This window comes from Ranitomeya variabilis, chromosome 4 (genome assembly GCF_051348905.1).
Source record: "Ranitomeya variabilis isolate aRanVar5 chromosome 4, aRanVar5.hap1, whole genome shotgun sequence".
NCBI classification, from domain to species: Eukaryota; Metazoa; Chordata; class Amphibia; order Anura; family Dendrobatidae; genus Ranitomeya; species Ranitomeya variabilis.
The window spans coordinates 718,262,255-718,375,082 of record NC_135235.1 but is presented as its reverse complement, the minus strand read 5'-3'; the positions used below and the strand labels follow the sequence as shown (position 1 = coordinate 718,375,082).

The window sequence follows — 112,828 nt, the reverse complement described above, 5'->3', positions numbered from 1 at the left end:
AAGCCACAGGAAACTAACGGTCCAGAGTTAGATCTCTGTAAAAGCACAGCTCCGTCTCCAATAGATGACGCATCCACTTCGAGAATAAAAGGCCTATTGGTATCAGGACGATGAAGCACCGAGGCTGAAGCAAATTCTTGTTTCATAGTTTGGAAAGCTGTTTCTGCTTCTGGAGGCCAAAGATTAGGATCAACCCCCTTGCGGACCAGAGCAGAGATTGGTTTAGACAAAGAGGAGAAGTGAGGGATAAATTGTCTGTAGTAATTGGCAAAGCCAAGGAATCGCTGGATAGCTTTTACTCCCGAAGGACGGGGCCAATTCAAAATGGCAGACAACTTCTCAGGATCCATTCTTAGACTATCCTCAGAAACAATATATCCCAGGAAAGGCACAGAAGACTGCTCAAAGACACATTTTTCAAACTTTGCGAAGAGATGATTCTCCCTTAGGCGAAGTAAGACTCGGCGAACATCTCGTCGATGGGTGGAAAGATCAGGAGAGAAGACGAGGATGTCATCCAAGTAGACTACAACACTGGTATAGAGACAGTCACGAAAGATGTCATTGACGAACTCTTGGAACACCGCTGGAGCATTACAAAGCCCAAACGGCATTACCAGATACTCGTAGTGACCGTCCCGGGTATTGAATGTGGTCTTCCTCTCGTCTCCCACATGGATACGAACCAAGTTGTAAGCTCCCCGAAGATCAAGCTTGGTGAAAATTCGTGCACCTCTCAGTCAGTCGAAGAGTTCACAGATAAGCGGTAAAGGGTATTTGTTCTTCACGGTGATGTTGTTTAACCCTCTGTAATCAATACATGGGCAAAGGGAACCATCCCTCTTCTTCACAAAAAAGAAACCTGCTCCGGTTGGAGAAGAAGATTTCCGAATAAAGCCTCTAGCAAGATTCTCTTGAACATAGTCTGACATAGCTTGTGTTTCTGCAGGCGAGAGCGGATAGATTCTACCCTTAGGAGGCGTGGTACCAGGAACAAGATCTATGGGACAGTCGTAAGGTCGGTGCGGCGGGAGAGACTCCGCCTCCTTTTTGTCAAAAACATCAGAAAAAGAAGAATAAGCAGAGGGCAACCCGGAGGGGATGGGAAAAGGACAAGGAACACCAACAGGACGCACCGGCAGCAGACAACGAGACCGACAGGATTCTCCCCAATGAAGAATATTGCCCCCACGCCAGTCCAAGCAAGGTTCGTGGAGACGCAACCACGGGAGACCGAGAAGAATAGGGTGAGAGATGTTGGCCAGAACTAAAAACGAAATTCTCTCTCTATGAAGAGCCCCAACCTGAAGCTCCACCAAGTGCGTGACTTGAGTAATAGTCTCCTGCAGGGGTCTCCCATCTACAGAAGCGAGAAGAAGAGAATTCTCTAATGGTCTAACGGGAACTGAGAATTTAATTACCTCCTCTAACCTAATAAAATTTCCTGCTGCACCCGAGTCTAAATAAGCCTCAAGAGAGAAACGTTTGTCGTGAATGTGCAATAAAACGGGCAATGTGAGGGGTTGAGAGGTTTCACATGTACCTAGGGAGGCCTCTCTTACCTGACCTAGGCGGAGGAGTTTTCCGGAGGGTCAGGGCAGGCACGAAGAAGATGTGAGGGACTTCCACAGTAAAAACAGAGACCCTGGGTACGCCTCTCCTTGCGACGTTGTTCGGAGAGATTAACACGATCCACCTGCATCGGTTCAGGAGCAGAAACTGAAGCAGCGACCCTGGGACGAGGACTGGCAGGTCTGCGGGAAGTCATGGAAGAACGTGGAAATTTTCTCTCCCGAGCTCGCTCCTGAAAGCGAAGATCTATTCGCGTAGCTAAAGAAATTAAATCCTCCAAAATAGTAGGAGTATCCCGGCCAGCTAATTCATCCTTGATACGACTGGAAAGCCCCCGCCAGAAAGCCCCGACCAACGCCTCATTATTCCAACCTAAATCGGTAGATAAAGTTCGGAACTGAATTGCATATTGCCCAACAGTTAGAGGCCCCTGCTGTAAATTAAACAGGGCTTCTGTGGTAGAAGCCAAACGACCTGGTTCATCGAACACTCGACGAAACGTCTCCAAAAAATATGTCAATTAGTTAACCACTGGATCATCGCGCTCCCAGAGAGGGTTAACCCAGGCTAGCGCATCTCCCTCCAAAAGAGAAATAATAAAGGCTATCTTAGCCCAGTCAGAAGGGTATTGCTGGGGAAGGAGCTCGAAGTGAAGACGGCACTGATTTAGAAATCCCCGGCAAAATTTGGGATCACCTTTAAAACGAGGAGGTTTAGCCAATCGGGGAGGGGGATGAGGAGCAGGAGTAGGCGCAGGAACAGACACCGCGGTCTGTAAGGAAAGAAGTCGAGAATTGACAGATGCCATATAATTCAAAATATGGGACTGTGTGTCCCGCTGCTGTACCAGCTCTTGTTGTAGACTGGCTATCTGGGAGGCATTCCCTGGGTCAGAGGTCTGAAGAGCAGAAAGTCGGGAGTCCATGGATTTCATGAAGTACATCATCCAACTTTGATTCTCCCGAAGGAAAACTAGTTCCTTCTGAGCGGCCGCAGCTCCAGTGGGATCCATGGCCTTTGTGTACTATTTCGACCCGAGAAGTGGACCCTCTGGGTCACGGCTACAGAGCCCCCGAAGGCGAGCGGACCAGATGGAACCACCCCCTATACAGGGAGTGTTTGGGACAAGCCCAAGGAGGGTGAAACCACCACTGCTGGAGCCAAAGGGACGACTGATATAAGAACCAGAGATGGATCAGAGGATAAGGGAGATGTGATGTCACTGAGGCAAACAGATCAGAAGAGTCACGAGCAGAGTATGTAAGGAAAAAGTACTGACCGGTATGAAGGAGACACACGATAGATGGGGAACGTCAGAAACACAGGACCGGCTAGGAAGGCTGGAACACAGGGCTGGCAAGACGGCAGGAACACGGGACTGGCACGGAGGCAGTAACACAGGACTGGCACGGAGGCAGGAACACAGGACTGGCACAGAGGCAGGAACACAGGACTGGCACGGAGGCAGGAACACAGGACTGGCACGGAGGCAGGAACACAGGACTGGCACAGAGGCAGGAACACAGGACTGGCACGGAGGCAGGAAGACAGGACTGGCACGGAGGCTGGAACACAGGACTGGCAAGGAGGCAGGAACACAGGACTGACAAGGAAGGCAACAAAGAGACAGGGACCAAAACAGAGTAAATGCTGGTGGAGCCAAGGAAACTAAAGGGATGCCGGCAAGGAGCCGACAAACACGATAGACGCAAAGGCGTCTAACCAGGGCAAGTGCAGGAGTGAAATACCCGATGGGCGGCGCCATATTGGGGGCGGAGCCAACGGGTCACGAACTCCCAGAAGCCCCAGCGGTACGAGAAGCCCGTCTGCGCATGCGCGGACCGGCAAAGGGACGAGCACCCCGGAAAGCAGAGACAGAGGAGCGAGGAGGAGCGTCGGGAGCGCGCCGGCCGAAAAGGTAAGTATAGGATGGCGTAACACAAGGTAGCTGCTTAGTCACGCCCCTTCCAGGGTAGTCTGGTTTGTGGCACAGTGGGGCCACACACCCCAAGCTCACGCCAACCAGTCAGGCGCGAACGTTACAGTTTGCTCAGGCCATGGTCCCCACTGAGTCCCAAGGTCCTTCGCTCTTGGAGCAAGATAATTTTTTTTTGCCAGTATGAGCAACTGAATTAATTTGTTTCCCCAATGGCGGTTCAGACTACTCCTGCACCTACCCGAATTGTAGTTTCTGATGTGAACTTCAATCAACTTCTGGCTTATGAAATCAACAAGCACACCGCTTTGGATCTGCCAAAGTACTATGGAGATCCTAAGGAGTGCCAAGGGTTCCTGGAGCGGTGCTGCTGTACATCGAATTAAATGCTTCCAGTTTCTCCTCTGATCAGGTCAAGGTGGGATTCCTTATTAGGGATGAGCGAACATATTCGCTAGGATTCGGTTCTCGGCGAGTAATGGTACTCGAATCCTAGCGAGTATTTCACTACTCACCTTGCAATATTCGTATCTCCCGCCCAGCATTAGCCAATCACAGTAATGCCGCAGCCTTCTTGGTTGTGGGCGGCATTACTGTGATTGGCTGGCTGCACAGCACCATAGATGAGTCATCATAGTAGGCTATGACTCACAAGCTCTATACATGCCCTGCCGGCGCTATTTTCTGCACGTTGCATCTGGAACACAGCTAGTGCTAGCATAGGGAGAGTGTGAGAAGCTGCTAGGGAGAGTTGTGCTTTTGGAAATCGTAGAGAAATCATCGAAAAAAAAAAGCACTAAAGCTCTTGTGAGAGCTATTCTAGTAGTAGGTGACTGTAGTAGTACAGGGAGACAGGCAGGAGAGTTGCAGTGCATACATAGAACCTCAATATCCCTGCTCTTGCTGAAAGTACTGTATAAGGTCAAGGAGTAGTGACTAGGGTTGAGCGACTTTTATTTTTATAGGATCGGGTCGGGTTTCACGAAACCCGACTTTCTCAAAAGTCGGGTCGAGTGAAATCGGCCGATCCTATAAAAAAGTCGGGGTCGGGGTCGGCCGAAACGCGAAACCCAATGCAGTGCAATGGGATACTATGGTTCCCAGGGTCTGAAGGAGAGGAAACTCTCCTTCAGGCCCTGGGATCCATATTTACGTGTAAAATAAAGAATTAAAATAAAAAAAATTGATATACTCACACTCTGACGCGCCCTGGTAGTAACCGGCATCTTCCGTTCCTAAAAATGGCGCTTGAAAGACCTTTCGAATGCTTCACGGCTTGTGATTGGTCGCGGCGGCCCACGTGACCGCTGAGCGACCAATCACAAGCCGGTGACGTTATTCTCAGGTCCTGTTCTGGTTCTCAGGTACATGAGAATTACGGCACGGCTTGTGATTGGTCGCTGAGCGGTCACGTGGGCCGCCGCGACCAATCACAAAGCCGTGACGTCATCGGAAGGTCCTTCACGCGTTCATTCTTAAGAAGGAAGGCTGCCGGAAAGAAGCAGGGCACGTACGAGGGTGAGTATATACCTAATAGGAATATACTCACCCTCGGCTTCTTTCCGGCAGCCTTCCTTCTTAAGAATGAACGCGTGAAGGACCTTCCGATGATGTCACGGCTTTGTGATTGGTCGCGGCGGCCCACGTGACCGCTCAGCGACCAATCACAAGCCGTGACGTAATTCTCATGTACCTGAGAACCAGAACAGGACCTGAGAATAACGTCACCGGCTTGTGATTGGTCACTCAGCGGTCACGTGGGCCGCCGTGACCAATCACAAGCCGTGAAGCATTCGAAAGGTCTTTCAAGCGCCATTTTTAGGAACGGAAGATGCCGGTTACCAGCGGCGATGTCCAGGCTGCGTCGGAGAGGTGAGCATATCAATATTTTGTATTTTAATTCTTTATTTTACACTTAAATGTGGATTCTGATACCGATTTCCGATATCGCAAACATATCGGAACTCGGTATCGTAATCCCGATACCAGATTCAGAAGATCGCCGACCTCATGGCCGACCCCACACAGGGGTCGGGTCGGGTTTCATGAAACCCGACTTTGCCAAAAGTCGGTGACTTCTGAAAATGGCCGACCCGTTTCGCTCAACCCTAGTAGTGACAGTTTTCCCAGCTATTTTTGGGGTCACATTTACCCCTGCAGGCCAATTTATTTGCTCTTGTGGTGCTGTTTGCACACTGATTAGCACGCACGTTACTGCACAACTGACACGCAGCCAGCTCCATTGTCTTCTGTGGTGACTGTCGAGCAAAATATTCGGCGTTAAACTCAAATCGATTTGTTTGCCTTTACGGTGCTGTTTGCACACCGAATAGCACGCATGTTACTGCACAATTGACACGCAGCCAGGTGCATTGTCTTCTGTGGTGACTGGCGAGCAAAATATTCGGCGCTAAAATCATTTCAATTTGTTTGCATTTACATTGCTGTTTGCACACCGAATAGCAGGCATGTTACTGCACAACTGACACGCAGCTAGCTGTGTTGTCTTCTGTAGCGACTGTCGAGCAAAATATTCGGTGTTCAACTCAGTTAAATTTTTTTGCCCTTGCGGTGCTGTCTGTAAAACACAAAGCAGTACTAGGCTGTAGGGCTACCTTCCGCAAAGCACAAACTGTTCCTTGTTCCCCAATATCTGCATCTGAACTTCTATAACTATGTCTCAAAAACCCCAAATTCCCAAAAAGCCTGTTGTGAAGGGACAGGGACGTGGACGTGGGGTTGTCAGTGGTGCCTGACAAGGCGCTGAGTCAGGGAGACAGAAGAAGGTTGATGCATCTATGTTCCTGTTGAAAATTCCCGGTCTGGAACGTAAACGTGTCTGGAAGCCAGAAGAGCAAGAGCAGATACCGTCTTGGATGGCAGATAAGGCCTCAATGAAATTTTCAAGTAGCACCCAATCCTCCACGACCACACAGTCTACTTACGATACACAGAATGCTGGGTCATCCAATCCTCAACCTGTTCCTACTTCTCCCCACCCTCAGCAATCACAGGAAACATTTGACCCCATGCTTGGCCACTCCAATGATGTTTGGTGCATATGATCCTCTGGTTGCGTCTGGCCTCTCAATGCGCAACATTGAAGAGGAACATGAGGAGGTATCGTCTGTTCATGGCCAAATATTTGAAAACCCATGGACAGAAGAAAGCCACTTTCGCCACGTGATATACCGGCTCAAGAGGTGGAGGCAGATGATGAGACACAGTTGCCATCTGGCTAGCCGACAATGTCAACACAGAAGGATGATGACTTGTACGACCAGGTGGTCGATAATGAGTCCACTGATCCTACCTGGACCGTTGGTACGCATAGCCAACACAGCAGCACAGTGGAAGAATGTGGATATGTAGCACCAACAAAGGAACCAAGGGTTACTGGTTTGAGCAGAGTACGAAGTGTGTCAATGTTTGCCAAGAGCAATACCTCTGTGCCCCAAGTCAAGGCAAGGTGGCGTTCATCCTCTGTTTAGATTTTTTTTTCGGATAGTCCTTCTGAACCAAACCTTGCCATCTGTAGCATCCTCCATACGAAGCTGAGCAGAAGCCAGCAAAAAGGCAACCGGAGCACCACCAGTATGCGTAAAAACACATGGCAGCCAAGCACCCTAATCGGCGGAACAACAGAGTACCAAATCAGTGTCTGCTGGTCAAACCACTGCCATGTTGCTTGTGATCCATCCTTCCCAATCTGCTGTCCAGGAAGCAGATGCTCATACCTCCTGCTCACAAGCTGTGGTTGCAGAGACAGAGGACACAACCATCCCATCCACTTGTTTGTCCCAGCCAAGAGTCCAGTTGTCCGTGCCCCAGATCTATGAAAGGAAGCGTAAATACCAACCCACGCACCCACAAGCACAAATACTAAACACGTACATTGCCAAGTTGCTAGCCGTGGAGATGTTGCCGTTTAGGCTTGTGGGGACAGTCTTTCCATGATCTCTTGGCTGTGGCTGCCCCATGGTACTCTGTTCCCAGCCGACACTATTTTTCCTGGTGTGCTGTCCCTGCATTACACCAGCAGGTGTTAAACAATCTAAAGCGTGCTCTCACCAATGCCATAACCAGGAAGGTCCACCTAACAACAGACACGTGGACAAGTAGTTGTGGACAGGGATGATACATTTCTGTTACGGCACACTGGCTGAACCTGGTGAAGGGTGGGACAAAGTCGCAAACTGGAACATCAGTTATCCTACCCAAGCCACGTATAGCGGGCACAAACTCGGTCAAGGTTTCTGCATCATTATATATGTAAAGTCTCCCCTCTTCCTCCTACTCCTCATCCTATGCTGAATTACCCTCCACATCACTCCCAAGTTGGGAACTGTGCAGCAGCGCATCGGCAAAGCGGCAATACGATCTGCTGAAGCTGATCTGTTTAGGTCAAACATCACACACTGCAGCAGAGCTATGGAAAGGAATAAAACAACAGACCGATCAGTGTCTCTCCCCACTGCAACTCGAACCCGGTCTGGTTGTCTGCGATAATGGGCGTAACCTTGTGGCGGCATTAAAGCTCGGGAAGCTGGTACACGTGCCATGAATGGCTCACGTGCTGAACCAAGTGGTTAAGAAATTTATCAAAACATACCCTGACTTGCCATACCTACTTGAGAAGGTGCGCCGTATTTGTGCCCATTTCCGCCATTCCTCTACCGCTGTTGCCGATCTTGCAGCGCTTCAAAAGCAATTTAATTTGCCAAATCACCAACTCATTTGTGACCTGTCCACACGGTGGAACTGAACATATATGTTGGCAAGGATTAGTGAGCAGCAGAGGGCACATAACTGTCGAGTGGGTGTGGATCGCTGACATTTGTGAGGTGCTTGATAACTTTCAGTACTGCACCAACCTTGTGATGATCAGGCTATTATCAGCGTTATCATCCCGATACTATGTACGTTGAAAGAATCGCTGCATAATCTAAACATGGAATCTTTGAGTGCCCATCAGCAGTGTATGGAGCAAGATTTCACACTGGGTGATCCTACCCAGCCCAGCCAATATCATGATGAGGCAAGATTGGGTGATGAAGATGAGGAGGGAGAGGACTTATTTTTATGTGGTACAGAGGGGACTCCCAACCCCAGCTTCAGGTCTGTCCAGAATTGGTGGGTTGGAGAGGAGGAGGAGGAGAGTCAGTGTGAGGAGAGGATGGGTATTGTTCCTCCTTCTGGGGCCACAGAACATTTGCCTCAGTGCAGTTTGGCACACATGGCACAGTTCATGTCTAATTGTCTGTCCCAAGACCCTCGCGTGATCCACATTTTCAACAGCAACCTATACTGGTTGGCCACCTTTGTCGATCCAATGTACAAGGACAAATTTCCTTAGCTACTGTTGCAGTCACCAAGGGGCTTCATAATTGAATCCATCAAGAGGGCTGTTGTCGATCATTTGATGACAACATCAGACTCAGACACCGCTGGTAGCAGAGGTACCAGCTCTTTGCAACAGCATGCATCAATGCGGAGAGACATGCCCAGCAGGTACAAAAGAGGTGGGGGGAAAATGTCCACAAACTGGGCCATCTTCAATAAACCGGCTTATCAGCAAGGGCTATGTGGACCGGTAACAATGTAAAGCAGGCAGAAGTTGAACAACATGATCAATGAGTATCTAAGTGGCAATACCTGTGTCCTTCCTGATGCTTTGGTTCCATTTAATTACTGGGTATCCAAGCTGCACAGTTGGCCAGACTGCTCCTTATATGCCTTGGAGGTGCTGGCCTGCCCTGCTGCTAGTGTGATGTCAGAGCGTGTTTTCAGTACCGCTGGGGTGATCATCACAGATACACGCACACGGCTGACTACAGAGAATACAGACAGGATGACTCCCAGAAATTGGCTGGAAGCCATTTTACAGGTGTAGTAATTATACTAAATAGCTCTGAACAACAAGCTGAGGGTATTTAGTATATGCTTGCTCTGCCCCTTTAAGAATGGGGGAGTGTTTGCACATGCGTACTAGGTGTGCCGCTGGGTGTTGCAGCACTCACAGAACCGGGAAGCAGGAGAAAGCAGATGATTGCTACAAGGATCTGGGGCAGTGAGTATGCCGGTGTCCCAGCATGGAGGGAGAAGGGGACACCATGCAGCGGTTCTGGTAGTAGTACTAAAAACACATTATGCCATCATGGATTCATATCTTTCAGTGCACGCAAGGTCCTGCTGCTTACGCCAGCACATGTCAAGACCTGTTAGAAGTTCACCAATGGCCATCTGGATGATCCAGAGGAGGCAATGGAGAAGGTCATATGGTAAGATGAGACAAAAATAGAACTTTTTGCTATCAACTCCTCTTGCCATATTTGGAGGAAGAAGAACACTGTTCCAACCATGAAGCATGATGGGGGAAACATCGTACTTTTGGGGATGCTTTTCTGCAAAGCAGACAGGACAACTTCACTGTATTGAAGGGAGGATGGATGGGTCATGGATTGCGAGATTTTGGCCAACAACCTCCTTCTTTCAGTAGTAGCATTGAAGATGGGTCGTGGCTGGGTCTTCCAGCATGGCGATGACCCAAAACACACAGCAAGAGCAACTAAGGAGTGGCTTCATAAAAGAAGCATTTCAAGGTCCTGGAGTGGCCTAGCCAGTCTCCAGACCTGAAACCAATAGAAAATCTTTGGAGAGAGCTGAATATCAATGTTACACAGCGACAGCCCCGAAACCTGAAAGATTTGGAGCAGATCTGTATGGAGGAATGGGTCAAAATCCCTGCTGCAGTGTGTGCAAACTTGGTTAAGGACTACAGGAAATGTCTGACCTCTGTAATTTCAAACAAAGGTTTCTGTAACAAATATTAAAGTTATTCACTACCCTAATTTGTTTTATTTTTTATTCATTAATCTATTATGTGCCAGTAAATGCATCCATACTCTTATTATAGTAATATATACCTTTATCATGCAGATAGCATCACTTGTGTCTGCCACTTGTGGGTATTTCTTTGCATCCCGAACAATTTTCCTAACATTGGTCATAGGTGAGGATGTTACCTTTAGTAGCCATTCAAACCCATTTATGTCAACTTCTGTGCATGTTATCAGGCCAAAATCACCAGGGTATGTGAATTTTTGATCAGGGTCATTTAGATGTTTTGGGTTGTCATTATGATTTAAAAATAGATAACACAGTAGTTTGGCAATAAATGGCTTCACCCAACCACTAACCATGAGTGGAGAAAAAGTTTTGGTGTTATCATTCATATTCTCTGAAAAAAGGCCAAGAAAGCAAAAATTTTGCCAGGGTGTGTAAACTTTTGAGCACAACTGTATAACAATGTATTTTTATGGTGTCTGTATACTGAGGTGAAGAAAAATATATTTTTTGTTCCTATAAAAGTATTAAAAATAATAAGCAATTACAAAAACTGTTTTTTTTCCTTTAGGGTCTCAGATCTTGAACCCGCGGCCTCAACATTACTGACAGGTACTTTCAGCTGCTGAGCCACAAGCTCTGGTGAAGGCTCTGGCAGAATTCTGTGTACTTGATCCATGTTCCAGGCTCTGACTACAGGCAGATTATACTGATAGAAATGCACTGCTGTGTACAATGGATGTTTCTGTGTCCTAGAGGAGAACAAGAGATTTTTTCATCCTATAAAATTACTAAAAAATAATAATGAAAAACACTTGATAATGAAAAAACAATTTCATTTATAATGCTTTTCTTTTTTTTTTTAATAATAAGCATCACAAACCAGTAAATAACCCGGACATATTTGTGTCAATATAACCGTAACGACCCGCACAACACAGCGATTAGATTATTTACAGGAATCTGTAAATTATGGGGGAAAAAAGGCATAATTGATATTTTTCTCTATTAAACCCATAAAATACTGTAATAAAACTGTAATGCTGAGGCCGTGTTCACACATAGAGTTCTTTCTTCTGATTTTTTTCTGAATGTGTCCGCACCAGAATTTTTTCCCCCCAATATTTGATGCGTTTTTGGGGCAGATATTTAGTCGCATTTAACACTTTTTTAACAGTACAGAAAAGCTTTGATTCTGCCCTTAAAAATCTATCGGCGTTTTTTTCTCTTCATACATTTTTTTTTCTTCTTACGTTTTTTTCAGAAGAAGCTTATAGAGAAAAAAATGCATCAAACCCCAGAGTTCAGCAGCATCTTCAGGCCACAGAGAGCGGAGATTTCATGGAATCAAGACCACTCTGCTGTGAAATTTAGATCATGTTCACATGTAGAGTAAATGCTGCAGATTTTCTGCTGACTTTTTTTTCATAAAAATTCTGCTGTTTAAGGGTATGTGCACATGATGCGGATTTTCTGCGGATTCGCAGTGGATTTTACCGCGCAGAAACGCTGCAGATCCGCACTGTGATGTACAGTACAATGTTAGTTAATGGGAAAAAAAAAAAGATGTGCAGACGGTTTGGAAAAATCAGTGTGGAATTGCTGCGGATTTCAAAGAAGTGCATGTCACTTCTATTGTGCGGATCTGCAGCGTTTCTGCACCCCTCCATGTTAAAAATCCGCAGTGGCAAAATCCGCACAAAATCTGCTGCAATTCCGCATAAAAACCGCACAAAATCCGCATAAAAACCGCTGCAAATCCGCGGCTGCGGATTCTGCCAGGAGCTGCGGATTTTGTGCAGAAAATTCTGCACCTCTTTTCTTACGTGTGCACATAGCCTAACTGTCCAAGCAAAGTGGATGAGATTCCATGAGAACTGCGCCGCTATTAGGATCCAGCACTCAGTATCTCACATTATGGAACAGTCAGTATTTCTCTATATGTCGTCCCTCCGCCTGTTACAGATGTTCTTCCTTCCCCTTTTCTCTCCTTGCCTTTCCCATTCTTCTTCTTCCCCTCCGGCCTCTTAAATGAGATATATATATATATATATATATATATATATATATATATATATATATATATATATATATATATATATATATATATATATATATATATATATATATATATATATATATATATACACACACATACATATATATATATACATACATATATATATACACATACATATATATACACATATACATATACATACACATATATATATATATATATATATATATACATATATACACACACATACACGTACATACATACACACACACACACAGAGAAGCAAGAGCATTTAGGTATAATAGGTAAGACATTTTATTGAAAGTTCACATAAACCAATACATACACAAATTGCCATCAAAAACCATATAAGGTGAAACTCAAGAAGAAAACAGAAAGACCAGGGAACCGCTAATTGCCACTGCCCGATTGTGCATAGAGATCAATCTTTATCTAAAGTGCTTGTGCCCTGAAAGTCTATCAAAGGCAGGCTTGCCCCTCTCAAAAAAGATGTTGAGTAAGGCCGGGGTCACACATGCGTGTTTTACGTACGTAAGAGCGCAAAAACTACGTACGTAAAACTCGCATTACATACGGCACAATGCTTCTCAATGGGGCTGCTCCTATTAGCCGTATATTACGGTTCAGTATTATACGGCGTTCTACGGCCGTACAAAATCGCAGCATGCTGCGTTTGTCAGCGTATTGCGCAAATAATACGCCAATGAAAGTCTATGGGGGCGAGAAAAATACGGATTCCACACGGACCAGCAGTGTGACTTGCGAGAAATACGCAGCGGTGTTAGTGAAAAGTCGGTAATTCAATTGCCGGCTTTTCATTTCTCCTGCACAAACCCGACAGGATATGAGACATGGTTTACATACAGTAAACCATGTCATATCCCCATTTTTTTTGCATATTCCACACTACTAATGTTAGTAGTGTGTATGTGCAAAATTTCAGCTCTGTAGCTGCTGAAATAAAGGGTTAAATGGCGGAAAAAATTGGCGTGGGCTCCCGCACAATTTTCTCCGCCAGAATGGTAAAGCCAGTGACTGAGGGCAGATATTAATAGCCAGGAGAGGGTCCATGGTTATTGGCCCCCCCGTGGCTAAAAACATCTGCCCCCAGCCACCCCAGAAAAGGCACATCTGGAAGATGCGCCTATTCTGGCACTTGGCCACTCTCTTCCCACTCCCTGTAGCGGTGGGATATGGGGTAATGAAGGGTTAATGCCACCTTGCTTTTGGAAGGTGACATTAAGCCAGATTAATAATGGAGAGGCGTCAATTATGACACCTATCCATTATTAATCCAATTGTTGGAAAGGGTTAAAAAACACACACACACGATTTAAAAGTATTTTAATGAAATAAACACAGCGGTTGTTGTAATAATTTATTGCTCTCTCATTCCATTTTCAGACCCTCGCTTGGCAAAATAATAAACACACAATATACATACCTTCTGATGTCCGATCACGTCCCACGAAGTAATCCATCTGAAGGGGTTAACTAATATTACAGGCACGAGCTGCGATAAACCACTCGCTGGTGCCTGTAATCCCCGGGTGCTGAAAGGAAAGCAGTGATCTATACTTACATTCAGTCGCGGTGATGCGCCCCTGCTGGATGTTCTCATGAACTGCAGCCTGGGAACTTTTTCCCACGCTCCAGGTCATATGAGGACATCCACCAGGGGGCGCATCACCGCGACTGAAGGAAATGTAGGTCAATGACATATATATATATATATACTGTATATATGTTTTCCCTAACATTTGAGCACATAAATCCATTAGATGTCGGTTTTGCAAGCCTGCGCGAAAATCTCGCAGTACGGATGCCATACGGATTACATACGGAGGATGCCATGCGCAAAATACGCTGCCACACCCTGACTACGGATCACTATTTTGGGAACATTTCTCCGTATTACGGCCGTAGTACGGACGTATAATACGTGGCGTATTGTCTTATGCCATGTGTGACTCCAGCCTAACTTAGGCCAAATAGAACCTCAAAGAGGAACAAGCACTTACCACGGGCAGAAGCTCTCGTCTATGTGGAGCCTAATAAAAACGCAGCTAAAAAACAGCAGAAACGTTATTAAGTGCAGAATCAAAGATTTTCTGTACTATAAAAAGCATTAAAACCGCGGCTTCACATCTGCACCAAAGACGCATCAAATAAGGGGAGAAGATTGTTATTGTGGAGTTTGGTGCGGATCCTGCAGAAAACAAAAAAAACACAGTATTTCTGCAACATGTGAACACGGCCGTACAGACACAACAAAGCCGGATGTCGTATAGTGACGCTACATAAAGATGAGAAAGTTCTGGAGGCTCCGACTGTGAATGGAGGAACAAACAATAATCCCCAGGTCCCACGTGCGGGACCAGAGACCCCTGAATCCACCTCCTGCTCCTCTCTAGTACCAACTGTCCCGGATACAGCGGACAGTCCTGGATTTGGGTCTACACCCTGCAGCCTCAGGTGTCTGCTGAATTTCACTCTCTACCAGTGCCCCTCTGACAACTCCTCCTGTCAGGGCAGAAGGAAGTGATAAATGTGCGCCTGAGGCCCCTGATCATGTGACCCCTGACTCCTCCCCTCCTGTGACCTCATCACAGGTCCTGTGCGCACAGAAAATCAATATGTATGTGGAGTGCGGCTCTGCTGGTTCAGGTAAGCTCTGGAGATTCCCCATTACTGAGGGGGGACATTAACCCCTTCAGCACTGAGACTCTTTTGGGGTCTCTGTGTGGTGTGAGCAGTGATGTGGAGCTTACTCTTTGCCACATGGGGTTTTTTTTGCCTTCCTCTGGATCAGCATGTTAGGGCAGGTTAGGTTAGGCTATGGGTTGAACTAGATGGACTTAAAGTCTTCCTTCAACCTTAATAACCATGTGACTATGTTACAGAGGTGTATCTTGGGTTTTGGTTCAGGGGGGTGAAGCTTCTGAGTGGCCCCTAAAGAGGTAACCTGGATTACAACTCAGTGACGCACCCTAAGGCCGGGATCACACACACACGAGATACAGCCGAGTCTCGCATAGTAATCCCCGGCCCTGCCGCCTGCACTCCGGAGCGGCTCCATGTATTACTATGCGGCCGCACGCTCCGCTCCGGAGTACAGGCTGCAGGGCCGGGGATTACTATGCGAGACTCGGCTGTATCTCGCATGTGTGTGATCCCGGCCTAATAGTGGAGCAGAACCTCAGCAGATGACCGCGCTGTTACTGAAGATAATCTCTATATAAAGACCAACATGGATATTACCGCCATATGGTCAGTGGTAGATACCAGCCCTACAGAACATATAAGAGATCACAGCACAGTTATAGATGGTGACTTACCGCTGACGTTCTTTCTGATGGAATCGTTCACTTTTCCCATCTTTTCCATCTGGCCCAGACCGACATGACTTCTTCCAGCCAGGACTCGGCTGCAGAGAATACAACAAAGACACATTTCACTTCTCATATTCCAGCCCCATCACCATCTATTCCCAACCTGCACAAACTCCTCATCCTGCTGATACCCCAATACTGAGCCGCTGCTGCCGTTTGTGTCCCTATTACTGCACCTGATACCCCAATACTGAGCCGCTGCTGCCGTATGTGTCCCTATTACTGCACCTGATACCCCAGTACTGAGCCACTGCTGCCGTATGTGTCCCTATTACTGCCCCTGATACCCCAATACTGAGCCGATGCTGCCGTTTGTGTCCCTATTACTGCACCTGATACCCCAATACTGAGCCACTGCTGCCGTATGTGTCCCTATTACTGCACCTGATACCCCAATACTGAGCCGCTGCTGCCGTATGTGTCCCTATTACTGCACCTGATACCCCAGTACTGAGCCACTGCTGCCGTATGTGTCCCTATTACTGCCCCTGATACCCCAATACTGAGCCGCTGCTGCCGTATGTGTCCCTATTACTGCCCCTGATACCCCAATACTGAGCCACTGCTGCCGTATGTGTCCCTATTACTGCCCCTGATACCCCAATACTGAGCCGCTGCTGCCGTATGTGTCCCTATTACTGCCCCTGATACCCCAATACTGAGCCGCTGCTGCCGTATGTGTCCCTATTACTGCACCTGATACCCCAATACTGAGCCGCTGCTGCCGTATGTGTCCCTATTACTGCACCTGATACCCCAATACTGAGCCACTGCTGCCGTATGTGTCCCTATTACTGCCCCTGATACCCCAATACTGAGCCGCTGCTGCCGTATGTGTCCCTATTACTGCCCCTGATACCCCAATACTGAGCCGCTGCTGCCGTATGTGTCCCTATTACTGCCCCTGATACCCCAATACTGAGCCGCTGCTGCCGTATGTGTCCCTATTACTGCACCTGATACCCCAATACTGAGCCGCTGCTGCCGTTTGTGTCCCTATTACTGCCCCTGATACCCCAATACTGAGCCACTGCTGCCGTATGTGTCCCTATTACTGCCCCTTATACCCCAATACTGAGCCGCTGCTGCCGTATGTGTCCCTATTACTGCACCTGATACCCCAATACTGAGCCGCTGCTGCCGTATGTGTCCCTATTACTGCACCTGATACCCCAATACTGAGCCACTGCTGCCGTATGTGTCCCTATTACTGCCCCTGATACCCCAATACTGAGCCGCTGCTGCCGTATGTGTCCCTATTACTGCACCTGATACCCCAATACTGAGCCGCTGCTGCCGTATGTGTCCCTATTACTGCACCTGATACCCCAATACTGAGCCGCTGCTGCCGTTTGTGTCCCTATTACTGCCCCTGATACCCCAATACTGAGCCGCTGCTGCCGTATGTGTCCCTATTACTGCACCTGATACCTCAATACTGAGCCGCTGCTGCCTTATGTGTCCCTATTACTGCACCTGATACCCCAATACTGAGCCGCTGCTGCCATATGTGACCCTATTACTGCACCTGGTGTGTGGTTCTCTGTGCCTTCTAAATTCTAAAGCACCCTCTAGAATATAGTAATGCCAGTTGCAAGTGCCCTAGAAAACAGCACCCACATTTTTCCCACTAGAAAGTAATAATTCCCCCTGTGTGCCCCTTTGACAATCACAGTAACCTGAGTTCCCCTATAAAAATAAGTGCCCACTTTACATTTAATAATGTCCCAAGACTCCCCCCTGCACAGCTCCCCTATGCACAGTATGATGCTCTCTTATACACAGTATAATTCCCCCTCACTGTATATATGCTGACCCCTTAGTATCCCCCAAACGGTTTGATAGCTCCAACTCCAACCGTGTATCTCCACACTGTATGATGGCCCCCCAGATAGCCTCCATATAGTAAAATGCACCAGACAATCCTCAATATAGTCCTCAATATAGTATAATGCACTCCCCATAGGCAGACTCTATATAGTATAACACAATCTCCATAGGCAGATTTTATATAGTATAATACACTTCCCATAAGCAGACTCTATAGTATAATGCAGTCCTTAAAGGGTCACCAGTTTTGGCCTATATAAGTTATGGCCATCACCTTTCAGGGCTGATATACAGTGCTACGCTGTCTAATGCTTACCTTTCCGGCTGGCGCGCTCCCGACGCTCCTCTCCGTCTGGATTCCCTGGTGCTCGTCCCTTCGGCAGTCTGCGCATGCTCAGACGTGCTCCTCTCACCGCTGAGGCTTCTGGGAGGTCATGACCCACTGGCTCCGCCCCCAATATGGCGGCACCCGTCGGGTATTTCTCTCCTGCATCTGTCCAGGTAAGACGCCTTTGCGTCTACTGTGTTTGCCAGCTTCTAGCCGGCGACCCTTTAGCTTCTTTGGCTCCACTAGCGTTTACCCTGTCTAGGCTCGTGTCTCATTCTCGTCTTCTGCCAGTCCTCTGGTCCTGCCGTCTCCGCCAGTCCTGTGTTCCTGCCGTCTCAGCCAGTCATCCCTGCCAGTCCAGTGTGCCAGTCTTCCCTGCCTGTCCAGTGTTCCTGCCGTCCCTGCCCGTCCTGAGTTCCTGTCGTTCCCCACTTATCGTGTGTCTCCTCCATACCGGTCAGTACATAGTTTCAGCAGTCTCTGCCCATCCGGTGTCTCTTCCGTTCTGTTTGCCTCAGTGACTCCATCTCTTTCCTGTCCTCTGACCCATTTTTCGTCCTATCTTCAGTCGTCCCTTTGGCTCCGGCAGTTGCGGCTTCACCCTCCTTGGGCCTGTCCCAAACACTCCCTGTACAGGGGGTGGCCCCATCTGGTCCGCTCGCCTTCGGGGGCTCTGAAGCCGCGACCCAGAGGGTCCACTTCTCGGGTTCTAATATACAGCATTCTATAATGCTGTATATCTGCCCACAACCTGACAGAGAAGAAAAAGACCTTTTATTATAATCACCTGCAGGGCAGCCCAGTCTGAGGGATGTCGCTGGTCAAAGAGCCCTGGCATCTGCGCACTGCAGTATTTTGCTCTGCCCTCAACAGGGCAGATAAGTACGCCTGCGCAGGAGCGCGATGTCGGGGAGCCTGTGTGGATGAAGCAGTGATGCATCATCCACATGAAGCAAGGAGGACGGTGATCATAAGAAGATGGGAGGCACTGGGCCAACAAAAGCGACACCCCTCGGACCAGACTGCCCCACAAGTGAGTATAATAAGTTATTTTTCTTCTCTTACAGGTCGGGTTGGGTGCTACACAGCATTATAGAATGCTATAGATAAGCCCTGAAAGGTGATGGCCGTATCTCTGTGTGTCCATTCTTCCCCCTGTGTCTCTCGTCCTGCCCCGTGTCGCTTTCAATAAAAAAAACAAAAAACCTTTCTCCTCACCTGGCCGTGCTCCTGCGGCGATTCTCCCTCCATGCAGTTCAAGCGTGCACTCGCTGGCGAAAGACAATGATGTCATATGCCGGTGACGTGTGCGCTGACGTCAGCTGCCAGCCTCCGATTGGCTAGCGGCTTTTAACTATTGCCGTGCGGGCCCGGACGCAGGTTCAGTTATTGCACCGGCAGAAGCCTGCCACTGGGACCCGATGAGCAGAAGAGACAGGGCCTGAAGTGGGCCCCCTCTGCTCACCGGGCCCCATACGCTAGTCAGGGCAGTGATGCCCTATGGCGGCCCTGTTCACAAGATTTGGCCCCCAGAATTAAGACTCTATAGAAATAAAGGAGGAAATGGGCGTCTGTGTGTTGAATGCAAAACGACAGTTACTACCCAAAAGGTCTTAAAGATTTAGAGGGAGAGCGCTTAAAGAGTCGCTCTTAAAGGGGACGGCAACCATAGAGTCGCTAAGGTGGGGCAACCAGAAAAGTTACTCTAATGTCTGTAATTATAGCAGCGGCTGTTGCAGAAGTAATTGGGGCCTCATTTATGAGAATTTCCTCACAGTAAGATCGTTCTAGTTACCTATAGCAACCAGAGTGCAGCTTTCAGCACTGAAGCTGCTGAGGTAAAGTGAAAGCTGAGAGCTGATTGGTTGCTATGCACAACTAGAACAGTCTGACTGGGAGGCAGTCACACATTTTCTGCTATATATATATATATATATATATATATATATATATATATATATATATATATATATATATATATATATATATATATATATATATATATATATATATATATATATATATATTCACCTATTAGATCTCTAATCAGTGTGGCCTGATTACTAAGGGTCATAACACTAAGAACTGGTTCTTAAAATGCTGCCCCAAAAACGACCTTCTATTGGCCAAGTTAATCCAAAAGCTCAGAAAGTAAACCTTCTCAAACAGCTGAGACAAGTGAACAATGTGAGCCCGTGAAAAGAAATGGATGAGACAGGCTGAATCAAAGGGACCTGAAACATCTGAGCAATGGGAATGTCAGGCAGGCTGACTTGAGTTTGGAAGTTAGGTCACATCTGAAAGTTATAATATTGCTGGTCTGTGTGTAACCCGTATTTTTCTCGCCCCCATAGACTTTCATTGGCGATTTTTTATTTATTTTTTTTTGCGCAATACGGTGACAAAAGCAGCATGCTGCGATTTTCTACGGCCGTACAAGACCGTATAATACGGATCAGTAAAATACAGCTGATAGGAGCTGGGCCATAGAGAATCACTGTAACGTATGCAATCCGTATTTTCTGCACCTCTCATACGTCCGTAAAACTCGCTAGTGTGACGCCAGCCTTACAGGGAGGCCATGCCAAAAGCGTGGTCTGATGGAGGATGGTCCACACTGGGACCTGACATTGCAGGAGGCGTCCCTCACTCACTTTCCTCCTCATCTTCTAACCTGCTCCCTATAATAACTACAACCTGTGCACCTTCCACTCCCCGGGCTCTGTGGGACAAATACACAGAATATCCTAGAGGAGATATCCATAGAGAGCACAGGAGAGGTCATCCGGACTTAGACATAAATGTCACTGCCGACAGATTCACCACAGTCCTCCTGACTCTAGAAGAAAGGAGCCAATGTGTCAGTAGTGACCCTCTAATAGCATCAGGTCACCGGCACCAGCTCCACCAACCTTTGTGTTATGGGAGAGATATTCTGGGAGAGAAAAGCCAGGATTTGGGAAAGATTAGAGGATTTGTCCCAGTAAATAAGCCTCTTCTGGTTGATGACCACAGATCAGCGTATTTGGCAATTATGGCTCAGATTCCAGGTGGAAATAGGAGACGGTTTTCCTTGATTCCCCAGGAGGTTCCGGTAAAACCTTCTTATTTAATTTGCTGCTCTCAGAAATTCCCTCAATCAATAACATTGCTCCGGCCGCTGCATCGTCTGGGGTTGTGGCTGCTCTCTTAGGCCTCTTTCACACGTCCTGATATTTCCGGTACCGGAAAAACCGGTACCGGAGATATCCGTGTCCGTATGTCCGTGTGCTCAAGTGGCACATCAGTGTGGCACACGTGCGGCATCCGTGTGCCGCCTGAGGACCACACGGACCGTGCAGGAGAGACAGCGCTACACTAAGCGCTGTCCCCCCCGCATGTGGTGCTGAAGGCAGACTTCATCTCTTCTCCCCCAGCGTTCGTTGGAGAGAAGAGATGAAAGATCAAGTTTTGGTTTTTTTATGTGAAAAATAAATTTTGCATGTGCCCCCCGCCTCCCCCCTCAGTGCGCCGCCTGGCCCCTTGCCGAAGAAATACTCACCTAGCTCCCGCGATGTCTCCTCTGTCCTCTCCGCACTGGCAGCGTCTCCTGTGTGAGCGGTCACGTGGGACCGCTCATTACAGTCAGGGAATATTCTGAGGGGGGAGGCGGGGGGCACATGCAAAATTTATTTTTCACATAAAAAAACAAAACTTGATCTTTCATCTCTTCTCTCCAACGAACGCTGGGGGAGAAGAGATGAATTCTGCCTTCAGCACCACATGCGGGGGGACAGCGCTTAGTGTAGCGCTGTATCTCCTGCGGGCGGTACGTGCACACGGAGGAGAGTGCACACTGTTCTCCGTGTGCACGTGTGCTGTCCGTATTGTGGTCCGTGCTGCCGGTAAAAAACGGACATGTCTACGTGTTTTCAGCACGGACATACGGTCCGTGTGAAAACACACACATGTGCATAGATCCATTCATTTAAATGGGTCTACGTGTGTCAGTGTCTCCGGTACGTGAGAAAACTGTCACTACACGTACCGGAGACACTGACGTGTGAAAGAGGCCTTAGATGGAGGCGCACGGCTCAGTCAGCACTAGGATTACCCCTGAATCTAGCGCTCTTGGAATCTCCCGTCTGTAATATCACTAAGATCTATCAAAGATCTGGGGGGATCCAATCACGTCATGGGGGGAATTGTTCTATTTTTTCAACGTTACCTGTTCTTAAAGGAGCAACACCAGCAGACGAGCTGAATACTTGTCAGCACAGCAGAGTTCTGCATACACTGAGGGACCTGATCATGTGACCCCTGACTCCTCCCCTCCTGTGACCTCATCACAGGTCCTGTGAGACTGCGCACAGAAAATCAATATATATGTGGAGTGAGGCTCTGCAGGCTGGAGATTCCCCATTACTGAGGGGGGACATTAACCCCTTCAGCACTGAGACTCTTTGGGGGTCTCTGTGTGGTGTGAGCAGTGATGTGGAGCTTACTCTTTGCCACATAGGTTTTTTTGCCTTCCTCTGGATCAACATGTTGGGGCATGTTAGGTTAGGCTATGGGTTGAACTAGATGGACTTAAAGTCTTCCTTCAACCTTAATAACCATGTTACTATGTTACAGAGGCGCAGCTAGGGTTTTGGTTCAGGAAGGGCGAAGCTTCTGAGTGGGCCCCTAACCAGGTAACCTTGCAACTCGGTGACGCGCCCTAAGGCCGGGATCACACACACGAGATACGGCCGAGTCTCGCATAGTAATCCTCGGCCCTGCCGCCTGCACTCCGGAGCGGAGCGTGCGGCTCCATGTATTGCTATGCGGCCGTATCTCGCATGTGTGTGATCCCGGCCTAATACTGGAGGGGAACCTCAGCAGATGACCGCGCTGTTACTGAAGATAATCTCTATATAAAGACCAACATGGATATTACCGCCATATGGTCAGTGGTAGATACCGATCCTACAGAACATATATGAGATCACAGCACATCATGCTACACAGCATTATAGAATGTTGTAGATAAGCCCTGAAAGGTGATGGCCATATCTCTTATCGGCCAAACCTGGTGACAGGTTCCCTTTAGTATGCACCCCCATAGGCCGCCTCTATAATATATTGCAGCCCCAAATATAATGCACCCCCATAGGCATCCTCTATAGCATTTTGCAGCCCCTAATATAATTCACCTCCATAGGCAACCTCTAGCATAATGCACCCCTAATATAATGCACCCCCATTGGCAGCCTCTATGCCATAATGCAGCACCTAATGCACCCCCATAGGCAGCCTCTGTAGCATAATTCAGCCCCTAATATACAGCACCCCATAGGCAAACCTCTATAGCATAATTCAGCCCCTAATATAACGCACCCCATAGGCAGGCTCTATAGCATAACGCAGCCTTTAATATAAAGCACCTCCCATAGACAGCCTCTATAGCATAATTCAGACCCTAATATAATGCACCCCCATAGATAGACGCTATAGCATAATGAAGCCTTAATATAATACACCCGCATAGGCAGCCTCTATAGTATAATGCAGCCCTTAATATACTGCACCCTTATAAGCAGCCTCTATAGCATTATACAGCCCCTAATATAATGCACCCCATAGAAAGCCTCTATAGCATAATTCAGCCCCTAATATAATGCACTCCCATAAGCAGCCTCTATAACATAATGCAGCCTTTAATATAATGCACCCCCATAGGCAGCCTCTATAACATAATGCAACCTTTAATATAATGCACCCCCATAGGCAGCCTCTATAGCATAATGTAGCCCTTACTATAATGCACCTCCGTAGGCAGCCTCTATAGTATAATGCAGCCCCTAATATAATGCACCCCCATAGGCAGCCTCTATAGCATAATGCAGACCCTAATATAATGCACCCCCAGAGGCAGCCTCTATAGCATAATGCAGCCCCTAATATAATGCACCACTATAGGCAGCCTCTATAGTATAATTCAGCCCCTAATATAATGCACCACCATAGGCAGCCTCTATAACATAATTCTGCCCCTAATATAATGCAGCCCCCATAGGCAGCCTCTATAGCATAATTCAACCCCTAATATAATGCACCCCATATGCAGCCTCTATAGTATAATTCAGCCTCTAATATAATGCACCCCCATAGGCAGCCTCTATAGCATAATTCAGCCTCTAATATAATGCACCCCCATAGGCAGCCTCTATAGCATAATTCAGCCCCTAATATAATGCACCCCCATAGGCAGCCTCTATATCATAATTCAGCCCCTAATATAATGCAGCCCCCATAGGCAGCCTCTATAGCATAATTCAGCCCCTAGTATAGTGCACCCCCATATGCAGCCTCTAGTATAATTCAGCCCCTAATATAATGCACCCCCATAGGCAGCCTCTATAGCATAATTCAGCCTCTAATATAATGCACTCCTATAGGCAGCCTTTATAGCATAATTCAGCCCCCAATATAATGCACCCCCATAGGCAGCCTCTATAGTATAATGCAGCCCTTAATATAATGCACCCCCATAGGCAGCCTCTATAGTATAATGCAGCCCTTAATATAATACACCTGCATAGGAAGCCTCTATAGTATAATGCAGCCTTTAATAAAATGCACCCCCATAGGTAGCCTCTATAGTATAATGCAACCTTTAATATAATGCACCCCTATAGGCAGCCTCCATAGCATAATGCAGCCCCTAATATAAAGCACCCCCATAGGCAGCCTCTGTAGAACAATGGAACTTTTAATATAATGCACCCCCATAGGCAGCCTCTATAGCATAATGCAGCCCCTAATATAAAGAACCCCCATAAGCAGCCTCTATAGCAGTGTTCCCCAACTCCGGTCCTCAAGAGCCACCAACAGGTCATGTATTCAGGATTTCCTTAGTATTGCCCAGGTGATGGAATTCTTGCCTTTCCAGGAAATGAAATTATCACCTGTGCAATACTAAGGAAATCCTGAAAACATGACCTGTTGATGGCTCTTGAGGACCGGAGTTGGGAAACATTGCTCTATAGCATAATTCATCCCCCAATATAATGCACCCCCATAGGCAGCCTCTATGGCATAATGCAGCCTTTAATATAAAGCAGCCGCTATAGTATAATGCAGCCCCCCATAGGCAGCCTCGATTGCATAATTCAGCCCCTAATATAATGCACCCCCATAGGCAGCCTCTATAACATAATTTAACCTTTAATATAATGCACCCCCATAGGCAGCCTCGAGCATAATGCAGCCCTTAATATAATGCACCCCCATAGGCAGCCTCTATAACATAATGCAACCTTTAATATAATGCACCCCCATAGGCAGCCTCTATAACATAATTTAACCTTTAATATAATGCACCCCCATAGGCAGCCTCGAGCATAATGCAGCCCTTAATATAATGCACCCTCATAGGCAGCCTCTATAGCATAATGCAGCCATTAATATAATGCACCCCCATAGTCAGCCTCTATAGCATAAAGCAGCCCCTAATATAATGCACCCCATAGGCAGCCTCTATAGTATAATTCAGCCCCTAATATAATGCACCCCCATAAGCAGCCTTTAGCATAATTCAGCCCCTAATATAGTGCACCCCCATAGGTAGACTCTATAGCATAATGCAGCCCCTAATATAATGCACCCCCATAGGCAGCCTCTATAGTATAATGCAGCCCTTAATATAATACACCTGCATAGGCAGCCTCTATAGTATAATGCAGCCCTTAATATAATGCACCCCCATAGGCAGCCTCTATAGTATAATGCAACCTTTAATATAATGCACCCCTATAGGCAGCCTCCATAGCATAATGCAGCCCCTAATATAAAGCCCCCCATAGGCAGCCTCTGTAGAACAATGGAACTTTTAATATAATGCACCCCCATAGGTAGACTCTATAGCATAATGCAGCCCCTAATATAATGCACCCCCATAGACAGCCTCTATAGTATAATGCAGCCCTTAATATAATACACCTGCATAGGCAGCCTCTATAGTATAATGCAGCCCTTAATATAATACACCTGCATAGGCAGCCTCTATAGTATAATGCAGCCCTTAATATAATGCACCCCATAGGCAGCCTGTATAGTATAATACAACCTTTAATATAATTCACCCTGTGACTCAGTGACCCCTCTTACATCTAATGGGGGCTGTGTGTGCGCTTCAGGATGCGCTTGGAGGCACAATTCTGATGGTCAATTAGGGACTGGCATTATTGTAAATGGCCGGTATGTTTCTCTGCGCTGTAAGCCCAAAATGATATGGTTATGCTGGGACTTATAGTTTCACAAGTGTTTGTTGTGTTTACTTATAAGGGGGGCTTATAGGGTTAGTCAAAGAGCTGGGTGGGAATTGACTAACCACACATGCACCGCCTATCCATGGGGGGTGGTTACAACCATATAATGTGACTGAGGTCTGGTCACATTGTCAGAGTGTATAGACCTGAGTGGTCTGTGTTGTAGGTCCTGAAAAAGGTCAGGTCTATGTTGGAAGTGGAGACTTCCTGAAGAGCACGTGGAGAGACCGTGGACCTGGATGGTCGGTGTTTGAAGCTCCTGTGAGTGGAGACTTCCTGGAAGCACCTGGTGAGACCATGTACCTGCAGAGTCTGGGACGGCTTCTGTGTTGGCGAAGCCAGGACTGACAAGGAGTCAGCTTGTGGAGCGGAGCTCCTGAGAGGTAACCCCGGGTATGGGGAAAGAACTATGTGCACTGACAAAGGACAGTTACTGAACTGTGTGGTCACCCGGTGACTGGAGAGAGACAGGCTTGACTAGTGAATGCTTTGTAAAGCCATGTGTGATGAAGTAATGGACTATGTGTAAGCCGGTGATATGCAACCTGGCTTACGGAGCAGTTTATGACATTTCAATAAACCATATGGACTGTTTTGTGTGAAAAAACTGTGCCTGACTACGTTAATCCGCTGAAAAGCGAGTGTTCCCCAACACAAACAGTAGGTGCAATGCCACAACCACCATAGGCAGCCTCTATAGTATAATGCAGCCCTTAGTATGATGCACCCAAATAGGCAGCCTCTATAGCAGTGATCCCCAACCTTTTTGACCTAGAGAGCCACATTCGTACTGAGAGAGGGTCGCGAGCTTCATTCAGCACTGACAGCGGGTCGCGAGCAACATCCTGCTCCTGTCCCCCTCAATGTAGTGTCAAGCAAAGCCCCCATTACGGGTTCAATGATAACCCAAGCTTTTTGACAGAAATAATTCCAAAGCAGTACGCTGAGATCCAGGGGATACCAAAATGCCCCAATTCAGTATTCTCCCATTAAGGACTGAAAACACACTGTCGCATCCAGCTTCAAGAACCTCCTCTAACAGGTAATATCATCCTCCGTACCTAAAAACACCTCTAAAACCCTAAGACCAGTATATGTGAATCCACATCTGCTCTTCTGTGCAGGGCTACTCAAAAATTCACCATTTTTAGATGTCCTCTTCACACCTGTTTGCTAGACCTGGAGCTAATGCATCAAGCTGGCAGACAGTTGCGAGCCACAATTCATGGGACCGCGAGCCACATGTGGCTCCCGAGCTACAGGTTGGGGACCCCTGCTCTATAGTATAATGCAGCCCTCAATATAATGAACCCCCATAGGCAGCCTTTATAGCATAATTCAGCCCCATTAAAAAATGAAACCAATACTCCCCTTTCTTCCTGGTTCCTCCGCTGCTCTGAGCGCCCGCACATCTCCGGACAGCGGGCGCCAGGTAGTGATGTCATCGTGATCCCCTGTCAGTGTCTGCGTTAGTGATATCAGACGCTGAGTGGGGGATAATGGGAGAGGGAGCATAACGCTCCTTCTCTCATCAATGCGAGGTGCAGTTGAACTTGCGATGACGGGCATGGGGGGCCCACTGCTGGCTCCGGGCCCCCTACCTGCTCAAGGGCCCCATAGCGGCCGGGCGGCAGAGCTGGGAGATCAATTGTCCCTGCACTGCTGCAGAATGTAACTATGGGCACGCTGTGCATGCCGATACAGTTACAGTAGCGTAGCTCCGCGTGGGCCCCCACAGGGCCCAGGGTGACCACCCCCCCCTGCACACCCCCCCCCCCCCCCCCCCGGTAGCTACACTACTGCATAACAGCTGTGGACAGAATGCGGCTTAGCTGGTTCTTAAGCCCACATTAGATACATTCAGACAACTGCAGGATGAGAGGACAGAAGCCCAGAGAAGTTCTCACAAAATGCAATTATTTCTCTCCTAGTTCTGTTCCAGCACAATAATGTAAATACTAGTGATGAGTGAGCCGCTCTCCACTACTCGATCAGGCATCGGGAGCTCGGGCAAGCTTGTTACTGGAGTGAGTATCGCATGTGATGCAGCGCCATGCTCCAGTTCCCAGCAAATAAACATGCGGGGATTGCCCGCCATACACGGTAATACCGTAGCCATGTTGGCTACTGGCGTTACTGTGACTGTCCGGCTGCATCACGTCATCTATACAATGTGCACAGCAAATTTTTTGTACAATACTTTGGCTTTTCTCATGGCACTGTAGAGTTTGAGGACCTGATCTGAGAGTTCTGCACCACCCATGTACCGATTGTAATCCAAGTTACAATCTGGCTTTGGGACTTGTGTTGTGGTACCACGAACAGTGACAAGGGAGCTGTTGTCACGGTGCATGGTGGTGAAGATAAGGACAACCCTTTTGTCCTTATAATTGACCACCAGCATGTTGTCGCTGCATTGGGCTTGGCTTTCGCCTTTTCTCTGCGTTTGCCCATTTAGTGGCTTAGGCAGGCCTCTCTGATTTTTTTGCATGGCGCCGCAGGCAACTTTACCTCTCGCAGAGAGGTCTTGAAGAGGGGGATGCTGTGAAAGTTATCAATGTAGAGGTCATAACCCTTATCCAGCAGTGGGTGCATCAATTCCCACACAATTTTCCCACTCACCCCCAGGTCAGGGTGGCATTCAGGGGGGTAAGCTGGGTGTCTTTTCCCTTGTAGACCCTAAATCTGTGTGTTTACCCTAGTGTACTCTCGTACCGTTTGTACAGTTTAATTCCATACCTGGCCCTCTTACTGGGCAGGTATTGTTGAAATTTTAGCCTCCCTTTGAAATGAACCAGAGATTCATTTATAGTGATGTCCCTTTGGAGGTTGTGCGCCTCAGCAAAACTGAGAAGTGTTCAACCACTGGCCTAATTTTATATAGATTATCAAAGTTCGGATCATCTCGAGGAGGAAACTGCGCATTATCACTATAATGCAATCATTTTTGTATCTCTCTAGGGCGCAGGGGAACCGCATCTGCACCTTTACCATCAGCGCTAGGTACCATCGCACTTGCTCTGCACCACAGGTGATCTACTCCCCCACATCAAATCCTTACAGCTTTTGGCATGTTATTGTGGGTATACTCTCCAGGTTCATCGAGCAGTTTATTCCCTGTCTTGCATACCTGGATAGACATGTATTTACCCTACATTTACATATTAACCCATTAATAGGATATTTCGTGTGTTGTTTGGGGACTTTTTTGCTTTTTGTGGACACTAATATATTGTTTTGGTGTACCTATATCGCTCCTCTTTTTCTTTTTTGTACCATAACTACCATCATACTAATATTGGGTTCACTTTTTTAACCCTGTACGGTACAGTGCAGATCCGTTCTCTCCAGTCTGGTGGTTCAAACCCCCTTCCCCATCCCTTGTCTTTCCCCATGTTAACGTTCTCTGTAAAAAATTTTAACACTTTGTTTCAATAAACTTATTACTTTTTAAAATATTTTTCCTCCTTCTTCACTTCGTTTTCTTTTGTGCTATTCCACAATTGAATATGTAATTTATTGATTTTTGAAGTGACCTGCAGCCTTATGAAATAAGGATTATGGGAATAAGAATATTGGTACTGTAGAGAATTTTAGTACTCCAGTATTGACGAAGCTCTGGTTTTCGGATTATGCCCATATGCAGCACAATTCCCCCAAATGTCATCATCTCTGCTGCTTCTACAGGGGTCCATCTGATGTACGATGACGTGGGATTTTGGGTGAAAAATAGATGGGCATACAAGTTTGTCTGGGCCACCATAAGATTTATTATTTCCTCACTGGAAAATAATTCAAAGAATTCAATTTCAGTGAGGCCAGTGGTGTCAAACTGGATTCCTTAGCTGCTGATCAAATCCGGAATGACAGGCTGATAATTTTCGGGAGATGCAATCTATATAGGATCGATTGTTGGAGGGGTTGCCTGGGTCCTAGGGTGCCTTATTAGGGTTCATTCCCAACTAGATCATACCTCCCAACTTTTGAAGATGGGAAAGAGGGACAAAGTTTGCGGCGCGCGAAGCGCGCCGCGGTAAATTTTAGGCCACGCCTCTGACCACACCCATTCATAATTAGTCACACCCATATCCACGTCCCAAGCACACCCATTTAGCACTGCTGATCACACTGTTTCATATACAATAGTTATAAACAAAAAAATATGGCCACACAGTGCTCCATACTGCATAATGACCCCACATGATGCTCCATACTGTATAATGACCACAGATGATGCTCCATACTGTATAATGGCCGCACATGATGCTCCATACTGCATAATGACCCCACATGATGCTCCATACTGTATAATGACCACACATGATGCTCCATACTGTATAATGGCCGCACATGATGCTCCATACTGTATAATGACCGCATGCATACTGTATAATGGCCGCACATGATGCTCCATACTGTATAATGACCGCACATGATGCTCCATACTGTATAATGACCGCACATGATGCTCCATACTGTATAATGGCCGCACATGATGCTCCATACTGTATAATGAACACACATGACGCTCCATACTGCATAATGACCCCACATGATGCTCCATACTGTATAATGACCACACATGATGCCCCATACTGTATAATGAACACACATGACGCTCCATACTGTATAATGACCGCATGCATACTGTATAATGGCCGCACATGATGCTCCATACTGTATAATGACCGCACATGATGCTCCATACTGTATAATGACCGCACATGATGCTCCATACTGTATAATGGCCGCACATGATGCTCCATACTGTATAATGACCGCACATGATGCTCCATACTGTATAATGACCGCACATGATGCTCCATACTGTATAATGACCGCACATGATGCTCCATACTGTATAATGACCGCACATGATGCTCCATACTGTATAATGGCCGCACATGATGCTCCATATTGTATAATGACCACACATGATGCTCCATACTGTATACTGGCTGCACATGATGCTCCATATTGTATAATGACCGCACATGATGCTCCATACTGTATAATGACCGCACATGATGCTCCATACTGTATACTGGCCGCACATGATGCTCCATACTGTATAATGACCGCACATGATGCTCCATACTGTATAATGGCCGCACATGATGCTCCATACTGTATAATGGCCGCACATGATGCTCCATACTGTATAATGACCGCACATGATGCTCCATACTGTATAATGACCGCACATGATGCTCCATATTGTATAATGACCACACATGATGCTCCATACTGTATACTGGCTGCACATGATGCTCCACACCGTATAATGACTGCACATGATGCTCCATATTGTATAATGACCACACATGATGCTCCATACTGTATACTGGCTGCATATGATGCTCCATATTGTATAATGACCGCACATGATGCTCCATACTGTATAATGACCACACATGATGCTCCATACTGTATACTGGCTGCACATGATGCTCCATACTGTATAATGACTGCACATGATGCTCCATACTGTATAATGACCCCACATGATGCTCCATACTGTATTATGGCCACAGTTCTCCATACTGTATAATGACATACAGGCACGCAGCTCACACAAATGCAGCATCACACACACAGTATCACACATACACACGCAGCATCACAAACGCAGCTCACAAACACATGCAGCTTTGACACAAATGCATCACACATGCAGCCATCACACACACACACAGCCATCACACACACACATGCAGTCATCACACACACACACGCAGCCATCACACACACACGCAGTCATCACACACACACACGCAGCCATCACACACACAGCCATCACACACACAGCCATCACACACACACGCAGTCATCACACACACACGCAGTCATCACACACACACGCAGCCATCACACACACACACACGCAGCCATCACACACACACACGCAGCCATCACACACACACGCAGCCATCACACACACACACACGCAGCCATCACACACATGCAGCCATCACACACACACACGCAGCCATCACACACACACACACGCAGCCATCACACACACACACACAGCCATCACACACACACACACACGCAGCCATCACACACACGCAGCCATCACACACACCCAGCCATCACACACACACCCAGCCATCACACACACACACACACCCCCAGCCATCACACACACACACCCAGCCATCACACACACACACCCAGCCATCACACACACACACCCAGCCATCACACACACACACCCAGCCATCACACACACACACCCAGCCATCACACACACCCAGCCATCACACACACACACCCAGCCATCACACACACACACCCAGCCATCACACACACACACACCCAGCCATCACACACACACACACCCAGCCATCACACACACCAGATACCTCATACACACATGACACACACACAAATGCAGCATCACACATCTCACACACACACACACACATCACACACACACAATCTCCTCTGTGGTGCAGGGGCGGCTGATCTGGCCATGTGCACTGCAGCTCTTCAGTTTCTCCGGCTGCTCACAGCTCTGCACTGTCCCGGCACCTCCCCCTTCTCTCCTTCTCTGCCGGGATAGCAGCTAAGAGCAGGAGACGCCGGAGCTCCGTGCACACACAGGAGGAAGTGAGTGGCTGACCTCTCATCTTGATCGCTGCTGGCTCTCTTCCTCAGCGTGGCAGCGCCGCACACACAGGGGGCGGGGGCGGGGGCGGGATCGGTCGGGAGGAGACCCAGCATGTATAAGAAAAAAAAAACGGCTCTCTCTACGTCCCGGAAGTGGGCGGGGCTTCACCGGCGGCCGCAAATTCGGGATTTTAAATGCCCGAAGCGGGACAGCGGGACCCCGGTGCCAAAGCGGGACTGTCACGCTGAAATCGGGACGGTTGGGAGGTATGAACTAGATGAGGAGGACTAAAGGAATGTGGGATCTTCCTCACTGGCTGAATCCGTCTTGGAGGCAAGGAAAGCGTATGCCTCCTCTGGTGAAAGCCGTCTTGACGAATGGGGCATTTTTATTTTATCGTTCAAAACCCTGGATATGTTTGTGTGAGTGGTGCTTTACACGTGTAATGTGTGGAGCTTGTGTATAGGATACTATTTATTTAAAAAAAGCAGGTAAAGACCCCAATATCCACAGGTGTCCCTTCTAATTGGGGGGAAACTATCACCTCTAATAATCCTCGGACAGTTCTGACAAACACAGAAAAGTGCCCCTTTATGGAGGAGACAGAAAGTCTGTTTAGTCCCTTTAGCTCCATAGTATCAGCTCTAATCCAATGGTGAGAGAGCGATTTACCCTGAAGAGTCACAGATTGTGGGGTTGGTATATAATGTTATATTTAGGGGGTTTGTGTTGTCTCCTTATAAGAATCACAATGGTTTTGTTCCTTTTCAACTGATGGATACAAACGACCCAACTATGAAAGACGGGAACCAAGGAAACAAGTATCACTCTCATTGTATGGTGCCCCTTTTTTGGCCCCCACACACCCTATAATGTTCTCACAGTACCACCATTCTCAATATTATTTTTGTATTCAAGATAACGGAATGGAGAAAGTCAGCACTCACACCTTTTTGAAGATGCTTCAGTTCTTCTACTGGTCCATGTTCATAGTCCAGTGGAGCATGGACCAGTAGAAGCACAAATTAAGCCTGAAACATTCATTGTCTGTCAGGTCTTTTTTTTGGAAATCACTGAACCTGCCGCCACGCTGCTAGCACTGTTGCACTTTTTGTCATTGTCCTGAATCAAATGAAAATTAAAAAGGACTGAAGTATCTTCTAAAATGGGTGAGTGCTGATTTTCTTCATTCCGTTGTCTTGATTATAAATAGTCTCACGTATGCAGCATCCTGAAGATTTAGTATACTGGAGTTTGTAACATTGGTTCAATGTGTCCATATACTGGGTAAAAACTTACTATTTGGTGCCTCAACACTTCAATATAATTATTTTTGGAATATTTTCACACCTTTTTTTTTGGTGTTGTTCATGTAATATATGGAAGCCTACATGAAGACTTTGGCATCAAATAACTCCTGTCTTGATGTTCTTATAAAAAAGCTTTTTTAAAAGCCTCAAACTTCTGTGTGTGAGTCAGACCTGAGATCTAACGTGATAGAAGATTACAGTGCGGGGAAGACGGGAAACCTCCATATAGAGGCCGGTGGGGATGGAGTCAGTGCCGGACTCTGGCCAAATATGTTTCTCGATATGTTATTTCTCCTGTCTTGTGTAATGAATATCTCCTGCAGTATTGCTAATGCCGATTCCAGGGCCGGTAAATGAGACGAGAATTAGCGTTATGGAAGATGAGTCTATGAGGAACGTATTCAGCTGCCGACTCCGAGGAAGAAACTGCTTGTTGTCTGTGGCCTAAATATATAGGATTTATTAGTAGATGTAAAGAAGGAAACTAAATACTGTAAAATAATAAATCTCCTCATATGTTTCCCTTATTATCTCCAGTAATTGTATTATTACACAGGAGTTTTATGATGTTACATCGGTTCATCTTCTTCTCATTCAGGTCTCTACAATATCAGATCCTCTCAGTGAAGATCTTCTACATAAGAGAATTTTCCTGATTTACCCATCACAGATGAATATAGACAGAGACAAGATGGCGGAGAGGATATTACACCTCACCCTAGAGATCCTCTACCGGCTTACTGGAGAGGTGAGAGATTCTGATGACGTCACATTACATCATTCTTATCTATGGGAATAACAGATGGACAGAACTGGAGAGGTGAGGACTCTGGGAATGTCTGTAGTGAGATTTATTAATGTGTCTCTCCATAACCAGGATTACACAGTAGTGAAGAAGACCTCTAGTGAGCGCTGTCAGGACCCTGTGTCTGAGGGATGGGGAAGACCCCTGAGCCCAATCACGAGGCCTCCACCTCACCCCCTGATACATGAGGACATCAATGACCAGAAGATCCTAGAACTCACCTACAAGATGATTGAGCTGCTGACTGGAGAGGTGACACTGCTGGGAATGCTGGGACATTATACAGTAACACTATGAAGAGTTCGGGGGGATGACGGTATCATTGTATGTATCAGGTTCCTATAAGGTGTCAGGATATCACCGTCTATTTCTCCATGGAGGAGTGGGAGTATTTAGAAGGACACAAAGATCTGTACAAGAACGTCATAATGGAGATTCCCCAGCCCCTCACATCACCAGGTAATCGACAGGACTAAATACATACAACATATAATTATCTGTATGTAAAGAATGAATTCAGTCCCTGTATGTGTTTCCTCCAGATCTATCCAGTAAGAGGACAACACCAGAGAGATGTCCCCGTCCTCTTCTTCCACAGGACTGTAAACAAGAAGATCCTAATGTTCCTCAGGATCATCAGGTAGATGGAGAGAAGGTGTCATGAGATCTCCCCTATGATGTGTAGACGGCTGTGAAGGTCTTGTGCTCAGTCTTGTTTTATCCCCCAGTATTATGTGTTTTATACTTGTGTAATGAGAACGGTGGAGATGGCAGGATTAGAGCTGATCATAGATGTGACTTTTCCATCTGTCTGTGACTTTTACATTATTTGTTTCAGGGTGAAGATCTGACCCATATTAATACTACAGCGACATATGTGAGGGGGGATGAGTGGTGTAAAGAGGAGACTCCTACATATGACTACCCAGGTGAGTAGTAACCACTAAATGTACAAAACTTTATTAAATTCCATTAAACTACAGAAACAAACATAACAAAAGGGTAATCACAGGAAAATGACAGTGGTCAACCAAGAGCAAGGAAGGCACCACAGTAAAAACAGGCAATAAAACCCAAGGCAAAAACATAATGATAGTTATGTAGGTATGCTCAAAAAGTGCATTGTGCTGACAACATGTGCCACTTGAAGATCTAATAGGTATGGAGTATGTATAAGAATACAAATGAATAACAGCACAGGACAGGTGCAAAAAGTCAATAACCACAGTGGTAAAAAAAAAAAGCAAGAACCATCAAGCCAAATATAAAAAGGTTATGCCTAGGGGTTTACCTGAAGAGCCGTGGTGCCTACCACCCCAATGCGTGTTTCGGCGCAGTGCCTTCTTCCGGGGGTCTGGTGTCATGAAGAAATGGTGCCCTTATATATGTCAGAAGCATTAATCATGATTGGTATGGAAAGAGGATGTGACGCTTGCTCAAAAGGCGGCGCATGCGCAGTCGACCGCTCAGAGGTAAGAATCACTGAGGGCGTCATCGGATGAGAGAGTACACGTCACCAGACCACACCCACGGGTGAACACGTGAGTGGGGCCGTGGACGCAACCCGCCCAGAGCCGAAATGAAGACCTCGTCGGCAATGCCAAAGGAGCGTCGGCGCGCACAGAGCGATTTAACATGAAGAAAGGTGTCAGGATACCACAGGAGGTAAAATAAGTGGGGAAAGAAGGGGTGATAATAATTGTGAGTAAAATCACATCCTATGTTTTTGCCTTGGGTTTCTTTGCCTGTTTTTACTGTGGTGCCTTCCTTGCTCTTGGTTGACCACTGTCATTTTCCTGTGATTACCCTTTTGTTATGTTTGTTTCTGTATTTTAATGGTATTTAATAAAGTTTTGTACATTTGTCTATTGGTTCGGTTTGGTGCTTTTTTCCTTTATATGATTTTAATTAATTGAGCAGTGAGGGCCAAGTGTGACTTTCTGTACAGTAACAGGATGAACAATAACAAATTGTATTGTGGTACCGTGTTAGCCAGAAAAATCGATGTGAATACTTTTCTGCCCAATGATGACAAAAGTATTCTAGGAATGATACCTTAATTGGCTAACCAGAAAATAATATGTTTGCAGCTTTCAGAGCACAGGTGTGAATTGTATCCATGTAGTGACTCATAAATCCAGGTGGTAAATTGAGTCCTAGTGTCAAAGAATTGAACATCTTCATTAGTTTGAATTCTCATATTTTTCTTTCTCCGTCATCCTTAAAATGACCTTTTAGTATTAAGACTTTTATGTCTGTCATACAATGTCCAGGTCCAGAGAAATGTTTTCCCGCAGGCGTGTCCCCAATATGAGCCAAGCACAGGAGAAATGCATGTTCTATCAAAAGGACTAACATTCTGTCCTAGAAAACAGCTTGATAGGGCTCAGTTCTGTAGCGATATCAAGGAATTCTTCCACAGATTTCTACTCAAAGAATTCTTTCATAACAGATATCACATCACAAGACAATGTGAATGACACAGCAAAAAAGAAAGAGGACAAGCTGGACCCCGCAACCTGGCCACAACCAAACTCTGGATCACTACATTGACTGTTTCCGTGAAAAAGTGAAATCTGACATTTTGGACAGACACCATAAAGTGCCGCAAAATATCACTATGGAGGAAAGAAAAGCCATACAATCCTTAAAAGCCAATAACAATATCATCATCAAACCAGCAGACAAAGGAGGAGCTGTAGTCATAATGAACACGACAGATTACATCCAGGAAGCAAACAGACGACAACTCTTGGATATTAAATTCTACACTCCACTTCAGGTAGATCCAACCAAAAAATACACAGAGGAACTAACCCATATCATCAATGGATTTGATTCTACTTCATCCTCAATACTGGAACTAACACCAGACAATCCCCAAACAAGTACCGTCTACATGTTGCCTAAAATACATAAAGAAGGTAATCCTGGGAGGCCTATCACCTCTGGTATTGGGACTTTAACTGAGAATATCTCAGGCTGAGTGGAGAACATTCTGAAACGCTTGGTGAGGCGCACATCCAGCTATATCCAGGACATCACGGATACTCTTTGCAAATTGTCAGCGCTGGACCCACTTCTGGAGGACACGATATTAGCCACCATGGCTGTAGAGTCTCTCTATTCCAACATTCCTCATGAGGATGGAATTGCAGCATGGAAATATTTCCTTCAAAAGAACAATCTAGCCACAGAACCAGCTCTGCAATTTATCAAGTTTGTGCTCCATCACAACTATTTTTCTTTTGGGAACAATTTATACCAACAGTGTATGGGCAGCGTCATGGGAAGCAAAATGTCCCCACAATATGCTAACTTAGTTATGGCGAAACTGGAGGAAGAATTTTTGTCATCTTGTTCTGTTAAACCTCTTGCATACTTCCTCTACATTGATGATCTTCTAATAATCTGGACAGGCTCAAAAGATAATCTACTCACCTTCCACAATAACTTCAACAAGTACCACCCAACCTTCAACTTTTGAAAGACCCATATTCATTTTCTGGACATGACCATATACATCAAGGACAATGCCATACAAACATCAATTTACCATAAGCCCACAGGACGTCCAGCATATCTTAGATGGACCATCTTTCATCCAGGACACACAAAAAAATCCATCATCTACAGTCAAGCTCTGAGGTATATTCGGATCTGTTCAGACAGTAAAGAAAGGGAACTACAGCTGCTATCACTGAGGAATACATTCCTACAACAAGGATACCATCCACTGGTAATAGATGAACAGATCCACAGGGCTACAAGGATCCCAGGAAACGGCCTCCTGGATTACACACTGAGAGAGGACAACAACAGAGTGCCTCTTATGGTCACATACAACCCCCACATGAACATCCTAAGGAAAATTGGTCTGATCTCCAACCCATATTCCACAGAGACCACAAATTGAAAGACATATTCTTTTTAAATGTGTAATATTTCTTCTTGATACTAATCTGACAGAAAATATTGTCCCTTAGGATAGTTTAGATTGTGAAGTCACTGAGACCCATACTTTTATTACCCCAGAAAGGTTTCACTGCTAGCTATTACAGATGAAGACTATTGAGTTTGATCATTTCAGTAGTTGTGTTATTGTTTATAGTCACAGTTTTTGATTACAGTAGTCAGTGTCAAAAATACTCTGATTTAACCTCTTCCTGCAGCCAGTTTTGTGTTCCTAATCAGGCCCCATTTTTCATATGAGATGTGTCACGTTATGTAGTAATAACTTTGGAATTATTCACAAAGGATAATAGAAAACCAATGGATCTTACAAATTATTTCCCAACTTTGCACAATACCGTACATACGATTGTACTGTCTGGGCACATAGCAGTGTTCAGAATGGAAGGAGCGCCATGTAACTATTTGAATGTAGAGCTAGCTAGAATAGATTGCAGACACAATGTATTGGGTCACTTGGCAGCTCAAAAGATATCCACCATGGACATGCTTGGCACTATCTTCTATGCTTTCCATATCCCAAGGATTGCCTTGCTCATCGCCCTTTAACACCCTTACATGTATTTGGACTTACACTGGGACCCCTAGGCATGGTCCATGGTGTTACCTGCTATTCTGTGGTATTAGATGGCAAGAAGAATAGTCAGGTAGCTGGGTCACAATCAGAAGGATAGAATCAGAAGACCCAAGAGTAGTCAGTAATCAGGCCACGTTCACAACAGGAAGCAAATACACAAGCCACAAGGTGAGCACAGTGGACTGAACCAGAGGAGAACAATGCTGTTTCTGGCAGATTCCTGTCATATGCTTTGAGCTTTAGTAGGGTGTGGTACTTTCCAAATGGCTGAAGTAGGGAGCAGATTACTCCAGCTGGACTGCAGGAACAGATCCCAGAGGAGATTCGACACACCATATGCAGAAGTCCTAATTAGGGTTGATCGAATAGCTTCGGATAAGTGCTTATTCAAATAGCTATAGCGCTTCCCGAATAGCTGCCTCGGTAACCTGGATGCCTGTAGCGCTCCTGATAATGAGCTGTTCATCGTCGCTGCTGCATGTGTTGTGGCTGTGCGACAGTCACAACACATACATGCATAGCCCAAAAACAGGCACAGGCTCTGCATGTATGTGTTCTGACTGTCACACAGCCACAACAAAGGCCGCTGCAGCGCTAAACAGATGATTATCGGGTGCGCTCCTCTATATAGCTATAGCTATTAAGATAAGGAGTTATTCGATCAACCCTAGCCCTTATATAAGTAAATGACAGAAAACCAGAATAGTCGAAATCCCCATAAAGTGATTCCATTTTATAAATTAATTCACTGAGGGTTATCATCTACGCACACGTGGTCAAAATTGTTGGTACCCCTCGTTTAATGACAGAAAAACACACAATGGTCACAAAAATAACTTGATTCTAACAAAAGTAATAATAAATAAAAAAGATTGCAGATGCCTGTGATGCTAATTAGTGGACACACTTTGATTTAACATGTCCCTTTTGTCACATTTTCAGGGGTACAATCATTTCTGTCCAGGCCTATTTCATGAGTTTTATTTTTTTTTTATTCTGTGGACGCATGGTTGAAAAGCAATGTCTGACATTCATTTTCATAGATTATTTATTATTACTTTTGTCAGATTCAAGTTACTTTTGTGACTGTTGTGGCATTTTCTGTCATTAAACGAGGGGTAACAACAATTTTGACCACGTGTGTAGGACGACTGAATATTTTGATTCCACAGCCACTTTCCAGAAATTAACATGCAGTGGAATTTGGAGAGTGAAAATTACACATTTGCCATTTTATTACCCAACACTTAGTGCCCAGATTGTGCTCACTATAATATTGCTAAATACAAGGATCCTAAATTTTGTTTTTGCACACTGCAAGATTCAGAAGTGAGAGCGGATTTTGCTGGATTGGTTTATAGAAACCCTGTTGCTTTTCAACAGCCTTTGAGCCACTAATAGTGTGGGAACCTCTGTTTTTCCATTGACAGATGATGGACCTGAGTGGGGACTTGTTTTTTGTGAGATGAGAATTGATATTATTTTCACCTACATAACATTGATTGTTCATTCTGCCTCCCAAATATTGAATAAAAAGAAACCAAACAGTTGAACACCATGCACTACTGATTCATCTAATAAGGTTTTCTATTAGACTGTAAACTGTCATTGTCTTGGTAAATAATTACAGTTTTATACATAGCTTGCCATTTTTATGGACAGTTTAAGTAGAAATGTTCAAAAATATAAAATTCCAGGATATTTTTTTCAAAAATAATTGTTTTTTTTCTTAGCAGATGACTGTACCCAGAGATCAGAGGGACAGCTGACATCTTTAATTTTTAAATCAGATGATCTCGAAATCCCACAGGATGCAACTGAATTGAATGCCATTACTTCAGATATACCATCATCCCTTCATAGCAAAGATCTGTCATCTGATCCTTTGAAACAGGTCCTGTCTTCTGATTTATTACTGACTACAAAGGAAAATGAAAGTCACAAAATAAGCATTAAAACACAATCTGCTCCTAAAGAAAAGTCATTTTCACATTCAGAATATGGAAATACCATAAACCAAAGAACCCACACAGGGGAGAAGTCTTTTTCCTGTTCAGAATGTGGGAAATGTTTTAACCAGGAATCAGATTTGCTTAACCCCTTTACCCCAAGGGTGGTTTGCACGTGAATGACTGGGCCAATTTTTACTATTCTGACCACTGTCCCTTTATGAGGTTATATCTCAGGAACGCTTAAACGGATCCTGATGATTCTGACATTGGTTTCTGACGATATATAGTACTTCATGATAGTGGTAAAATTTCTTTGATATTACCTGCGTTTATTTGTGAAGAAAACGAAAATTTGGCGAAAATGTTGCAAATTTTTTCAATTTTCCAACTTTTAATTTTTATGCCCTTAAATCACAGAGATATGTCATGTAAAATACTTAATAAGTAACATTTCCCACATGTCTACTTTACATCAGCACAATTTTGGAACCAAAATTTGTTTTATTAGGGAGTTATAAGGGTTAAAAGTTGACCAGCGATTTCTCATTTTTACAACACCATTTTTATTTTTAGGGACCACATCACATTTGAAGTCACTTTGAGGGGTCTATATGATAGAAAATGCCCAAGTGTGACTCCATGCTAAAAACTGCACCCCTCAAGGTGCTCAAAACCACATTCAAGAAGTTTATTAACCCTTCAGGTGTTTCACAGGACTTTTTGTAATGTTTAAAATAAATGAACATTTAACTTTTTTTCCCAAAAAATTTACTTCAGATCCAATTTGTTTTATTTTACCAAGGGTAACAGGAGAAATTGGATCCCAAAAGTTGTTTTACAATTTGTCCTGAGTACACCGATACCCAATATGTGGGAGTAAACCACTATTTGGGTTCATGGCAGAGCTTGGAAGGGAAGGAGCGCTGTTTGATTTTTCAATGCAAAATTGTCTGGAATTGAGAGAGGACGCCATGTGTCGTTTGGAGAGCCCCTGATGTGCCTAAACAGTGGAAACCCCCCAAAAGTGACACCATTTTGGAAAGTAGACCCCGTAAGGAACTTATCTAGATGTGTGGTGAGCACTTTGAACCCCCACATGCTTCACAGAAGTTTATAATGTAGAGCCGCAAAAATAAAAAATCTAATTTTTTTCACAAAAATGATTTTTCGCCCCCAATTTTTTATTTTACCAAGGGTAACAGGAGAAATTGGACCCCAAACGTTGTTGTGCAATTTGTCCTGAGTACGCTGATACCCCATATGTGGGGGTAAACCACTATTTGGGCGCATGGCAGAGCTCAGAAGGGAAGGAGCGCCTTTTGACTTTTCAATGCAAAATTGTCTGGAATTGAGAGAGGATGCCATGTCTCGTTTGGAGAGCCCCTGATGTGCCTAAACAGTGGAAACCCCCCAAAAGCAACACCATTTTGGAAAGTAGACCCCCTAAGGAACTTATCTAGATGTGTGGTGAGCACTTTGAACCCCCAAGTGCTTCACAGAAGTTTATAATGTAGAGCCGTAAAAATAAAAAATCTTTTTCTCAGTCCCCCATGACAGCACCACAGAGAGAGAGGGGATACGCCCTTCAGGGACAGGAAACCTACAGGATAAAAGGGCAGTACCTCTCCCCTGCAGCAGTTCGGTTTCCTGTCCCTGATGGGGAACCTACTAGGTGTCGGTACCTGAAGATTCTGAAGATGCCTGATGCAAGTCCAGAGCCGGCCAGTCCGGGGCATGGCAGCGGGAAGGCCCCTGCCACGGATGGTGCAGTGTCCGAAGCCACCACCGCTGGGACTGACAGGTCTGCAGCGTGGTGGGGGAGAAACGCAGCCGCCACTCCGGATAGGAGGTAGGGGCTCCGGTACCCAGCGTGCATGAGGAGCGTCCATCCAAGATGGACGTAGCGCCGGGAATGAGGACAACTTCTGGGTCGAGGCTGGCACGTGCGCAAAGTGCACCAAGATGGCCGCCGCCCCAGATCCACAAGCATTTCCGGGTTCCCGGGAGAGCGCGCAAGCACAGGAAGAAAAAAAAAACCCCAGCACTTCTGCGATGCAGCCACAGGGGAGGGGGCTGGTATTAGGCGCCAGATTTAAAAAGGTTCAGACTGGGGAGTTCCTGGCTGCACGTTATTCCAAGGAAGAAACCCATGGAAGACAGCGACCAGCAGCTCCAACCACCACAGCAGCAGCGGCGACACCACCAGAGGACGAAACCGGATGTGCAGAGAAAAAGATCTTCTGCGGACACCTAGAATAGTCGGTCCAGCAGCCATTCCAGGCAACGTAGCAAGAGCTCCAGCGTGACAAACCAGCCTACGCCACCACCTATGGATCTTACATTACAGGATCCTACTCCTCCTCCAGAACCAGTACCTGCGGCTGCGTCAGATGGGTGAGTGATCTTCGTGTCAGTTCACGATTATAATTGGGGTCCCCTCTTCTCCGTTTATCTTAGGCAAGGAAAAGAACGGGGAAAACAAAACATAGAACCTGCCCCTTGTGTGAGAACGCCCTACCACAATCCTGGGTTAAGAAGCTCTGTGACTCCTGTATAGGACAAGTCCTCTGTGTGGAAACCCCAAGTTTTGCCTCTGAATTACGATAAGTAATTAAATCAGAGGTAGAATCAGTATTTAAATCCCTTAAAGGGGGGGAAAGTTGGGAAAAAATACCTATACCCTATTCCCACTCTGATTCCTCTAGCTCCGAAAGTGGAGACTCAGATACACGGGACTCCTCCTGCTCTTCTTCTGACAGCGGAAGCGGAGGTCGCCATTGCTTTCCCCCAGACGAAGTCGACACACTAGTGAAGGCAGTAAGATCGACTATGGGGATGCTGGATCTTTAAAAGAAAATATCCCTTTGAGAAAGAGGCATCTACTTCATGGGATAAAGCCCCCAAACTTGATGTTGTGGTGGCAAAGGCCTCAAAGAAGTTTGCACTACCTTTTGAGGATATGGGTACCCTAAAGGATCCCCTTGATAAAACAGCTGATACCTTTCTTAAAGGGGCCTGAGAATCGGCAGGAGGATGTTTGACCAGCAATAGCAGCTGCATGCACCTCTAGGTCCCAATGATTTGGGTTGATAATTTAGAGAAACAACTGAGGGATGGGGTGTCCAGAAATACGGTGCTAGACTCTATCCCTATGATAAGAGGGGTGGCGGCCTTTCTAGCAGACTCTTCGGCCGACTCGGTTAAACTCGCATCTAAATCAGCAGCCCTTTCAAACGCAGCCGGTAGAACATTATGGCTAAAGAGTTGGCCGGGTGATTTGCAAACCAAGCAGAAACTTTGCTCGATCCCATGTGAAGGCAAATTTTTATTCGGGGAAACTTTGGATGATATTTTACAAAAAGCAGGGGACAAGAAGAAAGGGTTCCCTAATTTGGCCCCACCATTTGCTAAACGGCCTTTCGGAATAGGACATTTTTCCCGAAGAAGACCCCCGAGGGAGCAGAACCGATGGGATGAAGGGAAAAGAAGAGATAGGGGGTTCCTTTTTTTCGGCAATTCCACTCTAGACAAAAAACTCCCAAGTGACAGCTCCCCCAGGGTGGGAGGGAGATTGTCTCAGTTCCTCCCGGCCTGGGAAAAAATCACAACCAGCCCCTGAATACTGAGCTTAATAGAATTGGGGCTTCTGATAGACTTTATTTCCCTCCCCCCCCCCCCCCCCAAATTTTGTACTAACTCCGCTGAGGTCCTCACCCCAACAACAAGAGGCCCTAGAACAAGAAATTATAAAACTCATGGACAAAGTTGTTATACAGGAAGTTCCCCTACTAGAGAAAGGGAAGGGATTCTATTCCCCACTATTCCTAGTTCCAAAGCCGGATGGATCCTTCTGGACAATAATAAACTTACGGAAGCTAAACAGTTATGTGAGGAACCAAAAATTCAAAATGGAATCGATAAAATCAACAATCAAAAATGTTTCCAAACTGTTTCATGATAGTGTTGGATCTCAGCGACGTGTATTATCACATCCCTATCCACAAAAACTCTAAAAAATTCATCAGACTAGCAGTGGCCATGAAAGGGAAAATAAGGGAATACCAATACAGAGCCCTTCCCTTTGGCATATCAGTCGCACCCTGCATATTTACCAAACTGATAGCGGAAATGATGGCCCATCTGAGAGAAAAAGACATATTGATAGTCCCATACTTGTACGACTTTTTGATGGTGAGCAATTGGGCCCAACGTTGCCAACAACACTGCGACATAGTGATAAACGCTCTAACAAAATTAGGCTGGCTCCTAAACTTACAAAAATCAAAATTAAACCCAACCAGAGTTCAGGAATTTTGGGGTCTAACATTGGACTCCACAACACAAGAATGCCACCTCCCAGTTCAGAAAAAAACAAGATAGTAAATTTGGCATCGAAAGCCTGCTCAAACCCTTCTATGACCCTAAGAAGGGTGATGTCGTTATTAAGGTCCCTTTCTGCCTGCCTCCCAGCGGCCCAATGGGCACAACTTCACACGAGAGACCTCCTATGGGATGTTTTGAAAAACCAGGCTTCTCTAAGAGGTCACCTAGAAAACCACATGACTCCTAAGTTCAGCCACTATTCATTCCCTAGTCTGGTGGATGGATCCCAACAACCTAGCGAAAGGGATCCCTTGTGTAATAGAAGTATCTCAAATAGTTACCACAGACGCAAACCGCACGGGGTGGGGAGCTCCCCTGAACAACAGGGTCACTCAGGGAGTTTGGACAGGTCAGGAACTCGAGGCTTCCTCAAAGCAAAAAGAACTCTGAGCAGTGGGCCGTGCCCTATTATCTTTCCTCCACAGCCTACGGGGGCATCATGTCCGAGTATTTTCGGACAATCAGACTGTAGTAGCCTACCTGAACTACCAAGGGGGGACCAGGTCTCGAGCCCTAATGACGGCCACCTCCGAAATCTTCAGCTTAGTAGAAAACAACCTACTATCCCTCTCTGCTCTGCATGTAAAAGGAGTAGAGAATCGGAAAGCAGACTTCCTGAGCCGTACCGAATTAAAACAGGGAGAATAGGCATTAAATCAATGCATTTTCGACCAGATCACAGCACTTTGGGGAATTCCTGTAATAGACCTTTTCACCAATATAGACAACAGAAAAGTGAAAGCTTTTTGTTCTCTAGACTCAAGGGGGGCCCTCGGGCGCTAGTTGCATTCATGATTCCCTGGACACAAGGCCTTGCATATGCGTTCCCCCCACTAATCCTCATCCCAGCAGTTCTACGAAAAATCAGGCAGGACGGGGCAAGACTATTCTTTTGGCCCAAAAGAGCCTTGTTCTCCTGGCTGAGAATGCTATTGATCACCGATCCCTGGGTTCTTCCGGATCTGCCGGACCTCCTATCACAGGGACCGGTGTTCCACCCTCAGTCGGAGAAACTCCACTTAATAGCGTGGAATTTGAAAGGTCACTACTGAAGGAAAGAGGGTTTTCGGATAAACTAGTCTCCACATTAAGGAAAAGTAGGAAAACTGTAACCACTAAAATCTATGGCAAGACCTGGAGAAAAATTGTATCCACATCCGGGGTAAAATTATAGGATGGGGTTCCAATTGCTGAGATATTAGAATTCCTACAGAAGGGTCTATATCTGGGCCTCTTAGTGAGTACTCTAAAAGTACAGATAGCGGCTCTAGGAGCATTGTACACTGAAAATATAGCTGCCAACCCTTGGATAACAAGATTTGTTAGAACGGCGTCAAGATCAAGACCGATAACTATAAAAAGACTTCCTCCTTGGGACTTAAATCTAGTCTTGTCAGCTTTAACAGACTCTCTCCATTTGAGCCTATAGTCAATACCCCTTAAAACCTTATCACTTAAAACGGCCCTTCTGATAGCTGTAACGTCAGCCCGTAGAATAAGTGATCTCCAAGCCCTGTCTGCGAGTCCTCCCTTCACAAAAATCTTGTATGATAGAGTTATCCTTAAAAGTGACCCTGCCTACCTACCCAAAGTAGCGTCCAGATTCCATAGATCTCAGGAGGTAATCCTTCCTTCTGCTTAGACCCAAATAATAAAAAGGAAGAAAATTCCACAAATTAGATGTAAAGCGGTGTCTAGTTCAATACCTACAATCCTCCCAGCAGCATAGGAAGGAAGGGTTTCTCTTTATCTGCTTCCAGGGACCCAGGAAAGGACTCAAAGCTTCCAAGGGCACTATAGCACGCTGGATAACAGATGCGATAGCCCTGGCATACTCATCTACCAGGAATACAATTCCAGAGGGACTGAAAGCCCACTCCACAAGGGCTGTGGCGACCTCCTGGGCCGAAAGGTCGGAGGTACCAACAGAGGAAATATGTAAGGCGGCCACCTGGTCATAACCTTCAACCTTCTTTAGGCACTACCGTCTAGACCTAGCCTCTTCATCTGACTTAACCTTCGGAAGAAGGGTTCTGCAGGCTGTGGAAACTCTCTAAGCGGCAATCTCTGCAATTCTCTCTGTGGTGCTGTCATGGGGGACTGAGAAATGGCATAGTTACTCACCGATAACGGTGTTTCTCAGAGTCCATGACAGCACCCGCTTATTTCCCCCCTCATCACGTGTGCGGTGAGCACATTATATTATACGAAGTGTGTGTTTCATATAGACACGGTGTACACCTGTTAAGCATTATGTTAAAAGTGTATATTTTTTCTTGCCACTAACCTGGAGGACCTCCGATGCTCTGTAAACCAAACTGATGCAGGGGAGAGGTACCGCCCTTTTAGCCTGTAGGTTTCCTGTCCCTGAAGGGCGGATCCCCTCTCTCTGTGGTGCTGTCATGGGCTCTGAGAAACACCGTTATCGGTGAGTAACTATGCCTTTTTTTCACAAAAATGATTTTTTGCCCCCAATATTTTATTTTCCCAATGGTAGCAGGAGAAATTGGACACCAAACGTTGTTTTGCAATTTGTCCTGAGTACGCTGATACCCCATATGTGGGGGTAAACCACTGTTTGGGCGCATGGCAGAGCTCAGAAGGGAAGGAGCGCCACTTGATTTTTCAATGCAAAATTGTCTGGAATTGAGAGAGGACGCCATGTCTCATTTGGAGAGCCCCTGATGTGCCTAAACAGTGGAAACCCCCCAAAAGTTACACCAATTTGGAAAGTAGACCCTCTAAGGAACTTATCTAGACGTGTGGTGAGCACTTTGAACCCCCAAGTGCTTCACAGAAGTTTATAATTTATAACAAAGACCGACCTTGCTTATATGTTCATAAATGTACCACTCCCTTCAACAAAGAGTTCCCATAGCACTTTGAAGGGGAAGAGGTGGGGCAAACTCCCACATAAATATTATCCTATAAACTCAACAAGAACATGATGCCCCTTAAATAAACATGACGTCATCAATTATAAAGAATATAAACTTTATTAGTATAGTACAGCAATTTTTTTAAAATACCAGTAGTCAAACAATAGAAGTGTTGAGGATCGGTGAATGAACAATGGATAACTCCAGCAAAACCCCCATTCAGCAAATGTAAAGGTGCAACCCAAAACAGCACATAATGTAATGCTCGGCTGTATAGGGCATAAGGGGCTTCTGAGATGTGGGGATAGGTACGGATAATACTATCCTGGACTAATACATAGTTACCAATAAGAAGTAAAGGCCAGTAATCCTCTCCTGTCTTAACCCACCCATATTGCACTTAGCCCATTCAGTAAAAGATCTATCTATATAAAGTGCTTTCCCTGTGGTTCCTGTAAGGCGTGCAGGAATATTGTGCGGGCCACTGTGTTCTCGGCAGCGGGTGGAGGTAGGGAGAACCGGATTACGAGCTACATTTCATGTAGTACCACCCATGTAGTTTATTATGCGGTATGTACTTGTAACCTAATTTATGTAGGTCTCACCTCTCATGAGCTCTGTGTTAGGGCCCGGGAACATGTCAGAGGCATTATGGCTGTCAGGGATGCCAACAATGTCTCAGAGTTGAAAACCATTCCGAGACACTTTAGGTTACATCATGATTGTAACCCAGATGCTCTTAAAATACGGGGGATTGACCGGGTCCACTCGGGCATTAGGGGTGGGGATCTGAAGCGTACGCTAGCACAACTGGAATGCCGGTGGATAGTGACATTGGGGACCATGACCCCGAATGGCCTCAATGAAAAATTGTCCTTTGTTCCCTTTTTATAGGTGTGTTTTAAAATAAATCACTTTTCCTTTGCCCTATTTTCCCCTTTTTTAATTTTTATCTGTTATTTGTGGTTTTATTGATTAATTTATGTTTTTTTTCTTTAGTTACAGTTTTCCAATATTGCCCAGTCTTATTCTGTGTCAATATATTCGTCTAATGGACATTTGGCTGACTGAATCGTTAGTAAAGAGGATGACTAATGGAACCTTTCACCATTGGCACTGCAGGGTCTTTGAATTCCATGTTATCTGATCCAGTATAATTATGTGGACATGGACTTCGTGGAGACAATGTTTCTTTTGTAATTCCAAAATTACTGTTCTACATATAAATATTTGATGCCTTGCATGTTTTCTCTGGAATTGTTTATAATTGTACCTGCATTAGTGTGCTCCCGATGTGTCTCATCCTTCGTTGCTGCTTGCCAGCAGCTCAGCTTTCCCTGTTCCAAAATGGCTGCGACGGTGGTGCGCATGCGCGGTGGACTCCCTGTCTGGCTACGCTCCAAAAGGCATCTCTAACAGCGGCGCACAGACTATTGACGTCACGGGAACTTTATTCCCCATCTGTGCGCTGCTGAGATGGCCGTAAGGAGCGTGGCACCGACGGGAAGACGCGCCCCCATGCACCGCACAAATCTGTGCGGCAATTAGACACAGATGCAGCAGGGACATATAAGACCCAATTTTTACCATAATCCACACAGCCCCTCGAGGAAGCTCAGCACGCGAAACGCGCGTCGGGGCTAATTGATGGATGTACCCAGCAGTAAACCACATATGGGTAAGCAAAACGTACAGCACTTTATATAGATAGATCTTTTTACTGAATGGTCTAAGTGCAATATGGGTGGGTTAAGACAGGAGAGGATTACTGGCCTTTACTTCTTATTGGTAACTATGTATTAGTCCAGGATAGTATTATCCATACCTATCCCCACATCTCAGAAGCCCTTTATGCCCTATACAGCCGAGCATTACATTATGTGCTGTTTTGGGTTGCACCTTTACATTTGCTGAATGGGGGTTTTGCTGGAGTTATCCTTTGTTCATTCACCGATCCTCAACACTTTTATTGTTTGACTACTGGTATTTTAAAAAAAATTGCTGTACTATACTAATAAAGTTTATATTCTTTATAATTGATAACGTCATGTTTATTTATGGGGCATCATGCTCTTGTTAAGTTTATAGGATAATACAGAAGTTTATAATGTAGGGCCGTAAAAATAAAAAATCAAATGTTTTTCACAAAAATGATTTTTCGCCCCCAATTTTTTATTTTTCCAAGGGTAACAGGAGAAATTGGACCCCAAACGTTGTTGTGCAATTTGTCCTGAGTACGCTGATACCCCATATGTGGGGGTAAACCACTGTTTGGGCGTATGGCAGAGCTTGGAAGGGAAGAAGTGGCGTTTTGGAATGCAGACTTTGATGGAATGGTCTGCGGGCGTCACGTTGCGTTTGCAGAGCCCCAGATGTACCTTAACAATAGAAACCCCCCACAAATGACCCCATATTGGAAACTAGACCCCCAAGGAACTTATCTAGATCTGTGGTGAGCACTTTGAACCACCAAGTGTTTCACTAAAGTTTATAACGCAGAGCCGTGAAAATAAAAAATCTTTTTCCCACAAAAATGATTTTTTAGCCCCCAGTTATGTATTTTCTCAAGAGTAACAGGAGAAATTGGACCACAAAAGTTGTTGTCCAATTTGTCCTGAGTACGCTGATGCCACATATGTGGGGGTAAACCACTGTTTGGGCGCACGGCAGAGCTCAGAAGGGAAAGAGCACCGTTTTACTTTTTCAACGCAGAATTGTGTGGATTGAGAACGGACATCATGTTGCGTTTGCAGAGCCCCTGGTGTGCCTAAACAGTGGAAACCTCCCAATTCTAACTCCAACCCTAACCCCAACACACCACTAACCTTAATCCCAACCCTTACCACACCCCTAACCGCAAGACATCCCTAATCCCAACCCTAACCACACCCCTAACCCAAACACACTCCTAACCCTTATCCCAACCCTAACCATACCCCTAACCCTGACACACCCCTAACCCAGCCATAAACGTAATCCAAGCCCTAACCTCAACTCTGGCCCCAACCCTAACTTTAGCCCCAACCCTAACCCTAAGGCCAGGTTCATATTGCGTTGGTGTAGTTCAATCAACGCGTGCGTTAAACAGACTGCACAATGCTAGTGCCTTTTCCAAGATCGCGTTATGCGATCGCGATAGCACAGAAGCTTCACCTGTGCTAGCGGTGACGGACCCGGAAACGCTGCAGCCCGCATCCGAGAGTCCGTCACAGAATGACGGCACATTGCTAGCGCATGCCGATTATGGCATGCGTCGGCGATGCGCCCGATAATAGGGGTTAATGGCAGCGTTAACTGACTGCGTTATGCCACGGTGTAACACAGTCCGTCTAACGGTAACGCAGTGTGACCCTAGCCTAACCCTAATGGGAAAATGGAAATAAATTATTTTTTTTATTTTATTATTTTTCCCTAACTAAGGCAGTGATAAAGGGGGATTTGATTTACTATTTATAGCTCGGGTTTTTATGTTTGGCAGCTGTCACACACTAAAAGACGCTTTTTATTTCAAAAAATATTTTTTGCATTACCACATTCTGAGAGCTATAATTTTTCCATATTGTGGTCCACAGAGTCATGTGAGGTCTTGTTTTTTGCGGGACGAGTTGACGTTTTTATCAGTAACATTTTTGGGCACATTACATTTTTTATCGCTTTTTATTCCGATTTTTGTTAGGCGGAATGAACAAAAAACAGTAATTTGTGAATTTCTTTTGTGGGGGGGGCGTTTATACTGTTCAGCGTTTGGTAAAATTGATAAAGTAGTTTTATTCTTCGGATTAGTATGATTACATCGATACCTCATTTTTATAATTTTTTAATGTTTTGGCGCTTTTATATAATAAAAGAAAAAATATAATAATAGATCAAATATAATATAATAGAAAAAATATTTTTTTTTTGCATCACTCTATTCTGAGGGCTATAACTTTTTTTTCATTTTTTTGCTAATGACACTGGTGGCTAGTTTTTTGCGGGACAAGATGACATTTTCAGCGGTCTTTTTGATTGTGTGTTATTCCACTTTTTGTTTGGCGGTATTATGATAAAGCATTGTTTTTTGCCTCATTTTTATTATTTCATGGTGTTCACTGAAGGGGTTAACTAGTGGGGCACTTTTATAGGTCGGGCCGTTATGGACGTGGCGATACTAAATATGTGTACTTTTATTGTTTTTTTTTAATTTACATAAAGAAATGTATTTATTGGAACAATATATTTTTTTTTTCAATTTATGTAGGTTTTTTTTTTTTTTTACACATGTAATTATTATTTTTTTTACTTTTTTTTCTTTGTCCCAGGGTGGGACATCACTATGTAGTGACAGATCAGTGATCTGACACTTTGCATTGCACTGTGTCAGATCCGCGATCTGACAGGCAGTGCTGCAGGCTTGCCGGCGCCTGCTTTGAGCAGGCGCTTGCAAGCCACATCCCTGCAGGACCCGGAAGGAGCCCCACGGCCATTTTGGATCCAGGGCCTGCAGGGAGGAGGACGGAGGAGAGGCTCGGAGCAATGCGATCACATCGCGTTGTTCTGAGGGTCTCAGGGAAGCACGCAGGGAGCCTTCTCCCTGCGTGATGCATCCCTATGCTGCCAAATCATGTTTGATCGCAGTGTTACGGGGGTTAATGTGCCGGATGTCAGCTGTGGTTATCAGCCGACACCCAGCCGCAATCGGCCGCACTCCCCCCGTGAGCGCGGCTGGACGTACTATCCCGTCAAGGGTCAGATACAGTTTTTATCTTAGTGCACGGGTGCACCACACGGCCAAACCCTTATTGAAGGCTGGCTGTCTCATCAGGTATTGCACCTGTGCATTTGCTATTTCATTTGGGTCCGCTGCATCCTACTTGTGCATTAGTATTGAGGCCTATTCAGACAGGTGAGCATCTCTGCCTGTTTTTGGTGTTTTTTCTCAGATAGGCCCAGGTCACCTCGACGGGATGGTATGTCTAAGGTCAGAGAGGGGTTAAGCACCAGAGAATTCACACAGGGGAGAAGCCTTTTTCCTGTTCAGAATGTGGGAAATGTTTTAACCACAAATGTAATCTTGTTACACACCAGAGAACTCACAGAGGGGAGAAGGGTATAGGCCTCCCAGCCTCAAAACAGCAGCCCGCAGCTGCCCAGAAAAGCTGCATCTATTAGATGCACCTTTTCTAGTGCTTTTCCTAGCTCTTCCCACTTGCCCTGTAGTGATGACAAGTGGGGTTAATATTTGTGGGGTTGATGTCACCTTTGTATTGTTAGGTGACATCAAGCCCATGGCTTAGTAATGGAGAGGTGTCTATAAGACACCCACCCATTACTAATCCTATAATTGTATAATTGTATGGTAAATAAAGACACAGCCAGACTAAAGTCCTTTATTTGAAAAAATTACACAGACTCCTTTATTAATTTCAATTAAACCATACTTACTGCATCCCCTAATCCCAGCGAAGCCCTCGTTCTCTTGTAATAAAAATAAAATAAAAAAACAACAATATACCATACCTGTCCATCGTTCTGTTCCACACCGTAATCCATGTCTGGGGGCTAAATAGTTTTCTACCTTCATGGTGCCAAGATGCAACCTTCCTGGCTGATAGCGCAGCATCATTCACCAGCAGTGACATCATCGAGGCCGGGCTGAACTTCGGTGACCTCAGGACCGTGGGAAAATGCCAGTGATGATGTCACTCCGGTCAATGATGCTGCGCTCTCAGCATCTCATTCACCAGTGGTATTCACCTGGGGCAGTCATATCTTGGCACCGTCCAGCTTGAAAACTAGCCCCCAGACATGGATTACGGCGTGGGAGAGACCAACGGACAAGTATGGTATATTGTTTTTTATATATTTTATTTGTATTACAGGAGATCGAGGGCTTCGCTGGGATTAGGCGTAATAATAAAAATGGAAAACTGTTTAGTTTTATTTCAAATAAAAGACTTTATTCTGGCTGTGCCTTTATTTAACATGTAACAATAGGATCAAACATGATCGCATCGTTCCGGCGTCATAGGGAAGCATAGCGCAGGGAGAAGGCTCCCTGCGTGCTTCCCTAAGACCCTCAGAACAAAGCGATGTGATCGCGTTGCTCCGAGCCTCTCCTCCGTCCTCCTCCCGGCAGGCCCTGGATCCAAAATGGCCGCGGGGCTCCTTCCGGGTCCTGCAGGGAGGTGGCTTGCAAGCGCCGGCAAGCCTGCAGCACAGCCTGTCAGATTGCTGATCTGACACAGTGCAACGCAAAGTGTCAGATCAGTGATCTGTCACTAGACTAGATAGTGATGTCCCACCCTGGGACAAAGTAAAAAAGTAAAAAAAATAATAATTACATGTGTAAAAAAAAAAAAAAAAAAAAAAACCCAAATAAATTGTAAAAAAATATATATTGTTCCAATAATAATACATTTCTTTATGTGAATTTTTAAAAAAAAAACAATAAAAGTACTCAAATATTAACCCCACTTGCCAACGCTGCAAGGCAAGTGTGAAGAGTCGGGTAAAGCGCCAGAAAAGGTGCATCTAATAGGGCAGCTGCAGGCTGCTATTTTATGGCTGGGGGGCCTATATCAATGACCTCTTACCAGCCTGAGAATACCGGCCCCCAGCTGTGAGCTTTAGCAAGGCTGGTTGTCAAAAATGCCGTTGATTTTAAATAATCTCCTCATATGTTTCCCTTATTATCTCCAGTAATTGTATTATTACACAGGATTCTTATGATGTTACATCGGCTCATCTCCTTCTCATTCAGGTCTCTACAATATCGGATCCTCTCAGTGAAGATCTTCTATATAAGAGAATTTTTCTGATTTACCCATCAAGGATGGATATGGAAAAAGACAAGATGGCGGAGAGGATATTACACCTCACCCTAGAGATCCTCTTCCGGCTTACTGGAGAGGTGAGAGATTCTGATGACGTCACATTACATCATTCTTATCTATGGGAATAACAGATGGACAGAACTGGAGAGGTGAGGACTCTGGAAATGTCTGTAGTGAGATTTATTAATGTGTCTCTCCATAACCAGGATTACACAGTAGTGAAGAAGACCTCTAGTGAGCGCTGTCAGGACCCTGTGTCTGAGGGATGGGGAAGACCCCTGAGCCCAATCACGGGGCCTCAACCTCACCCTCTGATACATGAGGACATCAATGACCAGAAGATCCTAGAACTCATCTACAAGATGATTGAGCTGCTGACTGGAGAGGTGACTGCTGGGAATGTGGGACATTGTACAGTACTGCTATGAAGGGATCGAGGGGATGACGGTATCATTGTATGTGTCAGGTTCCTATAAGGTGTCAGGATGTCGCTGTCTATTTCTCCATGGAGGAGTGGGAGTATTTAGAAGGACACAGAGATCTGTATAAGGATGTAATGATGGAGGTTCCCCAGCCCCTCACATCTCCAGGTAATAGACAGGACTAAATACACACGGCCTATAATTATCTGTCTTTAAAGGGAACCTGTCACCCTGGTTTTTCATTCGGAGATAAAAATACCGCTACATAGGGCATGAGCTGTGCTTTACAAAAGTGTTTTTTTTCTACCCTGATTCCCCACCTAAGCTGCCGAAATTACTTCCTGTGGCCGCGCGTGCGCAGTTGGAGCGCTCTGCTGCCCGAGGCTTCAGGAAAATGGCCGCGGGCTGCCGCGCGTGCGCAGATGGAGATCGCGGCGGCCATTTTCCTGAAGCAGAGTTCGCATCGCGGCCACAGGAAGATGGCCGCCCCCACCGATCACCAGGGATATAGCGCAGAACGCGCTATTTTTCGTCACCTGCGCAGTCGCAAACCACTACGCCACCAACGGAAACCTAAGCAAGATCTGGGGGAAGAAACAGCTTCGTCACCACGCCCATATGACCAGACCAGCATGATTGACAAGCGAAAACGGCGACTTTGGTAAGTAATTTCGGCAGCTTAGGTGGGGAATCAAGGTAGAAAAAAAACACTTTTGTAAAGCACAGCTCATGCCCTATGTAGCGGTATTTTTATCTCCGAGTGAAAAACCGGGGTGACAGGTTCCCTTTAAAGAATGAATTCAGTCTTTGTATGTTTTTCCTCCAGATCTATCCAGTAAGAGGACAACACCAGAGAGATGTCCCCGTCCTCTTCTTCCACAGGACTGTAAACAAGAAAATCCCAATATTCCTCAGGATCATCAGGTAGATGGAGAGAAGATGTCATGAGATCTCACCTATGATGTGTAGACAATTAAGACTGCTGTGAAGATCTTGTGTTCAGTCTTGATTTATCCCCAAGTATTGTATGTGTTATACTTGTGTAATGAGAATGGTGGAGATGGCAGGATTAGAGCTGATCATAGATATGACTTTTCCATCTGTCTGTGACTTTTACAATATTTGTTTCAGGTTGAAGAAGATCTGACCCATATTAATACTACAGAGACATATGGGAGGGGTGATGACTGGTATAAAGAGGAGATTCCTACATATGACTACCCAGGTGAGTAGTAACCACTAAATGCAGAGAAGTGACAGATTCTTCTCAGTCACCGGCTGTGGCTGTTTTATCGGTGGTGTAGTCCGGCTGTATTACCATGATCGCCATTTTGCCTCTAGACCACAACATTCTCCTCCATTCAAAACTGTTCAAGTGACTTTGGGCATTGAAAGCCCTTTCATATAGAACTTACAACCTGGAGGATCCACCTACCCTCTGGGGATGGAAGATGGTGATCGTTACCTGCCCAGATCTGTAAACTACAAAGCCAAATGACAGCATAGGTAGAATGTGCTGACAAGTTAGAAAATCACTTGAGGAAAAGTATTATGATGGGTCTGTAAGAGAAAGCGGAGGGTAATGATGCTGTTGGCTTCCTAGATCCCTGATATCTTATTGGATGAATCTCCCTTCTCTCCCTTCTGTGCTGTTGAATTTGCTCATATGGTCCCTACAAGACCAGGTCCAGTCTTTCTGGCCAAACTTTGCTTTTATGATCGACAACATTAAGCATTGAGCAGTGAGGGCCAAGTGTGAATTTCTGTACAATAACAGGATATTTTTCTTCCCGATGTGACAAAAGTATTCTAGGAGTGATACCTTAATTGGCTAACCAGAAAATAATATGTTTGCAGCTTTCAGAGCACAGGTGTGAATTGTATCCATGTAGTGACTCATAAATCCAGGTGTTAAATGGAGTCCTAGTGTCAAACCTTTTAGTATTAAGACTTTTATGTCTGTCATACAATGTCCAGTTCCAGAGAAATGTTTTCCCACAGGCGTGTCCCCAATATGAGCCAAGCACAGGAGAAATGCATGTTCTATGAAAGGGACTAACATTCTGTCCTACAAAACAGCTTGGTAGGGCTCAGTTCTGTAGCGATATCGAGGAATTCTTCCACAGATAGCTACTCAAAGAATTCTTTCATAACAGATATCGCATCACAAGACAATGTGAACGACACAGCAAATAAGTAAAAGAGGACAAACTGGACCCCGCAACCTGGCGACAACCAAACAATGACTGTTTTCGTAAAAAAGTTAAATCTGACATTTTGGACAGACACCATAAAGTGCCGCAAAATATCACTATGGAGGAAAGAAAAGCCATACAATCCTTAAAAGCCAATAACAATATCATCATCAAACCGGCAGACAAAGGAGAAGCTGTGGTCATCATGAACATGACAGATTGCATCCAGGAAGCAAACAGACAACTCTTGGATATAAAATGCTACACTCCGGGGGGGGGGGGGGGCTATGTAGCTGTGGAGGAGAGACGTGCCTCGTGAGCGCTCCGGCCATTCTGATTTTATCCTGCCATTAAGACCCCTTATCTACCAGCGGTACCGGCTGGTATTGGCGCCTTGGGACCCCAGGAGTCGGGTAACCTTCCCGAACGGCTGCCGTGAGGACCCGGGACGCAGGAATTTGTGTGTGGTCTGGACAGGCGGAGGGTATCTGTGCAGCGGCGGCCATCTTGGTGCGTGCGCTCCAGCGAGACAGGACGCAGCGCCACCATCTTTTGATATCGGGCTTTTCCTCTGCTGGACCTGGTGGAGCTGCGGACTTCAGCGGTGAGCGCTGTGAGGCATTGACGTGAGGGAGCTGAGAGTTCCGGGACGGGCGGCGGTGCCTGCAGGGGGCAGCGGCCATTACTACTGCGCACGCCCTAACAGTAGGGGAAGAGGCGCTCCTCATTACTCTGGCGGTGCTGCCCAGGAGGTGAGCGGATAGCCTGGGATAATACAGGGGTGGTGTGGTGTGTGCCCTGAAAGATTGGGCCCTGCGCCCCCCCCCCTGCCAGACACACTTCTCCTGCCAGTGCCATAACTTTGGAGGGATTAACACACTCCCTGCTGTTCCTCCTGTGGAGACTGTGGGCCTGCTCCGAAATATAGCACCTCAGTGAATGTTACAACTGATACCCTTTATAACCCTCTATACGCCAGCTGCCTGTCCAGTGGACTTTTTTCTCTGGGATACAGCCCTATATCCTGTTGTGCCTGCTGACTTGTATAGCTCCTTCTGATGTCCACCATGCATCACTCCAAAGGAGCAGGGGCTGTTGACAAATTAAGGAAATACGCCAGGGAAGATCCCCCTGATAATGTACGCACTCTCAGGAATAATTCTACGCCGGCCCAGCGTAAAAATCGCCTCTCTGATAGTAATGAGGAGGGAGAGCAAGAAGAACTGACCCTTAAACAAGCATCTGAGCGATTAATGCAGGCTATATCCCTCACTAGATCATCCCTTACTGAAAAGATAGAGGACATGCACACTGAGGTGGGTCGTCTGCGGCATGATATGCAGGCCATGAGAGGGCGTATTTCAGAGGTTGAAACATGAGTGTCCCATATAGAGGATACCGTCACCCCTATGGAGACTACCCTGGCAAAAGCCGCTGGCTCTATAAACACCTGGAAACAAAAGGCAGATGATCTGGAGAATAGATTACGCCGCAATAACATTCAAATTATTGGCCTGCCAGAACGCTCAGAGGGTCAGCAGCCTGAACAATTCCTGGAAGACTGGCTTAAAACCTCTCTGGGGAACGGATTCTCCTCAACATTCTCGGTGGAAAGGGCCCATAGGGTCCCAACGAGACCTCTCCCCCCTGGAGCTCCGCCTAGACCTCTTTTGGCATGCCTCCTCAACTGCAGGGATAGGGATGCTATTCTTCGCTTGGCGCGGCAGAAGGGCCCTATCAAATTCAATAATGCTACCATATCGATTTTCCCGGACTTCTCCATGGAGCTCCAGAAACAGCGGGCACGGTTTATGGAAATCAAGAAACAACTTGGGGATAAAAATATTATTTATTCCATGCTTTATCCAGCTCGACTGCGTATAGTCCACGACGGTTCCTCCTTATTCTTTACGGACCCGGCGGAGGTGGCCGAATGGTTACGGTCCTACAAGGTGCCTACTATGAAAGATTCCTAATTTGTTCTTTCTGTTTAATGGTAACATAAATGCAGCTCTTCATATGGGTGCTGAGCTTATCTATAATATCGGACGCTGGAGTCAGTGGGGGTATCCCCTTTTCTATTTGATCGCAGTAGTACAGGATTGTACTCCTCTACTGTTCAAGTTCTGTTTTGTTTGTTTTTTTGTATTAGTTTTGACTGTTTGATGTGTATGGTCGCCGCCAATACTATTCTTGTGCCTTGTGTGGTGTCTCTGAACCTGACCCGAGTAACAATTCACATCTTCCTTTCTTTTAAGTATAAACATGGGGTCTGAGATTATATTTATGACCTGAAATATACGGGGTATTAAAACCCCCCGGAAGAAAATCAAAGTATTTTCGCAGATTAAACGGTATCGCCCGCATGTTGTAGCACTGGTGGAGATGCATCTAACTAGAGATACAGCCCGACATACACAAAAACCGTGGGTGCAGTGGTTTCTCCACGCATTCCACACCAGCTACTCGAGAAGGGTCTCTTTGTTAATGCACAGGGATGTTAGATGGGAGGCCAGGGAAGCACGACGGGATCCTGAGGGTCGCTTTGTCTTTGTGCATGCATTTGTTAACTCGCGTAAATATGTGATATTATGTATCTATAACCCCCCCGGCTAACACTTCGGTCCTTTGCATGGCATTGGGTTTCTCCTTAAATTATCCTGACGCCAGTGTTATTTGTATGGGAGATTTTAACCTAGTCATGGATGGTTTTCTGGACAGATTGAGACTGGATGACACGACAGCTGGGGAGCTCCTATCCCAGCCCCCCTCCCAGTTGGCGCTGTTTATGGGTGGTAGCAGATAGCTGGACTTATGGAGAGTACGTCACTCTGAGACTAAAGGGTATACCTGCCACTCATCCACCAAGCGATCTTTGTCTCGCATAGACTACATATTCGGTTCTAGTAATTTGGCACTAGTGTTGAACATGGCAATAGAGGGATTTCGGACCACAATCCAGTTATCCTTAAACTTAAATATGGACAATCATATAATATGTCCTGGAAGTTGAATCCTTTCAGGTTAAAATTAATAGACTCTAGTGATAGAACGGTTGACCAGCTGAATTGTTTTATCTCAACTCATCCGGAACCCCCAAATCTTGGTCTGTTTTAGGATACCCTAAAAGCCTATTTAAGGGGGTGCTTGTCCTCCACAATTTCTTATATCAAAAGGATAACGGCGAGGGAGGATGAGGAGATAGAGCAGGAGCTGAAAGACTCGGAGGCTGCCTATATAACTAGTCAAACTAGTGGTAACAGGGCCGAGTGGCTTGCTTCCCAGAGGCTATATGCTCAACATACAGACGCTAAGTCAAAACGCAAATTATTCTTTACCCGTCAATCCTACTTTGAACTAGGGAACCAGGCCAGTACACTCCTGGCTTTCTTAGTGCGCCAACATAACACCTCTAACACTATACTACAAATCTGTACACTTGATGGCTCGCTGGTATCTTCTACAGATGAGATACTTCAATGTTCTCATGATTACTATGAAGCGTTATATAGATCTGGTAGTGGTCTTGATGTTTTTGAATGTTTGGCTTATTTATCAGATATAGTGTTTCCTTTATTGAGTCCAACCCAGCGGGCCTTTATGGACGCTGAGTTCGCCCTGGAGGAAGTGGAACAAGCTATGGCGGATATGGCCACTGGGAAAGCCCCTGGGCCTGATGGGTTTCCCATTGAGCTCTACAAGAAATATCGAGATCAACTGGCACCACTCTTACTGAAGGTATTTCGGGAAATATGGGAGGGAGGATCTATTCCCGAAACATTTTATGATGCAAATATTGTTATGGTCGGGAAAGAGGGGAAGGATCCTTTGGAATGTGGATCGTATCGTCCTATATCGTTGGTAAATGTAGATTATAAAATTTTTACTAAAATCTTGGCTACTAGACTGAACACAATTATATTAGACCTTATACACCCAGACCAGATTGGCTTTATGCCTGGGAAAAGCACCTCCATTAATATTAGATGGGTTCAGTCAGTGATTCAGTATAGCTCTCTAGAAACAGATAACTGGGCACTGGCATCGTTAGATACAGCCAAGTCTTTTGACTCTCTCGAGTGGCCCTTCCTCTCTGCATGTTTAAGGAAATACGGTTTAAATTTTTGAGAGGGATAGGTATACTATATATGAAGCCCAGGGCACGTATAGTTGTGAATAATGCCATTTCTGAGCCTTTTTCCCTGTATAGGGGAACTCGTCAGGGATGTCCTCTATCCCCGGCTCTCTTCGCCTTGGCAATAGAGGCTTTGGCAATACGCATAAGGACCTCCAATTGCATTAAGGGAATAAATATTGCAGGTTGAGTGGATACCATTGGTCTCTATGCTGACTATTTGGTGATATTTATGGACAAAGTAGAGGAAACGTTACCACTAGTGATAACGACTATAGATAAATTTAGCAAATTCTCAGGTCTCTATATAAACTGGGATAAATCTGCTGTGTTCCCTCTCTCACATACCTCAGCACTCTGCCTTGAAACTCTCTCGTCGCTACCCATTGTTTCCAGTTTCAAATATTTAGGTATCCACATGTCTCAACATAGTCAATTAGATCTACAACTTAATGTCTATCCACAATTAGATTTGGTCAAAACTAAATTTGCAACCTGGAACAAACTCCCGCTCTCTGTCGCCGGCCGTATTAACCTAATAAAAATGATATTGCTCCCCAAACTTAGCTACTGCCTTCAACATAGTGCCGTGCCCATACCCAAACACTTCTTTGCGAGTTTAAATTCCCTGGTTACATCCTTTATATGGGGGAAGACTAGACCCAAACTTAAATTATCTGCATTACAGAGGCTGAAGCAGGGGGGTGGCGTGGCTTTGCCGGACTTCTACCTATATTATCTCGACGGTCAGGCTAAGGCGATAAATAAATGGATGCCCAATAATTCCCTGTCTAACTCGGAGAGCCATTTGTTCCATTCTGCCCGGGTTGATTGTCCACTGGGGTTTCTAGAACTAGAGAAAGTTAATGCTCCCCGTTTGCTGCCTTTACTCCGGTTGGCACGACTAATATGGAGGCAAATTAAAAAAGTCATTGGATTTGTAGATGTAGTAGTTGAAATGCCCCTGTGGAATAATAGTTACTTTCCGGGACTATTGAGCCATCCATCCACTGATTTTTGGATTTCATATGGTGTTCTCTCGGTGGGAGATGTATATAACCAAGGGATTTTTGTATCCTTCGAACAACTACAGAATACTCACAGTATTCCGAGATCTCAGTTCTTCCGTTATCTGCAGCTAAGATCAGCCTTTCAATCACACATGCGGAATATGGGTACAGATCGAGCTATTTCATCTTTACCTTTGATCGGTATTCTCAACTCACAGGGTCCTCAAGGACTTATTTCCTCCTTATATACCTATTTGTTGTCCATGGGAGTTGGGTCTACTATAAAATCAAAGGGAAGTGGGAGGGACTTCTTCCTGATGTATCGGGAGAAGAGTGGGAGGATATTCCGGAGTCCCCAACTAAAGTCTCTCCCTCAATTAATAATAAAATAACCCAGTTGTATATCATATATCAGTCTTATTTGACCCCGGTGCGACTTTTTAAAATGGGCCGCCTCCGTTCGTCAGATTGCTTGAGGTGCCACTCAAGTGATGCAGATTTCGTTCATATGATTTGGAAGTGCCCTGTTACTCTTCATTATTGGAAGGAGGTGACGACATTATTAACATCCTTATTACTGATTCTTGTCCCACTTGAACCACTGATCTGCTTGTTTGGGGTGTGGGATGCGGAAGCTTGGGATCACTATACCGGAATATTTCTACGAGAGGCACTTTTTATGGCACGGAAGGTGTTAGCATTACGATGGATGGGTGATTCCTGCCCATCTCTCAGAGCCTGGGTCAATCTGGTGAATTCGATCATCCCGTATGAACGTACACTATATCAAAATAGAGGATGTCCAGGTAAATTCTAGAAGATCTGGGGTAGATGGAACTCCTGTTATAATACTTTATAATCCCCATTAACTTGAGAACTATCCGAGAGTTGGGCTCGTGGTTTAGGGGGCATCACTTAAAAGGTGAAATCTATATGGAACCTCCTTTTTTGGCAGCGTACTATTGAAAGTTAATGTAGTTAATGTTATATAATAGGTAATTTATAAGACATCAGTGATTCAACATGCACAGTTTGTTACTTTTGCAATATTTTTAGATATGATGATGCATTGCAACCATCTGTATTCCATACTGTAATTGATAATAACGAATGCAAACGTGTGTATTGTATAGTTTATTCTGGAATTAATAAACTAATTAAAAAAAAAAAATGCTACACTCCACTTCAGGGAGATCCGACCAAAAAATACACAGAGGAACTAGCACATCTCATCAATGGATTTGATTCTACTTCATCCTCAATGCTGGAACTAAAGGTACCTTCACACTGAGCAACTTTACAACAAGAACGACAAAGATCCGTGACGTTGCAGCGTCCTGGATAGCGATCTCGTTGTGTTTGACACGCAGCAGCGATCTGGATCCCGCTGTGATGTCGCTGGTCAGAGCTGGAAGTCCAGACCTTTATTTCGTCGCTGATCGGCGTATGTGACACCGATCCAGCGATGTGTTCACTTGTAAACAGGGTAAATATCGGGTTACTAAGTGCAGGGCTGCGCTTAGTAACCCGATATTTACCCTGGTTACCATTGTAAAAGTTAAAAAATAAATAAATAAACACACTACATACTCACCTTCTGATGTCTGTCACGTCCCCCGGCATCCACGCGCTGCTGCCGAGACCTTTCCCTGCACTGACTGTCAGCGCTAGCCGTAAAGCAGAGCACAGCGGTGACGTCACCGCTGTTACTGCCGGCGCCGCTGACACATTCAGTGCAGGGAAAGCTCTCTGTAGCAGCGCGTGGACGCCGGGGGACGTGACAGACATCAGAAGGTGAGAATGTAGTGTGTTTTTTTTTTTTACTTTTACAATGGTAACCAGGGTAAATATCGGGTTACTAAGCGCGGCCCTGCACTTAGTAACCCGATGTTTACCCTGGTTACCCGGGTGCTGCAGGGGACTTCGGCATCGTTGAAGACAGTTTTAACGATGCCAAAGTCTTTCCCCTGATCGTTGGTCGCTGGAGAGAGCTGTCTGTGTGACAGCTCCCCAGCGACCACACAATGACTTACCAACGATCACGATCGCTGGTCGTGATCGTTGGTAAGTCGCTAAGTGTAACGGTACCTTAACACCAGACGATCCCCAAACAGGTACCTTCTACATGTTGCCTAAAATACATAAAGAAGGTAATCCTGGGAGGCCTATCTTCTCTGGTATTGGGACTTTAACTGAGAATATCTCAGGCTGGGTTGAGAACATTCTGAAACCCTTAGTGAGGCGCACACCCAGCTATATCCAGGACATCACGGATACTCTTTGCAAATTGTCAGCGCTGGGCCCACATCCAGAGGACATGATACTAGCCACCATGGATGTAGAGTCTCTCTATTCCATCATTCTTCATGAGGATGGAATTGCAGCATGCAAATATTTCCTTCAAAAGAGCAATCTAGCCATAGAACCGGCACTGCAATTTATCAGGTTTGTGCTCCATCACAACTATTTTTCTTTTGGGAACAATTTATACCAACAGTGTATGGGCAGCGCCATGGGAAGCAAAATGTCCCCACAATATGCTAACTTATTTATGGCGAAACTGGAGGAAGAATTTGTCATCTTGCTCTGCTAAACCTCTTGCATACTTTCGCTACATTGATGATCTGCTAATAATCTGGACAGGCTCAAAAGATAATCTACTCACCTTCCACAATAACTTCAACAAGTACCACCCAACCATCAAGCTCGCCCTCAACTTTTGAACGATCCAAATACATTATCTGGACATGACCATATACATCAAGGACGAGGCCATACAAACATCAATTTACCATAAGCCCACAGGACGTCCGGCATATCTTAGATGGACCATCTTTCATCCAAGACACACAAAAAAATCCATCATCTACAGTCAAGCTCTGAGGTATATTCGGATCTGTTCAGACAGTAAAGAAAGGGAACTACAGCTGCTATCACTGAGGAACACATTCCTACAACAAGGATACCATCCACTGGTAATAGATGATCAGATCCACAGGGCTACAAGGATCCCAAGAAACGCAAGAAACGGCCTCCTGGATTACACACTGAGGGAGGACAACAACAGGGTGCCTCTTGTGGTCACATACAACCCCCACATGAGCATCCTAAGGAAAATTTGGTGCTGATCTCCAACCCATATTCCACAGAGACCACAAATTGAAAGACATATTCCCAGAACTACCACTTCTCTCCTATAAATGGCCCCCTAACTTAAGGAATCTCCTTGTCAGAAGTGTCCTGTCATCACCATCAGTGACTGGCACATTCCCACGTAACAATAAAAAATGCAAAACTTGTACTCACATATTACCAACAAATATAGTCCGTGTACCAAACACAAATCAGGACTATAAGGTCATGGGTTCCTTCTCATGTACATCCTCCAACGTGGTGTACATGATACAATGTATGAGATGCCCTGGAAGTTCTATATTGGGGAAACCATGCAAAAACTACTACAAAAAAACTAGAATGAATCTACACAGACACACAATCAGGAATGAAATGGACACGACTGTTGGAAAACATTTCTCTGGACCTGGACACAGTATGACAGATTTAAAAGTCTTAATACTAAATGGTCATTTTAAGGATGACAGAGAAAGAAAAATGTGAGAATTCAAACTAATGAAGATGTTCAATTCTTTAACACTAAGACTCAATTTAACACCTGGATTTATAAGTCACTACATGGATACAATTCACACCTCCACCAGACAGACTCCATATAACTAAGAACTTCATTCCCACTGCCTCTCCATTTGTAAGAAAATACCTAATCATATTTCCTTGCTTTATCTTTAGGAGGCATCATCCTTCCCACCCCTGAACAAATGTCCTACTGTAGTATTCTTTAAAGGGCCACTGTCACCCCCTCCAGCCGTTATAAACTAAAAGAGCCACCTTGTGCAGCAGTAATGCTGCATTCTAACAATGTGGCTCTTTTAGTTTTTGTTGCTGTTATTCTCAAAATAAAGCGTTTTATAATTTTGCCCAAATACCTGTCTTTCGCCATGGAGGCAGGTCTGAACCCCCCTCTTTGAAGCGCCCAACTGCCGTCAGTCATCTCTTCTTGGGCGCTGGTCGCCGCCCCCTCAGCGATGTTTTCCTCTGAAATCCGGCGCCTGCTGTTGTGAATTCTATTTTTGGGCTCCCTCTAGTGGTCACAAGCGGTACTGTGTAGTGTTGTCTTTCTGCAGGTTGGCTGCATCAGCTGGTTCGTTATCCTTGGTCGGTTTCCTATTTAGCTCACCTGGAGACTCAGTTCCTTGCCTGCTATCAATGTATTCAGTGCTCTTCAGATTCCTTGTGTCTACCTTGCTCCCAGTCTCTCCAAGACAAGCTAAGTTTTTGTTTGATCATTTTTTGATTATCAGTGTTCATTATGTTTTTTAGTCCAGCTCACTAAAATGTGATTTCCTCGCTTGCTGGTTGCTCTAGGGGACTGAGTTTCTCCCCCCACACCGTTAGTTGGTGTGGGGGTTCTTGAAATCTCAGAGTGGATATTTTGTAAGGGTTTTTTACTGACCGCATAGATTCCCTTTTCTATTCTCTGCTATCTAGTATTAGTGGGCCTCATTTGCTGAATCTGCTTTCACCCCTGTGTATGTGCCTTCCTCTTACCTCACCGTTATTATCTGTTGGGGGCTTCTATATCTTTGGGGATTATTTCTCTGGAGGCAAGAGAGGTCTTTTCTTTCTCTCTAGGGGTAGTTAGTTCCTCAGGCTGGCTCGAGACGTCTAGGATTTTTAGGCACGTTCACCGGCTACTTCTAGTGTGTTTGGATAGGTTCAGATTTGTGGTCAGTCCAGTTTGCCACCTCCCTAGAGCTTGTCCTATGTTTGTTACTTAGCTGGAGTAATTTGTGATCCTCAACCACTAAGGATCATAACAGCCTGCACTGTGCTCTTCTGCCTGGGGCAGGCGCATTGAGCATTGGCAGTCATAGCTCAGATGCCGGGTTCCGGACTGCGCCTGTGCGGGCAGTGCGGCCACCCTGCTACTGAATCCCCGCCCCGCAGTGTGTTATGCATTATGCACAGTGCGGGGCTGGGATTCCTAGGCACGGCACAGGCGCAGTCCGGAACCCGGCATCTGAGCTATGACTGCCAATGCTCAATGCGCCTGCCCCAGGCAGAAGAGCACAGTGCAGGCGCCGGATTTCAGAGGAAAACATCGCTGAGGGGGTGGCGACCAGTGCCCCAGAAGAGATGACTGACGGCAGTTGGGCGCTTCAAAGAGGGGGGGGTTCAGACCTGCCTCCATGGCGAAAGACAGGTATTTGGGCAAAATTATAAAATGCTTTATTTTGAGAAGAACAGCAACAAAAACTAAAAGAGCCACCTTGTTAGAATGCAGCATTGCTGCTGCACAAGGTGGCTCTTTTTAGTTTATAACGGCTGGAGGGGTTGACAGTGGCCCTTTAAATGTTGTGCTTTTTTCTTATTAATCTATTTGTAATCTTGCCTGAAGAAGGAGCCACTGTGCTCTGAAAGCTGCAAACATATTATTTTCTAGTTAGCCAATAAAGGTATCGCTCCTAGAATACTTTTGTCATCATTGGGCAGAAAGTATTCACATCGATTGTACAATAACAGCAGAGTTTTCCTTTATCCTGAAATTTCAATTTCTTTTAGAGCCAACTAACTTCAAGGAAGATTGTGATAAACTACATAAAAACATTACACCTGTGCCATGATATATCTCTGAGCTGTGTGTGGCTGATGGCTGTAATGTACATGTATTCACACCTGCAGGAGATGTGTTGGCTCCAGTCCTGGCTTCATGGCTTCACTCCATGTTATAAATGACATTATGTTTTCAATCATAAGGAATTCAGATTACTGCACAATCTCTCCTGAAATCGGGAGCAATATTATTTTCTCTAATCTTCTGGTCAGGACTCATAGTAGCTTCAATGGTCCACCATAAATGAGTGCAACTCCGGTTTAATGTTGAAGTTCTTCCCTCGTTCATACGTTGTTGTTGGGAATGTAATATATATTAAAAAAATTTATTTATTTTTACCTGTTCATTCTGTATGATAGTTTAATTGAGGTGGGATTGAGCTGCCTCACTTATGTGAGTCTGTAACTCCCTGATAGTCTTAAAAAAAAAAAAAAAAGCTCTCCATTGATACCTGGTGATGAAATCCGTCTTGTGGTTTTTCTCATTAATGAGATTCTCTGTTATGACCCCAATGGCGAGGGTCTCAGAGGAACGTGGAAGTCTGCAGAATACAAAAATCCAGCTCATAGGGCAGTGGTAACTGGGTTGACCATATATCTACTCCTAACGCCAACACTAGAAGTAGCCGGGGATCATTCCTACGTTGATTCTAGATGACACGCGCCAGCCGGAGAATCTAGCTACCCCTAGTAGAGGAAAACAAAAGACCTTTCTTGCCTCCAGAGAAGGGGACCCCAAAGCTGGATAGAAGCCCCCCACAAATAATAACGGTGAGGTAAGAGGAAATGACAAACACAGAAATGAACCAGATTTAGCACAGAGAGGCCCGCTTACTGATAGCAGAATAAAGAAAGGTAACTTATATGGTCAACAAAAACCCTATCAAAATCCACACTGGAAATTCAAGAACCCCCGAACCGTCTAACGGTCCGGGGGGAGAACACCAGCCCCCTAGAGCTTCCAGCAAAGGTCAGGATATAGATTTGGAACAAGCTGGACAAAAATACAAAACCCAAAACAAATAGCAAAAAGCAAAATGCAGACTTAGCTGAAATAACTGGAACCAGGATCAGTAGACAAGAGCACAGCAGACTAGCTCTGATAACTACGTTGCCAGGCATAGAACTGAAGGTCCAGGGAGCTTATATAGCGACACCCCTAACTAACGACCCAGGTGCGAATAAAAGGAATGACAGAAAAACCAGAGTCAAAAAACTAGTAACCACTAGAGGGAGCAAAAAGCAATTCACAACAATTCTCGTGCTCTAGGGCGGGGCTGTGGGCGGGGCTTTATGTGGTGCTCTGCTTTCATATTCATCTGTATTGGCTTATGGCAGGTCACTGATCCTTCAGTGACCTGCCCCCCATTTTTGCATAATGCATGTACAGTTGTGGCCAAAAGTATTGACACCCCTGCAATTCTGTCAGATAATACTCAGTTTCTTCCTGAAAATGATTGCAAACACAAATTCTTTGTTATTATTATCTTCATTTAATTTGTCTTAAATGAAAAAAGCACAAAAAGAATTGTCCTAAAACCAAATTGGATATAATTCCACACCAAACATAAAAAAGGGGATGGACAAAAGTATTGGCACTGTTCGAAAAATCATGTGATGCTTCTCTAATTAGTGTAATTAACAGCACCTGTAACTTACCTGTGGCACCTAACAGGTGTTGGCAATAACTAAATCACACTTGCAGCCAGTTGACATGGATTAAAGTTAACTCAACCTCTGTCCTGTGTTCTTGTGTGTACCACATTGAGCATGGAGAAAAGAAAGAAGACCAAAGAACTGTCTGAGGACTTGAGAAACCAAATTGGAGATGGACTTGTAGCCTTGAGATTGCTCATGCTTCCTCACAAAGACCTGAATGTTCCTGTGTCTACCGTGCGCGGTGTCATCAAGAAGTTTAAAGCCCATGGCACTGTGGCTAACCTCCCTAGATGTGGACGGAAAAGAAAAATTTACAAGAGATTTCAACGCAAGATTGTGCGGATGTTGGATAAAGAACCTCGACTAACCTCGACTAACATCCAAACAAGTTCAAGCTGCCGTGCAGTCCGAGGGTACAACAGTGTCAACCCGTACTATCCGTCGGCTTCTGAATGAAAAGTGACTGTATGGTAGGAGACCCAGGAAGACCCCACTTCTTACCCCAAGACATAAAAAAGCCAGGCTGGAGTTTGCCAAAACTTACCTGAAAAAGCCTAAAACGTTTTGGAAGAATGTTCTCTGGTCAGATGAGACAAAAGTAGAGCTTTTTGGGCAAAGGCGTCAACATAGATTTTACAGGAGAAAAAAAGATGCATTCAAAGAAAAGAACACTGTCCCTACAGTCAAACAAGGTGGAGGTTCCCTGATGTTTTGGGGTTGCTTTGCTGCCTCTGGCACTGGACTGCTTGACCGTGTGCATGGCATTATGAAGTCTGAAGACTACCAACAAGTTTTGCAGCATAATGTAGGGCCCAGTGTGAGAAAGCTGGTTCTCCCTCAGAGGTCATGGGTCTTCCAGCAGGACAATGACCCAAAACACACTTCAAAAAGCACTAGAAAATGGTTTGAGAGACAGCACTGGAGACTTCTAAGGTGGCCAGCAATGAGTCCAGACCTGAATCCCATAGAACACCTGTGGAGAGATCTAAAAATGGCAGTTTGGAGAAGGCGCCCTTCAGGGACCTGGAGCAGTTTGCCAAAGAAGAATGGTCTAAAATTCCAGCAGAGCATTGTAAGAAAGAACACCTGTGGAGAGATCTAAAAATGGCAGTTTGGAGAAGGCGCCCTTCAGGGACCTGGAGCAGTTTGCCAAAGAAGAATGGTCTAAAATTCCAGCAGAGCATTGTAAGAATTTCATTGATGGTTATCGGAAGCGGTTGGTCGCAGTTATTTTGGCTAAAGGTTGTCCAACCAAGTATTATGCTGAGGGTGCCAATACTTTTGTCTGGCCCATTATTGGAGTTTTGTGTGAAATGATCAATGTTTTGCATTTTGCTTCATTCTCTTTTGTGTTTTTTCATTTAAGACAAATTAAATGAAGATAATAATACCAAAGAATTTGTGATTGCAATCATTTTCAGGAAGAAACTGAGTATGATCTGACAGAATTGCAGGGGTGTCAATACTTTTGGTCACAATTGTAATAGTGTTGATATTATTGTTGATCATGCCTATAATATTGTGGCTATTGTGAGGCTTAGAAATTTTTTTTACATCCAGCAAAATGACACCGACGGCGCCTGCCAGTTGCATCTATCTCTTACTTATAGATGGTACTGCACAGGTGCGGCCATCGCCATTAGCATTTTGCTGGATGTTATTTATTTTCTAAGCCTAACAATAGCCACAATATTATAGGCATGATCAACAATAATATCAACACTATTATATGCATTATGCAAAAATGGGGGGCAGGTCACTGAGGGATCAATGACCTGCCATAAGCCAATACAGATGCATATGTAATCCGAGTATCACATAAAGCCCCGCCCACAGCCCCGCCCTGGAGCATGAGAATCTCATTAACTGAAAACTACAAATACAGATTAAAGGGACTCTCACCTGAATTTGGAGGGAACAATTTTCAGTCATATGGGCGGGGTTTTCGGGTGTTTGATTCACCCTTTCCTTACCCGCTGGCTGCATGCTGGCTGCAATATTGGATTGCAGTTCATTCTCTGTCCTCCATAGTACACGCCTGCGTAAGGCAAGATTGCCTTGTGTAGGCATGTACTACGGAGGACAGAGAATGAACTTCGATCCAATATTGCAGCCAGCGGGTAAGGAAAGGGTGAATCAAACACCCGAAAACCCCGCCCATATGACTGAAAATTGTTCCCTCCAAATTCTGGTGACAGAGTCCCTTTAAACAACAACCACAAGAAGGATTTCATCACCAGGTAACAATGTTTTCAGTATAACGGCACCGACCTGACAGTGTCTGTAGTTACTGTGCACAATCCTACTGACAGGTTCACTTTAAGACATCTCCGCTCTGCACTATTATATAAAGCTCTTTTTAAATGTTTAATATTTCTTCTTGAAACTCATCTGACAGAAAATATTGGCCCTTAGGATAGTTTAGATTGTGAAGTCACCGAGCCCCAAGCTCTAATTACCCCAGAGAGGTTTCACCACTAGCTACTCATTTATTACTGATGAAGACTGTTGATGTTGATCATTTCAGTAAATGTGTTATTGTTTATAGTCACAGTTTTTTATTACAGTAGTCAGTGTCAAAAATACTCTGATTTAACCTCTTCCTGCAACCAGTCTTGTGTTCCTAATCAGGCCCCATTTTTCATATCTGACTTGTCACGTTATGTAGTGATAACTTTGGAATTATTCACAAAGGATAATAGAAAATAAATGGATCTTACAAATTATTTTCCAACTTTGCACAATACGCTACATACGATTGTACTGTCTGGGCACATGGCAGTGTCCAGAATGGAAGGAGCGCCATGTAACTATTTGAATGTAGATCTAGCTAGAATAGATTGCAGACACAATGTATTGGGTCACCTGGCAGCTCAAAAGATATCCACCATGAACATGCTTGGCACGATCTTCTCTGCTTTCCATATCCCAAGGATTGCCTTGCTCATCGACCTGTAACACCCTTACATGTATCTTGACTTACACTAGGATCCCTAGGCTTGGACTACGGTGTTACCTGCTATTCTGTGGTATTAGATGGCAAGAAGAATAGTCAGGTAGCTGGGTCAGAACCAGAAGGATAGAATCAGAAGGCAGGAGTAGTCAGTAAACGGGCCATGTTCACAACAGGAAGCAAATACACAAGCCACAAGGTGAGCACAGAGGACTGAACCAGAGGAGAACAACGCTGTTTCTGGCAGATTCCTGTCATATGCTTTGGGCTTTAGTAGGGTGTGGTACTTTCCAAATGGCTGAAGTAGGGAGCAGATTACTCCAGCTGGACAGCAGGAACAGATCCCAGAGGAGATTCGACTCACCATATGCAGAAGCCCTAATTAGGGTTGATCAAATAACTTCGGATAAGGGCTTATCCGAATAGCTATAACGCTTCCCGACTAGCTGCTTCGGTAACCTGGATACCTGTAGTGCTCATGATAATGAGCTGTTCGGCGTCACTGCTGCATGTGTCGTGGCTGTGTGACGGCGTCACTGCTGCATGTTTCGTGGCTGTGTGACAGTCACAACACATGCATGGATAGCCCAAAAACAGGCACAGGCTCTGCATGTATGTGTTGTCACTGTCACACAGCCACAACACAGGCAGCTGCAGCGCTGAACAGATGATTATCGGGAGCGCTCCATGTAACATGGTTCCCGAGGCAACTATCTGGTAAGTTCTATAGCTATTAAGATAAGGAGTTTTGCAAAGCTATGCGATCAACCCTAGCCCTAATATAACTAAACGACAGAAAACCAGAATAGTCGAAATCCCCATAAAGTGATTCCATTTTATAAATTAATTCACTGAGGGTTATAATCTATATGTTATGATCCGTTCCAGGGTTTATTAGTGTCTGCCCTTTTTTCTGGACGGATCATGTCAAGGGTTAACTGTGCTCTGCCTCGTTCTGGGTTCAGGTTTGCTATTTAGCTCCCATGAATATTGCTGGCAGTATCAGCTATAGTTCTGCCTTCGGCGTGTTAACCTGACCCTGCTGGTAGCTCTTGATTTGCCCTGCTGTGAACCCTGACTTGTCCTGTGTCTGTTAACTCCCTCTATCTGCCCTTTTCCCAGTGTTTCTCTGTCTGTTTGTCTGCTTGATTCTCCGGTTCTGATCCCCTGGCTTGGTTTTTTACGTTGTTGCTGTTTGTCCCTTTTGTACCGTATATTGCCCGTTCTGGTTTACTGATCTCTGGCTACGTTCTGACTATCCATCTGTTTTATCCTATAATACTGTCGTGCTATCTCGTGCTTTTGACTCGGCTTGCCTGACCACTCTCTCGCCACTTGGTGGTGTCCGTTCTGCTGTCCTGTGTGTGCAGTCTTACTTTCCTCCAGGGTGGATTTGATTTAAATCTAACTGATTTCAATCACGATTTAAATCACGATTTAAATCACTAGTCAGTAAGGCTTGATATAAATCAGTGATTTAAATCAAAGTTTCTACCTAAACTAGTTCTTGCTACTTTAACATGCAAGTAGATGAAGATTTTTAGAATCACTTTTTATATTACTTTTTTCTCCCCAGTTTAATGGGTTAATCATTCATATTTGGACACCACTGTTCTGTTGTACTTAGGAAGGAGACCTTAATAACAATTTAAATAGATTTATTCAACTGAAACAATCATTACAGCATGTTATTTGCTTAAACAAACATCCATGTTTGTTAACTAATTTGGCTAAACAAAATATATATATATTTTAAGAAACTTAGACTGTCAGCCCAGCCGACACATGAAAAACTTAAATACTACTGTCCCTGCTGTCCTCTGTAGCTCACTTGTCGTCATCTTCATCATCATCTTCTTCTTTGTTCCTATTCATAATCTGGAAAAGAAAAACAAGCTTTCCTGCTTTATTGGGTCCCAACCGATTTCTCAATTTAGAATTAATGAGTCCAAAGGAAGAGAATATTCTTTCAACACCTGCAGAAGAAGCTACTGCTGTTAAAAGTGAAATCATTACTTGAACAGTCTGTAAATAAAAGAGCTTAAGTGACTTCCACCAGTTTACTGGTGTGACCTTCCTTAAAATATCTTCAGCAAACATATATTTCTTGAATGGTTCCCCCTTAGCTCTGAAGTTTATTATAGTTGGCATTAAAGATGGATGATTGCTGGATACCCATGTCATAGCTAACTCCTCTTCCTCAGCACTTAGGTTTTGACCCTGATATTGGATATTGACAATATTTGCCAAAAAATGAGCTGGAGTCAGTGCTTGTCCCATACGTTTGTTTACTGCTTGTAATTTAATTCTGTCCATGTGTAGTTCTGTTTTTAAGTGTTCACTCAGTTCCTTCAAAATTTCAACAGCATCCGCAATAAAACAGCTATTTTTCTGTATTTTGTTTAAAGCTTGAGAGATGGGTTTCAGGAAGCTCAGCATAAGTTCAACATTTCTCTTAAGCCCAATGTTGAGGATTTTGGCCGTGACAGTGCCATCTATTTTATCTCGATTTTCATCACAAAGTGTCATCAGAATAGGCCAGTTTTTGATATACTGCTCAAAACAGTCCACCACAGAGTTCCATCTAACATCTTGTGGGAGCGTTAGCTTGGTTCCACCCATCCTTTTCAGAGCTGCTGCAGCAAAATGATTATTACGGAAGTATTTAGCAATTTCAACAACATTAGCCTTTATTTCTGGAACACTTAAGTCTTTGGCTAAGAGGTGCAGCAAATGAGCACTGCAACCATATGTTATTAGCAGCTTTGTATTCCCTCCCTGCTCTTCTAAATCTCTTCTCATCTTGGATACGTTTGCAGCATTGTCAGTGACCAAACTGCGTACTAGACAGTTGAATTTTTGTTCACATGTCGTTATAGCTTTTACTGCCACTTCTTGTAAGTATTCTGCTGTGTGTGCATTTCCTGACGTATCAGTTGTTTGTGCAAGGAAGACTTTACCTTCTTCTGTTGTTATACAAGCACATACAATAGGATCATTGTGGACATTACTCCACCCATCAATACTTAGGTTAACAATTTTACCCTCCAGAGCTGTTGCACATTGCTCCATTTCTCTGTCATACACTTGATCCAGCAGTTTCCCTGCAACATCAGCTCTGCTGGGTGGACTGTATCCTGGTCTCAGTGACTGAACCATATTAATGAATTGTGGGTTCTCAGGCAGACGGAAAGAAGAGTTCGTTGCATAAATGAACTGGGCAATTTTTTCATCAATCAACTCTTTTTCTAATCTGCTAGTTCTTATCACAAACCTATCTATGGTGGTTCCAGGAGGTAAAGGGTTTTTTCTTCCTTTTGGGTGATGGTGATATGTGGCTGTGGGTGTCTGATGATGATGCTGCTGCTAATGAAGCACTATCCTGGATGGATAACTCTGAAACTGTAGAACAGGATGATGGTGATCTTGGAGGTGGATAGTTTCCAGAATCCATGAATTCCCCTAAACAAAAAAAGTCAATGCTGTTATTTTATTGTTTATACAATTTCTGCTTATTGTACACAACACATCACTGCCCCTGCCCCAAAAGGAATATTTGTTTTTCTTCATAACTGTACCAAATGACAGTAACATGCAGTAATAATAAGAAATATAATTTTTCTCACACATGACAGTTCAGTCTTTAGAAATAGGATTCAATAAAAATGTTTACCAACCTGAAGATCCTGCCTGTTCAGAAGTGTTTCTTTGGTCATCTTCATCACCGCACTTCTCATGATGTTGCCTCATTCGCGCCACCAGGCCTTGCATCTCTTTGTTGCATCGTTTGCATTTTGCACGCATGCCTGCCTTACCGATAGGCGAAGGAGCTTCATTAAAATATTCCCAAACTGGGTCTCTTTTACGGCCTGCTGCCATTATAAGGAAAGAATGTAATAAACCTCAGATCGTACACACAAACAGATCCAGACTTGTCTGTCTGTGGCTATGCTGCAGTATTGTGCTCAAAGTTTCACTTTCATTTTCTTGTCTGCTTGCCCTTCCTCCTCCTCACACTTAGATTCACATTCTTCTTGTGTTGTGCAGATCTATTCCACTCCAAACAATCAGAAACATATTGTCTAACTTCTTGGACTTGGCACTGAAGGGGTTGATTCTGTATTCATAGGTTTGTAGAACAATAGGATTAAGGTCTTTTTCTCAACTCTGTTCATGTTGTAACATTTTTGCCGTGAAGAAGAGGCTGGGACCTCTGCGGAGTCAAATTCAGTTTTGAGAACTGCGTAAGTAAAGCGAGCGTCTGTGATAATATAGGAGAGAAACTGCCCACTAATCCTACAGAAACCTCTGGTAGAGCATGGCATTGTGAATGTTACACATATACAGCCTTTATTCTACTGAGTTAAACAACTCAGCTTTATCTCCTCATGGAAGAACCTTTGGATGGTAAAATATTTTCCTCAAAAAGCAGTTTATTGAAAAAAATCCGATTTAAATAAAAAAAATCCGATTTAAATAAAAAAAATCCGATTTTTTTTTTTATTATTTAAAAAAAAAAAAAAACATTGATTTTTATCCACCCTGCTTTCCTCTCAAGCTCCCCCCGGTGGAGGTTGCGCTGTACTGCACTGCAGCAGCCTGACATTATAGCTCAGAGGTGTCAAACTGCATTCAGGTCATGTTTTCAGGATTTCCTTGTATTGCACAGGTGATAATTTAATCACCTGCACAGAATGATTCCAGCACCTTGTGGAACGCTAAGGAAATCCTAAAAACATGACCTGTTTGCGGCCCTCGAGGAATGCAGTTTGACACCTGTTATAGCTGACAAATACATTTAAAGGGATTTTTGCATTTTTTTCCCTCTGCTCTGTTTGCTATGGATCCGCTCCATAGCTTGGCGGATCAAATGGACAGTTTGACAATTATGATACAAGACCTGTTTGTGGAACAGAGGGCCTTGTCCACGTCTCATAACCACCTGCAAAGGGAGCTTTCTGACACAGTTAAATTGTTGCAGACTGACTGTAAGCACTCTGACACTGTTGATGTCTCTTTGCACTCTCCTGAACCTACTGTCAAGCTCCCAGATACCTTTTCTGGGGAGAGGGAGAGATTTCATACTTTTAAGGAGAGTTGCAAGCTTTTTTTTTTTCTCTTAGACCTCGATCTTCTGGAAATGAGAGTCAGCGGGTGGGGATAATTATTTCCTTACCTGCTTCTGCCCCTGAACGTGTGTCTGTGGATAGATTCTTTGAGGCTCTGGGACTTATTTATGACGAACTGGACCGGGTCAGGGTTGCAGAGGACATGATCATGAGTCTCTCCCAGAATGAACTCACTGCTGAACAGTATTGTTCTGAGTTTAGGCGGTGGTCCATTGAGGTGTCTTGGGGTGACTTTGCTCTGAGGCGCCTGTTTGAGATGATCAGAAAGTCCTCTCTCAAAGACGCGCTGGCCCTTCACACGCCTCCCAGTTCCCTGATGGAGGCCATGACTCAGGCCATTCATATGGACCGGAGATTACGGGAGAGAATTATCCAGCGTGAGATTCCTGTTTTGCCTGCCAAGTCTGAGGTGATGTCATTCAAGGAGACTATGGAAGTTGGTGCCATCAATTTCAAGGAGAAGGAGAGGAAACGGTTACGTGATGGGAAATTGTTTTTACTGTGGAGATCCAGGACATTGGAAGAATGACTGCCCCTCTTGTCCATCGAGTAACAAGCTGCCGAGTCTGGGTGATGGTCTAGGAGGTCATCCAGACTCACAGGTACCATTTTCGTCATTTCAAAAAGTTTTGTTAGAGGTGGAACTGTGTTATGGAGGTGTTTTTGCATCCACTTCAGCGTTTGTGGACTGTGGATCTTCCATGGACTTCATTGACTATAGTCTGGTGTCCAAGTTAAAGTTAGGGACAGTTAAGCTAGAGACTCCTATCCATATCGTTGCCATTGACAAGACACCGTTGGCTCAAAATGTCCTTAAATTTGTCTCTGAGGAGTTCCTCCTCAAGGTGGGTTCTTTGCACCAGGAACAAATTTCATGTTATGTTATGAATAATCTTCCTGCGAGACTGGTGTTTGGGTTCCCCTGGTTGCAGAGGCATAATCCTGTTATAGACTGGGGATCTCGTGATATTGTTAAATGGGGTCCTAATTGTTCCAATGGTTGTCTTTCTGCTGTGTTTGTGTCCACCATTAGTCCGGAGGGTATTCCGGAGTACCTAAAGGACTTTGGTGATGTGTTCTCCGAAAAAGAGGCTGAGGTCTTACCACCCCATCGTCCTTATGATTGTACCATCAACCTTATTCCGGGTTCTAAATTGCCCAAAGCCCGTTTGTACAATCTTTCTGGCCCTCTCTGACTATCTCTGATAGTCTACGCAAAGGACACATCCGTCCCTCTGTCTCACCTGTGGCCACGGGTTTTTTTTTTGGTCAAGAAAAAAGGTGGTGGTTTACGCCCATGCCTTGATTTCCGGGAACTAAATAAAATTACGGTGAGAAATACCTACCCTCTTCCACTCATTCCTGATCTCTATAACCAATTGTCTGGGGCTAAGTGGTTTTCCAAACTCGATCTTAGGGGAGCATATAACCTTATCCGCATTCAGAAAGGGGATGAGTGGAAAATGGCATTTCTCACCTCCGAGGGCCTGTCTGAAAATTTGGTCATGCCCTTTGGTCTCACAAATGCGCCCGCGGTGTTTCAGAACTTCATGAGTGATGTTTTTTCTGATTTTATCAGGCGCTTTATGGTTGTATACCTGGATGATATCCTTGTTTTCTTGCCTGAAAAGGAATCTCACATTTGTCATTTACGTGCTGTTCTTCACCGGTTACGGGGAAATTCTTTGTTTGCTAAACCAAAGAAATGTTTGTTTTGTGTCCAGGAGCTTTCTTTTCTGGGGATCATCCTTTCTGCGAATGGGTTTCGGATGGATCCCGGAAAGGTACAGGCCATTGTTGATTGTGTGCAACCCAGAGACCTCAAGGGGTTGCAGCATTTTCTGGGTTTTGCCAATTATTACCGGAAATTCATCAAAGGGTTTTCTCAGGTAGTCAAGCCACTCACTGATCTCACTTCCAAGGGGGCTGATCTCAAAGTTTGGTCATCCTTGGCCGTTGAAGCATTTATTACATTAAAAAAATGTTTTATGTCTGCTCCTGTATTAGTTCAGCCCGATCCATCTAAACCATTCATTCTAGAGGTGGACGCATCAGAGGTGGGAGTAGGGGCGGTGTTGTCCCAGGGACCCGTTACTTTGACCAACTTGAGACCATGTGCTCTTTTCTCCCATAAGTTTTCTTCTGCTGAGAGGAACTATGATGTTGGGAACCGGGAGTTATTGGCCATAAAATTGGCTTTTGAAGAATGGAGGCATTTTTTTGAGGGGCGGTTCAGCGGATCACGGTGATTACTGACCACAAGAATTTGTCTTATATTGAGACCACCAAACGGTTAACTCCTAGACAGGCTAGGTGGTAGCTTTTTTTTCTCTCGTTTTCATTTTTCAATCACTTTTTGGCCTGGTTCCAAGAATGTCAAGGCTGATGCCTTATCTCGCAGTTTTGATCCGATATCACCACCCGAACCTCCTTCCTCCATTCTTCATCACGGGGTGGTTTTTGCAGGGGTATCCTCTGAATTGTAGCAGGAGATTTAAAATGCTCAGTCTCTTGTTCATCCCTCTTTGCCTGACAATAAGCTTTTTGTCCCAGTTCAGTACCGATTGAGGATTCTCCGGGAGTTCCACGATTCTGCTCTTAGTGGTCACCTGGGGATCTCTACCACCCGGAAAGCTATTGCTAGGCTGTTTTGGTGGCCCTCTGTGAACTCTGATATAATTGAGTTTGTGTCTGCTTGTGATACCTGTGCCCGTGCTAAGAGCTCCCATAACCGGCCAGCTGGGGAATTGATGCCATTGCCAATTCCAGATAGACCTTGGACTCATTTGTCCATGAATTTTATCACTGATCTCCCTCCTTCCAATGGCAAAACTGTAATCTGGGTAGTGGTTGACAGATTCAGTAAGCAAGTGCATTTTGTACCTCTGGCAGGATTGCCTAATGCTGAGACACTATCTAGATTGTTTAGCACGTTGTACGGCTGCATGGTGTGCCTTTGAGTGTGGTTTCTGATAGAGGAGTACAATTTGTGTCCAGATTTTGGAGGGCATTTTGTAAAAGATTGGGTATTTGTTTGATCTTCTCCTCTGCTTACCATCCTGAGACCTACGGGCAGACAGGGAGGACCAATCAGTGTTTCTCTGTCTGTTTGCTTGATTCTCTGGTTCTGATCCCCTGGCTTAGTTTTTTACGTTGTTGCTGTTTGTCCCTTTTGTACCGTATATTGCCTGTTCTGGTTTACTGATCTCTGGCTACGTTCTGACTATCCATCTGTCTTAGGGCTCATTTCCACATGCGAGTCACACGTCCGTATCTCGCATGTGGAAACCAAGCTGTGGAGCCGGCACTCCAGAGCGGAGCGTGCGGCCGCATAGGAACACAGAGCTGCACAGCTCTGCTCCTGAGTGCCGGCGCCAGAGCTTGGCTTCCACATGCGAGATACGGACGTGTGACTCACATGTGGAAATGAGCCCTTATCCTATAATACTGTCGTGCTATCTCGTGCTTTTGACTCGGCTTGCCTGACCACTCTCGCCACTTGGTGGCGTCCGTTCTGCTGTCCTGTGTGTGCGCAGTCTTACTTTCCTCTCAAGCTCCCCCCGGTGGAGGTTGCGATGTACTGCACTGCAGCAGCCTGACACTGTACACGCGTGGTCAAAATTGTTGGTTGTCCTCATTTAATGACAGAAAAACACACAATGGTCACAGAAATAACTTGACTCTAACAAAAGTAATAATAAATAAAAAAGATTGTAGACGCCTGTGATGCTAATTAGTGGACACAACTTTATTTAACATGTCCCTTTTATCACATTTTCAGGGGTACCATCATTTCTGTCCAGGCCTATTTCATGAGTTTTATTTTTTTTATTCTGTGGAAGCATGGTTGAAAAGCAATGTCTGACGTTCATTTGTTCATTTTCATAGATTATTTATTATTACTTTAGTCAGATTCAAGTTACTTTTGTGACTGTTGTGGCATTTTCTGTCATTAAACGAGGGGTAGTAACAATTTTGACCACATGTGTAGGACGACTGAATATTTTGATTCCACAGCCACTTTCCAGAAATTAACATGCAGTGGAATTTGGAGAGTGAAAATTACACATTTGCCATTTTACCACCCAACACTTAGTGCCCAGATTGTGCTCACTATAATATTGCTAAACACAGGTATCCTAAATGTTTTTTTTGCACACTGCAAGACTCAGGAATGAGAGAGGATTTTGCTGAATTGGTTTATAGAAACCCTGTTGCTTTTCTTACAGCCTCTGAGCCACTAATAGTGTGGGAACCTCTGTTTTTCCATTGACAGATGATGGACCTGAGTGGGGACTTGTTTTTTGTGAGATGAGAATTGATATTATTTTCGCCTACATAACATTGATTTGTTTCTTTTGATTCAATATTTGGGAGGCAGAATGAACAAACAGTTGAACACCACACACTACTGATTCATCTTATAAGGTTTTCTATTAGACTGTGAACTGTCATTGACTTGGTAAATAATTACAGTTTTTTACATAGCTTTCGATTTTTATGGACAGTTTAAGTAGATATGTTCAAAAATATAAAATTCAAGGATATTTTATTCAAAAATAATAGTTTTTTTCTTAACAGATGACTGTACCCGGAGATCAGTTGGACAGCTCACATCTTCAATTTTTAAATCAGATGATCTCGAAATTCCACAGGATGCAACTGAATTGAATGCCATTACTTCAGATAAACCATCATCCCTTCATAGCAAAGATCTGTCATCTGATCCTTTGAAACAGGTCCTGTCTTCTGATTTATTACTGACTACAAAGGAAAATGAAAGTCACAAAATAAGCATTAAAACACAATCTGCTCCTAAAGAAAATAAGTCATTTTCACATTCAGAATATGGAAATACCATAAACCAAAGAACCCACACAGGGGAGAAGCCTTTTTCCTGTTCAGAATGTGGGAAATGTTTTAACGAGAAATCCGATTTGGTTGTGCACCATAGAACTCACACTGGGGAGAAGCCTTTTTTCTGTTCAGAATGTGGGAAATGTTTTAACCGAAAAGCAGATTTGGTTGTGCACCATAGAACTCACACAGGGGAGAAGCCTTTTTTCTGTTCAGAATGTGGGAAATGTTTTAACCGAAAATCAGAATTGGTTTTGCACCATAGAACTCACACAGGGGAGAAGCCTTTTTGCTGTTCAGAATGTGGGAAATGTTTTTACCGAAAGCCAGATTTGGTTGTGCACCATAGAACTCACACAGGGGAGAAGCGTTTTTGCTGTTCAGAATGTGGAAAATGTTTTAACCGAAAATCAGATTTGGTTAGGCACCAGAGAATCCACACAGGGAAGAAGCCTTATTCATGTTCAGAATGTGGGAAATGTTTTAACGAGAAATCAGATTTGGTTCAGCACCATAGAACTCACACAGGGGAGAAGCCTTTTTCTTGTTCAGACTGTGGGAAATGTTTTAAGCATAAATCCTATTTTGTTACGCACCAGAGAACCCACACAGGGGAGAAGCCCTTCTCCTGTTCAGAATGTGGTAAGTGTTTTAACCAGAAAACAAATTTGATTAAACACCAGAGAAGTCACACAGGGGTGAAGTATTTTTCCTGTTCAGAATGTGGGAAATATTTTAACCAAAAATTTATTCTTGTTGCACACCAGAGAACTCACACAGGTGAGAAGCCTTTTTCCTGTTCAGCATGTGGGAAATGTTTTACAAGGAAATCAAACTTGGTTATGCACCAGAGAACCCACACAGGGGAGAAGGCTTTTTCATGTTCAGAATGTGGGAAATTTTTTGTAAATAAATCAAATCTTCTTAGTCACCAGAGAACTCACACAGGGGAGAAGCCTTTTTCATGTTCAGAATGTGGGAAATGTTTTAACGACAAATCCGATTTGGTTGTGCACCATAGAACTCACACTGGGGAGAAGCCTTTTTTCTGTTCAGAATGTGGGAAATGTTTTAACCGAAAATCAGAATTGGTTTTGCACCATAGAACTCACACAGGGGAGAAGCCTTTTTCATGTTCAGAATGTGGGAAATGTTTTAACCGAAAAGCAGATTTGGTTGTGCACCATAGAACTCACACAGGGGAGAAGCCTTTTTTCTGTTCAGAATGTGGGAAATGTTTTAACCGAAAATCAGAATTGGTTTTGCACCATAGAACTCACACAGGGGAGAAGCCTTTTTCATGTTCAGACTGTGGGAAATGTTTTAAGCATAAATCATATTTTGTTACGCACCAGAGAACCCACACAGGGGAGAAGCCCTTCTCCTGTTCAGAATGTGGGAAGTGTTTTAACCAGAAAACAAATTTGATTAAACACCAGAGAAGTCACACAGGGGTGAAGTATTTTTCCTGTTCAGAATGTGGGAAATATTTTAACCAAAAATTTATTCTTGTTGCGCACCAGAGAACTCACACAGGGGAGAAGCCTTTTTCCTGTTCAACATGTGGGAAATGTTTTAAAAGGAAATCAAACTTGGTTATGCACCAGAGAACCCACACAGGGGAGAAACCTTTTTCATGTTCAGAATGTGGGAAATGTTTTGCGAATAAATCAAATCTTCTTAGTCACCAGAGAATTCACACAGGGGAGAAACCTTTTTCATGTTCAGAATGTGGGAAATGTTTTAACGAGAAATCCGATTTGGTTGTGCACCATAGAACTCACACTGGGGAGAAGCCTTTTTTCTGTTCAGAATGTGGGAAATGTTTTAACCGAAAAGCAGATTTGGTTGTGCACCATAGAACTCACACTGGGGAGAAGCCTTTTTCATGTTCAGAATGTGGGAAATGTTTTAAGCGAAAAGCAGATTTGGTTGTGCACCATAGAACTCACACAGGGGAGAAGCCTTTTTTCTGTTCAGAATGTGGGAAATGTTTTAACCGAAAATCAGAATTGGTTTTGCACCATAGAACTCACACAGGGGAGAAGCCTTTTTGCTGTTCAGAATGTGGGAAATGTTTTAAACAGAAATCAGATTTTGTTAGTCACAAAAGAATTCACAGAGGGGAGAAGCCTCTTTCATGTGATTAATGTGGAAAATATTTTACACAGAAATTAACTCTAAATAAACATTAGCGAAGTCACACAGGGGAGAAGCCTTTTCCATGTTCAGAATGTTGGAAATGTTTTAACCAATAATTGCATTTTCTTACCCCTTTAATCCCATATGACGTACTATCCCATCAAGGTGACCTGGGACTTAATTCCCAGGGACGGGATAGTACGTCATAGTGATCGGCCGCGCTCACGGGGGGAGCGCGGCCAGGTGTCAGCTGATTATCGCAGCTGACATCCGGCACTATGTGCCAGGAGCGGTCACGGACTGCCCCCGGCACATTATCCCCTGGCACACTGCGATCAAAAATGATTGCAGTATTCCGGCGGTATAGGGAAGCATCGCGCAGGGAGGGGGGTCCCTGCGTGCTTCCCTGAGACCCTCGGTACAAGGCGATGTGCTCACCTTGTACCGAGCGTCTCCTCCCTGCAGGCCCCAGATCCAAAATATCTGCGGGGCTACATCCGGGTCATGCAGGGAGGTGACTTACCAGCGCCTGCTCAGAGCAAGCGCTGGTAAGCCTGCAGCCCTGCATGTCAGATTGCTGATCTGACACAGTGTTCTGCAAAGTGTCAGATCAGCGATCTGACCCTAAAACTTGATGCCCCCCGGGGCAATGTTATAAAGTTTAAAAAAAAATGCACTTTTGTAAAAAAAAAAAAAAAAAAATCCTAAATAAAGAAAAAAAAAATAATAATATTGTTCCCATAAATACATTCCTTTATCTAAATAATAATAAAAAAACAATAAAAGTACACATTTAGTATCGCCGGGTCCGTTACGACCCCACCTATAAAACTGTCCTGCTGGTTAACCCCTTCGGTGAACGCTGTAAAAAAAAAAAAACGAGGCAAAAAACAACGCTTTATTATCATACCGCCGAACAAAAAGTGGAATAACATGCGATTAAAAAGATGGATATAAATAACCATGGTACCGCTGAAAACGTCATCTTGTCCCGCAAAAAAATAGCCACCATACATTATATATTATAGTTGTAAAAATGTAATAATTGTTTCTTCACCGCTCAATGGTATAAAATTCTTTGAGGCACACGTGGTGTCAATATGATCACTGCACCCCTAGATGAATTCATGGGGAAGTGTAGTTTGTAATATGGGGGTTTCTGTTCTGGCATCTCAAGGGCTCTGCCAATGTGACATGGCACCCTCGAACCATTCCAGCAAAATCTGAACTCCCATATGGCACCTCTTCCCTTCTGAGCTGTGCACTGTGCCTCAAAAGTAGTATTCTCCCACATTTGGGGTATCCGCATACTCAGGAGAAATTGCACAACAAATTGTATGGTGCAATTTGTCCTGTTACCCTTGTGAAAATAAAAATAAATTGAGGCTAAAATCACATTTTTCTGAGGAAAATGTAATTTTTTATTTTCATGGCTCAATGTTATAAATTTCTGTGAAGCACCAAGGTGCTCACCACACATCCAAATACATTTCTTGAGGGTTCTAGTTTCCAAAGTTGGGTCTCTTGGGGGTTTCCACTGTTCAGGCATCAGGGGCTCTCAAAATGGGACATAGCATCCACTAATGATTCCAGCAAATTCTACATTCAAAACTTAAAATGACGCTAATTCCCTTCTGAGCTCTGCCGTTGTCTTACCGAGTCATAAATGAAGAGGTGTTTACACCTTACTTACGAAGTGCTCACTAATATACTAATTAGGCACAGACAAAAGTCTTTTTCGGTAAAACAAGATTATAAAATTTATTAATTGTGATTAAAAAGATTTATTTTGACCTTTGGCACAAGATTAGTTCAAAAGTTCTGACATGCAATGATCAATATCTTTATTATACAACTATATAAACATAGAGATAGTAAGCATCAATACATTACCGGATATTATAGCATCACTTCTCCTGACCGGGGGACCTCGGCATCGGCAGGGGGAGGAAAAAATTCCGGCTTACATCACAGACCAAAGTGCGTCCACTTGAAGTGTCTGGAAAAGTCACTACCCCCACCTAGATGCCGTCCCGTTTTATACACTTAAAACTGGATCTAGTCTGGTCATGCGTACTGGCATTTTTCTTATATAACTTATTATTGTGCAGATCACGAGTTGTTATTGTGCAAATCTCGCGCTTATCTTGTTATTCGCTCTGAGAATATTTTCCTCATACTACAAGAATGCTGCTGCGCGTGTGTACATAGTTGTTTATGCCACATCTCCTCATGCAATACAAATAGGTCACTCAGAGGGCACTTCCCCGCTTCCATTTTGTCTGTTTTACTCAGTTAGTGGCAATAGATACACAAAATCACTATCTACACATACATTCAGACATTCTTGTCTCATTTGTATCACAGCCGTGCGCACAAATAGTAGTTCTCTCCCTCACGTGGGGTATCAACGTACTCAGGAGAAATTGCACAATAAATTGTATGGTGCAATTTATCCTGTTTCCCTTATGAAAATGCTAAATTTAAGGCTAGAATAATATTTTGTGATTTTTCACGGCTCAACGTTATACACTTCTATGAAGCCCTCAAGAGTTCAATGTACTTACCACACATCTAGATCCATTCGCTGAGGGGTCTAGTTTCCAAAATGGCGTCTCTTGAGGGGGATTTTCACTGTTTAGGCACATCAAGGCTCTTCAAACACGACATGGAATCTGCTAATTCTTCCAGCAAATTTTGCATTCAATTAGTCAAATGGCGCTCCTTCCCTACCAAGCTCTGCTGTGCACCCAAATAGTGGTTTTCCTCCACATATGCCATATTGTCATGCTCAGTATAAATTGCACAACAAATTTTGGGGTCCATTTTTTTTCTTGTAAACTTTGTGAAAATAAAAATTTTTGTGTCTAAAGTATTTTTTTTGTGGAAAAAAGTAAAATGTTCATTTTTTTCCACATTTAAAAAATTCCTATGAAGGACCTGAAGGGTAAATTAAACTTTTTGAATGTGGTTTTGTGCAGATTGAGGGGTGCAGTTTTTAGAATGTTGTGACTTTTGGGTATTTTCTGTCATATAGGCTCCTCAAAGTCACTTCAAATGTGAGGTGATCCCTAAAAAAAATTGTTTTGTAAATTATTATTTTTTTTAATTTTGGAAAAAGGAGAAATCGCTGGTCAACTTTTAACCTTTTATAACTTCCCAGCAAAAAAATTTTTTCAGAAAATTGTGTAAAGTAGACATGTGGAAAATGTTATTTATTAACTATTTTATGTGACATATCTCTCTGATTTTAGGGCATAAAAATTCTAACTTTGAAAATTGCTAAAAAATGTTTCACAATTAAACACAAGCTATATCAAAAAGTTTTTACTACTACTATGAATTACAATATGTCACGAAAAACGTCTTTTTGTCTTATACTATTTGTATATTGTTTTGGAAAATTCAATAAAAATTCTGTTAATAAAAAACCAAAAACCTGAAAGTCTCCACTTCAATTGTACCTCAGTTGTTTCATATTAAATCTAAATTTGTTGGCCTGCAAATCTGAAATCAAGTTTCAGTCACTGACTAAATATTTCTGGACCTAACTGCATTCATATATTTACACTATATGAACAACTATTGCATCTTTTGTCCCCACCCCCAAAACAAAACCCAAAATGTCTCCTGCCCCTTTTCCTAACTCCCAATCCCAAATTATTAAAGGACATTCCAAGTTGCCAATCCTCCCTCTTTTGTAAAATTGTCTAGATAAAGCATCTTCAGCCTCGCTCTTTACCTCTCCAACAGACAAAATAGGGGGAAAACAAAGAACTTTTATTAATCAGTTATTTTGTTATTAGTTTTTTTAAAAGGACAGTTACGATAAAATGTCCCCAATCCCATTTTCCTTTCTCCCAATCCAAAATGCTTAAGTCAGATTATGTCTCCATAGACCTCTGTACAGGAATATTCAGGTCCCATCGCCATGCCCCATTATATAGAAGAATAGAGCTATATCCATAGTTCTTACACAGGACACCGAGATCAGACAAGGTCTCATATTCAGGCAGATTCTATCTTACGCCAACCCTCTTTATATGACCAAGATCAGAGTCTCATTATACCGAGTAGAAACGCTCCAGGGACAAAGACGCCATCTGGTCCCAACATGCTTGGGGCCCGGAGTATCCAGCCACGGGGCCCTGATTTTCTCATTTGTAGCGCCAGTATTTCTTGCAGAATTAATCCCTTTCTCATACAGTCCTGTAGTAATGACTTTGTTCTCACGTTTTGTAGGAGGGTTCCTCTGACTCCATCTTAGGTTATCGATATATGTGCGAGAAACAAGAAACTGACCACCGCAGTTTTACCGTGTGTGTCCGGTGTAGAGATGAGTGAACTTGTTCAGAAAACGTTCGCCAATCGCAAATTCGGCACGAACGTAGCACATTCAGATTTCTTGTTCACTTTCACAAGCATTTTTATTCAAAGCCAGCAAAATTCGGTGACAGTTCAATAAATCATTTCGTTTGGCTAGGATAGTGTTGCTCTATGATGAGCGGGGGGCACGGGGAGACGCATTTGATGAGATGAAGGTGTGTGGAGAGGTTAGAGGAGCGACTTGCGTGTTTTTTTCCCTTTAACTTTGTGTTGCAATCGGCCCACAAATCATCCACAAGGTCATGAAACAAGGTCTGTGATTGGCTGCAAAAATCGCATGTCCCTGGCCCTATAAAAAGGAGACATCTTATTTTGCAGGCGCTATTGTTAGTGTCACAGTGCAGAGAGGTTGCTCCTGCGCTAGTGCTGCTGTTGCTGAAAGTGAATTTGTCATTTAAATAGATAGGATCCTGTCCTATGTGAAATCCATCTTCCAGCATCGAAGAAGATTGTGCAAAAACTGTGTGGCAGCCTCCACAGGCACCGTTTGCTACTCCAAATCATTTGTGATAAAACTATTTCAGTGGCAAATCAGAAGGCGTGATTCACTGCAGTTCACCGGGAGAATGTCATTGTGGTGAATTTGAACTGCGGTGAACTCGCCTTTGCACCATATTGAGACCTTCTCATGGTGCTAGCAGGGATCTCACCGAGGTCACCGCAGTTCAGACCGGCTGGGAATGCAGCCTTAGTGATCTGCAGTAACCTCTATAACGTCACTGCTGGTCACCGATACTGTGCTCGCAGCAGCTCATTCACCAGTGGTTCTCAGCCTGGACGGTCACATCTTAGCACTGTCCAGTTTGAAAACTATTAAACCCCAGACATGGATTACGGCATAGGACAGAACAACAGGTGAGGAATATTGTTTTTTTTTTTTTTTTATTACAGCGGAATTAGGCGTTAGATGAGTATAACTGTGTTTCTTATCTAATATATAAAGCTGAATGTGTGTTGCCTTACACAAAACTTGCACATACTGAAAACGCACCACACATAAAACTCGCCACGCGCAAAACTCGCCATGCGCAAAACTTCCTGCACACAACTTGCTACACTAACCTGTCACATGCAACTCGACACACAAAAAGTTGCTACACGCATGTTGCCACACAAAACTCATCTCACAAAAGTCGCTACATGCATGTGACCACACGCAACTCAACACACACAACTTGACACATGAAACTCGCCCTAAAACACACACGAGTCTGGTATTATCCTTCAAAAATAAAAATCTGATTAATAAGCAGACAAACTACAAGAGCAACAAATGTACCATATAGGAAATACGACAGCTGTCAGTCACATGACCTGTCTATTATGTGTATGTGTGAGCTAATATATACTGCCAGGGGAGAGGGCTTCCTGTTGGCTGGGGATTTATCAGGCTGCCAATTTAGCTTACAAATACTGAGGTAAAAATACTGAGCAAATAACGTGTGAACGAGGTCTAATACAGGAGGATATGACACACAGATATATACTATATAATATACTATATACAGGAGGAGATGACATACAGGTGTATACTATATACAGGAGCAGATGACACACAGGTATATACTATATACAGGGTGAGATGACTTACAGGTATATACTATATACAGGAGGAGATGACATACAGGTATATACTATATAAAGGAGGAGAAGACACAGGTATATACTATATAAAAGAAGAGATGACACAGGTATATACAGGAGGAGATGACATACAGCAGGTATATACAGGGGAGATGACACACAGGTATATACTATATACAGGAAATGACATACAGGTGTATATACTATATATAGGAGGAGATGACATACAGGTATACTATATACAGAAGAGATGATGCAGCGCCCCAGGGTCCTGGTCACTGCAGTAATGTCATTCTTCCACCAGGGGGAGTGATGTTACGTTTTAAGGCAATAAAGGAGATCTCTTTACCAGGTAACACCAACACACAACACAATTCATACTCCAGTCCACCAGGGGGAGCTATGCTCCTATTTATTAGGTAACTATTGCAAAACAATGGGGAGACAAAAAGCACAATTGGGTCTTATCCACGTTACATAGAGGAGAATATACACCAAATTTGCTCACCTGGTTAGGATGAGATTAGAGCATGTAGATAGCGGCTGCTGCAGATCCACAGGTCTTCACCGACCAGAGAAATTAATGTCTTCAAAAGGAGATTTGTAGTTAAATTTCCGCGCTGCCGCTAAGATGAATTTCAAGAGACTATAGTTGATTCACAGTGGTTTTATTCAACGCGTTTCAGGGGTCTCATGCCCCCTTCATCAGGAAATACCACCTGGGGCACTCTTCACAATTACGTAAAAACTGGTGGTCTGGATAGGAAGTTAGGCAGAAGCTGGCTGGGCTTCACCCAGTGAGCTGCTATCTGAGCTCCGCTCAGGTAGTGGGTCCCTGACAGGGGCGGGATCCTGTCAGAGGCCTAGACAGAAGGCCACAGAGCTGCGCCTGCCCGACATGCGGCAGCATCCTAAGGCCGGAGACACACTGCTGCGAGATACGGCCAAGTCTCGCTGGTTAAAAGCAAGCTGTGGCACCGGCACTCCGGAGCGGAGCGTGCAGCTCCATGTATTGCTATGCAGCTGCACGCTCCGCTCCAGAGTGCAGGTGCCACAGCTTGCTTTTAACCAGCGAGACTCGGCCGTATCTCGCAGCAGTGTGTCTCCAGCCTAAGAAAGTGACACGAACAGAGAACTGTATTGTAAAGCGTGAGGAGAAGTCATAGCACAAGGAGTTCTGCCCTGCACAGGCTGCCTCCTTCTGAGGCGCAGGATCCCGGTAGCTGGAACACCAAGGGAGCAACAGTCCTTTATGCCTTGTTCCAGAGACCGGCAGGACAGCTAATTCCAAGTTACTGATCCGCGCTATACCCAGGAAGCATGGTGGCAACTTGTAGAGGCTGGGGCGTGCTAGAGTCCCTGTAAAAAGCCTCAGGCCACCAGTCTTAAATATTAATTAATTGAATTATTCTTATTCAATCCTGTACTGAGCACATTGCTTCTTGCTGACATTACAAAGGGCTATTTCTGTGCATGAAGCTCAGAGTATAAGTCAACTCCATATAAAGGGGAACACGTGGTCTGTAGGAAACATATATAAACGTCTCTTAGGAGGGTGTGGGGGCTTTTGTCACTTGGGGGCTGTCACCTCCTGCCTTCACCATCATTCTCCATGGACATCAGGCAAGTCACTCAAGGAAGCAACAGCTGGTAGCGGTAGCCATGATGACCTTCAGATTTCACACAAACAGACGGTTTCAACCATTCAGGACTTTGGGAAAGATGAGTATCAAGTGCTGATATCTACACATGGACAATCTGTTCGTAACTATTTCATCTATTTTTATGTTTTGTTGCAATACTGGTTTTTCTGTGGACAATTCAATAAACCACTACCTTTTTAATGAGAATATCATGACATTTTTCTTTAAGAGTAACGCACCTGGTGAATAGTCTTTGTTAAATATGCTTATTTTGCACATTTATTTAATCCAGTCATATGGGTTTGTCCTATCCATCCACGGGACAGAGAGAGACAACATCTAGAACATCTACAACAGTTGTGAGGACCTTATGAGAAGCTCAGCAGTAAGGTACTACAACACCCAGGCGCTAGAGGAAGGCTACTGATTTCCACCTGGATAAGGAGACTCTGGATTTGCTTTCAGACCGGCCAGACTCTGCCTGCCCTGTGATCTGGTGCTCTGGACTGTGGATGCTGAAGCCTTCAGTAAAGGTAAAGAGATTGCAACCTTGTGTCCTTGTTCTTCACTGCGCCTCTCACCATCCACCATCTACACACTGGAAAGCCCTGGGGACATACTTCACCTGTGGGAAGGTACACCATCTAGCTGCCATAATATCACCCCAGGTGACCCCTAAGTGTTGGTCACCCTGACCGAATACCACAGGTGGCGTCACGAACATATCCCTTTAAAGACCTTTGCCCCTTTTTACAATAGACGTCCCAAGGGCCACAGACCAGGTCAGCCACCGTGACATCCCCCTGAGAACCAAAGGACCCGGTACTGAGTACCCCAAGCCCTAGGGGGTGGTTCAATGACATACAGGTATATACTATATACAGGAGGAGATGACATACAGCAGGTATATGCTATTTACAGGGGAGATGACATACAGGTATATACTTTATACAGGGGAGATGACACACATGTATATACTATATACAGGAGATGACATGCATGTATATACTATATACAGGAGATGACATACAGGTGTATACTATATATAAGGGAGATGAGAGGTGTGAGGTGAAAATGAAAAGGTGTGAGTGCAAAATGACGAGTGAGGGAAAATAGTGGAGTGATCAGAAAATGACAGATGTGAGGTCGATACGACAAGTGTTAGGGGGGAATGAGAGGAGTGAGGGGGAAAATAAGAGCGAGGGGGAAAATGAGAGAAGTGAGGTGCTAAATGAGAGGGGTGATGGGAAAATAAGAGAAATGAGGTGCTATAACTAACCACAGATATTTACTATGCCCAGGCAATGCCAGGCTCTTCAGCTAGTTTTTAAAAAAAATTGGAAAAGTGTCTGTTTTATTTCAAATAAAAGACTTCATTCTGGCTGTGGCTTTATTTACCACATAACTATAGGATTAGTAATGGAGATTTGTCTTATAGATGCCTCCATTACTAAGCCGTGGGCTTGATGTTACCTGACAATACAAAGTTTACATTAATCCCACAAAAATGAACCCTGTCTTGCCACTGCTACAGGGCAAGTGGGAAGAGCTGGGCAAAGCGCCCGAATTGGCGTATTTAATAGATGCCCCTTTTCTGGGCAGCTGTGGGCCGCTAGTTTTAGGTTTTGGGGCAATATCCATCGCCCCTTACCAGCCTGAGAATGCCAACCCCCAGCTGTCTGCTTTTAGCTTGGCTGGTTGTCAAAAATGGGGGGGACCCCACATCGGTTTTTTAAATTATTTATTTATCACTGTTATTAGCAGCAGCAAGCATCTGCTGATGAGAGTAGTATTCCCATCAGCCGACACCAGTGACCGGAGGTAAACTTTATACCTCCGATCACAGCTGCAGTCTCACATTGTCATTTGACAGCGTGGGAACCTGTGGCTGTCTGACTGGCGATGATGATTTTACCGCTGATCAGAAGCAGTGCTTGCCACGCTGTCATGCACATGACAGCACAACAAACACCCGGTGTTCGGGGGGCTGAACACGAACAGTAATACAGACTTCCTGGTGAAGTCCATGTTCAGTGTCTGTGCCCGAACAGTAGGTGTTTGGTATAGATGCCAAACTTTACTATTCGGGTTCGCCATCTCTACTCTGGATGAAACAAACATCTTGAAGACTAGGACAATAGGGGTTGGCGCAACAACATAAGGGTGAGAAGCATTCCTGAGGCTGCAGGACCAGAAGATCTTCATGCAACACGTGAATCGGTGTTCAACTCCATCCTGGCCCAACCTGCATCCTATAAATTTAAACTAGACCGAGCACTTCATCCTAGTGGCTTTCAGGCTCAACCACATGATGTGATCTGCTGTGTATATGACTTTCAGTTAAAGAAGGCCATAATGTCTAATGCCCGCACTCTCAATAGAATTGACTTTGAAGGGACTCCCATTCAATTATATTCTGACCTCTCCTGGATAACTCTCCAAAGAAGATGACACTTAAAACCACACATTTTATCCTTGAAAAACAGATTTTAAGTAACATTGAGGTTTTTCATTTGCACTTTTAGTGATGAAAGATGGACGCACTACTGTCTTATGTTCCCTCAACGACCTTCCGGCTTTCTGTTCTGACTTGGAGATCCTGCTCTCTAACCTGGCGGATTGAAAACTGGAACTTCCCACTACTTCACCACTATCAATTTGGCAAAGCAAAAGCCCCAGGAGAAACACCACAATGTAAACCAACCAGAGATATTCTTTTACCTCTAAGCCATGGAAGATACACTTCACTTGATATTTTTTCTAGGATCTTTAATGTTAATGTTTGCCAATTTTCTCTCATATAATGTTGTATTTGCTTGCTATATATCTGGATGGTGAACTGGGAATAGCTCATCCGACTTTTCTTTAGTGCTCTGCTAGGTGCTATTGCACGATGCCTAGTGCCACTACTCCCTCACAAGAGTTTGTCTTTTCCTAGTTCCTCCCTTGAGAGTGTATCGGGGGAGGTTTTGGGAGATCCATCTCTACACCACTTTGATTTAACCTGTACCGGGGAGGGGGAGTTTGAAAGCTGAATAGATTCTGCTCTCCTCCTCTTCCTCTTTAATGGTAACATCATTGATGTGTACATTTGTTTTTTTAAAATGTTTGTTGGATCTTTGTCTCTCCCAGTCCCTCTTGTGTCTTAATCAATAGGTTAAAAAATGATTTGCTGTCACTGTTCTACTATTTCCTGAATCCAAAAGAAGGCCCGAATAATCTCTGGATCACAGTGCAACATGTAGGTAAAACTTCATATACTTCACACTACTACACCCGTGACAATGGCTAAAATGTTAACACTGACTGTTAAGGGTCTTAACTCCAACATTAAGAGAAGTATGGTCTTTAACGAATTACGCACACATCATGCAAACATTGTGTTTTTACAGGAATCCCACTTAAATTTAAAGGAGAATTGCAACTTTGCCAAGCATCTATAACCCACAATGTATTTGTCCCCTCAGACCAGGAAAAAGGCGGGGGTGGCAGTGCTGATCCCCAGGGACATTATCTTATACTACAAGGCAGTTACAGAGACATACCAATTATATTGTGCAATGTATATGTACCAAATGTCTCACCAATTCTATTTTTGAATCAAGTGCTCCTAAGAGTTTCCAGCCTCCATCAGCCTCGATAATTGGAGGAGACTTTAATGTTATCTTCTCTGATTCTCTCTCAGCATTCTAACTCTCCAATGCATGAAATGGAAACACCCTCGACTTGGTCTTCTCCCGGCTTTGCTCAGTGGATGATTTCACAAACTCCCCTCTCCCACTCTCTGACCACAACCTTCTTTCATTCTCTATCAAGAACTGCCATCCCGCTCAGGTCACCCCCACTTTCCACACTTATAGAAACATACAGGCAATTAACACCCAGACACTTATGAAGAACTTGCAGTCCTCATTGGCCCCAATCTCCTCCATCTCATGTCCTGATTCTGCTCTGAAGCATTACAATGAAACCCTGCAAAGTGCCCTGGATGAAGCTGCACCTCCTATACATAGAACAACTCAGCACAGACGGCGACAACCGTGGCACACGCTGCAAACACATTTCTTGCAGCGGTGCTTCAGGTGCGCTGAACGTCTGTGGAGAAAATCTAATCTACCCGAAGATTTCATCCATTATAAGTTCATGCTAAAAACATACAACTTTGCCCTTCACCTCTCCAAACAAACCTATTTCAACACCCTCATCACCTCGCTGTCCAATTACCCTAAACGTCTCTTTGACACTTTCCAGTCTTAACCCAAGAGTGCAGGCCCCAACCACGGATCTCCGCGCTGAGGATCTGGCCAATTACTGCAAAGAAAAAATTGACCACATTCGATAGGAAATCATCTCCCAATCTCTTCATACCATGCACTGTCCGCCCTCCCCCACTGCATCTAGTTCACCCTCTGACTTTGAATTTTTACAGAAGAAGTCATCAGGCTCCTTGCATCTTCTCGCCCAACCACTTGCACCATTGACCCCATTCCGTCACATCTCCTTCAGTCCCTTTCCCCGGATGTCACCTCTCACCTAACAAAAATATTCAACCTTTCTCTCACTTCCAGTATTTTTCCATCCTCATTTAAGCATGCCATCATACATCCATTATTTAAAAAAACATCCATCGATCAAAACTGTGCCGCTAATTATTGACCTGTCTCTAATCTTCCCTTCATCTCTAAACTCCTCAAACGCCTGGTCCACTCCCGTCTTACCCGCTATCTCTCAGATAACTCTCTTCTCGGCCCTCTTCAATCTGGTTTCCGCTCTTTATACTTGACTGAAAATGCCCTCACTAAAGTCTCTAATGACCTACTAACAGCTAAATATAATGGTCAATACTCCATGCTAATTTTCTTGGATCTCTCTGCAGCATTCGACACTGTGGATCATCAGCTCCTCCTCACTATGCTCCACTCCATCGGCCTTAAGGACACCGTTCTCTCCTGGTTCTCCTCCTATGTCTCTGACCGCTCTTTCACTGTATCTTTTGCTGGTTCCTCCTCCTCTCACCTTCCCCTTACTGTTGGGGTTGCTCAAGGATCAGTCCTAGGCCCCCTCCTCTTCTCTTTGTATACTGCCCCTATTGGACAAACAATCAGTAGATTTGGTTCCAGTACCATCTCTATGCTGACGACACCCAATTATACACTTCTCCTGTTATCACGCCGACCTTTTTAGAAAACACCAGTGATTGTCTTACTGCTGTCTCTAACATCATGTCCTCCCTCTATCTGAAACTGAACCTGTCAAAAACTGAACTCCTCGTGTTTTCTCCCTCTACTAACCTACCTTTGCTTGACATTGCCATCTCCGTGTGCACTTCCGCCATTACTCCAAAGCAACATGCCCACTGCCTTGGGGTCATACTTGATTCCGAGCTTTCATTCATCCCCCCACATCCGATCACTGGCTAGCTCTTCTTATCTGCATCTCAAAAACATTTCTAGATTTCGCCCTTTTCTTACTTTCGACTCTGCAAAAACTCTTACTGTTTCACTTATTCATTCTCGTCTGGACTATTGTAACTCTCTAGTAATCGGCCTCCCTCTTACCAAACTCTCCCCGCTCCAATCTGTCCTGAATGCTGCAGCCAGGATCATATTCCTCACCAACCGTTACACCGATGCCTCTACCCTGTGCCAGTCATTACACTGGCTACCCATCCATTCCAGAATCCAGTTCAAAACTACTACCCTCATCCACAAAGCACTCCATGGCTCAGCACCACCCTACATCTCCTCTCTGGTCTCATTCTACCACCCTACCCGTGCCCTCCGCTCCGCTAATGACCTCAGGTTAGCCGATTCTTTCGAATGCACTACCTAGGTTAATACGATTAATCCCCAATCCCCACAGTTTTAAGCGTGCCCTAAAAACTCATTTGTTCAGATTGGCCAACCGCCTCAACGCATTAACCTAACTATCCCTTTGTGGCCCATTAAAAAAACAAACAAACAAACAAACAAAAAACATAATCAGGTTCCTCGCATCATATTCTCATACACTTTATGCAGTTAATAGCCCTCTGTGTCTGTACTGCTACATACGTAGGCAGTGAACTGGTTCATGCAGCTTTGCATGAACACCCGAGCCTTACACTATGGCTGGTCCGAATAAAGCAATTGTTACCATCCACCTGTCGTGTCTCCGCTTTTCCTCATAGTTTCTAAGCTTGCGAGCAGGGCCCTCATTCCTCTTGGTATCTATTTTGAACTGTGATTTCTGATAAAATTATTAATATTATTATTACATCTGCAAGAGTCTGCCCGGTTTACTGAAGGATAATTGGGATATATATTCCATAATCACTTCCCATTTATCTTCCTCTATCCTTCCCAACTCCTCCACCCATTTCCCGTGTGCTCTAATAGGATAATTATATAAAAAAGTATGCATTAGAATAGATCCTTATAAATGCCCAACACTTCCCCTTTTTGTTCCCCCTCTGCGCAGACATAATCAATCAACATACAGTGCCTTGCGAAAGTATTTGGCTCCCTGGAACTTTTCAACCTTTTCCCATATATCATGCTTCAAGCATAAAGATACCAAATGACATTTTTTTTTGTGAAGAATCAACAACAAGTGGAATATAATTGTGAAGTTGAACAAAATGTATTGGTTATTTTAAATTTTTGTGGAAATTCAAAAACTGATAAGTGGGGCGTGCAATATTATTCGGCCCCTTTTTACTTTCAGTGCAGCAAACTCACTCCAGAAGTTCATTGTGGATCTCTGAATGATCCAATGTTGTCCTAAATGCCTAATGATGATAAATATAATCCATCTGTGTGTAATCAAGTCTCCGTATAAATGCACCTGCTCTGTGATAGTCTCAGAGTTCTGTTTGAAGCACAGAGAGCATTATGAAGACCAAGGAACACAACAGGATGGTCCGTGATACTGCTGTGGAGAAGTTTAAAGACGGATTTGGATACAAAATGATTTCCAAAACTGTAAACATACCAAGGAGCACTGTGCAAACGATCATACTGAAATTGAAGGAGTATCATACCACTGCAAATCTACCAAGACCCAGCCATCCCTTTAAACTTTCATCTCAAACAAGGAGAAGACTGATCAGAGATGCAGTCAAAAGGCCCATGATCACTCTGGATGAACCACTGCACAAATCTGCCTTTTATTGAAGAGTGGCAAGAAGAAAGCCATTTCTCAAAGATATCCATAAAAAGTGCTGTTTAAAGTTTGCGACAAGCCACCTGGGGGAGACACCAAACATGTGGAAGGAGGTGCTCTGGTCAGATTAAACCAAAAATCAAACTTTTTGGCAACAATGCCAAACGATATGTTTGGCGTAAAGGCAACACAGCTCATCACCCTGAACACACCATCCCCACTGTCAAACATGGTGGTGGCAGCATCATGGTTTGGGCCTGCTTTTCTTCAGCAAGGACAGGGAAGATGGTTAAAATTGATGGGAAGATGGATGGAGCCAAATACTGGACCATTCTTGAAGAAAACCTGTTGGAGTCCGCAAAAGACCTGAGACTGGGACGGAGTTTTGTCTTCCAACAAGACAATGATGCCAAACATAAAGCAAAATCTACAATGGAATGGTTCACAAATAAACATATCCAGGTGTTAGAATGGCCAAGTCAAAGTCCAGACCTCAATCCAATCGAGAATCTGTGGAAAGAGCTGAAAACTGCTGTTCACAAACGATCTCCATCAAACGTCAGTGAGCTCGAGCTGTTTGCCTAGGAAGAATGGGCAAGAATTTCAGTCTCTAGATGTACAAAACTGATAGAGACATACCCCAAGCGACTTGCAGCTGTAATCACAGCAAAAGGTGGTGCAACAAAGTATTAAGTTAAAGGTGCCGAATAATAGTGCACGCCCCACTTTTCAATTTTTGAATTTCCACAAAAATTTAAAATAACCAATAAATTTCGTTCAACTTCACAATTGTGTTCCACTTGTTGTTGATTCTTCACAAAAATTTACATTTGGTATCTTTATGTTTGAAGCATGATATGTGGGGAAAGGTTGAAAAGTTCAAGGGGGCCAGATAATTTCGCAATATAAATTTAACTATAACTTAGTATGTAACCCCTTTCTCACGTACAGCGCCATGGAATTAATGGTGCTATATAAATAAATAATAATAATAATAATCAATGCAACACACTAAAATGACACTAGCTCCTAGTCTTGCCAGTGTGCGACTGGGGTGCAAAAGTCATTGGAGACCCAACTTGGGGTCACATTTCCAAAAATTGTTAGCAACATCAGCAGCAGTAGCAACGGAAGCCAAGACATAGGTGTTAGACTTTGTTTGCCCATTAGACTGCGGATGAAACGCTGAAGAAAATGACACGGATCCCCAAAGGAGCGCAAAATGCTTTCCAAGATTTGGAAATAAATTGCACCAAAGCAGTTCTTCCATTGTCTGTAGCAACTGAAAGTCTGACAGGAGAGAAAATGCACATGCTTGGGGGTCACTCTAAAAGAGTGAGATTATTATTCCCACCCGTTCTTCCTTGGTAACTGAGGAGTGAGGACATAACTTAAATTAAATCTTACAGGCCTCCTTTAAAACAAAAAACTTGTGACCCCCCCCCACCCCGAGAACCAGTCAGGCAAAGCACTCTTGGGCTCCACAAAGGGTTTCTTAGGAGTCAAGGTCCCCAAACCTGATGGGTTAATGTGCTGCAAAACTACAGTGCGTAGATCTGCCACCTCTAGACTGGGTTTCTGGAGTTGCCCTGTCAAAGCAGTAATAAGATCTATGATAGATTTGAAAAATAAATGTTTGGGCCAGAGCTAATGCCATGGCTCTGCTGTCTGGTATGCCAGGGTCAGGGGCTCCTTTCCTGTCCTTAATGCTAGTTATGCAATAGCTATCACTGTTCCCCAGATTACTTCTAAGGCCGGGGTCACACTTGTGAGTGCAATGTGAGAAACTCACGCGAGTCTTGAGTCTCAATACCCGGCACTGACGCTGGCACTCGGGACCGGAGCAGAAATACATGCAGCCGCACGCTCCGGTCCCGAGTGCCGGAGGCAGTATCGGGTATTGAGACCAGAGACTCTCGTTAATTTCTCACATCACACTCGCAAGTGTGACCCCAGCCTAATGGTGAAGATGCCGGGGCCATGTACCTTACTGAGCTGCTAAATCCACCCACAGTCTGTCTCCCCCCTTCACCCCACCCAGGAAAGAGGGGAGTAGTAGTGTATGGTAGCTTATCAACCAGAGTAACAAGGTAATGCGTACAGCAATAAAGGAATCCAATCATACAAATATGCTCTCACAAACAATAGAGGGAAACACCAGGAGTGAAGGAAGAGGAAAACCAAAGTAGGAGAAGGAAAGGATTTGCACATAACCAAAACCAAGCAACAGTCTTTAGCTAAATCCACCAAACCCCTTCTCAACAACAAAACTCCACCAACTCTTGAATCATGCGACTTGAAGCTAATTCTGGCAATACCTGCTTGTCAGAGACAAGTATAAATAGGAGAGGGGAGTGAACAACACTAAACAGCTAGGAGTATCAAGGCATGAACGCTTCAGAAATTCTCAACTGAACTGATTAACCTCTACATTGCTAGAAGAAACCTGCACCGTTTAATATGAAGGTGAAGTGCTTCTAATCAGTGCAGGAGTACGATAAATTAGACGGCACAGTCTTCTGTCTCCTCTCTGTTGCAGTAAAGCCGTGACAAATACTTTCACTACTCTTCTGGTCAGGATCATTGTAGCTCCAATGGTCCACCATAAATTAATGAAACTCTGATTTAGTGTTGGAGGGCTCTCATAAATACATTGTTGTTGTGGATGTAGCATACTTTTATATTCTATGTCTTTTTTTACAGGTTCATTCTGTATGATAGTTTGATTGTGGTGGGATTGGCCTGCCTCACTTATGTGATTCTCTGAACTCTGCAGCTATGCACTATTAAAAGTTCTTTTAAAATGTCTTGAAACTCATCTGATAGAGAATATTGGCCCTTACGATAGATTAGATTGCCAAGAGCCACCGAGTTCCATACTCTAATTACTTCAGAGAGGTTTCACCACTAGTTACTCATTTTTTACTGATGCAGACTGTTGAGCTTGATCATTTCAGTAGATGTTATTGTCAATACTCACAGTTTTTTACTACAGTAGTTCATTCATAAAATACTCTAATTTAACCAATTCCCACAGCCAGTTTTGTGTTGCTAATCAGGCCCAAATCTGATGTGGGTCACTTTATGTGGTGGTAACTTTGGAATTCTTCACAAAGGATAATAAAAAATAAATGGACCTTACAAATTATTTTCCAACTTCTGAAGAATCCGACTATATCCTACATATGGTTGTACAGTACTGTCTGGGCACATGGCGGGGTTAAGAAGGGAAGCAGCACCATTTAGCTGTTTGAATGCAGATCTTGCTGGAATAGTTTGCAGACACAGTGCATTGGGGAACTGGTCATTATCACCTGGCAGCTCAAAAAATGGCCACCAGGAACAGGCCTGGCACTATCTATTCTGTTCTCTAGATCTCAGGGATTGTCTTGATCATCTTCCTATAATCCCTCTACATGATTCTGGACTTACACAGAGACCCCTAGGCTTGGGCCACAGTGTTACCTGCTGTTCTTTGGTGTGAGATGGGAAGAAGAGTAGTTAGGTAGCCGGGTCAGAACCAGGAGAGCAGAGAAAATGCAAAAACAAATACAACAAAAGACTCAAGAGAAGTCAGAAATCAGACCAGGGCAACAACAGGAAACAAATACACAAGTCGGGAGTCAGAGGACTGAAGCAGAGGGGAACAAGGCTGTATCTGGAAGCTTCAGGCAATATGCTTCAAGCTTTAGTAGGGTGTGGTGCTTTCCAGTTGGCTGAAGCTGGACAGCACACAAACCCATTCTGTCAAACTGGAAGGTACTACAGGTCCCAGGCACCCTAATCTTAGTGGTTGCACCGAGACTGTGCCACCCCAAAGCTTCTAGTTCTGACATCTCCTCCATTACCAGCACTGCCTGCAGAATGAGTAAAGCTAGGTTCACATTACGTTTACAGCAGCCCCGTTCAACACATACGGTAATGGGCTGCTGTAAACATAAGTGCCGATATGGCAGCACGCTAGCGCAGATAGAGCATCTGCTAGCTCTATCTGCACATAGTTTTCCCCTCAAAAAGTCTTTTCTTAATCAGAAAATTCACAGGGGAGAAGCCTTTTTCCTGTTCAGAATTTGGAAAATATTTTAAACAGAAATGGAATCTTGTTGTACACCAGAGAACTCACACAGCGGTGAAGCCTTTTCCTGTTCAGAATGTGGGAAAGGTTTTAACCAGAAATCACATTTTGTTACTCACCAGATAATTCACACAGGGGAGAAGCCTTTTTCCTGTTCAGAATGTGGGAAATGTTTTAACGATAAATCAGATTTAGTTAAGCACCAGAGAACCCACACAGGGTGAAAGCCTTTTTTTTGTTCAGAATGTGGAAAATGTTTCAACCTGAAAGCAAATTTTAATAGCCATCAGAGACCCCTACAAGGGGAGAAGCCATTTTCATGTTCAGAATGTGGACAATGTTTTGTAAAGAAATCCTCTTTTTCATCACCTAAGAATTCACACTATCGAGAAGCCTTTTTCATGTTCTTAATGTTTGAAATGTTTTACATGGAAATCAACTCTTAATAAACATCACACCCCATTAATAAATGGTCACACAAGGGAGAAGCCTGTTTCATGTTCAGAATGTTGGAAATATTTTAAATGAAAATTGTATTGTCTTAAAGGAGTTGTTCACTACTGGGACAACCACTTGTCATTCCTCATGTTCGGCCTTCTTAAAATAAAAGCATTCATTATCGCCTTCCATGTAAACTCCATTCCAGTGGTGTTGAGAATTGCATTCCCGGGGCTCATGTGAGGTTGTTACATCATATGAGCCCTGCTTCCAGTCAGCTTCAATCGGCTTCACTATCCCCGACTTTGGACGTGTTGAACATCAACAGTAAGCCAGTGCTGAGGCTGCTCTACGACTTCCTCTTAATAGTTGATTTGTCCAAAGGTTGGGACAGTCACGCCAGTGCTGACTTTGCACAGGGCTCACATGACTACATAATCTCACATGAACCCCTTGAATGCAAGTGCTGACATCGCTGGATTGGCACCGTTATGGGAGGTTTGTATAACTGTTTTTATTTTAACAAAATCAAACATGAGGAATGAAAAGGGGTTGTCCACATAGTAAACATCCCTTTAAACATCAAAAATCCCACACAGGGAGAATCTACTGTCATACCTAGACTTTGAAAAAAAGAATTACTGGAAAATTGTATTTTGTTGACCATCAAAAACAACTCAGTCGGGGAGAAATTATATGTCACGGATGTGTCAGAAGTTGCAGATCGTTGCACTGCATCTGTCTGCAGAAGGTCTCGGTTGTTTGCTTTGCAGACTAGTGACCACCTCCCTCTGTGCTAATGACCACACCTGGACCTGGGTATTTATAACTCCCTATTTCCTGTTGTGAGGTGTGGGTGTTATTTCCTATTTGCACTTCTGTGTTGAAGCTTGGAGCTGTAGTAGTCTGCAAGAGTTCTCTTGTAGTTTGGAGGGCGATGGCGTTTCTCTCTGAGTCTACTCAAGCTAAGTGTCCCCCTGGTTTTTTTTATCCTTACTGTCTTTAGTATTAGTGAGATTGACTAGCGTTTATCCTGTCCTTTCATCCTGTCCTTCCTGGTGCAGGACTTATTGCCAGGATCACACAGGGACTAGGTATCCTGCACGGCAATAGGTGCGGAACACATATAGGGAGTGTAGGACAAACAGGGTAACGTTAGATCAGTCTAGGGGTCTCCACTTCCCCCTGTCACGTTAATGTATAACATCGCGAATGATTTTTCATTCTCCCTTGTTAAACACACACATGTGGCCCCCCTCGCAGCCCACTGCACTAGGGTTATCTGTCTCTAGCTCTTGTAACCTGAAACTCCCCTCTGCTGCTCTCCCCTTCCTCCTCCTCCAAGCCAGGAATGTTAATTAGCCATGCAAGTCTCTTTTGTATCCAAACCCATGTGCTTGCTGTAAAGGGGGGAGATATTAAAATAATCCATAATGCGCCACCGGTGTATGGTAAGAATATTCCAGATACATATTTGGAATGTGCTTTGGTATAGCTTCACAATGGGGCCTTTTGCTGGAGAACCACCAAGAGAACCAGAGAAATGGATTTCTTCTAAACACAGTGAAATTGCGACACCGAGGTTAGAGTCAGTAGAAATCTAATTTTAAAATAAGATGAATGATGTGTGTGCTGTGACTTTGCTAGGTTCTCGAGCCCATTTAGGAGTGTTAGAAGTTTATTACAAAAAGGGCACCCTGTCAGGGGAGGGTGCAGGTAAACCAGCCCCTTTAGTGATGTCACAAGCCTGCAAGTATAAGTCACTGCACTCAGCCCGGCCTTTATTCTTGCCTGCTATTCACTACAGAAAGACTCCCTGATGAACTGGGACATCTGGCTCTGCCCATCAGCATGGTTAGCCTGAAATGATCTAAGCAGAATGTGAGTTTTTATCTTTCTTTAATCCCTGTTTTTTTTTTATAGTTGCTGTACATACTTTGTCTCATATTGTAACATCTTTATATATCTTTTATAAACACTGCCTATGTCTTTTTATGGAGTAAAATATAAATTTACTAGTTCGTCTTCCTTGCTCTAAAACGTACCCTAAGTCCTCTGAAGTTAATTACGCTACTAATTTGAGTTGGTTCGAACCCCTCTGTGAGAAATCTGAGCTGGTGGCAGCAAAGTGTGTTCTGGGCTAGGTGTGTACAGCTGGCAGCGACGGAATTGGGTTTATAAGCTATTGTCTGGCTGCAGCCTGAGCATTTATAATTCCCTCGCTGCAGCGTGCCTGCTGGCCAGTCCACAGTGAAGCGGCCCATCCGGCGACTAATTATCCTAGGTGTAGTTCCCTGATTGACCTCAGGGTAAGGGGGGGCGACGGAGAGCTGCAAGTTCCAAAGCAGAACTGGGAAGCGGGATATACATAAATCCCTGCAGTTCGTGATATATTGTAGCAGCAGTGGGATAACTAATATAAGCCCCTGTGGTAAATTGATAGGTCAATAGCCTTGTTTGTGTTTTCATCACATTGCAGCAGTGGTGGAATAACTAAGATAAGCCCCCTGCACATCTGATAACCGTGTGCTGGCAAAATGTCACCCCGATTCGTGACACCCCCTTCCTTTATCTCCTTGTGTTGCACTTAGTCTGTCATGCACTGTGTGTGACACTACAGGTTATTGACAATTTGTACAAAAACATAATAGACAGTCGTATAATTAAATGAGAAATGGTAATTACTTTAGATCTTACTGTATTTTTTGGCCTATATACATCAACCTGGTCTATTGCAGTCAATTGCCGCTAAACCAGAAGCGATTCCAACTCACAAATAATGAACTAAAAAGTTAATTTTTATTTTATAGAGAATAAAAGACAATAAAATAAATAAGGGCTAAAAAAGACAGGGCTATAAACCTTCAAAAAAGGGAGGGAAATACACAGTATTATATCAATAAGAATATGAAGGGACCAAAAATATAAACTGCAGAAAAAAAAACACTAAAACATGCTAAAATGCACCAGAATAAATGCTACTAATAAAGTATTAAATATTGTGCAGTTTGCAGGTGTCAGACAGTGCTAGTTGGTTAAATTCAAATGCAGAGAAATAAATTAATAATGCTTCCGTTAAGAGTGCTCCATACAAGGAGGCTTTAACCCCTTTAATCCCATATGACGTACTATCCCGTCAAGGTGACCTGAGACTTAATTCCCAGTGATGAGATAGTACGTCATATGCGATCGGCCACGCTCACGGGGGGGAGCGCAGCCGGGTGTCAGCTGACTATCGCAGCTGACATCTGGCACTACGTGCCAGGAGCGGTCACGGACCGCCCCCGACACATTAACCCCCGGCACACTGCGATCAAACATGAAACCCGCTATAAAAGTAAATCAAACACCCCTTCATCAAAACCCCTTAGTTAGGGAAACATAATAAAAATTAAAAAATGTATTTATTTCCATTTTCCCATTAGGGTTAGGGCTAGGGTTAGGGCTAGGGCTAGGGTTGGGGCTAGGGTTGGGGCTACAGTTAGGGTTGGGGCTAAAGTTAGGGTTAGGGCTGGGGCTAAAGTTAGGGTTAGGGCTGGGGCTAAAGTTAGGGTTGGGGCTAAAGTTAGGGTTTGGATTACATTTATGGTTGGGATTAGAGTTAGGGGTGTGTCAGGGTTAGGGTTATGGTTGGGATTGGGATTAGGGTTAGGGGTGTGTTTAGGATAGGTTTTCAGGAAGAATTGGGGGTTTCCACTGTTTAGGCACATCAGGGGCTCTCCAAACCCGATATGGCGTCCGATCTCAATTCCAGCCAATTCTGCATTGAAAAAGTAAAACAGTTCTCCTTCACTTCCGAGCTCTGCCATGCACCAAAACAGGGGTTTACCCCAACATATGGGATATCCGCATACTCAGGACAAATTGGACAAGAACAATTGGAGTCCAATTTCTCGTTACCCTTGGGAAAATAAAAATTTGGGGGCTAAAAAAAATGTTTGTGGGAAAAAAAATAATTTTTCTTTTCACGACTCTGCGCTATAAACTGTAGTGAAACACTTGGGGGTTCAAAGTTCTCACAACACATCTAGATAAGTTCCTTGGGGGGGGTCTAGTTTCCAAAATGGTGTCACTTGTGGGGGGGTTTCCTCTGTTTAGGTGCATCAGGGTATCTGCAAATGCAGCGTGACGCCTGCAGACCAATCCATCTAACTCTGCATTCCAAATGGCGCTTCTTCCCTTTCGAGCTCTGCCATGTCCCCAAACGGTGGTTCCCCCCACATATGGGGTATCAGCGTACTCAGGACAAATTGGACAACTACTTTTGGGGTCCAATTTCTCCTGTTACCCTTGGAAAAATACAAAACTGGGGGCTAAAAAATAATTTTTGTGAAAATGTTTTTTATTTATTTTCACGGCTCTGCGTTATAAACTGTAGTGAAACACGTGGGGGTTCAAAGCTGTCAAAACACATCTAGATAAGTTCCTTAGGGGGTCTACTTTCCAAAATGGTGTCACTTGTGGGGGATTTCAATGTTTAGGCACATCAGGGACTCTCCAAACGTGACATGGTGTCCCATGTCAATTCCAGTCAATTTTGCATTGAAAAGTCAAATGGCGCTCCTTCCCTTCCGAGCTCTGCCATGCGCCCAAACAGTGGTTTACCCCCACATATGGGGTATCGGTGTACTCAGAACAAATGGCACAACAACTTTTGGGGTCCAATTTCTTCTCTTACCCTTGGGAAAATAAAAAATTGGGGGCAAAAAGATCATATTTGTGAAAAAATATGATTTTTTATTTTTATGGCTCTACATTATTAACTTCTGTGAAGCACTTGGTGGGTTAAAGTGCTCACTAGGGTTGAGCGAAACGGATCAGACAAATTCAAAAATTGCCGACTTTCGGCAAAGTCGGGATTCATGAAACCCGACCCGATCCTAGAGTGGGATCGGCCATGAGGTCAGCGATCTGCGCGCAAAAGTTGCGTTTCATATTACGCTTTCAGCGCCATTTTTCAGCCAATGAAGGAGAACGCAGAGTGTGGGCAGCGTGATGACATAGGTCTGGGTCCCCACCATCTTAGAGAAGGGCATGACAGTGATTGGCTTGCTTTCTGCGGCGTCACAGGGGCTTTAAAGGGGCGTGCACGCCGACCGCCATCTTACTTCTGCCGATCTTAGCATAGGGAGAGGTTGCTGCAGCTTCATCAGAAGAAGGGATATAGTTAGGGAGGGAAGATTAACCCCCAAACTGCTTGTGCTGTAGCAATTTCCACTGTCCAACACCACCTTTTTTTTGCAGGGACAGTGGAGGCTATATTTTTGTGCATCAGCTCTGTAGCTTATTAGGCTGCCTTATAAGGCTCCCTGATAGCTGCATTTCTGTTGTGTAAACCAACTGCTTTTTTAAAAGCAAAATTCCTGTTGCTCCTTTCTGCACAGTTATCTTGTTTATTTGTCCACACATTATTTTGTGTGCAGCAGTCCTTTTTATTGCTGCCATACTTGTCCTGAGATCATTGTAGGGAAATTGAAATTGTACTACAGTCCTATTTTTTCATATATCTTCCAGCCACTTTCTGCCACTTACATTGTGTTGTTTTATACACTGGGCCTGAGTTTTGGTTCAGTCTCCAAAAAAAAAAAACCTGAGATTCAAATTCTCACAAAGTGGATATACTTCAGTCCTGTTAGTTTGTCGTATGTCAGCCAGCCACTTTCTGCCACTTAGATTGCATTGTTACATATACTGGGCCTGAGTTTTGGTTCAGTCTCCCCCCAAAAAATGGAGATTCAAATTCTCACAAAGTGGATATATTTCAGTCCTGTTAGTTTGTCATATATCAGCCAGCCACTTTCTGCCACTTACATTGTGTTGTTTTATGCACAGGGCCTGAGTTTTGGTTCAGTCTCCCCCCAAAAAAGGGAGATTTAAATTCTCAAGAAGTTTATATACACCTTCTACCTTGTTTTACAGTACCATATAATGGTTGTTATTTTGGTTAGATTTTCCAAAAAATGAGGAAGTCTGGTGGAAGAGCCCGTGGGCGGTGGTTGCCAGCTGGTACTGATGGTGGTGGTGGTGCATCTGGTGGTAGTGGCAAAAGTACAATAGCACCTAAGGCTGGAGGTGTTGAGCCAGCGTCATCTTCTGGCTACACAAGGCCTCGAAGGCTCCCTTATCTGGGAGTAGGAAAACAGCTTTTAAAGCTGGAGAAGCAGGAAAAAGTTTTGGCTTTCCTTGCTGACTCATCCTCTAGCTCTTTCGCCTCCTCTTCAGAAAGTTCCAAATATAAAAGCAGCGAGTCATCAGTGGATGCTCCCAGTCAGGAACAAGACGTTTCCTTGTGTCTTTCACCCAAACCAAAAGTGAAGGATGCGTTAGGCGACACTACAGGTTACTCCATGGAGCTCTTTACACATACCATGCCTGGGTTAAAAAGGGAAATTGTTAACTCATAGTACAATGAAGTGTCTCTGATGGTGGTGGTGCACAACCAACATCAGACACACCGTCGTAATATGAGGGGCCCTGTGCCAGTACCGCCGCCCACAAGAGTGTTCCCCCCAGCTCGATCAGTGCTCTACCACTTGCAATACTTACCTCTCCCTGCTCCACCACTGTGTAGTCTATGCTGTTAAATCTTTCAATGGCACTGCCAATGCAAATTTGTTGAAATGATAGATGATAGTTAAAATATACAGGGGCCCTGGCCTCCATTTAGACCAGTTAATACTTTGCGCCTACTAGCACTGTCTGCTACTCAGCAGAGGAGCCCACCCCTGTACCTAGCTATGCCACCTGTTTATTTATGAACAAATTTTTGGCAGACATTTATTATTTGGGCCTACTAACTTAGTCTGCTACTCATTACAATTTTCCGACACTGAGCAAAGCAATGTCGCCTGTTTAGTCCTGTTACCAATTTTGAACTGCATTTAGCCTACTTTATTATTTGGGCCTATATCCGTGTTTCCTCCTCATCCTGCCCATTGCCCAGCCACTGCTAGATGAGTCTGCTAGTACATTGACCCAGACCACTACATTCCCCTGGCACTGTACACAGCCAGAATCTGACCCTGCTGAAAGTCAGGTTCCCCTTCCCGCATACTATACCACCTTACACGGGGACAAAGCGGAAGGTAATTAAATATCACAGGATCTCATATATTAATATATCTCCAAGTTCACTATAACACAACAACCTCTATTACATATCAATTAATAAAGTAAGGAGTGTTTTTAAAAAAAAATATAAATATTTTATTGTACAAACACAATTAATTTACATACGATAAGAGTACCACAAACCAAGCAGGTTAGAGGGGAATATAGCCAGGTATGTTATAAATAACAATTTATACCATCAGTATTTTTACAGGCATAAGTGTCCAAAAGGACTATCATAATAGGTACCATATATATCCATACATATTAATTTATTTCCTGTGCAAAGTTGCTATATATAAAAAAAAAGATTAAAAGGATGTCTGGCCCTTTAAATGAAAAAGTAAGTATATAACCTAGCCTGGGTAGTTTTATATATAGATAGCCGGATTAATCCTAAGCATTCATTGGGGTTAATATAAAAATTCTCTTACTTGAACGGCACATGCCAAATATCATAGCCCCACTAAAAGGATAAATACCAAATGCTATATTAAACCTGAATTGGATGACCCAGATTAGGAGTAACTTACTTCAAAAAATGGAGACCTGGTGCCCCAACCTGCCGCCTCGACGCGCGTTTCGCTATTTCCTTCTTCAGGAGGCGTGGCTAAGGTCAAGCTCATATCCGTATATATCTGAGAGACTAACCAATAAAAGAATAGCATTGTGATCGATATCAGCCAATGTTCGGCGCATGCGCCGATGTCT

General features: G+C 44.3%; 1 protein-coding gene across 1 annotated transcript; it reads left to right on the top strand.

Annotated features, from left to right (window-relative positions):
* Window positions 1–15,025: 15,025 nt before the first annotated feature.
* On the top strand, window positions 15,026–89,176 carry LOC143766582 (uncharacterized). Its single transcript, XM_077254365.1, has 13 exons — window positions 15,026–15,062; window positions 34,761–34,910; window positions 35,040–35,219; window positions 35,303–35,426; window positions 35,510–35,607; window positions 35,806–35,896; window positions 41,250–41,410; window positions 55,473–55,622; window positions 55,752–55,931; window positions 56,012–56,135; window positions 56,794–56,891; window positions 57,099–57,192; window positions 83,321–89,176. The coding sequence occupies exons 1-13, from the start codon at window positions 15,036–15,038 to the stop codon at window positions 85,744–85,746; spliced, it is 3,903 nt and encodes a 1,300-aa protein (XP_077110480.1). The 5' UTR covers window positions 15,026–15,035; the 3' UTR covers window positions 85,747–89,176.
* The last annotated feature ends 23,652 nt before the right edge of the window (window positions 89,177–112,828 follow it).

Bases quoted from the DNA above. Each gene is read 5' to 3' on its own strand.
- LOC143766582 (XM_077254365.1), top strand. From the start codon at position 15,036: ATGTGGAGTGCGGCTCTGCTGGTTCAG. The intron at 35,897-41,249 runs GTGAGTAGTAAC...TTTTTTTCTTAG, and splicing joins TCCTACATATGACTACCCAG to CAGATGACTGTACCCAGAGA. The intron at 56,136-56,793 runs GTAATAGACAGG...TTTTTCCTCCAG, and splicing joins CCAGCCCCTCACATCTCCAG to ATCTATCCAGTAAGAGGACA.